Source organism: Musca vetustissima, unplaced genomic scaffold (assembly GCF_032173495.1).
Source record: "Musca vetustissima isolate MV318-11 ecotype Yass unplaced genomic scaffold, APGP_CSIRO_Mvet_v1 utg10841, whole genome shotgun sequence".
NCBI classification, from domain to species: domain Eukaryota; kingdom Metazoa; phylum Arthropoda; class Insecta; order Diptera; family Muscidae; genus Musca; species Musca vetustissima.
The window spans coordinates 299,957-444,135 of NW_026883530.1; the positions used below are offsets into that span (position 1 = coordinate 299,957).

Below are 144,179 nucleotides of genomic sequence, written 5' to 3' on the forward strand. Positions count from 1 at the left end.
TAAATGAATCAATGTGTAATTACCAATATATGAAAGAGAAGCTCTGAATCTTTACATTAATATCGATTAAATTGATGGATGCAATCAGAGATCAACTGAAATATGATCCGGGTCTACATGTTCTACAATTTCTTTGTAGTATCATAGAGGGCGCGGGTGTATTACTGTTTGTGTACAGTGTTATACTTCTGTAGGGTGCTACATGGTATGTTACTTTTGCCAAGGTTAGGCTAATTTGCTTACAAGAGTTTTAAATAATTTATTTTACAGAAAAAATTATTAAAATGTATCCTTCAATATTTTATTAAAAAAAATTGACAGCCTGTTTTTGTAAAATTCAAAATGGAAGTTTCGATATCTTACGACCAAACCTTTATTTATGTTTATAAAGGTTTTCTGATTCAAAACAAAAATAAATGACATATTTTTCAAAACCAAAAAGTTTGGTCAAAGTCAAAAAAAAAATTCGTTCGTTTGGAATTTTACAAAAACAGGCTGTGAAATTTTTTCCAACATTTCTTTGTGATTTTATTATTATTTCGAGTTGGCATTTCATTTAAATTTAATTGACATATTGTTGGGTGGGGCGCGACTTATGATGCCTTTGCAAGACATCAATTGCAGCTACCGCTAATCCGGGATTCTGGCATGAATATTCTCATAACAGAATAAGAAGAAAAATAGAGAGAATGCGAGTGCATATTTGGGTGTTATCTTAAGGAAGACAATTGATGACAATTTCTTATTCTTCAGTTGGTACAAGAGAAGAAAAAAAACACACACATACAGAGATTGTAAAGTTTGATTGTGCAAAACAAAGACCGTGAGAGAGACTGACAGAGCATACCAAAATACTCTTTCTTTGTTGAGAGAAAAATAGGTGAGAATAAATAACATTAGTTTGTTTGCTGTTATATTAATATCTAAATATAGGAAGCCTGTTATTAGTGTTTGAGTATGAAACGGAGGGAGAGAGTGAGTGGGGAAGAATATAGAGTGAGCAAAGTAATAAAAAAGTTTGCTGTGTGAGTTTTTTTCTTGAAATGAAATTCTAACATAACAACTGACATCAGTTACTTTCGTTTTTTGTTGTTTGTGTTGGGGCATCATTTGTGGGCTGTTGTTGTTCTTTTCTTTCTTTTTTTGTTACCTATCAAATATCTGAGAGAGAACGAGAGCAATATTCTCTGTTATTAATCTTAACTTATGTATTTCTTTGCATTATTTATGTTAATTTTGTTTATCTCTTTCTTAATGCAAGAGTTGTGTTTGGATTTTTTTGTTAAGTCTTAATTTGTTGTTGTTTTTTTTCTGTTTCTTATTGCTAAAGGGAACTTCAGGGAGGAAAGGGGGGGAACCTTCATAAACAATTTCTTCTACTTGATCTCAGTATATAATTTTCTTGTAGGTTTTTTTTTGATTTGTGTTGTAGTTGTGTGTGTGTTTCTTTTGTAATTTTTTTTAGTTGGTAACTGTGAGTATCCGCATATTTAGTATCCGCTTGTTTTTAGTGTAGTGTTCATCTCTTCTTGTTGTTTGTTGTATTTAATGGTAATTAACATTTGTTTTTATTTTATTTTTTTTGGTTTATATATTTCATATATAACGTGGTTTTTCCTCTTTTTTATTTTGGGGAATATTTGGGTAGTTTTTTACATTAACAATAAATTATAACTATTTTGTTTTCTTGGGGTTTGGTTGTTGGTTTTTTTTTGGTTTTTTGGGCTTACTAAAATTATATTTAATATGTATTAAATTTCATTTAACTACAACTAATGCGTGTATCTCTTCGGTATAGTGTTTTTGTTGTTGTTGTTGTTCTAGTTCTTGTAATGTTGGTAATGAGCCGTTGAATTATCCTTAAAGGATAATTTTATTTTTCATTGCATTGAAGCATTGTAATATTGCTGTTGCTATTTATCTTGGAATTTTGCTTTTCCAGTAGTCCGCATAGATGTTTGTTGTTGTTGTTCTTATGATGCAATAGCAATAGTCTTGATAGATAGATAGCAGTGTTGACGCTGAAAACAAACCTCTTGGGGTTTTGTTGTTGTTGCTGCTGACGTTATTCTTGTCCCACTTTATTTTTCTTCGCCCAGCAAGACCAAATCATCGGCCACCACATCGCTGACATGCAGATAGATAATCCAGTACATGAGATTAAAGCACACGAAACACACCGGAAACACAATACGTGAGTATTTGTCAATGTCCGATGGTGTTATGCCCAAGAGCTTGTTAATATCCTAGAGATTAGTTTATTTTTTATAAAAAAAATCAAAATTTTCGAAAAAAATAATAAATCATAAAAAAATAATTAAATATCGCAAGAATGAGAAGAACAAGAAGAAGAAGAAAAAAATACATTAGTTAATATAAATGTTCTTGGCGGGGGTACACAATTGGCGACATAAAATTACTTTTTTTACCTTGCCCGGGTGTAGCAAGTGAGCTGGTACCGCGGCCTCAGCGTCACCACCTTCGGGCGGTGCTCCTCCACCTCCACCGCCGCCAGCTGGCGGTCCACCGGGGGGTCCCTGCGGCCCGGGGCCATGTGGTCCAACGGGCGGGCCACCACGTCCACCGTTGACAGTATTCTCAAGGGTGCCACCCTTCGAATGAGCCTTGGGATCGTGCACTTTGAATCTCACCTCCTGGAACAAGGGTCCCACTATCGAGCAACCGCGACCACCAATATTTTGTTGTTGCATATTTTGAAAGCCAATTGGGCGGTTACTCACTGTTTGTTTGGGTACATGAGGATGACCATGGCTGTGATGGCCATGACCATGCCCATGTCCGCCATGATCCACCACCGTATTCGGATTTGGATTGGGTGGCGGTTGCACCCCATCAAGTTGTTGCTGCTTTTTTTGCTCAGCCATCTTTTGGATCGTCATAAATCTTTGTTTTCGCATTTGAATTCGTTTTGCCATATAGCCCACAGTGGCGTATTCTATTATTTTTATTATTTTGTTTATCAATTGAGTTTTTTTTTGGAAAATTGAATTGTTTTTTATTGTTGTTATGGAAATTGTGGTTGTTTTTAATTGAATTGTTGTTTTTTGGTATTGAATTGGTAGAATATTATTTTTTTTATCGTATTTTTGGTTTTGAGGGATCATGAAATCAATCGTTAAAGGCAGCAGTTGATGATGTTTTTTTTAAACCAATCAAAAATTTATTGAATGTACGGGGGCGGGGGATGTGGGTAAATGTTGGGGGGTTTTCGACAAATGCATCCAATTGTGAAATTTTCCAAAATAGTGGTTCCAATTTTTATTTTTCGATTTTTTGTTATGATTTTTGTTTGAAGTTTTTTGTTGCGGGATAAAGCCGTTGATTGGTTGTTTTTTTGGGTTTGGTAAGAAATGTTCAAAACATTTTGTTTTTGATTTCGGGGTTTTTTTTGTTTGTTTGGTTTTTGGTTATCAAATAATGTGAAAAGAAAAAGACAAATGTTTAAGATAATAACAATGATCTTCGAATTAAGGGTTTAGTTATTCAATAACACTTTGAAACAAACTCAAAGAAAAGCAAATCAAAAAAGTTACAATGAAACGAAAATATAGAAATAACTGACATTGAACATTCAATGAGTTTTATAGGGGGAACATAAGAGATACAAATTTTTGGCTTATTTAATTTAAAAAAAAAATATTATTTGAATGTAAAATAATCTTATTTCACTGTGGAAAAATATTATTTTGCTTTCTAAAATAGCCGTGAAATATATAAAAAAGACTTCCTCAAGGAGAAGAATCTGCTTCGGGGTAGAATAATTCTGATGTAGTTTTAGTTGATCCGTAAAAACCTAAAGCGAACAATTATTAACTGGAAACTGGTTCCTTGGATCCCAGCTCTAATTTAGAATTAGAGATAAAAGTTTGAGATTTTGTTATATATTGCTAGCCAGAAGTTGAGTAAAATTTTTTCCAGTATTTTTTGCGGAGTTTTCTGGACAAGTTTCAGTCTATGTTTCTCTAAAATTTACCTCTTTTTTGTTAAAGACTATTCAGGTTCTAAGAGAGAATCAAACCCTAATTTGGTATCAGTGAAACAAAGGCAGATTTTCCCCGTGTGTTGTTATGGATCTTGCGGCAGAGTAGATAATGTAGACTTCGCCGAAAAGAAGTATTTTTTGTATTGCCGACTTACGAATCCTTTAGAGGGTGATATGATCTCATAAGATTGTGTATAAGGCCTCCAGAAATTGGGAAACAAGTTTTAATTAATTTAATCTAAGAAACAGAGGAAAATATACTTCGTCTCCCAGATTCAAAGCGGCTTACTCATCCAACTTTTTATTTATATGTTAAGAAAATTAGTATTTAATAGGCGTCATATTGAAATCATAATTGCATTACATTCAATATTCAAAAAAAAAAAAAAAAAAAAAACAGAACTTGGCAAAGTGTTTGTATACCTTGACTTTGGCTCTAGTCATAATGGGTCCTCGAAGGGATTATAGTCAGGTTTTTAATTTTTTTAGGTAGACTTTGCAGGCAAGCCCTACAGTTTTGTTACCAAGTTCGGGATTCTTCACATTATGGAACAAGAAAATCGATCATAGGTGTCTGACTATGCAACATCTAAGCCAGTTTTAGTCAGGTTTTTTTATTTGAGATAGACTTGGCTAACAAGCCCTACACAACACAGTTATAAGGGTATTATAGCTTTCTGGGGCCCAAAGAGTTTGTAAGGCCCAGAGAAATTGGTCCTAGATCCACCTTTTAAATTTCAAAGCACATTATTGTCACGAATTCTGTCGGGTTTTATGGTCACTCTAAATGCCACAATTATGACCCGAAGATCACGATTTTTTAGTTTTGGCCTATTCTGAGAGTTATAGCGAAACTTGATGGCGAACAGTTTTGTAGAATATTCTGACCTGCTATAGCTCCCTTTTTAAATGAGGTTTTAATACTTTTTAGAAAAGGGCTTCTGAATGGGTCAGAGAGTCGACTGGGTTAACGTATTAGACAAAAATATTTCTCTAAGTAATGCCAGTAATATTGCCAATGATACCATATACATAAAATGCAAGGATTTCGAGAAATCCTAACTCTAGAACTGTCTCTGTCCGTCTATCCGTTCGACTGGCTATTATAATTTGTAAACACAATAGAGGCCACAGTTATGGACCAATCTTAATGAAATTTCGCATGTAGGATAGGTTCTGGTCAAAGAAGATCTATATTGTTTTTGGTGATGATCGGCTAATATTTAGGGGATGTCTGTTTTCCTGACCACACTAGAGGCCTCAATTATGATCCAAACATCACAAAATTTTACGTGGAGAAGGGGATCGGGCCAAATAATAAACATGCCTGTTTTGATAAAAATCGTTGAATAGTTAGCGGGTCAAGTGGACCCAGACTTTTTGATATCCCGGGGGGAGTGGATGACCAATTCAATTGACGTATATACTCAGATGTGGGAGTTACACCTACACATTTACAGGTGATTATTTGTATATTATTTAGTAACCCATTACCACACTAGAGGGCGGAAATATATCTCTGATCGGTTTGAAATTTTGTACGGAGTTTCAATTATGGTCAAGGACAATGATTAGATGATATTTCAGGCATGAAATTGACCGAAAACTTTATTTTTCGCTGGATTTCTCATCGCTCTAGACATTTAAATACATTACAAAATTTTCATTGGAAAATCGATATCCCCCGGAGGAGATTTTAATCTTAAATCGGTTAATAGAGTGCAAATATCGGTTAAGAGAGTGCAAAAATTACCCAGGCTCGGAATATAGAAACTAAGAGCTCTGTGGTAGCTGTGTATGGTATCATATGGTCGGTCCTGTCCAACTATACTACTCCGCTCACAGGTTTTCAAATATCTTAGAGAGGGAAAATATTGTCCCCCCCCCCCCTTTTAGAGAGGTATCATTAAACTATTATAACGTCGATACACATATCTTAAAGTTTCCCTCCCTATATAATACTTTTTTGGAAATCCTTTGTAATTATCAAAAAATTTGAAATCGTTTTCACAGTCGATATTCATCGGATAAAACCATCAAAACCTTTTTTGTGTAAAATGACTGATTTTGTTATAGGAAATGTTCACCCCGTGATAAACAAGAGGCGGAAAATATGACTGGTTAAGAAGGAGTAGCTGTTGATCTCTAATGGGTCAGAGGGTGCAAATATCTCGAAATATTGCCAGGTTGTGTAGGGTATCATATAGACGAACCTGTCTCTATACTCGTTTTCACACTGGAAATATTTTGTTTTTAATAATCGCTATTCTACAAGACTAATTTTAAAAGATTTTCCAAATTAAAAATAGTATAATAGTTGAGAATATGATTTTAATAATTTGAGCATATTTTTGAGTATACTATACTATATTAATGGATCCACGATTCTAAATTTCGACAAGCTTTTCTTTTTTATTTTTCTTCAGACGCAAATTTGACTTCTAATTGATAGAAAGAAAAATTTAAAACAACTTCTTCCTGAGAAAATTGGTGAGCTCAAAAGTTATTTCTTTCGTTACCGCTTTTGTATTTGGATTTGCTATAAATGTTATATTATATTTATATTTTTTGTTTCAAATTTAATTTTTATAAATGTGAAATTGCAAAATATCGTAAAATTTATATACAATATTTTCAAATTTGCATATTTCTATTCTAAAACCTTACTACACTATTTTAATTCAAAGTCGAACAGGCGGGCGTATGATGAATTGCTTTATTAAGCATCCAATACGTATACGCACCCATGCCCCTAAATGTATGCTATTAAGTATCGTTAAGCCACAGTGAGATTTATTTACAAAATAATTATGTTGTTCTTGTTCAATATTTTTTTCTCTCTTATGTTCCCTTTTGTTACAGCATAAACGTTTAAAAAACACTTACGAATTTTCTTTTAAATAAAATAATATTTAAAAATAAAAAAAGAAAACTATGACACTACAATACAAAAAAATTCCAATAAGAAAAATTGGAAATAAAAAAAATAGACATTCGGCTAATTTAATGTAGAATATAGAATGTATATAGTAAGCATGACATGTATGGATGTATGTATGTGTGAATGAAGTTGCATACGCATGTACAAGACAAGAGTGATGCAGTGAAGAGAAAGTGAAAGACTTGGTGATAGTTCGAAATAGATAGACAAAAAGCCAAACTTAAAATAATCATAAAAAAGAAGAAGCATGAAATGCAGTAATTAAAAACAATGTATGTGAATGAAGATGAAGGTGAGCAAACAAATAAATATGTATGTAACTATGATACAATATGATTTTTAAGAAACAAAAAAGGCAATTTACACATTGAGAATAAGGACAGAGTTTTACACATGAATAGCGAAAAGAGTTATAACGAAAAAAAAATCTACTTAGTTTGAAGTAGAAGAAGAATAAGGAGAACAAACTACTACCGAATGAAAAAATAAAACGAAGAGTTTGAAAGTTTTGAAAGAGATAGACAGATAGAGAGTGTGAGTGAATAATGGTGTTTTGTCGCTCAATTGTAATGAATGGATAGAGTTTGGAAAGAAATTCAGAATATAGAAAGTGGAAATTGTTGTTGTGGTTTTTTCGGTTTACTAAGCTTTTGTTTTTTTTTTTGGTCTTTGTGATAGCCAATTGTAGGCAGGAGGAGTATGTTTTTTTTGTGTAAGCAAATATTTTAGCTGGATTTTCTTGTTTTGTTATGCATTGCAAATTTTGTATTTTTTTTTGATTTTGTTGTTGTTGTTTTTTTGCTCAACCATCACTTAAAGAAAATTATTGTCGGAGAAACAGATACAAACTCATTGTATGGGCGCTATATCCCACATTTTTTTTAAATTGGTTTGATTTGATTTGATAAAAAAAGAAAGGATTACCAGTGATGGTGTGGTGTTTTTGATTTTTTTCCTACGTAGTTCGTATCAACTTCAAATGTCGATTTACCTGGAAAAGCGCTGGAGTGAACTCAAATATCGAGGTTATACAATAGTTTTTCGATTTAATGACTGACACAATGCGATGTATATTTTTGTATTAAATAAATATTGTGTTGGAATGTTAGTTTTTTTAACGATGTTTCCATATGACAAACGCACACATATTTATTTAAATAAATATCGTTGAAATTACGTATTTTAATAGTTTTAATTGCAAAATAGTTTCTTTTTTTATTATTTTATTTTGAATTAAATATAAAATAATAATACTTTATATTTTTAGTTGAGGATTTGATTTTAGTTTTTGGTATGGCTTTCTTTGAACGCTGTTTATTAAAATAACAGAATATTATTTTTGTTTCAAACCCTTTGGAGGGACTTTTTGATGCGGGTAGTTTAATTGGTACAAAGATCTCAAATTTTTATGATAGGCTATCACGAAAATATTATTAAATCTTAATTTTTTATGTATAGCTAATGAGGGGTAGAATTCGGGGGCTTTTGAAATATTTGAAGATAGTTCTTCAAATTATATCTTGGATTTTTTAGAAGATTTTTAAACGAATGTCGTGAAATGGGTATGAATATTTCTTAAAGACTTGTCAAATAAATCGAATTCTATGTTAATTTTTTTTATTTTTTGCTACATTTTCGGAAGACTAATTTATTGACAATTATGGACATACCAAGAGTCGGGGGTATTTTTAATTTTTTTGAAGCATTTTAAGGAAATACTTTTGATTTTGAAGAACAGATGTTAGAACAGATAGATATAGCTTTGTGCAGCCCCAAGATATTGGTCCTAGACCCACTTTTAAGTATACCGATCGTCATAGCTGAGGCGATCTAGACATGTGTTTCCGTCCGTCCGATCGTTCGTCTCTCCATTATAATTTGTAAACACGATACAGGCCAGAGTTATGGACCGATCTTCACGTATTTGCATGTACGATGGCTTCTGGCCAATGAAGACCCCTATTGTTTTTTGGTAAAGATCGGTTAATATTTAGGGGATAAAATGGACCAAATATTTAATGTTTGTTGGTTTTTCTGGTCGCTCCAGGGGCCGCAATTACGGCCCGAACATCGGGAATCGATTTTACTTGAAGAAAAACAAATCGGACAATATTTAGCCGATTAAATGGACCCAGATTTTTGTGTGAAAAATTACAAAATTTGTATTTCATGGCGTATATATTTACTCCTGACGTCTATGTCCTTCCTCGAGAAGTTGATAGAATATATTCAACAGGAGTGGATGGATACTCCAATTACACTTAAATAATAACAGGTGCTAACATATTCAGCTATTATTTAGCAACCCATGACCACTCTAGTGGGCGGAAATATATCGCTGATCGCTTTGAAATGTTTCAGAAGGTTCCAGTTATGGTAAAGAACAACGCCTATAATATTCGGTGATGATCAGATAATAATTTTGGGATGAAATGGATCGAAAACTTATTTTTGTGATTTTTTTCACAACACAACCCACGGTGAGAGAAATATGGACAAGTAATTAGAAGGACTGCACTGAATATTAGTAATATTCGGAAAATATGTCAGTGTAAGGAAGAGGTGTTGCTGACCTCGAGAGGTGTTGCTGATCGGGCAATATTGCCCAGGCAAGAAATAAACATCAGAAGAAAGTTAGAGTACCGTGGTAGTTGTGTGGGGTATCGCATGCTCGAGTTGTGTAGGGTATCGCATGATCGGGCCCGTCCGACAATACTGCTCCGCTCATTAAGTTTTTTTTTTTATTTTATGATAATCGATACCCTATTTCGCAAAATATTTTTTTTTGTTGCCTGTCTGGGTCATTAACCTGGTACTTTTTAAGAGAACATTTAAAGGACTGTCAGAGCATTGAAAATTGATGTTATTCAGAGAAAAATCTAGAATAAAAATCGTAAATGTTAATGCAAAAATTAATAGGGAAGTGCAAATGTTTTTATTAAAAAATTTACGAAGGACTGTAGAAGTAAAAATCAAATTTTTATGCAGGGTCCTCAGAATAATAATCTTGCATTTCTTACGAATATCGTAGGAAGAACTATGAGACCACTTAGAAAAAAGTATTGCAGCTATAATGGGGGTGAGAGGTATTATATTTTCGGGAAGAGAAAATTATTGCGATTTAAAAAAATATTTGTTGCTTTATTTTTTTTTAAATAATAAATTGCCCAAAGACTTTTTAATAGTACCAACAATTCCATTTCGGGCATCCACGCTTTGAGAAAGCCAAAATAAACCAAAAACTTTATTTTTTAAATTTGTTTTCACATTTTCATTAGACATTATATCGAAAAACTACAGTATAAATAATATTGTAATGATGCACGAGTCTGTGTTGAAGAACTACTTCATATATATATGAGAATATACATTCGTCATTTCCATTACTAACTTTTTTGCCTTAGTAGACACAGTGTTTATAGACCTATTTTGCTAATTAAAAAAAATTAAATGTAAGGATATATCCTATCCTTCTCATAAATAAACTCTGAAACAAATACAATTTTGTATTAAAATATATAAACTTCTAAACCACTGAAAAAAATATGGTTATCAAATAGTTATTCCCTTGAAATGATAAATAATTGTACCACACTGCAATGCAGTCTTGAATCTAATAATTTCATTTATATTAACTTTTGCTAAATTTTATAATTTTTATTATTTTTAGAGGTATATATGAGTATGTATAAACACAAAAATTAAATTAGAATTCATAAACATGACTTTTTGTTCAATTATAATAAATGGGAAATTTTGGTTTGCATCATGATCGAAATTATAAATTTGTAAAAATCAATAACAAAAATTAGAATGATTATAGTATATTTCGAATTAATATATAGAGAAGTATATTGTCAAATCGATATATAACTCGTGCTACACCTCTATATACACACATAGATATGTATGCGATTGATATCTTTTGTAATTAATATAATAGATTTTACCAATCATACCATGCTCCGGTTAGTTTCCCACACTCGGAAACCCCCTTAAACTATGAAAAACAACGAAAAAGAAAACCAAACCCCCCTAATGTTGATGAACCCCGAAAACATATAAACGTTGTACAGAACAGGCACAGTTTCCGATTTGGCGGATGTACTCAAGAAGTAAGTAGCTGATATTACAGGAGAATAAAAGACCTCGTCTTCAGATACACCCCAGTAGATGAGGGAATTGATATAATCCGTATAAAAGCGAAGTTTTCCACATCAATCTTATTTGCACTCATGCTCCGACGGAAGACTAAATCTCTCTGCTAGGAAATTTAATGCAAAAATCGGAAAGGAATATTATTGGGAATATTTTGGGCCCCACCATCGGAAAATTCTGCTTCCATGAAGAAACATTCGACAACGGCATGAGGATGGTTGACTTTGCGGCAGCAAAAACATGGTAGTTAGAAGCACCAGATTCAAGCATTTCGATATAACAAGGCCACCTGGATTTCTCCTGATCAAGCAATGAGAAATCAAATTGATCATGATGTGTTTTAGACGTTCGATCGATCTGACGAGCAACCAAGGTTCGCACTCGTCTTAATGTAGCAGCAAAGGTGCGATCTAATGTAACACGGAAACTCGATGTCTAAAAGCTACAAACTCAACAGATAGCAGAAGCCTACTCCGGTTACCTTACTCACTTGCTTGACGAATGCACTACTTGTCCCGATAATAATATAGAATCACAATGGCTATGAATTGCTCACTACCTACCTACTGCACTAAAGCAAGAATTGAGTACCAAAGCCCACCATCAAGAAACCCATTGCACGATCAGAAGTGTCGTAATGCTAATGGTGTTTAAAATGCAGCGTATAGGGCAACCCTGCAGACAGTAGCAACACGCAATGCAAAAGAGAGAAGCAACACGCAATGCAAAAGGAAAAGTAGAGAGAAGAAGTGTACTTTCAAAAGAAAGACGGATGAACAGTGATCAAATCTAGATGTACAGGAGTCAGAATGAAGTCCAGAAATTTTACCAGCCAGTAAAACACCAAATCGACATCATGTTTACAGATACATACAGCTGTTGAGGATTTGGTAGGAGCATTTTGCAAATTAAATAGTAACGGCGAAGAAGATACTCCAGAACCAAATAGAGATGACGGTATTATTCTTCAGCCGATTAATTGCTGAACAATCTATATCGTCATCTCTATTTGGTTCTGGAGTATCTTTTTCGAACTATTCAAGATTGTCAGGAGCAGATCTGACACTGGTCAGGAGCATGCATCAACTGATTAGTACAATTTGGCCATTGGAATGCATGGCCATTGATTGGAACCTCAGAATCCTGTGTCTCGTGCAAAAAAGGAAGGCAATACGATATGTGCCAATCGCATATAAAGTGCTATCCCGCGTATTGTGTGAACGACTGAAGCCAATGGTCAATGACATTATTGGACCATACCAATGCGGCTTCAGACCTGGCAAATCCACTACAGACCAGATTTTCACACTGCGACAAATACCGGAAAAGATCCACGAAAAATACATTCCACCATTTCGTCCACTAAAATGCCGCATTCGACAGGTGTTTAAAGCCATGTCCGTGTTTGACATTCCTGCAAAATGGATACACGTATGTAGGATAACTTTAACTGGCACAAGATCAGTAGTTAAAGTCGGAAAGTACGTCTCGAAGCCCTACAATACCGAACGAGAATTCAGACAAGGTGACTTGTTTAAAATTCTGCTAGAAAAGATCATACGAGATGTAAATGTGAACATAAATGACACTCTGCACATCATACAGCATGTGTTAATCGCCTACGCCGATGACATCGATATATAACTGGTCGAATATTGCGAGCGGTAACAGCCACCTTCGAACAAATTGAAAAGGAGTCTGCCAATGTGGGTCTGACAGTAAACGGCGAGAAGACCAAGCTGATGGTATCAACACGCAAGACGTCCAGTAGACTCGGACAAACTGTGGAACTTGAGAACTACAGCTTCGAGGTAGTCAATTTATTTTATATACCTTGTTACCGCCATAAATAAAACAAATGACATCGGTATTGAAATTCAGCCAACAGGTGCTACTACGGTCTAAGTAAGCAGTTTAGAAACAATGTCACCTCCCGCCAGACCAAACTCAAACTCTACAAGACGCTCGTGGAGTTTTTGAGAGAAAAAATTCTCCGAAAGATCTATATGCCGATCTGCGTTGACGGTGAATATGGCCGTCGAATTAACCATGACTCATGTCAGACGTATCGAGCTGTAGCGATTACGGTGGCTAGGTCATGTTGTGAGAATGGATGAAGATACCCCAGGCATATAAAGCGAACCAGCTGATGGTTCACGCAGAAGGGAAATACCACGAATTAGATGGAAAGATCATGTGGAAGAAAACATTGACAAAAATGGTCTTTAGAATTGGAAAAACTGCGCACAAGACCGACGGGCCTGAAAATCTTTTTTAAACTCGGTTTATGGAACAAACGTTCTGTCACAAGCCAGCTAAGAAGAACAAGACATATATTGCTACTACTTCTAGGAATTTGATTTGACATTGTCTTTCGCATACATACATTCGTAAATTGTAAAAATATATTAAAAAATATTTTAAAATTAAAAATATTTATTTTGTTTTTTTAAGTATGATTTAATTAACAAATTAATTTAAAAAAATAAAAATAGTACATATTTAAATTAAAATACTATTTAATTTAAATACAGGTTAAAAATATTTTTTTTTATCCTGTAGTTGTTTGAGTTTAATCTTAAGAATAGTCAGGTTTTATATTATCCAATATTATAATCTGACAAAAAAATATTTTGGCAATAAACTTACCTGTTATTTTTGCTACATTTCTCAATTTACAATAACTTTAGGTTAATTTTTATAAATATTATTATCTTAAACTATTAGTCAATTAAATTTTTTATATATAAATATTAATAAATATAAATTATAAAAAATATTGATAATAGTTGGTGTTTTTAATATTAACCTATGTTTTATAACTACCGAAGATCGCAGTATTGTAGTTTGTGTGAAAAATATATTTTCAATTGGAACCATTTAAATAAATCTAAATAATAAATATCATTTAAATTGTGTATGCATTTTACCTAAGCTAAACTATATAAAAAATATTTCATTTTTGTCATATTGTAATTTGTAAATATTATTGGCCTTAAGGTTTTTTTTTTACAAAGTAAATTATGAATAAAATAATGATAATCCATAGACGTCAATGATACAAATGCTTAAGAACCGAAATACTGTATTGAACAAAAAGTCATGTTTACGTTCACATTAATTCTTTGAAAGGGTGAACACACGTACATACATACCTCCAAAAATGAGTGGTCCAAATGTGCAATAATTTTGATAAATCCCCCAAATACCAATTTGTTTTGTATTTTTTTTTTGTTTTGTTCTATGACAGTAATGAACCTAGAATTTAAGAAAATTTAGATGAATATATTAGATCATTTTTTTCTTGTGATATGCAAAGTGTTTTTGTGAATTGTCTCAGTTTAGGTTACAACGAAACTCAGGGTCTAATTGGAGTATTATATTATTTTCATTTCATTATTTCATTCGTTCATTATTAGATATTCAAAGATTACTATGTTTATTAATAAAAGGATTGATAAAAAATGTTAATCGATACGGTTTTTATACCATTAAATTCAAATTTAGATTCGACAAATTGGTAGTCGATTACTTTGACTTTTTGAATTTACGAAAAAAATATAAAAACAGGATGTTTGACCGTTGATGGCCGCTTTTTTGGTAACCGGTTACTTTTGTATTATTATTCGTTTTATTATTTAATTGTGCACAAATAGATTGGAATTTATTTTTTACTAAAGGAAATAAGTGACAATTTTTTTGAGTAACCGATTACACAAATAAACCGATTACTTGCATTTACACAAGTAAAGATTTTAATAACTTGTATATTAATTGCTATAAAATTATCTAAGTTGTTAATCTCAAATTCTTAATTTTTTTAATAATATAACTAAACAAGACTTTAGCAATTGTGTACTTGGTAACCGTTTAAGTGATTACCAATTCCATTGTTTAGTTAATTAATAATTTTTAATAAGAATGTTTTAAAAGGTATATTGATGATGAGGATTTTTTATTTATGTAATAGGTAATGTAAGTAGCCGATTACTCAGTTAAAAATTAGTAATCGACTACTTTTTTCTTTTGTATAGTATATTGATATTAAGCAGACAGTTACACTAGAAATCAATAACAATTATTATCAAATTAAGATTTGATAAATGGCTGTTGATTACTTGGTAGTCGAGTGCTTTATCGATTACGTGGTTAAAAATTAGTAACCGAATACTTTTTTTAATAGTAAATTGAAGAAGACCGTTACACTAGAAATCAATAACAATTATTATAAAATTAAGATTTCATTTAAATGGCTATGGATTACTTGGTAGTCGAGTGCTTTATCGATTACGTGGTTAAAAATTAGTAACCGAATATTTTTTTAATAATAAATTGAAGAAGATCGTTACACTAGATATCAATAACAATTATTATCAAATTAAGATTTCATTTAAATGGATATTGATTACTTGGTAGTCGAGTGCTTTATACTTTTATACTTCACCACCGATTATTCAATAACCAATTTAAAAAGTTGGTTTCATTCATAGGGCGTAAAAAATAAGTTATTTAAGAATTATATGTTGTACGATTACTTTTAAATCAATTTTTTTTTGCCACCAGTTACTTAGTAACCATTTTGATTTTATATGCTACATTCATAGATAACTTTTAATAAAAAAGTAACCAATTACTTGGTAAGTGATGACTTGCTAATGGTTTACTTGGTAACCCATTACTTCGTTACCACTATTGTTTTCAAAAAATAATTGATTTGCTTGGAAATATGATTACTGATTTTTATATTAATTAGTAATCAACTATATATTGATTATTTGGTAACCGATTACTTTGTAACCGGCTCTTTAGTAACCACAAGACGAGTATTTACTTCATTCACAAATAAATAAATAAAAGTTTAATAAAGTGAGAAACCGAATAACTAGGAAACGATTACTTTGTAACCGATTACTTGGTAATCGATTACTGAGTAACCACATTTACTTTAAGAAAAAAGTTCTGGTAAGTCTTCACAAAATTATGTTTTTGCTTTCATTTCAATTTTGCTACCCCTTTAAACCAATTAGACCGAGTTTTTATTGTTGTTCTGTTCAGTATCAGACCCTTTAAAGTTCCGACTATATATTAATTACCCTTTTTGATTGTTGTTGTAGTTTGATGTTGGTATTTGGAACATTGATGGCGTAATGTGATTGTTATGCTAATTTTGATAGATAAATATTTAATTTTTTTTGGTTGTTGTTGTTGTTGAGGGAATTGGGAAGTTGCCGTTGATTGCATGGTGATGATAATGTCGTTGTGCGTAGAATATCTGGTGATAACCGCTGGAACGACGCCAAAAGCTATAGAAAGCAGGATACCTGTACCATTTTGTTTTTTTTTTGTTAAAGAAAACTAATTGCGGCAGACACGTGATATTATTGGAGTATATATATCACATGGTTGTCTGTTTTGGTTTTTTGCAAATGTACTTACTGTTTGTTTTTTTTTCTGAGAGATTTCTTTAGAGTGACGCAAGTGTATGGCGTGGCAAGCAAAATATTGAGTTTTTTTCTATTTTTTTCTAATGGAGAAGATATGGCAGCTAGGATCTTTGTGCAAGTGCCTGCTGATTTCGTGTTAGGAAATCCTTGGAACTCCGCATGAGATCTTGGCTTTATTTTTAATGGAATACATACCTGATAGCAATACGTATTTTTGTTGACGGAGGGAAAGGGTGAGCAAGTGGGACTTTTTGGTATAGAGGACATTTGGGGGAGTAGCGGAAAACGAGATTGTTGGCAGTGTAGAACTACCCTTTGGCTTATTTACGCAGTTGGTTGGTTTTAATGCTTAGCTCTGTTTTTTCTTTTGTCATAGGCGGAAGCTGGGCGTATATGATATCAGGGTATCATTGCAGGTTATGCCATATTTTCCCACATTTATTATTTCTTTTTTTTTTTTGCTCAACATAAAGTTGATCCATAGCCTTTTTTAAGCAGACAGCAAAAAAAGCTTTGGGCCACTTTATGTTCTCGTTGCAGGAGGGGTTTGAAGTTTTTCATTAAATTCACTCCACATCTGCTTATTGCAGCTCGTGTGGCAGTGTGGGGAAAACATGTCATAATCTAACTTTGCTTAACAGTCGGATGTCTGTCTCTGTTGGCTTATCTGTTGCGAATCGGTTTTTTTGCAATTTCATTTGTTTTCGAAAAATTCTAAATGTTTTTTATTTCATTTTCGTTGAAAGCTGCTCTGCTTGAGGCGTGTGCCATGGCTGCTCGAGTGTGTGTTTGAAGGCAATATTCCCATATATATGGGACATTGTGGTGTATGTGTGCGTTGGTCATAATTTGTTATTTTTAAATTAAAAAAAAAATAGTTGTTTTTAGAGTAAAACATTCAGTGATGGCCCGTAACTCTTTCTTTTTGTTGATAAGTTTTTGTTTTCGTTTTGTTTTCAAAAATCCAGAATGTCGCATACAACAATAAGTTTGTATTTATTTTCTTTGAATGATGGTGTTTGGACGTTTCTTTTTATTAGTTTGTTTTTAAAAAAGAAACAAATACGAAAAAAGAGATTTGTTTTTTTGCTAAAGAAAAGTGTTCTTTTTTTTTGTTTGCTGTTCATTTGATGTTAAGCCTTTTTCTTGGTTGTTTTGCATCTTTAATAAATGTGTTGAGAAAATCTGTTGGGTGGTGGTGTTGTTTGTTTCTTTGTTTTGTCTGGCATAAAGTTTTCTTAAAAAGGGACCTTGGCGCCCAACGTAAAAATTTGGATGTGTAAGACCAATATTTTAATATTTTTTAAAAGAAATTTTGTTGCGGGCTTGTAAGATCTTAAGAAAACTTTTTTTAGAGTGTTAGATTTTTTTCCGTGTTGTTGTATATGTTTTGGTGTGTTGTGTGTGTATGTGTGGGTCTCCGTGTATATTATGTCTGTAATGGAGTGCTCTTTAGTTTTAATTTTAATTATAAATTTGTTTAGCAAAAAGCTTAGTTTGTGTGATACACTATTAAACGAATAACCAACATGTTTGAAATTAAACCATTCTTATTTTGTTACGATAACTTGTCAATGGAGTAATCGATTACTTTTGTTAACAAATATTACTTCACAAACTCCCCTCAAAATTCTTTTTTAAGTAACCGGTTACTTGTTCAAGGGGTAAAAAAATTATTATTTTTTTTTAATTACAACATTTAATAATTTCGAAAAAAATGACATGAATAACCGACTCATTTCAATATAATAACCGGTTACTTGTAATACATACAAGTAATGTTATTATATTCGAATAATAAAAAAAATCGAATATTGTGTAACTGATTATGCAATACAAAATATAGCGATTAAAAATAATTGGTTGTGGATTAACCAATTCATTTTTCATTTTTTAGTATTCAATGACTTGAGCCAGAATAAACAATTTTCTTTGAAAATTAAGACTAAACAAATGTCATAATAATTGAATTAGTAACCGATTACCCGATTTAAAAAATACTGATTTTCTGTTATTAGTTAAAAAATGATAACTTATTAATATTATTTGTGTGAATTTGTATGAATTTATTTAATAAATACCGGCTACTTGTAGTACAGGTAACCGATTCAATATTATCTCTTAGTTATAAGCTTCAATTTTATTTCAATATTTTCTGTGCGAAAAAATCCTTAATATTTTTTTGGTAACCGATTACCCGGTCATTCGACTATCTATCAACTAATGTTTTACTTATGAATTTATTTAATAAATACCGGTTACCTGTAGTACAGGTAACCGATTCAATATGAATTAACCTCTTTAGTATAAGCTTCAATTTTATATCAATATTTTCTGTGTGAAGAAAAGTCCTTAATATTTTTTGGTAACCGATTACCCGATTCTAAAATAATCAAATGTTTATTATTCGTTATCAGAAAAAACATCGATTAAAAATTATAAAAAAAATTCTGTATATGAACACAGTTATCTATTAACCGGTTACTTGCAATGCAGGTAGAATAAATTAAAGATTATTTGTTTGGTAACCGATTCGAAATCTGTCCAATATGACACTAACTCATAAAAATAAGCTTTAAAATAATTATACCCTAAACAACTATGTTGTCAGGGTATTATAGCTTTGTACAGCCCCAAGAGTTTGTAACGCCGCGAAATATTGGTCCTAGACCCACCTTTCAGTATACCGATCGTCATATATCGACTAGCTGAGTCGATCTATACATGTGTGTCCGTCCGTCCGTCCGTCTGTTTATTATAATTTGTAAACACGATACAGGCCACAGTTATGAATCAATCTTCACGAAATTTTTCATGTAGGATGGGTTCTGGCCCATGAAGACCCCTATTGTTTTTGCTAAAGATCGGTTAATATTTAGGGGATGAAATGGACCCAATACTAATTTTTTGTCGGTTTTTCTGGTCGCTCGAGATGCCGCAATTATTGTTATTGCCCCATCATTGCGAAATTTTACATGGAGAAGGGGATCGGGACAAAGAATAAGCATGTCAGTTTTAAAAAAAGATCGGTCAATATTTAGCGGATCAAATGGACCCGAGAAATTGATATTTTATCCAAGAGGAGTGGTTGTCCTTTGAATTGATACCAATTGTATTGTCATATGTGCCCGGATGTGGGAGTTACACTTAAATATTTTCTGGTGCTTACGTATTTAGATATTTTTTAGTAACCCATTATCACACTAGAGGGCGGAAACATAGCGCTGATCGCTTTGAGGATCCAGGTATGGTCAAGAACATCTCCTATAATTTTCGGTAATGATCAGATAATAATATTGGGATGAAGTGGACTGAAAACTTAATTTGTTGTGTTTTTTCGAGTCGATCTATAACTACAATTGAAAGCCGAACATCATAACACAACCCACGGTGAAGGAAATCTGGACCAGTAATTAGAAGGGCTGCACTAAATATTAGTTATATTTGTTGACCTCTAGTCGGTCAAGGTTGTTCTTCGTGGAAATTGTGTAGGGTATCATATGGTCGGCCCCGTCCGACTATACTGCCCCGCTCACTGCTTTTCTTTATATTAAAAAAATACAAGAAAAATAAATTTTTTGATAACCAATTGGCCGTTTCAAACTGAACCGATTATTATTTCTTTAAAAATGGTAAGGCAATAAAATATTTGACTCAAAATTAATATTAGAATAGAATAACTTGTTACATTTAATTTATACTGGTTACATTCAAGTAATTTTGAAAAAGTCAATATAATTAATGTCCAACTTAAAAAAATAAGACTTAATTTTTTTTTTGGATAACCGGAATAAATTTATCGATTGAACGAGTCAGTACTAAAAATAAGTGCTTTCCAAATATTCACGATTTTGCATAACTTACTTTTTTATTTTTTAAACCGGTTCGGTACAATAAATCGAATAGTTTAGCGTCATACAACCTATTTTTTCTTTTAATGTGTTCTATATATAAAAAAAAAATTTTTTGGTTACCGATTACCCTTCTAATTATTTGTTAAAATTACATAGTTTACGCGATCACTTGGTAATCGATTACTAGGTTCACGTCTGCAACGTAATAGAATACCCAAATTAAATAGATATTTTACGTGTTCAATAGATAACCGATTAACGGATTCAAATTGAACCGGTTACCAAATAATTGTTGAAAAATTAACCTCTTAAAATTTGTTCAAACTATAAATTAAAAAAAAAATTGTTTATATTGGTTATTCGTTTAAACTATTTGTTGTTATTGTACAGCAATAAGCCTTAATATGATTAGGCTCCTCCATTGGGTTGAAGTTCTTTTTTTTTTTTTTGAAAATTATGTTTATTTATTTCTGTGTGTATGTGTAATTAATTAGATTGGTGTATAAAACAAATATTCGAAACCAGCAAATATTGCGTTCGGAACACATAAATTTGCCAAGTTTCTTTTGTAAAGTTTAGAAATAGTGGAAGAAAAAGAGCTAGAGTTGGAGTGTTTAGTTCATAGTGGTGGTAGTAGTAGTAGTGGTAGTGGTGAGAGTGGTTGTTATTGTTTGTTGTTGTCTATGTAAAATTGAGCATCTACGTCTAATTAATTTCATAAAAATCCTGTAGTTTTAAAAATTCTTCAACAGGATTCTACTCAACCATAGACGAACTGCTCAATTTTTTTTTGTACGTCAAATATTTTTTGTTTCGTTCGTTCGTTCGTCCGTTCAGTTGTTTATAAATATTCTACAAAATGTACACCGACATAATACAAAAATAAAATAAAACACAAAAAATGTACAGTAGTGTTAAATTAAAATAACAAATAAAAAATATCTTTTGTTTTTAGTTTTTGAAAACTCAAAATGGTTATACACATATAGAACGTTAAACATGTACAGTTAAAGTAAAAAATAAAAGTTAGAAAAAAGTAGTCAAAATAGATTTCTGTTTTGTTTTGTTTACCCAATAAACTGGCAAAGACCATCACGAAACATGTTCCTAGATAGACGTCAATCGATTTGACATATGAAATTTTCGGCAGCGCAGCATTTGTCGATGACATCAAAGTTGTCATGGTCAACACAGTGGTGACACCTAAAGCTACACGGGCTGGTGTAGCATTACGATTAAGCCAAAATGATACCCATGATATAATAACGATCAGTCCAGAGGGTATATAAATTTGTATAAGATAATAGCCCATAGAGCGCACAAATTGTATCTCGCAAGCCAAACGCGAATAATTTCCTGTTTGTTGTTAATATTATTTTTTGTTGTAGTTGTTGTTTGTTTGTTAATAATAATTTTGTTGCAAATAATCCAATTGGGGGTTTTTTGGTTTTTGTTTTTCGTTTTTTTTAAAATTCCATATCCAGCAGACATCAAACATCAGACATTAAACACCCGACATCGTTGTGGCAGACAAGGGTGAGGAGGGTCGTAGCAGGGTTGTATCCAAATATGTTTGATTCATTGTTATGTTTGTGTTATTTTTGTATCAAACAAAATCCAGTACACAAAACGCCGTGATTTTTTATTTGGTTTGAAGTTTGTAGCCAAAAAAAAGTAGAGTAGAAATAATGTTTATGTTATTACAAGGAATTTTCTTAAACAAATTCACTGTATATTTGTTTTTTTTTGATAAGACAATTTTATTTTTTAGAAAAAAAGAAAACCATACAAAGTAATATATTTGAATTAAAAAAAATAAATAAAAAAATTAAAAAAAGGTTTAATGAAAAAAAATATTAGGGTTTATTTTTATAAAGGAGATTATCAAGTTTTAGGCATTAGTAGTAGTAGTTGTAACACTCATACAAACACACAAATGTTAGTAAATACTTATTTTGCATTAAATTAGAAACAAATTAATAAAATTTACTTTTCAAACAAATCAACAAATGAGCTAATGAGAAAGCTTAACAGAAACAAATTTTAATTTTTCATTTTTGTGCAAAACATCAAAACATTTTTGATACAAATGAAAAAACAAAAATGAAACTATTTAATACTAATTTTGTAATGATTAATATTTTAGTGAGGTGGCAATGTGGTTACAACAAAGAATACCAAAAAAATACTGATGTGCGAATTTTTATAAAAATACAAAAAAAAAATAAATAAATAAATAAATAAATAAAATTAAATAAAATAAAAAGGCTAGGCTTTGCGGCTACATAAACAGCGGAACAAAAGAAGCCACAAAAATTCACAAAATGCCTGTCGTATTTGATAGCCACTGTTATGATTTATATTCAAGCCACTTAGATATCAATTCCATGAAAAAATATTTAAATTAAAATTATATAAAAAAAATAATTTCTTTCTTGTCAACAAAGGTCAGATGTATTTGCAAAGTACTTCCAAAATATTTTTCGAAGAGCCTCTTTACGCCACATCAAAGCGCTGATTTAAAAAAAATTTTTGAAGTCCACCTCAAGGCGTGCATTTTTAAAAATATTTTTTGAAGTCCATCTCAGGGTGTGGATTTTTTTAAATATTTTTTGAGGGTCCTCCTATAGGCGTGAAATTGTTGAAAATATGTTTTCAAGTTTCTCCTATTGACATGGAATTTTTGAAAAAATTCTCAATGTCCTCCTAAAGGTGTGTATTAAAATAAATGTTTTTCAAAGTCCTACCAAAGGCGTGGAGTTTTGGAAAATATTTCTCAAGATCCACCTAGGATTTTTTAAAATTATTTCTTATTTTTTAAAATATTTTTTTCAAGGACCGTGGATTTTTTAAAAATATTTTTGCAAGGTCCAGCTATAGCCGTGAATTTGTTTAAAAATATTTTTTGAAAAGTCCACCTATAGCCGTGAAGTTCAGTAGTATTGAGTTTTTAAAAATATTATTCAAGAAGTTCTGTAGAACTGGATTTTTAAAAATATTTTTTCAATGACGACATATGGGCGTGGATTTTTTCAAGAAGCCTCTGAGGAAGGCGTGGATTTTTTAAAAATATTTTTTCAGGAGGCCTCCTTAGGCGAGGGTTTTTTTAATAGGGCGAGGATTTTTAAAAAATATATATTTGTTTCGGAAGCCTCTAAAGGCGTGGGTGTTTTAAAAATATTTTTTTAGGTAACCTCTAAAGGCGTGGATTTTAAAAAATATTGTTATAAGTAAAAGGCGTGGATTTTTAACAGGGCTCTCAAAAGGACTTTTAAAAATATTTTTTTTTAGGTAGCCTCTAAAGGCGTGGATTTTTAAAAAATATTTTTTTAGGTAGCCTCTAAAGGCGTGGATTTTTAAAAAATATTTTTTTAGGTAGCCTCTAAAGGCGTGGATTTTTAAAAAATATTTTTTTAGGTAGCCTCTAAAGGCGTGGATTAAAAAAAATATTTTTTAAGGAAGTAGCCTCAATTAGTGTGGATTTTTAAAAAATATTTTTTTAGCTTTTTGCAGCCCCAACGCTGCGAAATATTGGTCCTACCTTTAATTGTACCGATCGTCATATCTCGGCTAGCTGAGTCGATCTAGACATGTATGTCCGACCGTCTGTCTATTTTAATTTGAAAACACGAAACAGGCCACAGTTATTTCTGTCGTATTTTCTAGTCGCTCTAGAGGCCATTATTATACTCAGAACGTCACACATTTTACGTGGTGAAGGGGATCTGACCAAACGGCTGTTTAGACGATGATCGTCAGTATTTGCAGGGTCAAATCAACGAAAACCCAAAGTGACCAACTTTTAATTTTATGTTTTCATCTCGGGAAAACAAAATTTGGAAAATATTCCAGGGTTAGAAAGTGAAGCTGTTGACCTATAATCGCTCAAGAGGATGCAAATATCGCGAAATATGGCTCAGTCTCAAAATAAGAAGCAGCTGAAAGTTAGATTTTCGTGGTAGTTGTGTAGGTGTATGGTCGGTCCCGTCCTGCTATACTGCTCCGTTCACTGGTTTTAAATATTTTTTTAAGAAGCCTTTATTGAATTTTTTAAAAATATTTTTTATGAAGCCTCTATAGGCATGAATCAATTAGCTTGGATATTTACAATATTTGTTTAGGAAGTTTAATAGTTTTATAGTGGATTTTTTAAAATATATTTTCAACCTATAGGCTAGTAATTCCTAACAATAGTAGAAGTTATATAGGCCTGGATATTATTTCAAAATACCGCTTAAGTTGCAGATTTTTTAAAAATATTTGTCAAGAAGTTCTACAGTCCTGGACATTATTTTGAAAAGCCGCTTTAGGCGCGAATTTTTTAAAAATATTTTTGGATAAGATTTTGTAGGCGTGGAGCTTTGAAAATGTCAAGAGCCCGTACAAACATGGAGTTTTCAAAAATAAAAATAAGTACATAAAATAAGGCTTTTTTAAGATATTTTTTTATAAAATTGGCAATTGTTAATTTCAGACAATAACTACTTCTGTTTATATGATGTGATTTTTTCATATAGTTTGTTATTTTTTCAATTTAATTTATTATTATATTTCATATGTATATTGGTAGTGCAAAATTGACCTTGGTTGACAACAATATTACAAACAATAAAACAATTATAAAAAACATTTCAACAAAACTGATCATAAATAATTGTGCTTCAAAAATAAACTAAAAAATCAGAATATCTAAATATTCAACATAAATTCATATCAGAATTTGTAGCATAGATAATTATTGTTATTGTTGTTAATGGGTACGAGGTATGTATGTTAATGACAGCGATGTTGTTGTTTTTTTATTTAAATTACTGGGCGATTTGCATTATCACAACGGTGTTACAAAAAGAGCTTTGCTCCAGAGATGGACAAAAGCCAAAGGCAGAAAGAAAACTTTGTGTTTTTTTTAGCGGAAAGAGAGCCGAGTACAAAAGTTGATTGTCTAGAAAAGTAGATGAGTGCATGCTTGGGAGGGCGTTTCGATGTTTTTTTGGGTTTTGGGTAATGTATTGATACGATACGATGATTTCCTGTTTCCATTTGATTTGCGTTTTTTTGTTTGTATTCCTGACACAAGAGGGTAAGGACTAGATGATGATACCATGAATTAATTGTTGTTGCTAATGTCACTAAATTACTTATTAGATATTTTCAATACAAAATGATGATAGGCAAATAACAATGAATAAGTTACAAGTTACTTTATGTTTGTATGTATGTAGCTAGTTGAACTAATTTTCATAGATTAATGATATATGAATTAATGATTTGTTAATATTTCGATAGTAAAGATATTGCTTTTTTTACTAAGTGATTAATAATTCAAGCTAGGTTTTGTTGTTGTTGTTGTTTGATGTATAAACTAAAATTAATTGTTATGATTTCAATTGTTGATTAATGTTTTTATACATTCTTTTCGATATGATCTCAATACTACTTTTTTGAATGGAATTTTGGAGTTGATGTGTTTTTCTTGTTGATTTTCATTTGGTGTCATTTCTTGTTTGTTTTTTTTTCGATTTTCTTTTGATGATATTGAAAATAAAAACAATAATTTTAAACTAAACATTTAACACAATGGGGGCGTAAATGAATGAATGTATTTTTTTTATTATTTAGAAATGATTATAATTTAATAATTGAACAATGAATGGACTTTTTAGCATGCTAAATAAAAATTTCGATTGAGGTTACAAAGAAAATGCATTCCTCCTAACTAAAATCTAAGGACTAGATATTCTAATCATTTTATTGGAATTGTTTTAGCAGTGAGTAGTGGATGTGTAATATCCTACCTTTTTAGTTTTTTTTTTGTAATATTATATAATTTGTAACAAGGAATTACTGATTAAACCTTTGATAATTAGACGAAGGGAGTGACCGGTTAGATCGAAATTTTGCTCATCCTAATATTTTTATACACTCCACCATAGTATGGAGGATATATTAGTTCCGACCCTATAAAGTATATATATTCTTGATCAGGGTAAAATTCTATAACGATTTAAACATGTCCGTCTATCCGTGAACCCAAAATTGTGTCTAAACGAATTGAGACAGATCGCCAAAATTTTGCATAGAGTCGTCTTTTTTCTGCAGGCAGGTCAAGTTCGAAGATGGGCTTTATCGATCCACGTTTAGGCACAGCTCCCATATAACGGTACCCCCCAATTTTCGGTATTTTCTTGAGCGCGTTTTTCAACCGAATACGCTGAAATTTGGTACATTGGGTTCTTATTGGGTACTAAATGTCTCCACAAAAAATTACAAATATAGGTCCACTTTTTCTAATATCCCCCATATAACGGTACCTCCTAATTTTCAGTATTTTTGGAGGTTTGATCGTATTTTTCCGCCGAATTAGTATTTTACTATCACAATCTCTCCACAAAAAATTTGAATATGTCCATTTTTTATATAATACAATTTTCAAGGTTCTTTTTCGTAAGAATTAGCTGTATTTTAGTATTTTGAGTTCTTAATAGGTACCGAATCTCCCCACAAAAAAAAAAAAAAAATATGAATATAGGTCCATTTTTTCGGATAGCCGCCATATAAGGGTACACCCAATTTTTTTTGTATTTTGGGGTTCTTGAGCGCGTTTTTCAACCGAATTTGCTGCAGTTAGATATTTTGTAGTCGTATATGGTAACAAATCTCCTTACCAAAAATTATTAATATTCACCCTCTTTTTGAAGGTAGTCCCCATATAACACCCTTTTTATATTAAAATAGTTATCTGATTTGTTCCGCGTTTTGAGTTTGGTTCTAAGACTCTGTTGTAATCATTTCACCTGCGGAGGATAGCGTGATAAAAATTTAGATCGTAAGGTTCGTTAATGAACTTTATCCGCATTTAGACATATCCCCTGTGTGGAGTTTCCAGAGAGAGTAGACCGATATTAACCATCTTCGAATTTTAACTAAGTTTGGGAAAATAAGATGTTTGGATGAAAGTTTGGATGAAATGTAAATTTTCTGAAACGGATTTGGTCCAAAGAAACAGAACCAGTCTAGAACCAATATTTCGATGAGGCACATTTTCACCGTGTTAAAGTGTATACACCCTCATTAGCTGAGGGTATAATTATCCATTAAAAAATTCTGAAATATGTATTATGGTTAACATTATGGTTTACATAATCCGTTTTTTGAAATGTCGGTATAGGTCCACTTTTTGGTATGTTGCCTATATTTTCATTTCTAGTACCTAGTTCTTATTATTAACTTTCCCCACAAACAGGGGTCAATATTTTGAAAATTGGCAAATATAATATGCAGTTTTCCAACCGAAGTGGCTTTAATTTGTTATTTTCAGTTTTTGTCCTGTTCTACCTCACATTTTAGTCTAGCTCCCATGCAAAGGCTTCCTTAGATTACGGGTATTTAAAATGTCCTAATCGAATTCTCCAATCTTTCTGTATGTAATTATACATGTCGGGGTTTCAAAGGATTAATGACCCCTGCCAGAAGTTATTCAATAGAGGTTTATGATGCGGTACAGAACCAATATAAGGGACTAAGAGGACGATTTAAAATTTGTATGTTATGTTTGATTATTGATTTCTGGAATTTTAGATTATCAATATAGGTTTAGGGTTTTACATAGCCCCCGTTATATCAACTCCGACGAGTTTTTTTTTTTAATTTTCAATTTCCAGTAGATTTAATTTATTCTAAAATAATTTTTTTCTAATTATTCACATCCATTTGACTCACTCAATTTTTTTATTTCCTCGAACAAATGATTAGATATCTGTCGACTAAAGTTCGAGAAAGCTAGAGTCACTGCTATTTGAATTTTACTTCTAAAAAACTATTTCGTTTTTAGTTCACTAGCATGGTCTTCAAAATTACAACTAATATAATTACCACGGATTTACTATTTACTATTTTTTTAAATACGATAGCATTAGTAGATGTTTCGTTTTAATGACTGAGAAATGAAAATGATATTTAAGTTACAAAACATGCTTAATATCTGGTATAATTTATTAGCAATGATTAGCTGATAAATGTAGAGAGAGAGAAGAAAATTAAAAAATTGAGAAAAATTAAAATTAGAAAATAGTTGCTTAATATTATTAACTCAATGACAGTAGATTTTGTTACGGCAATTAGCCAGGATTTTTACAACGCAGGAGCTCATTAAGAACTTGAAAAGCATATAATGCAAAAACTTCTTGGCAGAGAATTTCCCGGAATTTGTAGGGAAATCTAATACTTTTGGATAATTGGTATATATCGGTTCAGTTATTGATATAACCGCAATGTATACCCAATAATATGCTTTTTCAGGTTCTTTGCAAAAAACGTACTATATGGGTCCATACAATTATATAGCCCCCCATACCAAGGTCTCACCTCATATTAGATATTTTTATGGTCATATGTACATTTTACAACCAATAATAAAATAATATATTATCTTCTGATATAACTTCTATCTAAATGTCCTCGTCTTTTGAGTATACTGACGGTCGTAGCCGCATTATCCAACTTGTTTTTTTCTCCGTATTTTTTTATATACTACTTTTGGATTTATGTTTTGACATAGGCCCCATATAAGGGCCTTGATTTATGTTTGATATTTTTAATGCCCCCCTTGTGGTGGAGGACAAACTTTCACTTGGGCATGGATCGGATTTAGAAATAAATCTACATGGAAGGCCCAAGTTTTCATGAAGATTATATTTTTGGCACAATGATCCGTTAATGTTGAGGGATGAAAAAAACTTTATTTTTGTCTATATGGAAGGAGTTTTAGAAGTCGCGAAATAATGGCATTATACCCACCAAAAGTATGGTTGTCAAGCTATTATAGCTTTGTGCAGCCCTAAAAATGTGTGCCCGCTGTGTGGCCTCTGTATGTCCATTATGATTTGCAAACACGATACAGTCCACAGTTATGGACTAATATTCACGAAATTTTTAATGTATGACGGATTCCGGCCAAAGAGGACCCGTTACTGTTTTTGGCAATGATCTGTTAATATTTAGGGGATGAAATGGACCAAAACTTTATTTTTTTTGTGTAAAAAATGGCAAAATATGTATTCAGGAATACACGTCCATTAATATGTCCTAAAGGACATACACCCAATAAATTAATAGTATATCCAAGAGGGGAGGTTGAACTTTAAATTGATATCAATTATATTGTTGTATGAACTCGGATGTGGGAGATACACTTAAATATTTACATGGGTCTACGTAATCTGATATTGTGTAGTATTGAAATTTAATATGATGTTCCGATTTTGGACAAGGACGACGCCGATAATTTTCGTTGATGCTGAGATCATATTGAGGAGGTGCCATATATCGAAAACTTTATTTTTTGTCAGATTTTCCAGTCGCTCTAAGAGGCCATTATTATATGCAGAACGTTACATATTGTACACGGTGAAGGGATCTGTCCAAATACTTGCAACGGTCACCTAAAGTGACCAGATTTTTATTTTATGGCGTAAATATGACCTTGGGAAAAGAAAATTTCAAACCATGTCACGGTTAAAAAGTTGCGCTGTTGTCCTATAATTGTTCGAAAGGTAGCGAAATGTTTCCCAGGCGCGGAATATAGATCTGCAAAAAGTTAGTGTTACGCAGTATTTCTGTAGGGTATCGTGTGTTTGATTAAAATATGTTCTTATTTTATTAGAGAAGGCCTAGTAAGTTATCTCATTGAATGTCAGTATGACTTTTCTTAATAAAGGCCGTAGGTTGTGTCATGGAAGTCCAGAAATTTTTTTCACAGACGACAAATATGCCTTTTAATAGAAGAAAGTTATTCGTTTTATTGAATATATGAAGATTTTCATATGAAAGCCCAGAAGTCTTCTTCTGGCAGCACAGTAGGAACACAAATGGATCGTCTCATACAAGGCAATTAGGTCTTTTTTATAGAATACCTGCTGTAGGCATTTTTAAAGATTACAAAAAAGTAATTCTTATAGTAGTTCATGCGCTCATCTTATGTGAAATCTCTTCTCTTAGAACACTGAAAGGACTTCTTATAGAAACCTTTTCGTAGAAGACCTGGCTGTTGTCTAGAAGAAGATTTATAGGTCTTAAATCTTCTTCTAGAAGATAAATAGTTGCTTTCCAAAGAAAGTTTTAAAGTATTCTTACAGAGATCTGCAAGGTTTGATTGTAGAGGTGGTGAAAGTCTAATAGAAGACATATTGGTCAGCTTTTAGAAAACCAGAACGGCATAATTTGTATGACTTGAGGTTTCCTCTTAGAAGATCCGTAGATCGTTTCAGAGAAAAATTACCCAAATCTTATAAGACTAATTATAATGGCCTCCTTATGTTATGTCCTTCTGTGAATGTTCTATTATATAGATGCGAAACTGGTCTTCTGAACATTATTTCCCTTAAAACAGTAATGGATTTATTCAACGATTATCATTACTCCTTAGTTGTTCGAAATTGAAAAAAAGGCATATATCGGTCTTGAAATAAGTCCAAACATAAAAAATCAGAGAACCTGTTAAAAAATGTCCAATTTGGACTTCCATTATGGTATCACTAAATGTTTTTTTTAGGCTCATTTTCAGTCAAAGTAGCTGTGTTTTTTGTGCATTCATTTCCATTGCGCGTCAATTTTATCCCTGCCATCGTAGCAAAATCGAACTGTTTCATTGAGTCAATTAAAGCATGTTTTCTCGGTTAGCATTTTCTTTGATATATAAAAAAAAACTTTTTTTAAATAATTTTTTTAGCTTTCTCAATAACAAATAAATTTTTAATGCTCAAATAGTACGGATAGCTTAGTAGATCAAATTTAGAAATTAAATATGGAAAAATATAGTCTAGCAAAAACGGGAGAAAAGTAAGTTTAAGAAAATAAAATAAAAGTAGAACAGTAACAGAGTAAAGTAAAGTAAATAAATAAGAAGGAGATAATTGAATAATTAATTTTTAATATATATAAAGATTATTATTAATTGGTTTTGTTAATATATAAATATGGATATATATGTTTATAATAATATAAATATATAGGAGAAAAAGAATTCGGTAACCGTCTACAGGTACCTGTGGTAAGACTGATTTCCATAGCTCTCTGACGATGACCCAAGACCTTAAATTGCGGTAGCGAGACCTCACTCGAGACACCAACCGAGTTCGGTCCTTCATTCCACTTATAGCGAATGTCACGCATCGTATAGCCGACTTTTGTAAGTTTTGTTTCAAGTTCGGGTGGGGGTTTTCAATAATTTGTTTGATTTGTTTTGTTTTTGATTTTGATTTCAATTGGTTGATAACGCATTCAATGTGATATGTTTTTGTTGTTGTAGTTGTAAATTTTATATTCGATCGGTCCGGATGGATGGTGGTGGTAATTTTTGTGATTGATTGATAATATTTTTTTGGTTTGATTATTTATATTTACAGGATTGTGGATAGATAGTTGAATGGTTGGTAGTGGTGGTGGTGGGGGCATGAAGTAGAAATTTCAAATGGTGTTTTGTGGTTGGTTGAACAATTTTTTTGTTTAAATTGGCGTTCGTTCATTTGAATATTTTTTTGTTTTGGGTTTTATTTTTATTATTGAGTAGTTAGTATCGTTGTTAAAAAAGAGGCATGGCCGTAAACAAAAGAAAAAGAAATAATTCATTGAATTGATTTGAAATGGTATTAAGAATTGTTTGTTTTTTTGTTATCTTATAACCTTAAAACAAAATTACAAATGAGACTATTAACTATTTATTTAATAGAATTTTGTTTTTTAGGGTTTTGTAAAAAATGTGTGAATTATATATATATAAATTATAATGATTAATAATAATTTACTTATTTAATAGTCTCATTCAGATTTTCGAAAGTTTGTTTTTAATTTAACTTTTTATCTGTGTGGAAATCTTTCCTAGCCCTGTTTTTTTGGTTAACTATAAAAATCTAACCTCAATTTTGTATTACAATCTATGAATTTGTTTTGTACTTAAAGATTAAAGGCTACTGTTTGTTCATATGGGCAGTAGTTAAAAAATAGATTGGTGTTGTTTTTGTTTTTTTGTTATAAAGCTCTGGCATATACTGCTGATAAAGCCTTTGTGTCTTTGATTCCTTGGCCAGCAGCTTAGGTGGCACTGGCATTTGTTATTAAGTTATAGCTCAAGTTGTAAAGTAAAAATATAAATTTTTAAATAATAAAATAAAAATATTTATACACGGAGTGTCGATTTCTAAATGGAAATAAAATCATATATGTGGATAATTGAGATCGATGAATTGCAACATTTATATATTGCGAAGGATTTTCAATACTACTTCCAAGAAATAGCTTTTGATTTTTATGAGTTTTTTTAATTTTTGGGAAATCTTTGTTCATGTAATAAACCGAACCTGTGCTCTTATTTCTGTTTTTTTAATAAGACCTCAGTTCTATAGCGTTTTTTATAAAAAAAAATTATATCACAGTTCTGAATCGATTATTTGGCATTTATTTGATTATCTTCAGATCTATAAATAAAAAAACCCTCATATTCTATCTATAGAATAACCCCTAGAATTCTTCTACAGACTGAAGATTCTCCATAGATCATTTCAAAATATTTTCAAGAATGGTTTGATTTTCCATTCCTAAAATTTTTAAGAAGTTTTGTTTTATACAACGATTCTCAACATTAATTGTTAGATGTCATTGGAATGATTGACATTTTTAGATTAATTGTACGAAATATGGTTTGACGTACGATCATGTGTTTTGTATCGATGAACTTATACCGTTGTATGACAATGAAGGTCCATCCTATTGCTGTTTTGATACCGTGTGACATACCTAGTATCTATCCCTAGGTTTGGTATTTATTCTTGAATAATACCGATATTGATCTGGTAAAGACCTGAAAAATTCTCTATAGATCTCGCACATCTAGACAATTGCTTAAATAAAGGCTTGGGTCGATTGGTGCAAAACAATGTAAAGTACGATCGCTGTGCTTCGAAGGGCGTTTATAAATTCGTCATAGGTTACGAATTAAGGATCTCTGCGTATGTACCCGAAACATAACAACAATCGACGGTGTGGGTCTCCGAAGAAAGATGTTCGCGGGAGAAGCACTTCAAAGCCTATTCTGAATGGTACACCACAATATGTTTGTTGAAGTTTTCGGAGTAATCTGAAAAACTTACAAGAGAAGACGAATCATTGTTGAATATGACAATGGAAGTGTGGGAACCTATCAGCTCCAGCCAGGGATTTTTAAAGGGCCACAACTTGGAATTCATAGATTATCCGCCATACAGCTCTGACGTAGGACACAATTACTTACAGGGTTGCCCATATTCGACGGACCCATCTGGGAACGCCATAACTTTTGACAGAGATGTCACATCGCGTAATGACATCCCGCATTTGAAGCGTCAGTCCAAGCAGATTTTTACCATGAACCAATACACGCCACGCGAGCTCTCTGAAATAGTTGAAATTTGCATTCAACAGAAGAAGTCATTTGTGAAAACTCAACGTGCTTTTAAAACATTAAAAAATGTGAGAAGTGCGCCTTCTAAGAACACCATTAAGCGTTTATACGAAAAATTTTCGAATGGTAAGGCTCTTTCTAATTCGAAGAGGCCATATAAAAGTCGACCAAGGCGATCGGCCGAGAATATCGCTGCCGTACGAGCTAGTGTTGAGAGGTCCCCAAGAACATACCAAAAACGCCGTTCTCAGCAGTTGGGCATGGCTCGGTCCACTTTACAACGGATTATTCGCATTGATTTGCATTTGTTCCCGCACAAAATTCAATTGACGCAAAGAATGTTGCCTGCGGACAAGCCTCGTCGATTGGAATGGGCCCAAAGAGTCATCGAAATGGCCGAAGATGATGAGCAATAAAAAAAAAAAAAAAAAAAAAAACATGGGTCCGTCGAATATGGGCAACCCTGTACTTTGATGAAAGTAGGTTTAATGGTTTATTGTGGAAGTCTTTCAATTTGTTTGAAACCTTTATGGGTGATTTTTCTTTAAAGGTCTTAAATCAGTACTACGAGGGGGTCCGAATCGTAGTCATATTATTTTCAATTATACCTACACAACTATGTTGTAAGTGTATTATAGCTTTGTGTGGCCCCAGGTGTTTGTAACGCCACTAAATATTGGGCCTAGACCCATCCCTTAGTATACCGACCGTCATATCTCGACTAGCTGAGTCAATCTAGCCATGTGTGGTCGTCCGTCTGTCCATTATAAATTGTAAGAACAATACGGGCCGCAGTTATGGACTAATCTTCACGAAATTTTGCATATAGGTCAGTTTCTGACCAAAGATACCCCCTATATAATTGACCAACCGCTATATTTTTGGACGCTCTAGAGGCTACAAATTATCTGACCAAAGAACAAGTGTGGCTTTTATATTTTTGTGTGAAAATGACAAAAGGGCGTATAAATTTACCCCTGGATAAAATAGACCGGAGAAGTTGACAGTATATCTACGAGGAGTCGTTGACCTTTAAATTGATTCCAATTATTATGATGTATCAGCGTAAACATTTAATACGTAGATCCAGTATTTTGACATTGTTAAATATTTTCATTACCACATTAGAGGTCGTAAATATCGCGCTGATATCGGACCGAGAACTTTATTTTTATATGTTTATTTAGTTTGCTATAGAAGCCACAATTACAAGCCGAACATCACAACACATTTTGGTCAATTAACTGGAAGGACTGTTTTGATAATTGTCGGTAAAAATTCAGCCGGCCAATTAAACCGGCGCTCACCGTGCTGTACAAAATGACAAAATTCTAGAATGCAAATATTTGCCGCGGAAAAACAAGATTCGGAAATTATGACAGGGAACATATGAAAGATAATCTGTTGACCTCTAATCGGTCAAGAGAGCGCAGATATCATGAAATAATTCCCAGGTTCGGAATATAGATCCGTAGAAAGGTAGAGTTGTATTGTCAAGTACAAGGGCATCATATTGTCTGCCCCTTTCGATTATATATAGAATTTTTGATACGCTCCTCTGTGCGAAAGGGGGTTAAAATGTATTTTGAAAGTCATTAGTCATTTCAGAGCCAATTTTTTCATTATTTTAATTTAATTTAGATACTATTTCGTTTTTATTTATTTTTTTTTTAAGAATATCAGACCTACATTTGTGATTAATACAATTTAATTTATTCTTAATTTTCCTATATTTGATTTCTAAATTTTTTAGATATTCTCTTCTCTGACGTTTAAATTGTTGATCTTTTATTTCTAAAATTGTTATTATTTTTTTTTAACTACAAATAAAACTATTTTGTTTTTTTTTTAATTCTCATTCATAAATATTGATTTCATTTCCATCTATTTTACTCCGTGTATAAATGTTGTATATAGATTTGTACGTAAATAAAATTTAATTAAATTCATATAATAGAGATAGATAGAGAGAAACAAATATATAATATACATATAATATCCTATTGTTTGAGTAGCTATATATATGTTGAAATGTTCATTTTTGTTATTTAGCCAAAAGCAGTTTCAAGTGCTCTCGTAGTTAACTGTTACAGTTTTTAGTTTCTGTCTGGTGTTCTTGACAAAATATGACTATATTTTTACATACACATACGCATAGACACGGACACATAAATGTACATATATTATGTATGTACTAATATACCTATTACACTACATATGTATGTATGTAATATATATTTCCATTATTATTATTTGTTGTTGTTATTTGTTATTATAGCATGAGTTGTAGTTGAATTTGTTGTTTGCTATAATATGTAGCACAATCTATTGATGTTCATATGTATGAATGTAGATACTAAATGTTGAAGTGATGATATAAAAATACCCTCCTTTTTCCTCTTCTTGACGGCTGTGAGCAATTTTTGAAAAGCTTTCACTTTTGTTGCTTTTATTGCAGTTTTCTTTCAATACGAATATAAAATTATTTGTTTTTCATCTTAAGTGCTGTTAATTTGTAAGAGAATTCACTCAGTCACTCACTCACATTCATTCGTACGCACACATTGACACTCACACATACATACGTTCATTTAATTTCACTTTTCATTGCCATGTTTTGTGTTTGCTAAATTGCATTAACAACTAATTTTATAATAAGAAAAGGGTGTTCCACATTTATATAGTTTTGGTTGTCTGGTTTTTTTAAATAAATTTCGAAATGTAAGCGGGTATTTAAGGGGTTTGGTAAACATATTAGATTGTGAAACGCTTAGGTCAAATCGGATACTTCGTTCATATGATACTATTGACCAATATCTGGAGGAGGTACACCAAGGATTTGACCGATTAAAACCCGAAATTTGGAAATTTCCAAAGACACTACCCGGATACTGCGATGAGAAATCTTTGGGAATCTTTTGGGAGAAATCTGACAATTCAAAAATTGACATTTGTAGCATCGGTTTGACGTACCACCATGTGGTGTGTTGTTGGCAGGGATTTTGGAAAATTGATTTACCAACGTATTGTAATTAAGACCTGAATATTTTTGTGAGATAATTTTTATTAAATTTAATTGTGGCCGACGCTCAATACGGTTTGACGTTGTGTTGTGACTTTGAAAAATAATTTGAAAGCATGACAGTGAGAAAATTTCACAACTTTACTGCATTCAGTTGTGGTCGACACTGAGTACGGTATGACGTACCACAATGTGTTGTGACTTTGAAAAAATTTATTTGCCAACACAATGTAATTAACTCGTGAACATTTTCGTGAGATAATTTTAAAGATTTACAGATTTGAATTAAATTGTTGTCGACGCTCAATAAGGTTTGACGTACCACCATGTGTTGTGTTGTGACTTTGAAAAGTTCATCATCCATTGAAATAAGAGGCGTCGGGATAGTTGCCCACACTCGGAAAACCCCTCTTACTATGAAAAAGCAACGAAAAAGAAAACAAAACCCCCCCAATGTTGACGACCCCCGCAAACGTATAAAGGACCACGATCTGCGAATCTTCACTTGGAATGTGTGCATGATGTACAGGCGCAATTTTCGCCTTGGCGGCTGTACTCAAGAAGTACAAAGCCGATATTATTACCTTACAGGAAATGCGATGGAAAGGGTCTGGCGTAAGTAAATCAGATGATTTCGCCCTGTATTATAGCTGTCATGAAACGACACGTGAATTTGGGTGCGGATTTATGGTTAATAGGAGATTCATTCCAGTAGATGAGCGAATTGCTATAATCCGTATCGGGAGAAAAGGAGAGAAAGGAGAAACGTGTTTTCCGAAAAAAGAAGAAAGAACAAGAAAAACGTTAGTGTGAGCAAATCGAGATGTACAGGAGTCAGAATGAAGTCCGAACATTTTACCAACGGGTAAAACACCAAACCGATGGCTTTGGCGCGGTCACATCCTTCTGTAGAGATGAAGATGGAAATCTGGAAGGAGCACTTTGATAAGCTTTTGGTATCAAATAGTGGCGATCAAGAAGATACCCCAGAACCAATAAGAGCCGAGATGAGGTCGGAGTAGACCTCAATAAAGCAGCAAGTGCCGATGGACTATCAGCCGAATTATTCAAGAGGAGCATGCACCAGCTCATTTCTACAATTTGGCTAGAGGAATGCACGCCTGATGATTCGACATTCGACAGCCCTATCCGTTCAGAGGTGTTTAAAGCCATGTCTGCGTTTGGCATTCCTGCACAATTAATACGGATATAACTTCAACTGGTACAATGTCAGCAGTTAAAGTGTTATCCAGCGTGCTGTGTGAACGACTGAAGCCAATGGTCAAATGGACATTATTGGATCATACCAATGCGGCTTCAGACCTAGCATTGACCAGATTTTCAGTCTGCTCCAGATTCTGAATAAAACCCCACGAAAAACATATCGACACATTCCACCTCTTCGTCGGCAATAAAGCCGCATTCGACAGCCCTATCCGTTCAGAGGTGTTCAAAGCCATGTCTGCGTCTGCGGCAATGCCGCGAATCCGACGGAAAGATCAAGTAGAAGACAACATCTTGGAAAAGGGTATTTAAAAGTGGATGAGTTGCGTACAAGACCGACGCACCTGGAAATCTTGTTCAAGCTCAGCTTATGGAACAACCGTTCTGTCATAAGCCAGCTAAGTAAGTAAGTAACGTAGAACGTTGAATTCTGAGTGATACCCTACAATTTCTTTGGGTTAATATATTACAAATGTTTAATTTCATACTATGTTAATAGAGTATCCGGTCGAAACTTTACACACACATACACAAATCCGGACTTATGGAACCCGTTCTGTCATAACTGCCTGCTAAGTAACATTTAGATTTTCAAAAACTGGTACTCTACAATTTCTTTGCGGGAAGATTTAAAGGTGGGAGTCCCTAGGAAGAGCAGAGGTGGTAGTCCCTAGGGTACCTCCCTTGTCAAAAGCTGAGAGTAAATACCTCTCGGCAACACCCACAGTTACTTTCCTACTATTCGAGTTACTGTCTCGTATTCAAATGATAATAAACTGATTCGATTTTTTGTGAGATGAGGACCCTTAAAAGACTGGCTATAAATATTTGAATGTTATATAGGGTGACTGTATTTAATAAAAATTAGGTCCATTTGAACCGAAATAAAAACTTCGGTAATACTATTCAAAAGGTTATTTCTTTAGAAATCAAATATGTACAACCAACCAAATATTGGAACACCCTTTTTATTCTTTAAAGAAGAGAGGGGAGAACAACCTACCCAAGCAAACTGCAGCATTGACGTTTTGTTGTTGTTGTTTTTTTCTTTTTTTATAAAATTCATATATGAGAACGACAAGTATATTAGTTATAAACTAAATCCTTTCATTTCGAACGATGGCACATTTCAATAAAAAAGACAAGGGGGAGATTTTAAGCTGCGGATAAGTTGGGCAGCAAAAAATCGAATTATTTCAGTGTGCGATTCTTGTTTTTTTCATACGCACTGAAATACTACTACTGTTGTTGTTGCTGTTTTTCTTATTCTGTGCTACATTTCATTTAAATTATTATTTTTTTTTTGTTTATATAAAAAACGAAAAAAAAACTTAAGAGAAAATAAGTGCTTGACACTGAAATTCTGATACAAGTAATAAGTAAATAAAAAATACAAAAAGAACAGGAAACGGAAACGGAAACTGTTGGACAATTATGTTTTCTTGGTTCTTCAAGTTAAGAGTTGTTGGGGCGGAGGAGGTGGCTAGTGGTGGTGGTGAGATTTTGGGAGAGTGGGGAACCAAAAATAAACAAAGAATTCATTAACAAAAGACAATAAAGTGGTGGGTGGTGGTTTGGGGCTGGTGGTTACTTCCTTCTTTGCCATTTTTTTTCTTTTGGTTGTGGTGGTGAGTTGAAGTGTTGTTGGTGATAGATTTGTTGTAATTATTTTTTTGTTGTAGCAAAGAGAAGTTAAACGAGAACATTTTGTTTGTGTTAATGATTTATGTTCAATAATGATTTGGTGAATGAATGTGTTTGAGATTTGCTTGGTGGGACGTTAATTTTTGTTGTTGTTGTTTTTATTAATTAGATGGAAGTAGGAAATGATATACATGTAAAGGAAATTTGTTTGATAAAATAATAATAATAAAAAAGAATACAAAACAATAATGAATTATGGTTTTAATAAAAATGTTTTTTTCCTTTTCACATAGAAGGAGAAAGAAAACCAAAACAAAACTGAAATTAGAAAATAATAACAACAATAAAGCCTTTTTAGTTTTTGTTTTTGTTATTTTTGAAAATTGTTTTAATGGAGGGTACCTGTGGTTAGGTTTATTTCGGTCGCCCTCTGCCTGTGTCCCAAGACGCGGAACTGCGGTAGTTCGACCTCACTGCTCATGCCAACACTACTCAGTCCATCTTTCCAGAAGTAACGGATATCTCTCATCGTGTAACCGACTTTTGAAAGTTGTGTGCGTGTGGGGGGCAACAATCAAGCATTCGATTTTGAGTTCGTGTTCATTATAGCATTTGGTTTGATTCGATTCGATTTGGTTTGTTTTTGGGAAGAAGAGGAGTGTGTTCAATTGTTTCAATCGTGGTATTGTGTTGGACGCACGCAAGCGCACAAAACACGCACGCACGCACACACACAGATGGATAGACATTTGATTGACAAAAAAAGTATAACAATATAAAATGACATTTAAATCCGAATTTAATTTTTCTTTTTTTTGGTGTTAATTAAATTTATTTATATAAGTTGTTTTAATGTTGTTAATTAATTTTGTTTTTTTTTTGAGAGCGTTAAGTGTTTGTTATAGAAAAAAATAAATTATATGCATTAAAAATAAAAATTATAAAAAATATATATTTTACACACCAAACACACAGAGTATGGGCTGTGTTCGATTAGATGATTGATTACATTACATATTTATTTATGTATTTGATATTTTTTTGTTGTTATATAAATTTGATATTGATATCTAATTTTTTTTTAGTTAAATGCAGTTTGAAAAAAAAATATTTTAAATATTATGTGATTGTTTTATAATTTTATAAATTAAAATAATTAAATAAAACTTAAAACCAAAATCGAAAGCCTGTTAAAGGTCATAGAAAAAAAATTAAATTAATATATAAATAATATATGGTGATGTTGGTGATTTGTGGTGACTGAGTGACTGACTGATATATGAGCGCATTTCACTATTTATATAGTTCTCACTTTTTTTTTAACCAGCTGCCACTGGCTTATAACAACAGCTTCGAGTCTGGTCTAAAAAAAATTGTATATTTTTTTTACAGTGAGCGTGATAGATATGTGATGCTGGTGGTCGTGGTGAGAATAAATGAATACAAATGTTAAGAGGATAATGGTGTTAGTTTTTTTAGCTGTTTGTTGTTGTTGTTATTGTACTGTACATGTATTTTTTTAATGGTGCGGTGATTAAATGCTTTTATGAAACGTTCAAAAATAATGAAGAAAAAAGAGAGATGACGAAAAAAATGTTCTGTGCATAGTTTTTATTGATGTTTCAATGACAATGACGTATAGGACGGGGGAGAGAATGAAGGTGTCTGTGTATATATGTATATGCGATTGATGATGTTATTGACTGAATGTGTTGTTGTTGTATTTGTTGTTGCTGCAGTTTTTTTTTACAAATGTTGAAAAGAAACCTTGTTTGGTTGGTTGCAAATCCTTCAAAAAACAAAAGCAAAAAATAAAACACGATTTTGCAACTGGTTTGGTTTGAGTTTTTTTACTAAAGAAAATGTTTTTTTTAATGTTTAGGAGTAAATGTGAAGCAGAGGAAAAGAGTTGTTGGATTTCTTAATTATCTTTTGAATACAAAAATTGTTTAAATAGTTCGTGGATTTATTAAAAATATTTTTTAAAGCCCATCTCTAAGTGTAGATTTTTTTAAAAAATATATTTTAAAAAATGTTTGATATTTTTCAAGTCAACCACAAAGAATGAATTTTTAAAAATTACTTTTTGAGTCAACCACAATGCGTGGATTTTTTAAAAAATATTTTTCAAGTCAACCACAAGGCGTGGATTTTTTTAAAAAAAAATTTCAAGTCAACCACAATGCGTGGCTTTTTTTTAAATTATTTTTCAAGTCAACCGCAATATTTTTTCAAAGTCCCATATCTAAGCATAGATTTTTATACCCTTCACTACACTGTGGTACAGGATATTATGTCTTTGTGCATATGTTTGAACAGGCAAAAGGAAACGAGATAGACACATGGTTCTTTTTTAGAATACGCATAGAATCACTTTATAAGTCGATTTATGCATGTCCGTCCATCCGTCTGTCTGTCCATGTTAAATAGTTAACAAAGTACAGGTCGCATTTATGATCCGAATTGGATGTAATTTGGCATAGGTCACTTATTTGGCCCCAGGACGAACCCTATTGAAATTGGGAAAAATCGGTTCAGATTTAGATATAGCTCCCATATATATTTTCGTCCGATTTGAAGTAAATGGTGTACCAATGTTCCTATATATCTTTCGATTTGCACGGAATTTGGTACAGCGTAATGAATTAGGTCTAAAATGATGTGTGTTAAGTTTCCTGAAAATCGGTCAAGATTTAGATATAGCTCTCATATATATTTTAGTCCGATTTGCACGAAATTTGGCAAAGCGTACCGAATAAGGTCTGGAATGATGTGTGTTAAGTATCCTGAAAATCGGTCCAGATTTAGATATAGCTCCCATATATATATTTTTGTCCGATTTAATGTAAATGGTGTACCAAAGACCCTATATATCTTTCGATTTGCACGAAATTTGGTACAGCGTACTGAATTAGGTCTAGAGTGATGTGTGTCAAGTTTCGGGAAATTCGGTCCAGATTAAGATATAGCTCCCATATATATTTTCGTCCGATTTAATGTAAATGGTGTACCAAAGTCCCATATATCCTTCCCTATATATGCACGAAATTTGGTACAGCGTATTGAATTAAGTCTAAGACTCCTGAAAATCGGTCCAGATTTAGATATGTGGGTTAATGTGTATTATGTTTCCTGAAAATCGGTCCAGATTTAGAGATTTATAGCTCCCATATATATTTTCTTCCGATTTTATGTAAACTGTGATTTTGTGTGTCCGATTGCCACACAATTCTGCACAATGGACTGTAGTTAATCTCTGGTAAGTCTCATTGAAATCGGTTCAGATTTTGATATAGCTTCTACATATATATTTTCGTCCGATTTGACACAAAATTTACACACATTTTTCACAACATACTGAAGTTCGTATAATCTAGAAGTTGGATATAAATGATTTAACAAGGTGGGTCCAATCGGCACAAAAATTTGAAATCGGTTTTGATTTCGGTATAGCTTATATATATATATACATAATTGTGCCCCATTGTTAGAAGCAACCCTATATCTGACCACATGAAAAATTTTCATTCTAATGGTCCTTCAAAAATTCGACATCTGTTAGGATTATATGAATATGCCATTGTGGTGAAGGGTATCATATAATCGGCCCCGCCCGACTTTAATTGGATTTTTTTTTTAATATTTTTTCAAGCCTTTTTATTAATATTTTTTTTAAATCCATCTCAAAGCGTGGATTTTTGTAAAATATTTTTTCGATCATTTTTTTAATATTTGTTCAAATCCATCTCTTAGCGAGGACTTTTTTAAAAAATGTTTTTAGGGAACATCTCGCCTGATTTTTTTTTTTAATTTTTTCAAGAGCACCTTTCAATATATATTTGAAATAAATATAGAATTCGTTCCCATACAACTCTTCTCCTCTTTACGGATATTTTCGATGAAAATGTGTTGTTTCATTTCATAAAAAATAATAAAAAATTGAACTCAAAGTTGAAAAGAATTCTACCTTTAATATAAAAAAATTGATTTATTTATTTTGTTTTAATTTACCAGCAAAAGCAGTTTGGGTTTTTTTTTTTCTTTTCTGAACAAATAAAAACGTCCTTTTTTACTTCTCTCAACGTTTCGAAAGTCCTTTGATTGTTAAAGAATCAACCTTCTGCGGTTGCTGTAGTAGAGAAGGCGACCGAAAACCAACCAATTTTTTGTTTATTTATTTAAAGAAAAATGTATATATTTAAAAAAAAAAACAAAAAAATAATTAAAAATCTTATTCAATGTTTATTTGCAAACAGAGAATAAGAGAATAATGAGGTTAAGAATGTTATTTTATTTAAAAAAATAAACAAAATTAATCAAAAGAAGAAAAAAATGAAATAAATGTGAAAATGGTAATTTTGAGTTTATTTTCGAATCGATCATATATTGTTCGGTTCCCAGTCCCTGCTAATGCATTTTAATGGATGATTTAGTGCAATGTTTATTTATTAGTTTTTTGGGGGTTTTGTATTTTTTGTTTTGTTTCAAATCCGATGCAAATTTTGAAACGTAAATATTTTTTTTTAGTTTAATGAACACAATGAAATGTATGTTGACATATATTATATGTGTGTGTGTGGTAGTTAAACCAATTATTTAACCAACACCTTTATTAAGGGGTTTAATGTAGGCGTTGGTCTTCCAAAGAAAAAAACTTAATTTTTTTAATTGGAATAATTATTATTTTTGTTTTGAAATATTATGTTTATTTCAGTAGATGTTGTGGTCGGCATATTTTGTGGTGTTTAGGGGGTTGTTGATATTTGTATTTTTTGGGTGGAAAAGGAATTTGTGTGTTGTTGTTGGTTTTTCATATATATATAGAGGGCGTTCAAAATCAAATATGTGTGTAATCAAAAAACAAACAAAAAATGTTTTTTAAATAAAAAACTAAATACTTCTGTTTCACACAACTCTTCCTATACACATTTGCTAGTCAATAATTTCGGTCCTAAACTTTTGTTGTTGTAGGTTTTCTTTTTTGGTTTTCTATTTTACATGATCTAATAGCATTGATTGTCGTAGCTGATTAAATATTAAATTATTTTGTTTGTAAGAAGCAGTGGATTTTTTATATAAATATTGTTTATATAAAAATATGTATATATATAAAGTGCCAGGTTAGAAAAAAAGCTGTTGTTATTATTATTATTTTTTGTTTAGTTATTTCCAAACAAAAAGGAATTAAAATTCTCTCCAATTTTGGAGTTTTGTTATTTTGCTATAGTCATAATTATTGTTTTTAAGAATATTTCATTTAACGAACAAACAGCGCGTTTTTATATATAGAGATGTATTATAATATATATGTGGGTCAATAATAGCACTCAAAAGAATTCCATGTGATTTAATTTTTAATTTTGTTTTCTTAATCATATTTTAATATAAAAATTTGGGGAATATTTGAATATTTTTTCACAAAACAAATAAACGTTTGTTCTTCAAAGTAATAAGAAATATTTTATAAAAAATATATTTTTATAATCTCAGTGGATTTGTTGTAATATGTTTATAATGTCCTGAATTTTTAATTTAAGGGTCCGTCTCTGAGAGAGACGTGTCCATCTCTGAGAGAGGAGTTTTTAAAAATATTTTCTGGAGGTCCATATTTGTTTTTTTTTTAATATTTTTTACTTTATTTTTTAAATTAAAAAATTAAAAGTCCTCCTATAAGCGAAGACTTTTTAAGAACGGATTTTTGAAAAACATTTTTTTATGTTCATGAATGAATTTTTAAAAATATTATTTAAGGGTTCGTCTCTGAGAGAGACGTGCCCATCTCTGAGAGAGGATTTTTATACCATACACAACTATGTTGTCTGGGTATTATAGCTTTGTGCAGCCCCAAGAGTTTGTAACGCCGCGAAATATTGGTCCTAGACCCACCTTTAAGTATACCGATTGTCATATCTAGCTGAATCGATCTAGACATGTGTGTCCGTCCGTCCGTCTGTCCATTATAATTTGTAAACACGATACAGGGCACAGTTATGGGCCAATCTACACGAAATTTTGCATGTAGGAAGGGTTCGGCCCAATGATCTTTTTGGTAAAGATCGGTTAATATTTAGGGGATGAAATGGACCGAATACTGAATTTTTGTCGGTTTTTCTGGTCGCTCCAGAGGCCGCAATTATTGCCCAAACATCTCGAATTTTTACATGGAGAAGGGGATTGGGTCAAAGAATAAGCATGCCTGTTTTGATAAAGATCGGTCAATATTTAGAGAGTCAAATGGACCCTGATTTTTGTGTGAAAAATAAAAAAAAATATTGTATGGCGTATATATTTATTCCTGAAGGACATAGAGCCGAGAAGTTGATAGTATATCCAAGAGGAGTAGTTGGCCTTTAAATTGATGCCAATTATATTGTCGTATGTACTCGGATGTGTGGAGTTACACGTAAATATTTACAGGTGCTTACATATTCAGATATTATTTAGTAAACCATTACCACACCAGAGGGCGAAAATATAGCGCTGATCGCTTTGAAATGTTCCATGAGGTTCCACTTATGGTCAAGGACAACGCCTTTAATTTTCGGTGACGATCAGATAATAATTTTGGGATGAAGTAGACCGAAAACTAAACATTTTTGGATTTTTTCGAACATTACAACACAACCCAGGTTGAAGAGAATATAGGCAAGTAATTAGAAGAACAGTATTGAATATTAGTAATATACGGAAAATATGTCAGTGTAAGGAAGAGGTGCTGTGTACCTCTAATCAGGCAAGAAGGGTGAAACTATCACGAAATGTTGCCTAGGCTCGGAATAAAAATCCGCAGAATGTTAGAGTTCCGTGGAAGTTTTGTAGGGTATCGTATGGTCGGCCCCGTGCGACTATACTGCTTCGCTCACTAGTTTAAATATATGTTTTTAAGATCCTTCTCAAAGCGTGGAGTTTTGAAAAAAATATTTTTTTAAATCCTTCCGAAGCGTGGATTTTTTAAAAATATTTTTTCAAGTCCCTCTTATATGCGTGGATTTTTAAAAACAGTTTTTAAGATCCTTCGCTAAATTGGGTTTTTTTAAAAATATTGTTTTTAAGATCCTTCTCGAAGCGTGGATTTTTTAAAAATATTTTTTTAAGATCCTTCTCGAAGCGTGGATTTTGTAAAACCTTTTTTTTAAGATCCTTCTCGAAGCGTGGATTTTGTAAAACCTTTTTTTAACTTCTATCTCAAAGCCCTAAATATTTTGTCTTTTTTAAAACTATTTTTTTTTTATATTTTGTCTATCTTCAAGCAAAGCCCTAATTTTTTTCAATATTTTGCCTATCTTCAAGCGTTCAAGATCCATATCTAAGCTTGATTTTTTAAATATTTTTTTCAAGGTCGATATCTAAGCTTTATTTTTTAATATTTTTTTCAGTGTCCATAACTTAGCGAGAATTTTTAAAATATTTTTTCGACGTCCATACCTAAGCGTGGAATTTTCAAAAGTATTTTTTAGTACCATGTGTAAACGTGGGTATATCCTCAGAGCGCGGATTTTCAAAAATCTTTTTTTCAACGTCCTTATAGATGGACGAGAATTTAAAAATCTCATCTCCAAGCTTGGATTAAAAAGAATAAGCGAGGATTTTTTAGAAATATTTTTCAAGGTTCGCTCCTAAGAATGGATTATTGAAAAAAAATTGTTTATGTTCATCTCTAATCATGATTTTTTTCATATTATTTAAGGGTCCGTCTCTTGGTACAATTTTTTTAATGTCCATCTCTGAGAGAGGATTTTTAAACAATCTTTTTAAATGTCCATATTTGTATTTTTTAAAATGTTTACTTAATTTTTTTAAATTAAAAATTTATTTTATTGTTTTATTTTCTTTTATTTAATTTCAAATATTTCCCCTAGGACTTTCCTTTGAATGCCATGAGACCCTTAATGTAAAAAAATAATTATATTCTGAATGAGGTGTTTTGTTCTAATATAAATATATGTTTTATATATAAAAAATCTCTTAATTTTCAAGTGTTTTTTTTTTGGTTTTTTCTTGCTTACTTAAAACTAAATTAATCTGTACATATATATTCTGTTAAAAAAAAATATTTTGTTTTTTTTTTTATACAATTTATAAGTGGGTAGAGTTATATAGAGTAGATTATTTTTTTTTACTCTTTAGTGAGGATAATATTTATGTATATGTATATATAAATATCAAATAGCAATGTAATATTAAAATTATGTACTTACAGCTTTCAATTTCTATGTGACACAATTGACGATCCATGGGGAAGTACTGTAGATTCATGGGGCAGGATGCTGTAATTGTTAATCTAGATTTACAAGGGAGACAGAGAGAGGAGGAGAATAATTGATTACTCAATATAGTGAATAAAATACAGTAATTAATCGCTGTAATCAAGAGAAGAAAAAGAGAGAGAAGGAGAATTTCAATAAATCTCAAAGAGAGAGTGTGTGGCTACAACATCAAAAGCATTTAAGTGTATGGGTGGGACTTGTAACCTTTTACACAAAAGTTACAAAAACAAAAAATAAACTTAAAGGACAATCAGCTTGTGTGAAAACAAACTTTTATGGTGTGCCACACACACACATATGTATTTTGTTTATAAATTATATTTAGTTACATAAATATGTACATATTTTTTATATATTGTTGTTTTTTTATTTATAAAGAGAAAAAACATATACATTTATATTTATAGATAAGACGGACAGAAAGAGAGTAAAGAAAGTTTTGAAGAGTAGAAAATGTAACGAGTATTCAGCGAGTTCAATTGGTGAAATGATTAATAAAGTAATGAATTAACAAAATACAAATACAAAAAAAAAACTCTTACGAATTTCTTATCAAAGAGTGTAGAGAACATTAAAAAATACTACGCATGAAGCCTTGGTTATTATATTTTTTTGTTGCACTTAGAAATGAAAAACGTTGCAATTTGTTAATAATTTTTTGTTATCTAACGATACTTGTCTATTACACTCGCAGGGTGTTTGTCGAACATTCTTAAATTCGTAATTTTGTTGGTAGCTGAAATTTTTGGTTTTGGTACTTACATTTCGCCGAGAACAAGAACTTACGCCGAGTTTCGATTTTAAGCTTAACATTTTTTTTTCTTTCTTTTTGCGGTTTCGCTGCTTGAAAAATCCTTGGTGTTGGTTTGTAGTTGTATGGGTTTTGGTTTGTATTTTTGGACAGATTCTTGTTTTAAGGTAGTAGAAAAAATTACAAATCGAAGAAATTTCCTTTTGTTTTCTCCCTATATGGAAGAAATTTCTTCATTGAGCAAACCTTTTGACGGTGTAGAAAAAACACAAAATAGCATTTCTTGTGTTTTTTTTTTCAAAAACGATTTTCCCTATTATTTCTTTATTATTGTTTTTGTATTAGTACTTTGCTATGAAATGGTGTTGTATCGTTAACATAGTTTGGAGGGGTAGGAAGACTGAGAACGTTAGATAGGTAGATAACTATTTCGGTTTTTTGTTGTTGTTGTTTTTTGTTTTGTATATGAACATGCTTCGATATAATGCCAACGACATGTAACGGGAAGGCCTTCTATGGCGTGGGGGAGTTACGATTTCTAATTGGAAATTCATATAATTTTCTTTTTGTTGTTGTTATTGGAAGCTTGCTGTATCGTTTTTCTTGTATATTGATGATTTTTTTTTTAATAATGTAAGGGCTAATCGTTTTATTAGATGTTCTATACCAAGAGTAAATATATTTAGCTGTGATTAAAAGGAAATTAAAATAAAGCCAATTGAACTCACTTTTTTATTTATTTTTGTGGTGATGTGAAATTGTATGTAATGGGGAGAGGTGTTTGGTTTTCTTTTTTATAAATATGATGATTACTAAATGGTATGATGCAGTGCAGAAATTTTGTATATGATTTATAGATATATACCCAAAAACTTAATATGTATATTTGTTTATAAAATATTTTTTTTCAGTTGATTTTTTTCAATATTTAAACATTTTCGTGTATTTGGCTTAAAAAATATTTATTGTAACCATTTATAGACCTGGATTTTATAAAAATATTTCTCCATTCACAACCAATAAGTGCGGAATGTTTAAAAATAATTATTTCAGTTACCAGCTAAAGGCGTAACAGGCAAAAGGAAACGAGATAGACACATGGTTCCTTTTGAGAATAGGCATAGAATCACTGTCTGTCTGTCTATGTTAAATTGTAAACAAAGTACAAGTCGTATTTATGATCCGAATTGGATGAAATTTGTCATAGGTCACTTATTTGGCCCAAGGACAAACCCTATTGAAATTGGGCAAAATCGGTCCAGATTTAGATATAGCTCCCATATATATTTTTTCGTCCGATTTAATGTAAATGGTGTATCAAATTACCTATATATCTATCGATTTCCACGAAATTTGACATAAAGTACTGAATTAAGTCCAGAATGATGTATGTTAAGTTTCCAGAAAATCGGTTCAGATTTAGATATAGCTCCCATATATATTTTCGTCCGATTTAAATTAACTGGTGCACCAATGTCCCTATATATCTTTCGATTTGCACGAAATTTGGCATACAGTACTGAATTAGGTCCAGAATGATGTGTGCCAAGTTTCGAGAAAATCGGTTCAGATTTAGATATAGCTCCCATATATAGTTTCGTCCGATTTAAAGTAATTGGCGCACCAATGTCCCTATATATATTTTGATTTGCACGAAATTTGACATAAAGTACTGAATTAGGTCCAGAAGGATGTGTGCCAAGTTTCGAGAAAATCGGTTCAGATTTAGATAGAGATCCCATATATAGTTTCGTCTGATTTAAGTAAAATGGTGCACCAAAGTCCCTATATATCTTTCGATTAGCACGAAATTGTGCATAGCGTAATGAATTAGGTCTAGAATGATGTGTGCTAAGTTTCCTGAAAATCAGTTCAGATTTAGATATAGCTCTCATATATAGTTTCGTCCGATTTAAGTTAAATGGTGCACCAAAGTCCCTATATATCTTTCGATTTGCACGAAATTAGGCATAGAGTACTGAATTAGGTCCAGAATGATGTGTGCCAAGTTTCGAGAAAATCGGTTCAGATTTAGATATAGCTCCCATATATAGTTTCGTCCGATTTAAAGTAATTGGCGCACCAATGTCCCTATATATATTTTGATTTGCACGAAATTTGACATAAAGTACTGAATTAGGTCCAGAAGGGTGTGTGCCAAGTTTCGAGAAAATCGGTCCAGATTTAGATATAGCTCCCATACATAGTTTCGTCCGATTTAAGTTACATGGTTCCCCAAAGTCCCTATATATCTTTCGATTTGCACGAAATTTCGCATAGCGTAATGAATTAGGTTTAGAAAGATGTGCGTTAAGTTTCCTGGAAATCGGTCCAGATTTAGATATAGCTCCCATATATATTTTCGTCCGATTTAATGTAAATGGTGTACCAAAGTCCCTATATATCTTTCGATTTGCACGAAATTTGGCACAGCGTAATGAATTAGGTCTAGAATGATGTATGTTAGGTTTCCTGAAAATCGGTCCAGATTTCGATTTAGCTCCCATATATATTTTTGTCGTTACTATTTTCCTTACTGTTTTTCCTAATAAATATAATAAAATGTTTAGCTTAAAGCTTTTGGGTATATATAGTTTTTCGTATTTTTTGTTGTTATATAAATAATTAATATGAATATGAGCTATGAAAAACTAGAATGAATTAGAATTTCGAAAGAAATACAAACAGACAACAACATCAATAAGTTTCAAAATTTTGATTCTTGGAATTTTTTTTTTGCAACAAATTTTTAATTGCGCATACATACACATATACATACATATGAAAAATTTAAGAGCAACTTTGATAGACACACAGACAGATAGAAAGAGATAGATAGAGCAATCGAATAATAACTGAATTTTTGATACATGAATATTTAAATAAAATATTGAATGGAAATGAAAATATGGCAAATGCATAATGAAAAACTCGAAAATAAAAAAAAAAAACAATTTGTTTTTCGACAGAAAGACAGACATTTAAGTAAGTTATACAATAGTAGACAATAAATTTTACATGGTAGCAAATTTTTAAAATACGACATTCATTCAAATTGGTTTTCATTTAGACTTTGGCCCCTTGGGACCAAGGTTTATTTGTTATTTTAGTGGAGGTTTGGGGTTTGGTATTTCTTAAGGGGGGTTTTATTTTTTTGGGGGGACAATTTAAGTTGTGTTTCTTTTATTATGTTTTTTTTTTGGTTCGGTTTTTGTTTAAATTCTGTTCAAGTTAATGATTGCTGTGGTTTGTTGATTGGTTTTACCTAATACTTCTTGTTATCGATCCAGAGTGATGTACACGTATGAATTCGTTACTGGTTGTTGCAATATGAAAATATGATTGTTTTTCATTTACGAAAAAGGTGTCAGGTACCCAAATGTTTTTAATGAACTCTGATCCAACCGATAGTGTTTCTACACCAGGTCGTTTTCTATACGCTAAACGAGGATCGGTCCAAAATTGACGGAAGTAAAAATCCAATGTAAAGTCCTGTTATCGTCATCATCATCATCATCACCATCATCGGGAGTATATTTTGGGGAGGGCAGGCATCAGCAGCATGGCGAAAATAAATCATAACAAAATTGTGTTTTTGTTTTTTTTTTATTCAAACCACCAGATAGGGGTCGTGGTTATTGCGGGTTTGTCATTTGAACAAAAACAAAAAATGGGAGGAAAAAAGAGAAAAACATTTATTAGTTGGTCATTCTTTGGTGTGTGAGTGTGTTAGAGAAAAATTGAAGAAAAATTTTCAAAAAAAAGGAAAATAAATTGTTAAAAATTAATGAAATTAAATGTAGAAAAATTAAAATATTAAAAAACTTAAATAAAGAAATATAAAAAAGAAAATTTTAAACACTGACATACACACATAAATTTCGTGCAATTTCATTTTAGTCTTTTGTAAATTTTTTGCTTTTGCGAGAGTAAAAAGAGGGAACATTTAATTTTGTTTTTTTTTTTTTAATTATTTTTTTAATTTTTTTTATTTAATGCCAAACATGCATCCAATTAACAACGAATCATACACGAACTGTACGTCACAACATCGAATTAAACGAGAAATGAAAACAAAAAACATTTTATTTTATTACAAAAAGAAAATATTTAAGATTAAAATAATATTGGGGAAAATTGTAAAATAAATACATAGTAAGCATTAATTTGTTTTAAAATTGTAAAATCCGGATTGCAGAATCGAGTTACATATTTCTTTGGAGTTGAGATTATATAGCTATAATTTAAAAATATTTGAAGACGACAATTTTTATAGGCCTTTCAAAAATATTTTAAGAAATCTTCTCTTAGGGATATACCTAGAAAAAAAATTTTTAAAAAATTTACCCTTCTTGGTGAACCTTAATTTTATTTTTCAAAACTACGCTTCATGATGAAAATAAAAAATCCACCCTTTTTAAAAAATCGGCTCTTTTTATACCCATCACCACACTGTAGTACAGGGTATTACGTCTTTGTGTATATGTTTGTAACAGGCAAAAGGAAACGAGATAGAGGAACGATGTTCCTTTCGAGAATATGCATAGAATCACTTTTTAAGTCGATTTATGCATGTTCGTCGGTCCGTCCGTCCGTCCGCCTGTAGATGTTAAATTGTAAACAGAGAACAGATCGCATTTATGATCCGATTTGGATGAAATTTGGCACAAGTCACAAGGACGAATCCTATGGAAATTCAAGAAAATCGGTTCAGATTTAGATATAGCTCCCATATATATTTTCGTCCGATTTAAGGTAAATGGGGCACCAAAGTCCCTATATATCTTTCGATTTGCACGAAAGTTGGCATAACGTCCTGAATTGAGCGTGGAGTTATGCGTGCCAAGTTTCGTGAAAATCGGTCCAGATTTAGATATAGCCCCCATATATATTTTCGTCCGATTTAATGGAAATGGTGCATTAATGTTCCTATATATCTTTCGATTTGCACGAAATTTGGCATAACGTACTGAATTGAGCATGGAGTGATGCGTGCCAAGTTTCGTGAAAATCGGTTCAGATTTAGATATAGCTCCCATATATATTTTCGTTCGATTTAAGGTAAATGGGGCACCAAAGTCCCTATATATCTTTAGATTTGCACGAAATTTGACATAACGTACTGAATTAGGTCTAGAATGATGCGTGCCAAGTTTCGTGAAAAGCGGTTCAGATTTAGATATAGCTCCCATATATACTTTTCGTCCGATTTAATGGAAATGGTGCACTAAAGTCCATATATATATTTCGATTTGCACGAAATATACTGAACTGCATCTGGAGTGATGTGTGTCAATTTTCTTGGAAATCGGTTCAGATTGAGATATTGCTCCCATATATATTTTCGTTCGATTTAATGGAAATTGTGCACCAAAGTTCCTATATATCTTTCGATTCGCACGAAATTTGGCATAGCGTACTGAACTGCATCTGGAGTGATGTGTGCCAAGTTTCGTGAAAATCGGTGCAGATTTAGATATAGCTCCCATATATATTTTCGTCCAATTTTATGTAAATGGTGCATTAATGTTCCTATATATCTTTCGATTTGCACGAAATTTGGCGTAACGTATTGAATTGAGCCTAGACTGATGTCTGCGAAGTTTCGTGAAAATCGGTTCAGATTTGGATATAGCTCCCATATATATTTTTGTCCGATTTAATGGAAATGGTGCATTAATGTTCCTATATATCTTTCGATTTGCACAAAATTTGGCATAACGTACTGAACTGCGTTTGGAGTGATGTGTGCCAAGTTTCGTGAAAATCGGTGCAGATTTAGATATAGCTCCCATATACATTGTAGTCCGATGTAATGAAAATGGTGCACCAAAGTTCCTATATATATTTCGATTTGCACGAAATTTTGCATAGCGTACTGAATTGAGCGTGGAGTGAAGCGTGCCAAGTTTCGTGAAAATCGGTTCAGATTTAGATATAGCTCCCATATATATTTTTGTCCGAATTTAATGGAAAGGGTGTACCAAAGTCCATATATCTTTCGATTTGCCGAATTTTTGTATATATATATGGTTCTGAAAATCGGTATATATATACCGATTTTCACGGACTCACGATATATATACATAAAGTCCACGCTTAAATCCTTCCACGGCTGCTCATTCACTTACTGCTTTAACGATTTCAGTTCTCCTATCCAATGAAATAAAAACTATTCAAATCTCAACACTCCATGCCATCATTAAGTCGAATTATTTTGCAAATCGATTCCACAGTCATGATTAAAAATAAAAACGTAAAAAATAATATATATTTATTTTTTATGCTTTGAAAGCAACTTCTGTTTTACATTTTTGTATTTGTCTTTTTTTAATACTAAATACTCTTCAGTTTTTATTTCAATAAAAAAACGAAACACAAAAAATAAAATACAACCAACAGCAACAAAACATATTCTGAAATAGGAGAAAAAAAAAACAAAACAAAAAATGAAAATCATTACAACAAAAATACGTAATCAATCCTTTGATCAATTCACAAATTGTTCACAGCGAATCAGTTTTGGGTGAAGGTGATTTTGGTTGGCTGCTTCGTAATGGTGGAAGGCCAACAAAAGTTGTTGTAGTAGTAGTAGTAAAACATTTATAGACACAAATAGACAGATACAAACACACGCACACACATATATCGAGTGGGTGTTAAACAGTTTCAGGTGTTGTTTTGCATTTGCTTTATTTTTTGTATGTTTTGAGTTAAGCTTTAGGTGCGTTTTGTGGCATGTTTCTTTTTTGTTTAGATTTTTTGCTTATTTTCGTGCTTTTCTACAAGATTCTTTTATTATTTTTTGTTTTTATTACATTAAACATTGCAACAGCTTAACCAAACATAAAACATTTTTTTATTCTATTTTGAAGAAATAATTGTAACGAAAAATCATGTAGTTTCTTCTTTGCTTTGCAGTTTTGTTTCAATTCAAATATTTACAGAAAAAATGAAATTTTTACAGAATCCTCTCACAAATACTTTGTCACATCAAGTATTTTATTTTTGTATTCATATGTGATTTCATGAGCAGCATTACTTCATTTGGAAAATGGCTTTTTGTTGGCAATTTCTCTTCGGGTTCTTCGTTATTGTATATTTTTTATTGTAACGAGCATTGTTAGTAGTGGTAGTAGTAACAAAACAATTCAATAAATGTTTGTCGTTAGATATTTATTTATATAAAAAACCAAACAAATCATGTTATTAAACGAGTAATGGTTATACTGTTGTAGATTATGATAGGAAAGAGCAAGGTTAAGGGGGATTAAATATAAAACCATAAAAATAAATAAAGTTTTTTTCTGGAGTCGTCCTTATGGCATTTTGGTAAAACAATGAAAAAAATTATATTGGAAATTGACAAATATTGACAATGTTTATAACCTACCAATCAATTGTTTCAAATTAAAAAAATAAATAATAGTGATAAAAAGTCAAAGCGATAATTTACCGAGACGATTTGTATAAGACCCTTCTGGTTTTATATAAATAATAACAAAATTCGAAAATTTCGGTTCACATTTACATCGAAATACTACGTCCTCCCGATCTAAAGGATATTTTTCATATAGATTCAAGATTACGAGAGAGCAGCAATAGTGATGTGGGGTCCTTTCATGATTAACCATTTTCATTTATCTACTGAAATCACGATAAGGCTTGTAAAATTTATGATAGAACTTTGAAATTCTGCACACATATTGTAACTAATCTTAGAATGGTATGTATAGTCTTAAGTTTGTGCATATCTCCCATATAACGGTAACACGACATTATCGGAATTTTTGTGGCAATAATTTTAATTTCCTGGAGGGTATATATATATTTATGCTTTGAAATATCTTCAATATACAATTTTCGGTACTTTTACAGATTGAAATTGTTTGTTACGAGCTCACGTAGGGTGAAAACATCTTTACATAAATTTTTCAAAATAGGTTCATGTTATGAAATTTTTCCACCGTAGTCGTTGCAATTTGGCATTCCAGATTCCTGGTGAAAAAAACAATTCTTAACGCTTAATTTCGGGTATGTTGAGTATCGGTAATGTTGTACTTTCTCAGAGCATTGAGTCCACCGAAATATCCCACTCTTACGAAAATCTAATTTCCTGTGGTTCGATATTCTGAGTTTGGGCAATATTTTGCGCAATTTGCCACCCATTGGCCGACTAGGGGTGAACAAATATTACTAATAGTCAGTACAGCTCTTCTAATTACTTGTCCAGATTCCCTTCGCCATGGGTTGTGTGGTGATGTTCGGATTTCAATTGAGGCCTATAGATCGTCTCGAAAAAACAAAAAATTAAGTTTTCGGTCCACTATATCCCAATATTGTTATCTGATCATAATCGAAAAGTATAAGCGTTGTCCTTGACCATACCTGGATCCTCATGGAAAATTTCAACGCGAACAGCGCTATATTTCCGCCCTCTAGTGTGGTAATGGGTTACTAAATAATATATGAATACCTATGCACCTGACAGACGGACGGACGGACACACATGCCCAGATCATCTCAGTTAGTCTAGATATGACGATCGGTACACTTAAAGGTGGATCTTGGACCAATATATAGCGGCGTTACAAACTCATGAGGCTTCACAAAGCTATAATACCCTGACAACATAGTTGTGAAGGGTATAAAAATTTTAATATGAGAAATATTTCGATTATTTCTCTTAATAAAATGATTTGTAAAGGGAATTGTCTATATTTTCGACACATTCTCATATTTCCGAACCTCATTTTTGAAATAGTATTAATTAATAATAATAACAATGGAAATAAAGCCCACATCAGTTTTTAAAAAAAATGGGAAAAAAAATATTCGAATTGTTACTGAAATTAATATTTAATTTTTAAATCATATTTTTATACCCTAAAAAACTGTGTTGTCAGGGTTTTATAGCTTTGGGTGGTCCCAAGATTGATCATACACCTGCTTTAAGTATACCAATCATATTTCAACTAGAAGTTCCTATTGCTGTAGGTTACAATAAGAATCGTTGAAAAATCGCTGGTATATACTTAAAAATGTGTGGGGTATCACATAGTCGGCCCGTCCATCTTTCCCCTTTTCTATACTGGTTTCGCTTCAGAATTGTCTTCAACTGGGTATTACTTTTTAACAAATTGCTCTATTAACACAAGTAAGGTGTCATATTGTAGGGTTCAAGTTCAAGTGGTTCAAAAGTTATGGAACAAAATCCATAGCCTTAAATTTTTCATTTTCGCCATTTCATACAACTGCATCAATAGATGGCACTGTGATCGCCAAATCGTCAGTTCGTTAAGGAAAATCTAGGGCAAGTATTTGCCCTTCAATATGATACCTCCTTTGTGGTAACCCTGTAATTGGTTAAAATGTTATAGCCAGTGGAAGACAAATCTGAAGAAAACCCTGTGTGTGAATTGAAGGACCCGGATCTTTCTCGCGCAAACCAATGTTATTAAATTGTTCGACATTATGAGAGGAAATTTTATGTATAATATATATGATTAACAGGTCCGACAGTTTTTCATAATCACTAATTTATTAGATTTGTCTGAAATATTGGCCAGCTTTGGAATAAAGGTACAGAAAAAAATTATCCACTAACCCACATTCAGTTGACTAATTTAAAATTTTTAAGCATATTTTCCCCAGAAGTAATTTTTGGTAACTTCTTTGTTCTTGCTATACCCAATTAATTGAGAATTTCGTTGGAGTCTTCACTTCGCTGTTGCCAAACATTTTTAAACAAATGCCATATTTTTACCATTTTTGAACTCAGTTATCCATAGGGTCAAATAACTTTAAAATCCGCAACGTTTATTTTCTTATATTTTAAATAAATTTTTAATCCCGAATATATTGTATAAATTACCGCTTTGACATAGACATTTTATTGAGTTTATATTAGGCAAAAACATAAAAGGATAACATAAAATAATAATAAAAAAATCTCATCTTTTTTGCTTATGGTGACAATTGATCCTTGTTAGTCACGTCGTGTGATGACCCTAAATAAAATAAGGTGATGGTATTTAGTGGTGATGGAGTGGGTTTGGGGAAGTCATAGAAGCTTTTCCATTAATATTATCTTTTTATTCAGAAAAAAAACGATAGACAGTGAATGAGAGTACTAGGACAGGGGGTGGTTTGGGATGTCCTTATTCTTCTTCTTCATCTTCTTAAACAATCTATTGAGGTTAGTAGTGATAGCAGATATCCGAAACAAACAAATGTGAAGATATACATACACAAAACATAAACAAAAGAACAAAAAGACAATGACAAGGGAGATTTTCTTTTTTCCTTTCTGTTTGTTGTTGTTGTTATCACTAAATGTATTGATTTGGTTTCCACTCGATTTTTTTGGTTATTTTTTATGTTGTTGCTACGAACGGAGTATGTGATGGAGGGGGTTTTTTAGTTTATGTTTTTCTTTTCCTTTTTTTGGCTGATCATTTGTCATTTTCTGGGGCAGGGAAAACAAAACAAAAAAAAGGAAAGTTATTCAAGTTGTTTGTTTGGGTTTGGAGGGTGGAGTTTTATGTGATCAACTTTTTCTTCTTTCTTTACTACTTTATAATGCATGTAGCACTTCTGCTTTAAACGAAGTTTGTTAAGACAAAACCACATAGACATCGACAGTTTGACTGAACAATATGAATGTTATGGTTATTATGTTATATGGATGTGGTATGAAAGAACACATTGGTAAAAAACAATATTTATATTTAAAATTCATATAAAATTTATCAAAAATATTACAAACAATATTGAAATAATATTTTTTTTGTTTTTAAATTAAAATTTAATAATAAGCTTTATTGTTATTTTAATGTTTGACAAATATGTAAAAAGCTTTCAACTAAAAAAACACATAAATTTTATGTTTTTTGGTTTGTTTGTGATTGTATGTGTTTATGCCAGGTAAGTTGGTGTAATGGTGTTTGGTGAATGCTTTCGAGTTATCCTTTTGTGTTTAAATATATGATTTCCTTTATTTGTCCATTTAAAGGTTTCACAAGTCCTATTAATGTTATATTTTAAATATTATAATTATTATTAATTATGTCACATTTTTTTACAATTTACAATGTGCAAGTGTGTGTGTATATATTTTAGTTTTTGTATTCTATTTATATATGTGTTGTATTGTAGAGTTGTAGGGCTATATGAACTACAAAAGTTTGTTGTGTTTTCTGGAGGGTTAAAAGGGGAACATAAATTTAGCAACATAAAATCGAATAAAATCATTTAACATTTTCGCAAAATAATATTTGATAATAAGTAATAAGAAAACTATTATGAAATAAAATAAATGCTGACGATTTATATTCTTTGTACCGAAGACATTTATATTTAGCAATTGATAAGTAGAAGTTATTTTTCATCTTTTAATCAATGGGGGAATGGAGAAAACAAATAAGAGTTATTTTAACAGTAATTATACCCTACACAACTATGTTGTCAGGGTATTATAGCTTTGTGCAGCTCCAAGAGTTTGTAACGTCGCGAAATATTGGTCCTAGACCCACCTTTAAGTATACCGATCGTCATATCTCGACTAGCTGAGTCGATCTAGGCATGTGTGTCCGTCCGTCCGACGGTCCGTCTGTCCATTATAATTTGTAAACACGATACAGGCCACAGTTATGGACCAATCTTCACGAATGTGGGATGGTTCGGCCCAATGAAGACCCCTATTGTTTTTGGTAACGATCGGTTAATATTTAGGGGATGAAATGGACCAAATAATAAATTTTTGTCTGTTTTTCTGGTCGCTTCAGAGGCCGCAATTATGGCCCACACATCTTGAATTTTTATATGGAGAAGGGAATTGAGCCAAAGAATAAGCATGCCTATTTTGATAAAGATCGGTTAATATTTAGCGGGTCAAATGGACCCTGACTTTTGTGTGGAAAATTACAAAATTTGTATTCTCAAGCGTATATATTTACTCCTGAAGGACATAGAGCCGAGAAGTTGATAGTATATCCAAGAGGAGTGGTTGGCCTTTAAATTGATACCAATTATATTGTCGTATGTACTTGGATGTGGGAGTTACACGTAAATATTTACAGGTTTAATATATTATTTAGTAACTCATTACCATACTAGAGGGCGAAAATATAGCGCTGATCGCTTTGAAATGTTCCATGAGGTTCCAGTTATGGTCAAGTACAACGCCTATAATTTTCGGTGACGATAAGATAATCATTTTGGGATGAAGTGGACCGAAAACTTATTTTTTTGTGTTTTTCGAGTCGATCTATAGGCCACATTGAAAGCCGAACATCACAACACAACCCACGCCGAAAGGAATCTGGACAAGTAATTAGAAGCGCTGTACTGAATATTACTAATATTTGTTGACCTCTGGTCGGTCAAGAGGGTAAAAATATCGCGAAATATTGCCCAAGCTCAGAATGTAGAAGTTGTGTAGGGTATCATATGATCGGCCCCGTCTGACTATACTGCTCCGCTCACTGGGTTTTTAATAGTATATGTTGTTCCTCTGGCCCTAGACAATCTTTTATTGTAATGCATGGTGTTACGGGTTAGATCATGTACGAAACCTACAACTTTTTTTTTATTACGTTATACAATAGTCAATTATGGATCGATGATGATCGGTCAACATGATCGTGAGATCATCCAAAAACAGCCGTTGTGTCACATCGATCGAGAAATGTAGACATACTGGAACAAATTTTCCAAAAGCGTCTATTTCAGGTTTGTTTCGATCTAATACGCATTGATGCATGATTCGTTAACTGTGACGACGCGAGCCTTGTTTAGGAATTGTCAGGTTGTGCAGAATTCAACGAAAACAACCTTTTTGTGGCCAGGGGTCCATTTAATATAGATGAACACCAAAAGGTGTTTTCTGGTTGGATCCCGCGTACCATGTGAGCCTGAAACAAGACAGCCAACGTCCATTTGGCTCTTGGAAACGAAATTTGTTCGTGGAAGAAGGACTTCCAAGCCAATGGTCGCCTGTTTCTTCCCCAGAACTTGTCAGGTAGGTGGAAGAACAAAGAAGAGAAACGAAAAATGAAAGCTCTTACATATCCGTTCAAACCAATTCCTTTTTGAACTGCTTAAACATGGAATTGATGGATCATCCGCCGAACAGTCCAGACTTTTTTCATTACGTGGTAAATGTTTTTTTACAGAACTGCATCTTCTGCACATGAAGCGTTCAAAAACCTAGTTTTGAGGGTTCTTAATCATAGTGGAAATAGTGTTCTTCAATGGAGAATATTTTGCATTTTTATTATTAGATTTTATGACGCTATAGTCATCGATAACATCGATTCACATGAGGTCAAAGCCACCATATAACAGTGCCAAATATTCGATATTTTTGGGGGTTTCAGATGCTTTCTTTACTGAATTGGTTCAAGATTTATATGTTGAGTTATGATTGGTCCAAGATTCAAAATAAATGGGAATCTTGGACAAGTTTGTCAACAACATTGGCCGTAAATGTATATATTGAGTTGTCATTGAGCCTTCAGGTGGCTACAGTTCCACAAAACTGGCCACGTGGCTACTGTTCCCCTGGATCAATGTAGGACGCAAATTTTTGTTGAAGTTCTGATTGATCCAAGATTAAAAATAAACGGCATATTACGGAATATCCCATGTTTTTTTTTGGAAATTTTGTGCACGTTTGTCAACCTAAATGGCTGCAACTTGATGTTCTGAGAAGACAGAATATTAACCCTTTATGATTCAATGTTGCCCACAGGAAACAAAATGTTTTAGGGCTTATATTTAATATACAGGTAGTAGTTATATATTATTTCGATTTTGTATGTCGCGCCTGATTATGGACGACATTTATCAAAAGAAAAATCTAAACAATTCAAATTTTTGGAAAAGTTATGAGCTTATCAAGAGGGTAAACATGTGTACAGTACCAATTTGTGTGTACAGTCCACACTATTTATATCGTTTCGTATTCGAATTGCACGAATTCTGCCCTCAGAATTATTGTTGATACTTTTAAAAATTTATATAGAGAATAATTTAAAATTATTTTTTACGTCGATTTTGCATTTGGTTTTCTTGATATTGGACTTTTACTTTTCAGAAAGAATGTACTGTATCTCCCGAATGCAATGATACAGCGATGTAAAATTTTGTTCATATTCTATTTAGGATAGTTGCATTAAATCTGTGAACAGAAAATTGTTCTATGATTACGGAAAAAATCGGGCCAAGTGTCTACTATACCTCACCCCACAACCTAATGTATTTTTGGGGTTTCAGATGCATTTCCAACCGAATAAATCTGATATCCTGAGTTCTGATTGGTCCCATATTCAGAGTAAACGCAATATAACGAAACACGCCATGATCTGGTGTTTTGGAAATTTTGGATACGTTTATCCACCTAATTGGCTAAAACTTGTTATTAAGTTATAGCCAATTCAAGGGTTGACAAATCTTCCAAGCAACAATAAAAAGTATGGGTCGAAATGTGGGTATCACTCTCCATAGAAATATGCAGCCTCATTTAATGATCATAGACACATTTGCCAACCAAAGTGTGCATATTTTTTCATTACGAATTGACTATATTTTAGCACTTCGGGATATTGATAAACAGCTAATTCACATAATATCAAACAAAATTTTCACAAACTCAGGATTTTCCTACACAGAAATTTAAAGTTTATTGATAGTTGTGTACAGTAAAATATGATCGGCCACTTTCATTTATACTGCTACCCTTTGCGGTGTATAATTTTCGATATCACGTTTTCTTAGCTATCGGAATGTTTATATGATTGTTTCATAAAGGGTAATTTTTTGGCAACACTTCACGAATGTTATCGTTTATAACTTCATGTTAACTTGAAAAATTGGCCGAAGATCCACTTTTGTATTGATAAATTGTGTTCAGCGAAGAAGTAATTTTTTGAACTAGTGCTACCGGCCGAAATGTTGTAAAGACCATGTCAAAATTGGACTAAGCGGATGGGCCAAAAATCTTCAAACTAATTAATTATATGGATTGATTCAAATTAAGATTTCATGAATTTTTCTGAATATTCCTACAATCCTACAGCTTTAATAATTCACCCTTTTCTTTAGGGTATTTTTAAGGAATACTTTTAAAGATAACTATATAATCTAAAACATATTATATTTTATATAAATGTGTATCTTATATAAATAGGTGTATTTTATATTATACCTAATGTTATCTTTGATATAAAATCCAGACACGGGGATATAATTTTTATACATATAAAAACAAATATTGGAAAAATAATGTATAGTAATATATGTTTTCTTCTTAAATTAATACATAATATATTAAAAAATAAAAAAATAAGAAAAAATGGTGTAGATTTGTTATATTGTCCTTTGTCACAGCAGTGATTGTATTTATATTTAGATGTGTGAGTGCTCTGGTGTTTACTGTGCCGCTGTGGCGATTACGGTTTGTGTCTGCTTCTGATTCAGTTGTATGTACAGCAGCTTGCAAGGTTTCTCTATTCATTATGTATTGCTTTATTTATATAGTGACTGGTAATTTTGTATTGTTTTTTTTTCTCAAAATTACACATATAGCTGATAAATTTATATTGGAAAATATTCTGCAATAAAAACATAATCCTCTTGGGGTCATTGCGAAATTGTGTGTACTTAGCTATCAACCTCTACTGCACTGTAAGCCTATAAACTGATGGGGGGTCTGGTCAGCAGCTATTATTGGTGGAGAATTGGTTTTTTTTTTTTAATATTTTAAAATGTCGTGCAAAATGAGATATTTATGGATCAAGTAAGAGAAGTACGACAAAAAAAATCTTGTTTGGGGATGCGAAATATGGCAGGAGTAATGAAATAATTAACAAAACGAATTACTTTAAAAATAAACCAATGCTTTAAAACAAAAATAAAATAAATAATAAAAAAAATTGTATAACACTGTTGCTTGACAATAATATGATGCTTAAAAGAGTAACGAGAGCGACAAAGAGAGGGAGAGATATACTTTGTTTTGTCGATGAAAGGAAGTATTGGGGGAGAGAGAGAGAGAGAAAGTCATAACGGCAATAAAGGTTTATTTAATTAAAAACGGAAAGGGAAATGACCATTTTTGGCCAAATGAAATAAACAGATAGTAAAAGAGAGACAGACAGTTTAAGAGAGAGGATAGACAGAGAGAGAGACAGCTGGGAAGAGATAGTAACAGAGTTTAGTATTATTTGGAGTATATTTAAACCGTTTGCTTTTTTTGTAAAAAAACATAGATATTATAGACACAGGATAGAATTTCATAAATACAACTCATATATATTTGGCATTTATATATGTTTTATTTTTTTTTAGAAAAAATAAATAATTATACATTATTGTTTACGTATTAATATGTATATATGGTATATATATTGGTTAGATATATAAATATTTTTGATTTATGAATGTTGAAACAACAACAACATCAACTATAACGCTTTCATTTCAAACATATTAAAAATTTTTGATTTAATTTATTTTTAAAATATATATAATTTTTTTGAGAGAGTAATTCAACGAATTTTGGAAATGAAATAAAATTTGATATAAATAAAAAAAATTAAAAATTATTTGTTTTAGAATATAAAAACATAAAATAAATGATTTCATGTAATGATGTATATTTTTTAGTTGTTGATTGGAATATTAACACAAATGAATGGACAACAAATGAAAACCCTTAAGAATTTAGGGAATCAGAAAGAGGCCCGACGACTACCAAATGAGAAGAATGGAAGTGAATTAAAAAATTGGAATGCATTGCAACAACAATTTGGCTGGTACTTCAATTGAAGTGTTTCTATTCTAAACCCTAAATTCTTTCAAGTTTCCATTTAATTTGTTTTTTTTTTTTTGTTTGACTGTACAAAAATTAAACAATTTTACGATTATAATGCTTTGAAAAGCGCTAAGCATGTATCGTACAAAATTTGAGTATAAAATTTTGAGTTTTTTTATTTTTTTAATTTAAAATTAAAAATAATTGGTGCTGTATAACAACAACACAAATATTTTGATTTATAAAAATTATAATAAATATTTTTTTAAGAAAGGAAACAATAAAAATTGTTTTGAATAAATAAAATATCATGAAGACACATTGATTATTAGGCGTGAGTTTTAATAACAATAAAAATAATAACAATTATTTACTGAAATATACACATTAATAAATAATTTTATATAATTTCATTTTTTCAAATTAAGAAAATATTTCGAATAAACAAATTATATATTTTTGAGTTGAATAAAAAAATAATTAAAAAAAAACTAATGAGAGTGATTAATTTAAAAATAAATAAAATTATAATTGTTTTTTCATATATATATAATATATATTTTTTTGCTGAGTGTAGAGTTAGTAGTTAAATTGTTGTTGCATATGTACCATGAGAACTTCCGAAACCGAACTGATACTGAGAACATACATTGTGACGCCAACCTCCACAGGGGGACCTGTAACATATACACACACACACGTTTGTTTGCTTTTGTAGTAGTTAGTCTTAGTATTTTTGCTTGTTAGAAGAAATCAATATCAATATTCATTTTTTTGGGTATTGTAGTTTTTTAATTATTATTTAATTTTGAATTTTTTTAACATTTACATGTTATAGATTCATTTCTTGTTTTTTTTTTCATTACTCTTGTTAGTGATTGTTTTTTGGTAACCATAGTTAGGTTTTTAATTTATTTGCAATAAAATTCAATACATTGTTGATTCACTCTTGAACCTTTAATATCTAAAATTACTTAAATTATTTATTTTTGTTTGATTATTTTCACGTCAGGAATTATATATTTCTATGTAACGGTTTTTTTCATTCGATTTTGGAGTTAATTTAGTTTGGATTTTGAGGGGAGACTAGTTAACAATGTGTTGATCTGGATCATCTAGAATTCGGTTTGTGGTGATTTGAGTGCTTGAACCGGACGATTTTGTGCTAACAAACCGAAATCTTTTTTCTCCACATAATTTTAGTAAATTTATTTGCCTAGTTTACAGATTTAAAAACTCTCATCCTTTGGATGATTTAAGGGTTAGGCGAAAATTGTCAATATATTTGGAGCTATTTTTATAAGTAATTTGTCTTAGCTTAGATGAATATCTGTAAATTATAGAATACCACGGGAAGACAGCTTAATATATCTTCCAGTTTGTTTTTTTATATCTTTAACAGACTTTAACAATGATTTTCAAGATTATCAGTATTAGGTTTGTCTTAAAATTTTGGAATTTTCGTCGACTACGTACTTAATGGAATGTACACAGTAGGAATAGTTTTAGTTCTCAAGTAAATAAGTACCGCATTTAGAACGGGATCTGCAAAGCTTTTTATGGACCTGCATCAACCAAATGTTCTTCTATTGGCCGAATACAAACTGTTGGAAAGCCACCCTCGAGCGATGTATATATTTTTTTTAAGAATTTTCCTAAGAAATTCCTTAAAAACGAACCCTATTCGGTCATATTTAATACCGTGGGGCAAGGATTTGTAAGAGCTCATATTTTTTGCCCAAAGACGAATTTATATATACAGTGTTGACCAAAACTACTTTCATCATCCGTTGAAAAAGAACCCTTTCCTCTATGAAAAAGCAACGAAAAAGAACACCAAAACCCCCCAATGGTGACGACCCCACGATCTGCGAATAAGCACTTGGAATGTGCGCACGTTGTACAGAACCGCTTTCTCCTATGAAAAAGCAACGAAAAAGAACACCAAAACCCCCCAATGGTGACGACCCCACGACCTGCGAATCAGCACTTGGAATGTGCGCCTTACAGGAAATGCGATGGAAAGGGAATGGCGGTGTAAGGTGATTCAGATGATTACTCCCTGTATTATAGCTGCCATGAAACGAGACGTGAATTTGGCTTATAGGAGTATAAAATACCTCGTCTCCAGATTCACTCCAGTAGATGAGCGAATTGCGACCATACACCGACGGAAGATAAAGATGAACAGACCAAAGACATATTTTACGAGCGCCTAGAAACAGCATATGAGCGCTGCCCTGGCATATGAGCGCTGCCCTAAAACAGCATATGAACGCTGCCATGACATTAAAATTATGCAAGGAAACTTTAATGCAACAATCGGAAGGGAAAATACTTTTGGTCCCAACGTCGGAAAATTCAGCTCTTATTAAGGAACATCCAACAACGGCATGACGTTGATTGACTTCGCGGTAGCACAAAACATGGTAGTTAGCCTAGTGCTGCTAACTACCAAAACATGGTTTAGCAGCACCAGGCTAACTTGCATCTCAATATTCACAAGTCCACCTGAATTTCTCCTGATCAAATAACGAGAACTCAAATTGACCATGTTGTGATAGACGGAAGGTATTCATCCAGTGTTTTAGACGTTCGATCGATACGAGGAGCGAATATCGATTCGGACCATTACCCTGTGGTAAATCAGAAACTCGACGTCGAAAAGCTGCAAACACAACAGATAGCAGAAAACTACTTCGTTCAACTTACCCAATTGCTTGACGAAAACATTCCTTGTCCCGATAATAATATAGAAGCACAATGACAAAGAATTATCCAATCCCTACAAACTGCAGTAAAAGCAACGCTTGGGTACTAAAAACTACCATCAAGAAATCCGTGGCGCGATCAGGAGTGTTGTAATGCTACAGAGGCGAAAAACGCAGCGTGTATGGTAACCCTGCAGACAGTAGCTACACGTAATGCGATGGGGAATTATCGGGAGAAAAGGAGAGAGGAGAAACTTATTTTCAGAAAAGGCACATCCTCCTGTATAGATGTAGATGGAAACCTGGTGGCAGATACAGATAACGTGTTGAGGATCTCGTTGAAGCATTATGAAAAGTTTCTGGCATCAAATAGTGGCGACGAAGTAGATATCCCAAAACCAATAATAGAAGACGGTATGTATGTCCAATGATTGGAAGCTCAGCATCATATATCCCGTGCACAAAAAAGGAGACAAGGCGATATTGGCATATATCGTCTTGTATAGAGGAATAAGTCTCCTTCCTATTGCATACTAACTGCTATCAAGCGTGCCGTGTGAACGACTGAAGCTAATGGTCAATGACATTATTGGACCATACCAATGCGGCTTCAGGCCTGGCAAATCCACCATTGACCAGATTTTCACTCTGTGCCAAATTCAGGAAAAAGTGGGTTTGGCAGTAAACGGCTAGAAGACCAAGCTGATGGTATGAATGCGCAAGACATCCAGTAGACTCGGACCAACTGTGAAACTTGAGAACTACAGATTCGAGGTAGTGAACGATTTTATATACCTCGGTAACGCCATTGACAAAACTAAAGACATCAGATTTAAAATCCGGAGGAGAATAGTGTTGGCCAACATATGCTACTATGGTCTGAGTAAGCAACTCAAAAGCAAGGCCGCCTCTCGCCAGACCAAACTCACACTCTACAAGAGGTTGATATTACTCGTGCTGTTGTATGGATCTGAAGCATGGGTACTTGCGCAAACAGACGACACAACTCTCTGCGTCGACGATGAATATCGTCGTCGAATGAACCATCAGTTGAAACATCTATTCTCTGACATCGACATAGTCAGTCGTATCGAGCTGCAGCGACTACTGTGACTAGGCCTTGTTGTGAGAATGGATGAAGATGCCCCAACTCAAAAGGCATATAGAAGCGACCCAAGTGATGGTCTATGCTGAAGGGGAAGGCCACGAATCGATGGAAAGTTTAAAATTGGATGGGATGCGCACACCACACCGACGCGTTGGAGTTTTTAAGCTTGGTTTATGGAACAACCGTTCTGTCAAAAGTAAGCAAGTACGTAAGTAATCGGTTCAGATTTTAGTATAGTTTCCATATTTCCATAAGTTTTGCTGAAATAGGTTCAGATTTGTATACGATTTAATTGGGACTTCAGCGAAGTATATTTAGAGTAGTATAAAAAGTTCGAGATTCGGATTAGCTTTCGTCCGATTTCGGGGAATTGTAATCAAATCCTAATTATTGTTTTTAATAGGACCTGATTTACATATAGCTCACAAAGAATCTTAGGAGCATCTCTTGTACATAACCAAAGTGGTGAAGGCATTTATCATTTATAGTCGACATTTATCCCTTTATAACTGGTTTTTAAATCTGTAAACTGGCCTCGTATTATAACGACATGAGAAATACGTGCTAAATTCTATTTATTTCTTGGGGTGAATAATTCGAAAAGAAAGGGTGTTTTTTTTTTAATTTGCAATGAGGAATTTTACACAGAGACAGAGAGAGACAGTAGGAGACCAACTGGAACAGAAGACAAAATTGTTTGCTAAATTTTTGATATAAATGGATTTTCTAAGTTGTAAAAATTGTTATTTTTTGATTTTGTGTAACAAAAATTATTGCAAAAAATTAAAAATGAAATTGGAGAGGGAATTTTCTAATTTGTGATTGATGTCTACACGAGGACGGCAACTGATTTGATGAGAGGATGTGATGCCTGGTTGTTTGTTTTATTTTTTTTGTTATTGTTGTTATAAATTGAAATCATATGGATTATATATTGCTGAGATTTTTCTATTTTATGTGGTGTGTAGTCGGTCGAGACGAATGAAAACCAAATCAAACTTAGCCTCGCAACATCCGGTTTTTTGATGTTATTTTGATTAAGTGATAATTCCATTACCAATATTTTGTGGTGAATTTGGGATCAGTAATATTTTTCGTGGCCGGAAAAAAGGGTCGTGGGGCTTGATGTGAGACAAGGGACTAAGTTTTTGTTTGATGACTAAATGCAGGGGGGTAAATAAGACAAAATTGTGTTATTTGTGTTCGTAGGGACCTTACAACCGTGGCATATTTTGTTTTGGTGAAGTTTCTCATTAAGAGAGCAATGGGGAGAGAGAGACAGAGAGTGAGAGAGGCAAATTAACGAAAACAAATTCCAAATGAAAACTTTTGTTCTAACAAACAAAATGGCAACAATTGGTGATTGAAATTATTATAAACCAATAAAAACGAGGAAAATGATTATGAAATGCTTCTATTAAGGCCAAGTATAATTTCGATTTTTTACTGAAAATTGAGGTTAAGTTGTGGTAACTAAAGAAGAGTAATACATTTCCTCTATGTCCTGGTTTTTTTTTTAACTACCGAACTAAAAACTCAAATAGATGGCAAACTAATATCGAATAGGGCGCTTAAGTATGGGGGACGGGGGGTTCTAAGAGGTGTTTGTTGATTGTTATTGTTTTGGCAAAAGGTAGGTGGCAAATGGTGATGATGGTAGTAGTAGTAGTAGTGGGGGTGGTAGTAGTTGTGATGGTGGATGGTGTTCAAACTAAACTAAATAACTGGAGTGCTGGAGGAGTTTTCGCATAGTCTCGTTTTTTATTTTTACTTTCTGCTTTAACGTTACGTTTCCAATTTCTATTTTTTCTTGCTTGCTAGCTATTTACTCAACCGTTATGCCATAGTTTCAGTTATTTATTTTCTTTTTTTTTTGCAAACGAAACCTTGTAATACTTTCTTATATTTTTTAAGACTTTGTGAAATAAATTTCAATTGGTGGAACAATTTTGTCCATGTTATTTATAAGAGGAATTCCGCAGTTCGTAAAGGAAAATGAACAAAGTTGAAAACGTACACACTAATAATTATTGGGAACAGATACAAACGTAAAGAAGTTTTTTTTCAACACAAACAGAAAAATTCGTTGTCGACAAACAAAATAAAATGGACAAAGAAACAAACAAACCCGAAACAAAGTTAACAGAAAATGAGAAACAAAGAAAAGCCAAGAACAAAAAAACCAAATAGATATGAATAAAAATTTGCATAAAATGTATTTCGAAACAAACAAAAGTGTTGATAGGAAATATTTTTTTGTTTTTTTCATAAAATTCCATTGAAAGAAACTCTGGGTTTTTTTTTGTTTTTTTCTTCGTTTTTTCATAAACACTTAAAACACAAACTATATTTTATTTTGTTTTTTTTTTCTTATATGTTTTTAAAATATTTTGCTTAACTAAAATAAGACATATCTAATTGAACATAAAAGAAAAAATTGAACGCAAATGTAAAAAAAATATGAAATGAAATTAATTGGAAATTAAATATTATATAGGTACATAGCTAAAGTTTTATGTACCATTTTCACTTCAGATAGCGAGCTGATCGATAGCACATACATGGTGACACCAACTTCGACCGGGGGTCCTGAAATGTCATTTAGCATCAGTTTCAAAAAAATATCCAAATAAATTTTGTTCAAATATTTTTTGGTGTTTTTGTTATTATTATTTTTATTTAAAATGTCAGAGGCATGGTTTTGTGGGTGGGAAAACAATTTCAAATGAATCTGATACACATTTGGCAAATTATTCTTTTTATTCTCGGTGTATGGATAGGAGTTGTCATTTGGCAATTTTGTAGTTTTTTATAGCCTCGGCATTATGGTTTTGTTACGGCAAAATGTGCCTTATCAAAATATATCCGTCCGTACGCACGATAACTCTCGAAGGGAGTAACCAGTTTCATCCAAACTTTGCAAAAACATTCGTAACATTTCTTCCAAACGAAGTTAATTTTCGAAAATCGGGATTATCGGTCCACTCTTTCTTGAAACTTCCCAACAAAATGGTGCGGGAACATTTTGTAATATCCTCCGAACAGGATATCCGAACTTTATACCACCTAATTTCTTTACCAAGCCTAGATGAAGTCCTAAGATGGGTACCTTCACTTCTTCTGGTACCTACCCTACAAATGGTCAACAATTTAAATATTTATAAATCACACATCAGGCAATATTTATTTATATTTACCAAACATATATCAAGTCTAACATGGGACACATTGGTCCACTTTTTTGATACCTCCCCAAAATTTTTTCAATGTATATAAATTCAATATTAGGCGAAAGGGAAATTTTGAACTTTTTTTTTTGGAAAATCTTTCACGCGTTACATAATTTATGACCACTTGGAATGATTAAAATGTAGATTAGGATACTCCAACTGTATCAGGTTAAGATCCGAGTAAATACAAGGCTTTGAATAAGGTTAGGGCAGCCCTAAAAATACACACAAACGACCTTTGAGATAGCTAAGGCATAACAGGCGGCTTTAGTCTTTGTCTTGGAGCATATAGAAGGCACACCCTCCTCCCTGGCGAGGGAAACCAAAACATTATCTAATTTGTTCAGGGGCCCACACCAACTGCTGGGCTAGATACACGGATTTAATGACACTCTTAGACCGCGGTAAGGAAAATCTCCACTCAGGCCCGAAGACAAAGCATTTACCAGTTCGACATCAAGTCCGAAACAACACGCAACAATAAATATGCTGTCCTCACAGACTGCACTTAGATCTCACAGATACAGCGGCATGTTCGAAACTTGGAATGAGTATTCTTGATAAAGACCCCATCGCGGGAAAGAGTGGAAGGATCGGGTATGATACCCTTGACTATGTCATAATAAGATTCAGGTGAAGATCCAAGTAAGAACAAAGCTCTGAACAACACTCGTCCTTTGAGTAAGGTAAGGCATAACAGGGAATTTTATTCGATGTATTAGAGCGTGTAGCAGGGTCGCCCTCCTCCTTGGCGAGAGATCCGAAAACCGTATGGAATCTCCCAGGGCCTACATCAACTGCTGGGCTAGATATATGGATTTAGTGGCACCCTGCAACCGCGTTATGATACCCTTGACTGTGTCATAATATACTGTTTCAGGTGAAGATCCGAGTAAATACAAAGCTCTGAACAACACTCTTCCTTTGAGTAAGGTAAGGCATAACAGGGAATTTTATTCGATGTCTTGGAGCGTGTAGAAGGCTCACCCTCCTCCTCCTTGGCGAGGGATCCGAAACCCATATCGAATCTCCCCAGGGCCCACACAAACTGCTCGGCTAGATATACGGATTTGGTGGCAACATGCAATCGCGTTACGGAAAATCCCCGTTCAGGCTCGAAGACAAAACTTTTACCAGTTCGACACCAAGTCCGAAACAAAACATAACAAGTGAACACAGTTCACGATGTCGAATTCGTGTTCACCTTCATAAAATTATGTCAAATACGTAAAAAAAAACAAATTTCGAGGAAGAAAGAGCCGGTTTTCTAAATTTTTGAACCGGATATTCAGATAATAAAACCGATTTTAATACATTATATATATATATATATTAGTAGGAAGCTGGTAAACAGACAGACTTTGACATAACCACCTATGTTTAAAAAAAAAGTTCGAGTATAGAATAACCGGTTTTCAAAATTTTTTTGAACCGGATATTGCGATAATAAAACCGGTTTTAATACATAATATGTATATAAGTAGAAAGCTGATAAACAAACGTGCAAACATTTTTGAGCCGTAATATTATCGGTTTTATTATGTAGTATTTAGAAAACCGGTTCTTTTTTCTTCGAAATTTGGTTTTTGGTGCCTTTGGGAGAAATATTTTCGAGGAATCCGGCACTTTTCAATAATATAGAATTAATACTGAATTTATTGAAACACATACACAGGGGTTTAAAAGTAACACGGGTAAAATTGAGAAAATACGGTTAAAACATTAAACGACCGATTTCTCGTCTTCGAGAACTCCACTTAAAGTTTTATGAGCAACATTTTTGTAGAATATTGCGAGGATGAAAAATCGTATTTTGTGGTAGTTGGAGTCCATTTAAATAAATTAAGGACGAAGAAAAGGACAGTCAAGAAATATAGATAGAAGGACGAAATGTTATACAGAAAAATTACTCATTCGATTTAAACAAAAAAGAAAAATCTTCGGAATATTACCGATTTTATTATCTAAATATCCGATTCAAGTATTTAAAAAACCGTGTTTTTTTCTTCGAAATTTATTTTTAGGGGCTTTTGGGAAAAATATTTTCGAGGAATACTGCAGTTCCCAATAATATACAATGAATACTGCATTTATTGAAACACATATACATAGGGGTTGAAAAGGTGTAAAATTGAGATAATACCATTAAACCGTAAAAATATCGATTTATCGTCTTTTAGCGCCCTACCTAAAATCTTATGAGCAACATTTTTGTAGAATATTGCGAGAATGAAAAATCGCATTTTGAGGTAGTTGGAGTCCGTTTAAATAAATTAAGGACGAAAAGGGAATTGTTATAGGGAACGAAATGTTCCTTAAAAAAATTCCTTATTCGATTTTATAGAAGAAATGCAATACAAAAGAATACATACAATAATTACAAATCTAGATATGAAGCTATTTTCATAAAGGGTCGCCAGGTAAAAGATGGGATTTTCATATACTCACCAAGGACTTTCATTCCCAATAGGAATTAAAAAAAAATAAATAAAACTTGTCACTGATTGCAGTAGATCGCAATTCGTCACGATTTTTTTTAATTAAAAAAGTGCCATGGGCATAGCCGTATCCATAAACCGAGAATTGCCAAGAAAAAAAATCGCACAGTGAATCCATATTCATTTTGAAACTTCCCGCAATAGATAATTATGAGCAATTAATAAATACTATTAATGAAATGAAAACAAAAGGCAATACAACCCAGCAATGATGAAATAAAAATCAAATTAAGACCAAGGCCAAAAGAGAAAACTAAAATCAATGAAAACGAAAAGTAATCTCGATGAACACCCTTTCAAAATGCTTCAAATAAACAATGCATATAAAAGTGGTTGAGGGGGACTAAAGGGGGCTTAATGTGTTTTTGTTTTGCCTAAATTCTGATTGGTAAATCTAAGAGTTGATTTTGAATATTTTTTTGTTTGTTTTTAGATTAGATGAGAGAGATATATAACTTTTGTTTTTTTTTTCTTCTTTTTTAATGCATGATTTATTACAATGAACTAGTGTTAGGTTTTTGTTGTTTTAGAGTTTCCAATTTGTATTTTTTTGTTTTCTTAGTTTAGTAAAAAATTTTTATGAGTTTCTTAAAGGGGGGTATTTTTTGGTTTAGATTTTAGTTTTTTTTTCAAATTTCTAGGTACTGTTTTTTGTTTTGTTTTTCATTAAACAAACAATTATATTTTACATGAAATGATGGAAATACACACACATGGGGAAAAAACGAACGTTATTACTTACCACCATAGTTGGGTCTTACTCTTTTGTCATAACTGACACTGAAGGAATCCAAAATAGCCGATATATTAACATCTCCCAACATACTACCGCCAGCGGTTCTAAAATAATATGAGAGAAGAATATATTTGCTAATAATGGCCGAAATTTTTCATTGGCGACAGACATCAAGGGTACAACATCGAATGACCGGTCATTGTGGCGTATGAGTTACACAGTCTCTATATGGCCATGAACAAGCATACGTCACAAGTTACGGTCAATGGGAAGGTGTAGTGTTTTTGTTAGTTAGTTGAGGGGTTTGTTTTTTTATTTATTTTATTTTTATGGTTAGTTATGACTGTGTTGCTTCTTGCTACGTAACGGAAATCACTTTTTGTTTTATTTGTTTTGTAACATTATTTTTTAGCTTTTTTGTTTTGTTATTGTGTTTTCAACCAACTCAGCAACTCTGTGACAGCTGTCGGCTGTTTAGCTGCTGCTGTTGTTGTTGTTGCGTTTTTGTTTTCTACTTTAGTTTAGATTAGTTTTCTATATCTGTAAATAGAACTTTAGCTTGGCATGTCCAAGAGGAACAATGACAATGTGGATTAATATTAAAAACTAAGATGAAATGCCATAAAACTATGAATGTCATGAATTATTGTTGGTGAGAGGGCGGTTATGAGTTTTGTTTTGTTGTTTATCATTTAATGAAATTTTATGCATTGTGGTATTATAGTACATGTTGGTAAGGGAAGGGGAATATTTCTTGAAACTTAAATTATATTTTTTATTATTCTTTAGGTAATAGAAAATATTTTGGATTTTTCGACCAAACCAATATTTGCAATATTACAAAATGTGTGTCCCAGTTTCGATTGTTTTTGTTATAGCTTTTGTATATTTAGAGATATATTAAAAAGTTTCCAATATTAGTTAGTATAGCTATAATCCATCCTTATAACACCGATATTCCGAAAAAAGTAAATTCTCACGCTTCTAGTTCGCAAAAAAACCAAATATACTATTTTCAATTTACCCTCATAAAAAAAGTAAATAAATTTTTTAATTAAATTTTAAGACAATTGTAGTCCACAAATTACTTCAAAATTATTTTTAAATAAAAATATTCAATGCCGGGTAATGTGGACCACTATAAAAAAGTAGGACCTTTTCTATCATCTGAAAACTCGATATGCGAAATTACAGGTGCTCCGGTTGGATAATGACGCAAGGACCTTCAAAATACCGCAAATGGGGCTATTCCAAAACACAAACCCATATATTTTTGGATTCATTGTTACCCACAAGTGTATATATCACAACCAATCCACAAACTACCTTTAACTTACTGATCCACATTACCCGCCAAGTCATTTTTATTCGCAGTTCAGGGTTTTTTTAAATATAATGCAATAACATTTGTATAGACAAATATATACAATGTTTGACCTGGAATATATTTAGGCAACAAATCTACTATGTTGTTTTTATTTTTAACCGCTGTTACGCCCACAATATCAACAATTTTAAATGGTGGTCCACATTACCCGAAGTTACTCTATATGGATCCTAATCTTCTATAGTGCCTATTTTTTGAATTTTTTAGAAAATGTTAAAAAAGTTAATTAAAACAATTGCATTAAGTATGCAAACACTTAAGGGGACCACCATTCTTGGTGTCAAATTGTTTCTGATTTAATTCGAATCTACTCTAATTCTAGAATGTCCTACAAAATTTCAAGTGAAAATCTCAAGAACTCTTGCAGATATACCCGATTTATTGTGTCAGCATTAAGTGACGGCTGAAGGGCTTCTCAAAGTTTAAGCGCGTTTTTCTCTGGGAGTATGAACTAGGATAAAGCCAATCGGTGAAGAACTCTCTTATTTTTTAACTTAGTTTAGTTTTGGTCAAAAATAGGCGATTTTCCAAAAAAAAAAAAAAATAATAATAATTTCAAAGTTCCGCCATTTTGTTAATTTTAGAGCGAAGTCAATAATCCTAGTTCATACGAGAGCCAGACATGCACTCTTTCTAACACCGTTGGAATTTTCTGATTCCGATGTTCCAGTGAGGAGTTACCATGCCCGCCGACAAAAATCAGGACTTTTCTTTGATCACAAAAAAACAACAACAAAAATTTTTGGTTAACTACTTTTCTTCCTTTTCAAATCTTCAAATATATATGTGCTAAGTTACAAACCTTAACAAGCATTGGTAATCATTTACCAGCCCATTTAAAATCTTTAAAATAAAAAATCGAAAGGGGGGAAGGGGGGTCGGTTCCCTTAAGGATATCCTTAAAATATTTTTTTTAAATATCAACTCTTTCTGTAGACAACCCACGCTCATGGAAAAATATTCATTCTTTTCTTTAGTTCGTCTATAAAAGATTTCCTTTTTTACTTCGCCTATGAAAAACTGTCCTCAGGTCATCTGAGGACATCATAATATACGCTCTTCACCTCGTCTATAAAGGACCCTCTTAGGTCGTCTATGAGTCTGTCATAGACTCAGCTAAAGTTGGTCTATGGAAATCACCATTCAGATCGTCCAATGAAGACTATCTACTTCAGCTCGTCAATTAAAAACTGTCCTCAGGTCATCTATAAAATACGCTCTTCAACTCGTCTATAAAAGACCCTCTTTGGTCGTCTATGAGTCTATCATAATAGACTCAGCTTCAGTTGGTCTATGGAAATCACCATTCAGATCGTCCAATGAAGACTATCTACTTCAGCTCGTCAATTAAAAACTTCCTGATTCTATAGAGATTCCCTTCAGCTCGCCTGAGTGTCCTTGAAAGACTATTCTGTAGAAAACCCACGCTCATGGTTATTATTGAAAAAATATTTATTCTCGTCTACATTAGTTCGTCTACAAAAAATTCCATTCTTCAGTTCGTCTATGAAAAATTACCCTCAGGTCATCTATAAAATCAGATCAGCCGCTTTAGGTCGTCTATGAGTCTATCATAGACTCAGCTTAAGCTGGTCTATAAAAGACTCCCTTAAGCTGGTCTATAAAAGACTCCCTTCAGCTCGTCCATGAAAGACTCCCTTCAGCTCGTCTATGAAAGACTCCCTTCAGCTCGTCTATGAAAGACTCCCTTCAGCTCGTCTATGAAAGACTCCCTTCAGCTCGTCCATGAAAGACTCCCTTCAGCTCGTCTATGAAAGACTCCCTTCAGCTCGTCTATCAAAGACTCCCTTCAGCTCGTCTATGAAAGACTCCCTTCAGCTCGTCTATGAAAGACTCCCTTCAGCTCGTCTATGAAAGACTCCCTTCAGCTCGTCTATGAAAGACTCCCTTCAGCTCGTCTATGAAAGACTCCCTTCAGCTCGTCTATGAAAGACTCCCTTCAGCTCGTCTATGAAAGACTCCCTTCAGCTCGTCTATGAAAGGCTCCCTTCAGCTCGTCTATGAAAGACTCCCTTCAGCTCGTCTATGAAAGACTCCCTTCAGCTCGTCTATGAAAGACTCCCTTCAGCTCGTCTATGAAAGACTCCCTTCAGCTCGTCTATGAAAGACTCCCTTCAGCTCGTCTATGAAAGACTCCCTTCAGCTCGTCTATGAAAGACTCCCTTCAGCTCGTCTATGAAAGACTCCCTTCAGCTCGTCTATGAAAGACTCCCTTCAGCTCGTCTATGAAAGACTCCCTTCAGCTCGTCTATGAAAGACTCCCTTCAGCTCGTCTATGAAAGACTCCCATTCAGCTCGTCTATGAAAGACTCCCATTTAGCTCGTCTATGAAAGACACCCATTCAGCTCCTCTATGAAAGACTCCCATTTAGCTCGTCTATGAAAGACTCCCTTCAGCTCGTCTATGAAAGACTCCCTTCAGCTCGTCTATGAAAGACTCCCTTCAGCTCGTCTATGAAAGACTCCCTTCAGCTCGTCTATGAAAGACTCCCTTCAGCTCGTCTATGAAAGACTCCCTTCAGCTCGTCTATGAAAGACTCCCTTCAGCTCGTCTATGAAAGACTCCCTTCAGCTCGTCTATGAAAGACTCCCTTCAGCTCGTCTATGAAAGACTCCCGTCAGCTCGTCTATGAAAGACTCCCTTCTGCTCGTCTATGAAAGACTCCCTTCAGCTCGTCTATGAAAGACTCCCGTCAGCTCGTCTATGAAAGACTCCCGTCAGCTCGTCTATGAAAGACTCCCGTCAGCTCGTCTATGAAAGAGCTCGTCTATGAAAGACTCCCGTCAGTTCGTCTATGAAAGACTCCCGTCAGCTCGTCTATGAAAGACTCCCTTCACCTCGTCTATGAAAGACTCCCGTCAGCACGTCTATGAAAGACTCCCTTCAGCTCGCCTATAAAGACTCGTTTTTGCTGGTCTATAAAGACTCCCTTCAGGGATTCTCTTCAGCTCCTTTATGGGGATATAAAAATCCCTTTAGTTATTACTACGAAGATTCCCGTCGTCTGTGGATTATTTTTAATGTCATTATTGAAGGATGAATGAATGCCTTTTCTGCTTTCATTGTTCTATGCAGTAGTGTGAGGTTTACTGAGCAGAGTTTTTACGATCAGAATAGTTTTGGAATTACTCATAAAAATGGACTTTTTACCAATTTTTATATGATATGAAAACAATTTTATTAAATCGTTTCGTTAAGTAGTTAATCATGTTCAGCATTTATTCTATTTTTATTGCTCAAAGAACTAAAAAACTCCCACATAAATATTACATATGTCTAGGAAATAACATAGGTTATTACTTGGCAGATTTTTTTCCCATATAAAAATGAAATATAAAAATAATTCCGTCTTGCCAGCAATATTTTGTAATAAATAAAACAAAAATATTACTAAAAAAGTAACAGTTGTGATAAAAGGACCTTTTAAAGCGACCACAAAATCCACAACATTTATGACCCCATGTGTGCATGTGCTTGTCCACATAAATAACAACAAAATGCCAAGTAATAAAAACAAAACTATTTCTTCTCTAGGAGATTACAAGTTTTCCACTTAGGCCACAAAGGCAGCCAGTCGGCTGAATGGCTGGAAGGCTATTTTCTTGTCATTTGAAACTAAATCGAGTTTTGGCAAGTGTCGTCAAGCAGGAGCAGCAGCAGCAGCAGGAGATGATGTATGCACTTTAACATAAACTACTGTCAATAAATTTTGACAAGCTGTGAGTGTGTGGGTGTGAGGAGAGCCGGCGGTCTTGTTACTCTAGTTGGCATATCTACGACATACATACAAACTATTTGTTTTCGATATGTCATACATGTATTTGGAAACATACATGTATTTGTTTTTTTTGTTTGCTTGCTTGGCATGAACAAGTTTGACATTATTGGCAAGTGTTTCCGTTATGTTCCATAACTTTGCTAACTAACATGCATATGACGGCTTAGATTTCTGACAAAGTACAAAAAACGAAAAACAAAAAACAAACACGAAAGAGAGAACAATTTGTTGTTGATGTAGCCAACATTGTTGGGCAAAAAATAAATAAATAAATGGAATTTCAAACATGTCGAAAATAACATGAAACTTTCATGGATAAATAAGCACACACATACACACATTTATGTATGTGTGCTTTAAATGTTTTTTTGTTTTATTCTAGGATTAAAATTGTTTGTTGGATTTCTGTCTTCTTTTGTTATTTTGGCCAAGAGTGAAAATAAGTAGGTCAAGAAAATGATAAATTATTTGAAACATTTGTTTTTGGAATGTTTGAAAATTTTGTAGCCAAATTGAGGAGAAATATTTGTTTGTCGTGAAATTAAAACATATGTATGTGAAGAGACTTCATGCATCTCTACTATAAAAAGTCATTTTCAAGCCAAAGAGGCGTGAATTTTAAAAGAACATTTTTTCAAGGTAATTTTTATACCCTTCACCACACTGTGGTACAGTGTGGTGTATACCTTTGTGTATACTTTTGTAACAGGTAAAAGGAAACGAGATAGACACACTTGGTTTCTTTTGAGAATATGCATAGAATCACTTTTTAAGTCGATTTATGCATGTCCGTCCATCCGTCTGTCTGTCCAAGTTAAATAGTAAACAAAGTACACGTCGCATTTTTGATTCGAATTGTATGAAATTCGGCACAGCTCATTTATTCGGCCCAAGGACGAACCCTATTGAAATTGGGAAAAATCGGTTCAGATTTAGATATAGCTCACATATATATTTTCGTTCGATTTTATATAAATGGTGCGCCAAAGTTCATATATATTCTTAGATTTGCACGAATTTTGGCATAACGTACTAAATTAAGTCTAGAAATATGCGTGTTAAATTTCGTGAAAATCGGTTCAGATTTAGATATAGCTCCCATATATATTTTCGTCCGATTTGATGTAAATGGTGCACCAAAGCCGCTATATATCCATCGATTGGCACGAAATTTGGTATGGCGTACTGAATTAAATCTGGAAAGATGTGTGTTAAATTTCGTGAGAATCGATGCAGATTTATATATAGCTCCCATATATATTTTCGTCCGATGTTAAGTAAATGATGCACCAATGCCCCTATATATACTTCGATTTGCACGAAATTGTGCATAGAGTACTGAATTAAGTCTAGAGTGATGTGTGTTAAATTTCGTGAAAATCGGTTCAGATTTAGATATAGCTCCCATATATATTATCTTCCGATTTTATGTAAATGGCGCACCAAAGCCCCTATATATACTTCGATTTGCACGAAATTGTGCATAGAGTACTGAATTGTGTCTAGAAAGATGTGTGTTAAATTTCGTAAAAATCGGTTCAGATATAGATATAGCTCCCATATATATTTTCGTCCGATTTTAAGTAAATGGTGCACCAAAGCCCCTATATATTCTTCGATTTGCACGAAATTTTGCACAGAGTACTGAGTTAAATCTAGAACGGTGAGTGTTAAATTTCGTGAAAATCGGTTCAGATTTAGATATAGCTCCCATATATATTTCGTCGGATTTCATGTAAAGGGTACACCAAAGTCCCTATATTCGATTTGCACGAAGGGTATCATATAGTTGGGCCCGTCCGACTTTACTACTTTCCTTATTGGGTTTTATTTACATATTTTTTAAGGGCCACACAGGCATGGATTATGAAAGGATTTTTTCTAGGGACCACACATGCGTGAATTATAAAAGAACATTTTTTCAAGGTTATTTGTTTAAAATGTTTTTCAATGAGCCATCTAGGCATGGATTCTTCAAAAAAAATATATTTTTTTCAAGTAGCCAAACAGGCGTGGATTTTAAAAAATATATATTTTTTCAAGTAGCCAAACAGACTCCGTACAGCTCGACTATAACGGCAACCTTCAGTACATATGTAATGACTCCATTCAGCTCGTCTAAGGGACTCCCTCACATCCTCTAGTCCCCTCCTCCTGCAGCAAGTGTGAAAACACTCGATCACTGTCTGTTGTGAAACTCCCTCACCTCCTCTAGGCCGCTCCTCCTTCAGAAAGCCTGGAAATACTCGCTCCCCTTAGAGTACGTCTATAAATGTTTCTTTCAGCTCGCCTATAAAAACACGCTTCAGTACGACTATATAGACGACAGTCTGTAAAGACTCCCCTCACCTCATCTATCTCCTTGCAGCTCGTCTTTGAAGACTCCCTTTAGAAAGTCTAGAAAAACTTCCCATAGAGATTCTTTCCAGCTCTTCTATAGAGACTCACCATTAACACTCTTTAATGCCAGTATATTAACATTTCTTTTAAATAACTTTAAGGACACTCTATGTAAATTAACTCATGAAACATTAAAAAAAGTTAGTTGTCGTTTAAAATGGTCATAAATTATAGGCGAAGTCAAGTAACGACGTAACAATGCCAACGATGACCTGACCTGACCAACAACAGACAGAAAGCGGAATTAATTGCAAAGTGGAGTGGAAGCAACATTCTATGGCAAAAATAAATTAACATAAGTGCCAGGGCAACTTCGCTTTATATACACTTGTAATCTTAGTTAAAACAACACGCTAGCAATTAACATTTATGTTAATTGAAACAAAGGGGTGGAAACCTGAAACCCATTAATATGACCTTGCTCGGGAAGGGAAATGCCTATAAACATTTCAATACTGGTGCAAGGTTATCATGAAGTCACTTTGGAGGTTGGTTGTCGATGAAATTTTGAACTTCTTGCAATCTGTAATCCATTTGATAGCCATTATTATCATTTACACATCGCTTTCGCCATCACTTAAAGATTAAATGGTCAAAGAGAGACATGAGAAAACATATTCGGGTATTTCACTTTCTTGACAGTCGTTTTCATTGTTGACAGCCAAAGAGGCTGGGAGCCATTACATAAATGCTTGTTTAAAGTTCATGTTAAGAGTTGGCAACTAAAGGCAGCCAGAGAACATAAAACGTCTTTTGATAACTTGGCAGAAACAGAAATGGCTGTGCAACGCCCAAAATGTGTTTACTTTGGCATTATATAATAATGGCCCCAAACGAACATGGCACAGGAAATCAAAGAAAGGCAGCACTCACACACACTTACAAATATGCCAGGAAAAGAGAAGAGAAGAAAAAAATAAATATATTTTGGAGAGTTGTGACCTGTGACCGTTTGTGTGAGTGTGAGTGATAGTGTGTGTATTGTGGGTGTCAGCCATGGATGCTGGCACTTTATTTCTTGGCCAGTGTACCATCATCACACCCACCACCACCTTCAAACAACAAATATAATGTTACCAGCATCAGTAATATTTGCTTGTCATCCATTGTAGCCATTCATGTTGTTATTGTTGTCATTGTTATTATTGTTGTTGTGTAGATGTTTTTGGCACTGTTTTGGCAAGTTTATGTACACGATGAAGAGAAATGTGTCAAAATACTTGGCGACGCCCTTAACAATAACAATCTCGATTACAAACATTACCGAATGTTCCCCGGGGGGCTTGTACACCTCGAGCTGGTCCTTTAAAGGTAGTAGTTGCAAAAGTGCGAGTTCGTTTTTTTTTTCGTTTTAAATGTGTGCAGAGCACTATGTGTCCTGACCAGTTGTATGCAGGTTATATGACGGGTCCGGCAAGTGCCGAATGAGGAGATAAAAAAAGAAAGGTAAATTTTCAACGAATTTCTTTAGAAGGCTATAAAAATTAGGTGTTAGAATATTTTGTAAGGATATTTAGATCTATATATGTGGGATTTTAGGTGGCATTTTTAATGACTTTCAAAACTAGAATAGTTAATTTTTTTTAAGAATTTCGAGAGCTAGACGAGAATACGAGTGGATTTTTTTGAGGACCCGATCCAGAGCTATGGTTTCGTATTTTCTATAGGTATTAATTTTTTTAAGGACATTATTTTTTAAAATTCGAGATCAGTAGGCTTGGATTTTTTAAATAATAATTTTTTTCTAAAATTCCGATTTTCTATAGGCGTGGTTTTTTAAAGATTATTATTATTTTTTTAATTCTCGAGCTATAGGCTTGGATTATTCAAAAAATATTTTTTTTTTAATTCCGGAGCTATAGGCGTGGATTATTTAAAATTTTTTTTTTAATTCCGGAGCTATAGGCGTGGATTATTTAAAGAATATTTTTTTTTTAATTCCGGAGCTATAGGCGTGGACTATTTAAAGATTTTTTTAATTCCGGAGCTATAGGCGTGGACTATTTAAAGATTTTTTTTTAATTCCGGAGCTATAGGCGTGGACTATTTAAAGATTTTTTTAATTCCGGAGCTATAGGCGTGGACTATTTAAAGATTTTTTTAATTCCGGAGCTATAGGCGTGGATTATTTAAAGTGTTTGTAGATCTGGAGGCGTGGATTATTTAAAGTGTTTGTAGATCTGGAGGCGTGGAGTTTTTGAAGAGTATCTTATTTTTTAATTCCGGAGCTATATTTTTAAAGAACAGTGTTTGAAGATCAGGAGGATTGGAGTTTTGAAAGAAAATTTTTTTTACTCCCGGAGGTGTAGGCCAGAATTTTTATACCCTACACAACTATGTTGTCAGGGTATTATAGCTTTGTGCAGCCCCAAAAGTTTGTAACGCCGCGAAATATTGGTCCTAGACACACCTTGAAGTATACTGATCGTCATATCTCGACTAGCTGAGTCGATCTAGACATGTGTGTCCGTCCGTCCGTCCGTCTGTCCATTATAATTTGTAAACACGATACAGGCCACAGTTATGGACCAATCTTCACGAAATTTTGCATGTATGATGGGTTCTGCCCAATGAAGACCCTTATTGTTTTTGGTAAAGATCGGTTAATATTTAGGGGATGAAATGCACATATTACTTAATTTTAGTTGATTTTTCTGGTCGCTCTAGAGGCCGCAATTATGGCCCGAACAGCGGGTCAAATGGACCCTGACTTTTGTGTGAAAAATTACAAAATTTTTATTCTGGGGTGTATATGCTTGCTCCTGAAGGACATATACCCAAGAAGTTGATAGTATATCCAACAGGAATTGTTGACCTTCAAATTGATACCAATTATGTGGCTGTATGTACTCTGATGTGGGAGTTATACGTAGTTAGGTAAAGTTGACTATGTGCATAGTATTACTATTACTCCTTTAGAGGACGGAAATGTCGCGCTGATCGCTTTGAAATTGTACATGAATTTCCGATTATGGTCAAGGATGACGCCTATAGTTTTCGGTGAAGTTGAGATTTCATTCAGTGGGTGCAATGAACCGAAGACTTAAATTTTGTCAGATTTTCTAGTCGCTCTAGAGGCAATTATTATATGCCACATATTTCACATATTTTACAAGGGGAAGGGGATCTGACGAAATACTTAGAGCGGCTGTTTAGATTATGATCGGTCAATTTTCCGAGGGTCACAACAACAAAAACCTAAAGTGACAAATTTTTATTTTATGGCGTAAAAATTCACTTAAAAAAAAAAAACATTTTGAAAAATGTGCAAGACTTAGAAAGTGGAGTTGTTGATCTTACCGATTATAGATCAACAACTCCACTTTCTAAGTGCAAAGGGTGCAAATATCACGAAATATTGCCCAGGCTCAGAATATAGAACCGCCGAAAGTTTGCTTTTCGTGGTAGTTGTGTAGGGTATCATATGGTCGGCCCGTCCGACTATACTGTTCCGCTCATTGGTTTAAATTTTTTTAAATACTTCCAGGGCATAAGTAAGGTTTTTTTAAAGGCCTTTCAAGTCTATAAGAGATAAGATTTTTTTAAAGATTTTTTCAAGGACTTGTAGGGCTATAAGCGTTGATTTTTTAAAGATTTTTTTCTTAATTCGTGTGATATAGGCATGGATTTTTGAAGATAATTTTTTTAAGATCTTCCTGATGCTCGGATTTTTTATGGACATTTTTATGGACTACGACCATGGCTATAAGCTTGGGTTTTTTTTAACATTTTTTTCAAGGACTTCCTGATTTTCTTAAAGAATTTATATCAAGGACTTTCAAAGGTGCAAGCGTGAATTTCTTAAACTTTTTTTCAAGAACATCCAGAGGTGCAACGTGAATTTTTGAAAGAACATTTTTCTATGATTTCCAGGGCTATAAGCTGAAATCGGTGAAATCGTGGATTTTTTACAGTTTTTTTAAGGACTTCCGAGGCAATGAGCGAGGATTTTTTTAAAGTTGTTTTTCAAGGACTTCCAGAGGTGGAAGCGTGGGTTTGCTTAAGGAAATTTTTTATGGACTTCCAGGGCTATAATCTTTGATTTTTTTAAAGAAAAATTTTCAAGGACTTTCAGGGCTATAATTAATTAAAAAATCAATCTCTTTCAAAAGTACACGCGTGGATTTTTATCCATTTTTATCAACTATTTTTCAAGACTTATTAGACCTATACGTGGATTGGTATCCATTCTTTTTCAAGCCTTATCAGACATAATTTCTACATATTTTCTGCCCAGTACGCTACAATTTTTTTTTTTGGACCACAATCCACAATCCTAAAACAGGCACCCATTTGACCACTTTCGCACAGCAAGCAATGAAAATCTGTCAAAGCTGCGGAATAACAACATGAAGACAATTTAGTTTATACGATGTTTTCTTTATGAGATGTTCACACAGAGCGAGATCACATTACACTTAGTGGCCATTCACATCATCAACACGAACTATCTCTCTCTCTCTCTCACACACACACAAACAAAAATAGAAAAAAGAACACAACACAAGATGTCATCTAAAATAAAGTGTTGGCCGGTAGCTCAGTTGTGAGTTGAGTATAAGTGATAGGTAGGTATGAGTGTATTGGTGTGTGTGTGTCGTTTTCTTTATGTGTTATTTTGTGGACACGTCTTTTTAAGATGTTTAGATTGTGTTGTGATGTGATGAAGAAGAAGCAGCAGTTATTGCGCTTCTATGTGACCCTTGTGTGTTCGGGTGTTTTCTTTTGCCTCACCGTTTGCCTTCATGTTCATTTCGCGGACCCATCGAAAGCAATTTAATGTCATTTTTAATGGTACTTGTAAATGCTGTTATCATCGTACAATACTGGCATTTCTATCACCATGTTGGTGTTTTTTTATTGCCATTGGCAGTTGGTTTTTTTGGGTGTGTGTGGTTGGTAAAACTTAAAAACGACAAAAACATTTTACACTCTTTACATGATGATGACGACGGCCATGACGATTTCAAGAGTTTGTTAAATAAATTAAATAAAGAAAATGTTTGACGTTTTTTTATAATCCACAAGCGAAGTGCTACTTTTTTGAGTTTACTATTAAAATAAAACGCAATTAAAGCACTTTAATAATAAATATTACTGGGCCAGAAGCGGATACGTTTACACCCCCTAAAAACAAATATTGTGGGATATTGAAAAAAAAAAAACATTTCAAATAAATAGAAGATTGTTATGAACCATGAATAAATTTAAGAAATGTTGTAGAGCTTGAAAAATTATTTTTAATTAATCTAAGGTTATTACAGAGCTTGATTTTTTTTGAAAAATTCGAGTCTTTTATGGGTCGTTATTTTTAAATTTAAAAAAAATAATGGTTGTTATGGATCTTAAAATAATATTTATAAAGCCCACGCCTGTTACAGATCTAGAATTTTTTGTAATACATTTATTTTCCTTCGCTTCATTTTCCTTTAGAATGCTAATTAATTCCGAGTTAAACAAAAAATAAATCGAAATCCTTTAGTTGTATCCATTGACATTGAAGTGGAATAAATTTATCCAACATGTATCAATATTTTCAAACAAGTACTCATCGATGGCTTGATGACAAGAAAACAGGGGAACTGCCGCTCGCCGCAATCAAACAAGCTCATCAACGACCTCTTGAGTTTTAGACCCTCATTGTGAGGAGAACAAGAACAAGAAGAAGAGGCAAAATGAAAATAAAATAAATATAGACGACATACAAACGACCTATTTCTCATTATCATCTGAGTTTTCGTTGGTTGGTTGCTTGTGCTTCTTGGTTGACTGGTTGCTTAGTTGGCTGTTACACTTCCATTTATGTCGCTCCTAGGCCCCACACTCGCCCCACCCTACACGTTATTGCTTTTTCTGCATTACCTCTTTTGGTAACTTGTTGTTGCTGGTCTTCTTTTTTTTTGTTCTGTGGCATGGCAAAAATATTGCAACGTTCAAAAGTTCAAGCAGACACAACTCTTAGCGATATCTTCTCTGCTCCTTAAGTGTCATTGTGTGGAAATTGCTGTGTTTTTTTTTATTCTCCTCTCTGTGTGTGTTTTAAGTGCGATTGAAAAAATTGTTGAAGACGCTTGTGATTATCTTTTAACTTGAAATGGCAAACATTATCAAGCAGGGCAATATTCATGAAGCCAGGGAAGAAAAAAAAAACCGAAACGAAAATGCAACGAACAACTGTGACATTTAAAGCAGAGATACTACTAAACGTTATTGAAATGTTTCCATTTATATTTATGTATATATGGAGGGGGAAGCTGTGTTTTTCTTTCCCCTTCCCCTCCGCCAGTGGATGCACAATTAATGATTACATTTCTCCCCATTCCGTAACGAATAATTATTTCCTCAGGTAATTTCATGAAAATCCAATTGAATTAATTCACCTAACCTAGAAAGCTAATAGCGGATCATTTCATGAATAATTTGAAATTAGCATTAAAATTTCGGGGAAATTTTTTTGTTGGGAAATGGTAATGGTAATTGAAAAAATATACAAAATCTTGTAAACTTCGGTATGCATTACTTAAGTGCTCTTAGCATTCGTTTAACATTAAGAATTAAACAATCCGGTAAATTAGGTTAGGAATGAATGTGATAAAAATGTTTGAAAATATTTTTTTTTCAAGAAAAAATAAGAGGGAGGAGTTCTTTAAATATATATTTTTTCAAGTAGTAGAGGCTTCAGCATGGATTTATTGGGTGTTTTTGATATGTTTAAAGTATTATAACAAGGGACGTGATTCCAAAAAACATTTGTATACCCTACACAAGAGTTTGTAACGCGAAATATTGGCCATAGACCCATCGATCGCTATATCTCGACTAGCCGAGTAGGGATATATACGTATGTCGCTCCTCCATAAGTTATGGACCAATCATCACGAAATTTTGCATGTAGGACGGATTCTGCCAAAGAAGGCCCCCACTGTTTAAGGTAATGATCGATTTATATGGACACAAAAATTAACTTTGCCTGTTTTTCTGTACGCTCTAGAAGCCACTATTATGACCCGAACATTACGAAATTTTACACAGAGAAAAGGGTCTGACCATGGAACAAGCATTGATATTTTGATCAACATTTAGCGGGTAAAATTTTGATTCTATGGGGAATATATTTACTCTTGAAAGACAACGATTGGAAAATTTATCAGTATATTCAAGAGGAGTTGCATGCCTTTATAATTATATATGCATAAATATGTACAGCGGTCTATGTATTCTTATATTGTTTAGTATTACCATTACAACCAGACTAGAGGGCGGAAATGTAGCGCTGATCGTATTGAAATTATACGTGATCAGAGACGACACCTATAATTTTCGGAAGTGATCAGATTATATTTAGGGGATAAATTGGACGGAAAACTTTTTTGTTTCTTATTTTCTAGTCGCTCTATTTCGCACAACTTCACCGCAGGGAAGACGATTAGACCAACTAATTGGAATGAATGTTTTTATAGATGTTGAAGAAATAAATAAAAAAAACTGGTCGCTTCTTATAGAGCATACAAATAATTTATAAGACCCCTATTGTTTTAGTAAAGATGAAATAGACCAAAAAATGTTTTTTGTTCGTTTTTCTGGTCGCTCCAGAGGCAACAATTATGGTCGCTCCAGAGGCAACAATTATCGGGCCAAAGAATAAGCATGTCTATTTTGATAAAGATCGGCCAATATTTAGCGGGTCAAATGGACTCTGACTTTTGTGTGAAAAATTACAAAATGTGTATTCTATAGCGTATATATTCACCCCTAAAGGACATAGACCCGAGAAGTTGACAATATATACAAGAGGAGTGTTCGACCTTTAAATTGATACCAATTTTATTGTCGTATGTAATCGGGTGTGGGAGTTACACTTAAGTATTTAAAGGTTTATGTATTCAGATATTATTTAGTAACCCATTACCACACTAGAGGGTGGTAATATATTTCGAAGTTTTTACATGAGGATCCAGGTATGGTCAGGGACTACGCCTATAATTTTCGGTGATGATCAGATAATAATTTTGGGATGAACTGGACCGAAAACTTTTGCAAGAGGGTGTAAATATCGCGAAACATTTCCCAAGCTCAGAATATAGAAGAACAGGAAGTTCGATTTTCGTGGAAGTTGTGTAGGGTATCATATGGTCGGCCCCGTCCCACTATACTGCTCCGCTCACTGGTTTTTAACATTTAAATGTGATGGTGTGATGGAAATAAAAACCTATGCTTGTTAAGGTTTGTAACTTTGCACATGTATATTTGAAGATTTAGAAAGGAAGAAAAATAATTTAGAAACAATTTTTGTTGTTGTTTTTTGTGATCAAAGAAAAGTCCTAATTTTTGATGGGGGCATGATAACTCCTCACTGGAACATCGGAATTTGAAAATTCCAACGGTGTTAGAAAGAGTACATGTGAGGCTCTCGTATGAACTAGTATTATTGTATTCGCGCCACAATTAACGAAATGACGGAACTTTGAACATAAGGAAGATCATCACCGATTGGCTTTATCCTAATTCATACGATAGCTATGCACTCACAGAGAAACGTCCCATAATTTGGAATCGATCGGATTATTAGTTTTTGTGTTATCTTGCCCGCCATTCGCAATAACGCTGTTTGGAGAAAAACGTGTTTAAAGTTTGAGAAGCCCTCTTGCCGTCACTGGATGCTAACCCAATAAATTGGGTATATCTTCAAAAATTTTTGAGATTTTCACTTGAAAATTTATGGGGACATTCTTGAATTAATGTAGGTTCGAATTAAATCTAAATACAAAATTAAATTTTTTGCAACCGCAAAAAGGGCACATTTAATATCCAAAATCGTTCGGAACTCGATGTGGGTCGTGTCATTGTAAATTATTACCAAGAGAAAATGAAATATTGAAGAACATGCCCTAGGATGTTCTTCAATATTTCTAGGATCTTGAACATACCGGAAATGACACATACACTCTGTACGAGTGTTATATATAAAAATGTAGAAAAGGCTTTGGGAAATAATTGTTTATTTAAAATGTCCCATTCATTATATCATGATAGAGCCGAATCACCTGAAAATGTTCCCATAATAGCGAATAATGTCGGTAACTTAATAGGGAATATACTAAGAAATAAGGCCTAATATTGATAATTCTTGGTATGGAGATTTTCTACCAAATGAGAATCATAAATTTGTATATAACTCTTCAAATTATCGAAGATATGAAGGTATAAGTATATGGGAGGTTCGAAAACTTGTCCAAAAGACTGAATATTATGGGGTACGGCTATACGATATATTTCGTTTTAATAGCAAACATTCTAGTAGTAGTAGCAATGTGTGTGCACGATTTCAAAACTCGACCTTAAATATTGTAATCTCTATCGTGATTTCAACAGACGGAATCAAGAAAAAAGAACGTTTTCGGGTAAGGGATACGACTCTTCTTTAAACTCAATCCTTACCTTACATGTAACTTTAATAATTGCATTCTTTTTATCTCACACCACGCATATGTATATATATATATATATATACATCTATATGTGTGTGAAATTATTTCCATTTACATAACACTTGCATGAAACTGGGTTAAACATTCGAACACATTTGCCAGTGATGTCTATATATCATTTGTAATTTTATGACCTGCTAATGATGTCCTTTAACCTTTTGTCAAGGCATCAAAATTTTAATTTACAGCTGTGTGTATGTGTCAGTCATTCGTAGTAGTAGTAGTTGTGGTGATGGTGGTGTTTTGGGTAGTTGAAATGTTAAAGGTTTAAATGGCATTTAAAAAGCCAAGTTGTAGTGGCAGCAATAACCGACAACATTCATATTTCGTGCAATGGCTTACATTTATAAATATATGTTATGTTTATATTAAATGTGTATTGGGGTGTAATGTAAAAAAAAAATCCTAAAAAAATCCATGCTTACAGGACCTTAATTTGAAGTATTGTAAGTTCCGAAAAAAATATTATTTAAAAATTTACGACTGAAGCAATTTCTATAGAAATCCACATTTGAAACACTTAGAGTTCTATAAAAAAATTTCGATAACTTACGAATTTTGCTAGTCCCTTGAAAAATATTCTCTTAAAAATCGGGTTTGCTATCTTTCGGATTTTTAATTTTTTTTGAAATGTTTACGCATGATGAGTTGTGCTTTTAATAACTATTTAAATATCATCAAATGTTTATTGGGTGACTAATAATATATCCTTATTTGAATGTATTAGAAAATGTATTCGGATACAGCCTAATATTACGTTCCCAGTGTGTGTTATACTGATAAATCCACATCTGTTTGTTATACAGTAACAAAAGTAAATATGCATATTTTTACTGTATTTTTTCATTTTGTGATGAATCGCAGAACAGAACTCCCCACAGGTATGATAATGACTGAAATGCGCTTCAAACTGCAATTGCTAGAACAAAACTAGGAAGACACAAAGTCTGTGTTTTAGGAATCCCAAGCAAATCCATTTATTTTCCATTTTGTTGTGTTTCCTTTTGTTGCAGCATGCGACAGAAGAGCTTCATTCCCCCGAAGAACCTAGAAGGCATCTGTTGTTATTCAGCTATGCATTCATTCATCGCTAAGGCCGTTATCCTTGTGCAGGGACACACTCAGTTTTTTTATTTTATTTTGGCTTTTGTTACTGGACTGCAGTTACTTTGCGGTTAATGCGTCATTCTCATGTGGTAGGGCAATTTTAAGTTGTTTCGTTTCTGTTGTATTTTCCTTTTTTTTGTTGCGATCTTCTTCGTCGCACAAATATAGCCCAAAATGGTTTCATGTAAACCCCCTGAGTTGGAGGGAGATTTGTAAAGCTAGTGTATATATAAGAAAGCTTTTTAAGGCACGCTACCGCGTGCTATGTCACAGGGTGAAAAAGAGGGGTGATGAGTGGAATAAAAATACCACAACATAAAATGCCATCTGTTGTGCTAAAGAAAGTTATGCAAAAGATGTTGTGGTTGGCCAGCCCGGGTTGCATGGTGATATCGTGGAATTGTGTGCATTTTTAATAGCATTTGTTGTTGTTGTTTTTGCTATTTCCCTCTTGCCAAAGGAATGTTGCCAATACGAAGGCTTATAACTAAAATGAGTATGTGTGTGTGAGTTTGCAAATGCAATGGAATTTGGAATATATGCTCACAACGTATGCCACTCGAGGCCTATATTTTTTCTCCAAATATTGCAATTGTTTTGACATGGCACAGTGGTTTTGAGGAGCTTTAATGTGACTTGATAAAATATTTTGGCTTCAAAAATAGTTTTTTATTTGCAATAGATTTGTTTATTCAACATTTTTTTTTTTAAATCAACGCACTACTGGGCATCAAAAAAAAAAAAAAAAAAAAACAACAAAAAAAGAAAACAAAAAATATCTAAGGTTTGGAGAAAATATTCTTTGAAGAATCTACGCTCCGCTAAGGCTTGGAAAAAATATTCTTTAAAGAATCTACGCTCCGCTAAGTCTTGGAAAAAATATTCTTTAAAGAATCTACGCTCCACTAAGGCTTGGAAAAATATTCTTTAAAGAATCTACGCTCCGCTAAGGCTTGGAAAAATATACTTTAAAGAATCTACGCTCCGCTAAGACTTGAAAAAATATTCTTTAAAGAATATACGCTCCGCTAAGGCTTGGAAAAAAAGATTCTTTAAAGAATCTACGCTCCGCTAAGGCTTGGAAAAAATATTCTTTAAAGAATCTACGCTCCACTAAGACATGGATAAAAGATTCTTGAAAGAATCTAAGGCTTGGAAAAATATTCATTAAAGAATCTAAGGCTTGGCAAAATATTCTTTAAAGAATCTACGCTCCACTAAGGCTTGGAAATATATTCTTTAAAGAATCTAAGGCTTGGAAAAATATTCTTTAAAGAATCTACGCTCCGCTAAGTCTTGGAAAAAATATTCTTTAAAGAATCAACGCTCCGATAAGTCTTGGAAAAAATAATCTTTAAAGAATCAACGCTAAGGCTTGGAAAAATTGTTCTTTAAAGAATCTACGCTCCGCCACGGCTTGGAAAAAATATTCTTTAAAGAATCTTCGCTCCGCTAAGGCTTGGAAAAAATATTCTTTAAAGAATCTACGCTCTGCTAAGGCATGAAAAAATATTCTTTAAAGAATCTACGCTCCGCTAAGGCTTGGAAAAAATATTCTTTAAAGAATCTACGCTCCGCTAAGGCTTGGAAAAAATATTCTTTAAAGAATCTACGCTCCGCTAAGGCTTGGAAAAGATATTCTTTAAAGAATCTACGCTCTGCTAAGGCATGAAAAAATATTCTTTAAATAATCTACGCTCCGCTAAGGCTTGGAAAAAATATTCTTTAAAGAATCTACGCTCCGCTAAGGCTTGGAAAAAATATTCTTTAAAGAATCTCAGCTCCCCTAAGTCTTGGAAAAAATATTCTTTAAAGAATCTACGCTCCGCTAAGGCATGAAAAAAATATTCTTTAAAGAGTCAACGCTCCGCTATGGCTTGCAAAAAATATTCTTTAAAGAGTCTACGCTCTGCTAAGGCTTGCAAAAAATGTTATTTAAAGAATCTACGCTCCGCTAAGGCTTGGAAAATATTCTTTAAAGAATCTACGCTCCGCTAAGGCTTGGAAAAAAATTCTAGACAAATATACGACCCGCCAAGAATTGGAAAAATATTTTTCAACAAATCCACCCTCTACAAAGTCTATGAAAAATATTTTCAAAAAATCAGAGGTTTTAAAAAGATATCAACTCTTATCTTAGCCTTGAAAGTTTTTAAAATCATACTTCCTGCCCTGTCCATTCACAACTTATTGTCTTCAGATTTCTTCGTCTGATTTCACTGTCTGAGTTTATTTCGTTTTTTTCCTTCACATGTATATTATGCCTGGGGTCATGCATGAGGGAAGTTAAGTGGCATGTGAAAACAGAAACATTGAATTCCTTGCCCCATCCCCACCACTCAGAATTGCAGCGACAATTTGGAAAGAAAACAGCGCACACATGTCTTTTTTGCCTGTAGAAAGTAGTTTTCCTTTCTCATGCTGATTTTTATGGTGCGTGCAAAAGTGTTTGCATGTCACCATGGCCATCTTTTGGCAATGCCAACATTCAGAGGAAGGAATTCTCCATGTTCGTATATATGTGTGTGTGTGGGTATGATTTTTGGCTCTGGCCAAGTAAAGGATTTGGGTCGTAAGACAAAAAAATAAAAAAAATCTAAATCAAACCCCCCGAAAAAAATGGCAAAGCCAATAACAACATTTTCTTCGGAGTACAAGCAAAGCAACCAAACAACCTCAATATTTTAAAGCTTCTATAATTTATTACTACGGATGATTGAAATTTGTAGATGTTGTTGTTTTCGTTGTTTCGGATAACCCACAAAAATATCACATCTAAACAAATCGTTTACATGGCATGTTTTACACGAAAAAGAAAACTGCCGAACATCTAAGTTAAAAACCAAATTAAATGTAACAATTCTTTGAATTCGCCATGTAATTGTTACTAAGTTATTAAGTGCGTGTAACATGACTGAAAATATTATACTGAGTCAGGCCAAAAAATTGTTCAGGTCAGGTATTTTCCTAGAAGTGTGTGTAGTTCCTATGAAATTTACGTGTGTGTGTATTTTTTTGTTTGTGTGTAAATATTGTGGAATTTGGTAACATGCCCAAACATACATACTTAATTAAGGTTATTAATTTCTGGAACTTCGGTATATGTTTCATACTAAATTGTTAATATTTTATTTTTAGGGGGTATCAGGAGAAATTGACAAATTACAATATTTACACAATTTTCATAAATTACCTAATTAGAATATTTTTAAGCAGAGATATTATAGTGGATTTTAATTAATATTTTTCAAGAGTTTAAAGAACGTGGAATTTTCAAGAATATATGTTCGAAGCATTGTTTAAATATATGCTCAAAAACTGGTATTTTGAAATAAATTATTTTTCTAAGCCTTAGCAGAGAGTAGATTTTGTGAAGAATGTTTTTCGGAGCCTTGGCAGAACGTATAATTTTTAAAGAATATTTTTTGAAACAGCGCGTAGATATTTTAATGAATTTTTAATGAATTTTTAATATTTCAAGTCTTAGCAGAACACAGATTTTTAAAAGGGCTATATTTGTAAACCCTTAGAAGACCGTAGTTTTTTAAGGAATATTTTTTTAAACCTTAGCAGGGGGTTGGCTTTTTAAGGAATATTTTTCGGAGCCTTAGCAGAGCTTAGATATTTTTCGGAGTCTTAGCATAATGTAGATTTGTAAAATAATAATTTTTAGTCTTATCAGAGCTTAGATCTCTTAAAGGAATATTTTTTGAAGCCTTAGCAATGCGTAGGTTTTTTAAAGAATATTTTTCAGAGCCTTAGCAGAGCGTATATTTTTTACATAATATTTTTCAGAACCTTTGAAGCCTTAGAAGAGGGTATATTTTTTAAAGAATATATGTTTAGGTCTTAGAAGAGTGTAGATTTTGTAAAGAGTATTTTTATACCCTACACAACAATGTTGTCAGGGTATTATAGCTTTCTGCAACCCCAAAAGTTTGTAACGCCGCGAAATATTGGTCCTAGACCCACCTTTAATTATACCAATCATCATATCTCGACTAGCTGAGTCAATCTAGACATGTGTGTCCATCCATCCGTCAGTACATTATAATTTGTAAACACGATACATGCCAAAGTTATTGACCAATCTTTACGAAATTTTGCATGTAGGATAGGTTCTGGCCAATGAAGACCCCTATTGTGTTTGGAAAAGATCGGTTAATATTTAGGGGATGAAATGGACCAAAAACTTTATTTTTGTGTGATTTTCTGGTTGCTCCAGAGGCCGCAATTATGACCCAAACACCGCGAATTTTTGCACGGAGAAGGGGATCGGGCCAAAGAATAAGTATGCCTGTTTTGATAAACATCGGTCAATATTTAGCGGGTCAACTGGACCCTGACTTTTGTGTGAAAAATTTATATTCTATGGGGTATATATTTGCACCTGAAGGACTTAGTCCCGAGAAGTTGATAGTATGTTCAAGAGGAGTGGTTGACCTTTAAATTGATACCAATTATATTGTCGTATGTACTCGGATGCGTGACTTACACATACATATTTACAGGTGCTTACGTATTCATATATTATTTAGTAACCCATTACCACACTAGAGGGCGGAAATATAGCGCTGATCGCTTTGAAATTTTCCATGAAGTTCAAGTTATGGTCACCGACAACGTCTATAATTTTCGGTGATGATCAGATAATAATTTTGGGATGCAATGGACCGAAAACTTATTTTTTGGTTTTTTTTTTCGAGTCGATTTATAGAAGGGCTGTACTAAATATTTGTAAAATTTGTTGACCTCTAGTCGATCAAAAGGGTGCAAATACCGCGAAATATTGTCCAAGCTCAGAATATAGAACTACAGAAAGTTATAGTTGTGTAGGGTATCATATGGTCGGCCCGTCCGACTATACTGATCCGCTCACTGGTTAAAAAATACTTTTCGGAACCCTGCGGGATTGGAAATTTTTGTTAAATATTTTTTTTTTAATTTAACAGAGAGTATATATTTTTTTAAGAATATGTGTTTAATCCTTAGCAGAGGGTGAATTTTAAAAGGATATTTGTTGAAGCCACATCAGAGCATAGATTGAAAAAAATGTTTAACGTTAGCAGAGCGTTGATGTTTTTAAATAATTTTTTTCACACAGTGCTGTAATGTTTTTTAAACATGAGCAGAGCAATGGTTCCATTCACAAAACATTCGGCAAGTTATTGAAATGGAGCTAAAAAAGATTGAAAATTACCTTCGGTTGTACAATTTCACTAGGACCTTTACATTTTCTAAAATGGATCGGAATCGTTATATGGTGTTACGGTAGTAATTCTCTTATTTCGTTTTGAAAATCAGGTTTGGATCTTCAAAGTATCCAAAACAAATATGAGGGTTACATCAAAGCATGTAACAGTATAGCAAATTCAGTAGTGTTGGCGGTTTATTTGGGATACCTCAGATCCTCATCAGTTCCCTTAGTTTTTTGTTGGGATATTCTCCCCAGAAGCTACTGCTTCTATACAATGTGGGAAAGGTGTGGTATTGTTTGTAAATGCCTTGTTAACCTTGAAGTGAGGCTCCAGCGAAATTCTCATGCAGTTTATGTCGTTGGCCAGCTAAGTACTTCGATTTGTTACAAGAGATATTTGGGTATGAAAGGTTTTTTGTAAAGAAGTAATAGCTTCTGGGGAGAATATCCCAACAAAAAACTACGGGAACTGATGAGGATCAGTGGCGAGATCCGAAACTATAGTCTTCCCTGCCTTACCCCTCGGCGGACAATGCCATACATTCCCCACTAATAAATAGTTGTTTTTTATAAAAACAACAAACTGGGATTCAGCCTGACTATTTTGCAAAAACAGTATAGCAAATTTTCTTTGAGAACCGATATATATCCTATTTTCAAAATCAAACATCCTAGTAAAGCCCCTTAAAAAATATTTCGAGTTCTATGGTGGTTTCAATAGGCATACGGACGGACATGGCTAAACCAGCATATAATTTTCTTAAAATCATTGGAATTGAAAACTGACCAACATAAAATAGCAAATGTTGAATCTATTAATTAAATAGTAATTTACTCATTCCAATTTTAATGTATCGTTAAAACCTTGTTACATTTTCATATAGCCTAGATTCATTATTTTAGCTTTTCTAAAATCAAATCATCATTCCACTCCATTTGCTACATATTTATGACTTTCCAAAATAATTGTCATGTTAAATAATTCAGGCTAATAAATTTATTGAATATTATATAGCAGAAAACTATTTATGTGTTGTTCATTTTTTTATACTATACGTATTTCATGTTTCGGAAGTAGACACACATAAAATAATAATAAATTTTACTATAAATATTCCATTTTTGTTTTGCACACTAGGTTAGTACAGGTATAAATATTTTTATTAAATATTCAATTATTTAAATTACAAAAGAAACTATAAAACAAGGACGAGCTTTTAACTACACCCTAATGTAACTATTCACACAACAACAACAAAACAAAAAAAATTTGTGTCCTTCAAAGTTTTTTGGTAGTTAATTTTTGTTTTTGGTAGAACTTATTTTTCATGGGTTATGTGGCTCTTAAATTCACATAAATCGCAGACTGTTTACCGCACACAAGGTGTGTAACATACACAGTAGTGCTCACACACACATACATAACTATTATTATCATCGTCGTTTATATTCTTGCATATTGTGGTGTTTTGTGGTAACAACTACAACAACATTTTTGTTTTATTATTGCGTTATGAACAGAAACATTGAGTAAGGAGCATGGTCCAAATAAATGAATATACACATAAATACATACATGTATTCATATAAATTTAACTTGTATATATGTATGCTCGAATGTGTTCATGGACTGGCGTTGCGTATTCATAAAAATTCATCCATGCATTCAATGTTGAGCGAGCTCACACATATACACACAACACACATGTGAACATCTACTCCAATTTTCGTAACCAATGTTTATAGGTAAAGAACAAAATGTATGCTATAGCTTAATGTGTTGGTGTGTATATGTGTAGTGTGCATCTGTCTGTGTATTTAAGTAGTATTATAATGTGGCTTTTTGTTTTTTTGTGACAGTTGCTACAAATCGTTGTTAATAAATTGCCAAGTTTATCAAGTTGAAAACAAAATATTGGCCGGTTTAATTCGAGGCTTGGAGACAATTAATAGTTTTACGTATGCACAGTGTGTTGTCAATATATTGGTAAATATTTATTGAACTATGTTTTTAATTTAAATTTATTGTATTATACAGTCTGTAGCAAAAATATTTATATGTACCCAATTATCGATAGGAGACAGACTTTAGCCATACAGTGCAGTGCTCAGAACATTTATCTTCACAATTATTTCTTAAAATCCGATCATTTAAAATTCGAAATTTAAATGAAAAACCAGTGAGCGGAGCAGTGTAGTCGGACGGGGGCGACCATACGATACCCTACACAACTACGACAGAGTTCTAACTTTCTAAAGAAGTTTATTCCGAGCCTGGGAAATATTTCGTGACATTTGCACCCTCTTAGAGGTCAACAGCACATCTTCCATACACTGACATATTTTCCGAATATTACTAATATTCAGTACAGCCCTTCTTATTACTTGTCCAGATTGACTTCAGAGTATGGTGATGATCGAAAAATTGTAAAAAATTATGTTTCGGTTCACTTCATCCCAAAATTATTATCTGATCGTCACCGAAAATTACAAGCGCTGTCCTTGACCATAACTGGAACCTCATGGAAAATTTCAAATCGATCAGCGTTATATTTCCGCCCTCTAGTGTTGTAAGGGTTACTATATAATATCTGAATACGTAAGCACCTGTAAATATTTATGTGTAAATCACGCATCCGAGTACATACGACAATATAATTGGTATCAATTTAAAGGTCAGCCATTCCTCTTGGATATACTATCAACTTCTCGGGTCTATGTCCTCTATCCAAATTTTGTCATTTTTCACACAAAAGTCAGGGTCCAATTTGACCCGCTAAATATTGACCGATCTTTATCAAAACAGGCATTCTTCGTCTTTGGCCCGATCTCCTTCTTCATGTAAAAATTCACGATGTTTGGGTCATAATTGCGGCCTATAAAGCGGACAGAAAATCGCACAAAAATAAAGTTTTTGGTCCATTTCATCCTCTAAATATTAACCGATCTTTACCAGAAACAATAGGGTTCTTCATTGGTCAGAACCCATCCTACATGCAAAATTTCGTGATGATTGGTCCATAACTGTGGCCTGTATCGTGTTTACGAATTATAATGGACAGATGGACAGACGGACGGACACACATATCTAGATCGACTCAGCTAGTCGAGATATAGACGGACGGGGCCGACCATATGAAACCCTGCACAAATTCCACGAAAATCTAACTTTCTGTGCTTCTATATTCTGAGCTTCAGCAATATTTCGCGGTACTTGCACTCTCTTATACGATATAGAATACAAATTTTGCCATTTGTTACACAAAAGTCAGGGCCTATTTGAGCCGCTAAATACTGACCGATTTTTATCAAAACAGGCATACTTTGTCTTTGGCCCGATCTCCTTCTTCATGTAAAAATTCACGATGTTTGGGTCATAATTGCGGCCTATAAAGCGGACAGAAAATCAGACAAAAATTAAGTAATTGGTCTATTTCATCCTCTAAATATTAACCGATCTTCACCAAAAACAATAGGGGTCTTCATTGGCCAGAATCCATCCTACACGCAAAATTTCGTGAAAATTGGTCCATAACTTTGGCCCGTATCGTGTTTACAAATTATAATGGACAGACGGACGGACGGACACACATGTCTAGATCGATTCAACTAGTCGAAGTATGATGTTTGGTATACTTAAAGGTGGGTTTAGGACCCATATTTCGCGGCGTTGCAAACTCTTGGGTCTGCACAAAACTAAAATGCCTTGACAACATAATTGTGTAGGGTATAAAAATTAGTATTTTTTTGAAGGTTTATAAATATCAGGTTTTCGGAGCATAGACGAATTTCTAATACCCTAGACAGAATTTCAAACCAAAGCTAATGTAATTTCGCATTTCAGATATTAAGAAAATAAGAGGACAACTTCTCGAAGGAATTCCTCAATTTACAATTTAATTTAAGAGGCTTAACATAGCGATTTTGGAAATAAATAATTAATAATATTCAAAATTATGTGTATATCCTCAACCATAAGGAGGAGTTTATATTCATTTTTTATTCCGTTTGCAACAACACGAAGTATTCACTGGAAACCTTAAAAAATATATATTATAATAAAATATATTATATAAAATATATCTCTTCAAAAATATAAAAGACACCCTCCCAGATTTCGATATTTTTCAGGGATTTAAATTTTTTTTAATATAGTTTTTACATAACTTTATGTTCCCCAAAAGTTTGTAACACCGCAACATATTGTTCCTAGACACTTCTTTTAGTATACTGATCGTCACATCTAAACTAGCTAAGTCGATCTAGACATAAGTGTCCGTCCTTACGTCTGTCCATTATAACACGATATAGGAACTTTTGTACGTAAAAAGGGGTTCCGGTCAAAGAAGACCTCTATTGTGATCGGTTAAAATTTAAGGGATGAAATAGAACAAAAACTTAATTTTTGTGTGTTTTTCTGGGCGTTCTGGAGGCTACAATTACGACCTGAAATTTTGCATAGAGAAAGGGGATAGCCATGGCAGTTTTAATGAAAGTCGGTCAATATTTAGCGGGACCCAGACTTTTGGGGGGGGAAATTACATTATTTTTATTTACTTCTGATGGATGTAGACCGGTTAAGAGTGGTTGATACCAAATATATTGTTGTATGTACACGAATGCGGGAGTTATACGTAAATATTCAGAGGTGTGTATGTATTATAAAATTAGTTAGTTCTACCATTATCGCTTTGAAACTATACATGAAAATTCTGGCTTTGGTCAAGGACTATAATTATCGATGATGATCAGACTATATATCGTGGATAAGAGGGGCCGAAACTTAATTTGTATCTTATTTTTACTCCGAGAAAAACGTCCTTCGGAAAATGCTTTTAATTGTTAATTGGATAGAAAATATCCGTAGCAAAAATTAACCACATTGCTCCACATTTTAAGGTAGTCACCACATATCGGTTCCCTCCCATTTTTAGTGGTATTTTGAGGATTTTGGATGCGTTTCCCAGATGAATAGATTGTAATTGCATTTGTTGTCGACTCTCTTCGGTTAGGAAATATCTCTACTAAAACTATACATAGTGGTGTACTATTTAGGGTAACCCCCATTATCACGTCCATGATAATAAGGTAACAAAATTTTTCTGTATTTTCTATATTGGAAATCTTTGGAAAATTTTCCATTAAAAGCGGCTGAACTTTAGTATTTCTGGCTGCAAGATATCCTCGGAAAACATTGTTCCACTTATTTGTTAGTTAGAAATTCCTTCAGTTTTTTATACATTCCCAAAATCAGTAGTAGTGGTAGTAGAATTACATGTGGGGTTTGAAACTTTTTAACAAAAATCTACACGTATAATTATGTGGAGAATATAAAAAAGTCCGACCCAGCCGAACTTACCTTTTTTCACATGTTTACATTAATAATCGTTTGAAAAGACGTTTCTATAAGATAGTCTCTGTACTTTTATACCGTGAGTGAATAGTATAGTTAGCAAGTCACTCCACGGAACTCTGTGGGGCTAAACAGACAGACTGTTGAAATTACGATTAACGCGGAAAGCTATTTCTACCACTCTTAGAATTTTGTATATTGAAAATGGACCGGTTTTTGATCATTATTTTAGGTATTTTAAGATTTAAGCAACATTTTACAATAAATGAGCTGTAATTTTGTATTCCGATTGAAATCACAATAGGGGTTCATGTTTTGGCATAGCTTCCATATATAAGGTCCTATGTCTATATGGCTTTAGTCGCATGTTTCCGTTGACCTGGCTTTCAAATAATAACTTCCAGAATTTTTTCAATATAGATTATTTTGCTATATAAAGAACCTGCTCCAATTTCTCTATTTCGAGGTATTTTCGAAGCATTTTACAACCATTCGGTGGTTTAGGTTCTTGAAAGATGAAATATATTTGCAGGAATTAATTAATATAGGACCATATTTTGACATAGCCCCCGTATTAAGGTCCCGTTATATGTTTTTAATATTATTTTATCTGTATCTCCCACCTGAAGTGACTGTCATTTTCCATTCCTGGTATTAGGAATGGTAATCTATGCGGAAAAATTTCGATTTATATCAATTTTAACAGTGCCAATTTAAAACGTGTTTTTCCACCGTGGTGGCTGAAATTTATCATTCTGTATTTCGGATGAACGAAAAACTATTCCTTAGGAAAACATTTAATCTTGTTAAGCTCAGTGTTCCTACCCGAGTAAATTTATTCACTTATTATTCAATTGTCACAAAGCACTCTTTAGTTACCCCTCTGTTGCGTATACACAATATAGAACGGACAAAAATTATTGAAATAATATTGTATACGCAACGGTGAACAACAAAATATTTATTTTAATCATACAGTAAAAACTCGCTAATCCGGATAATTGATTGCAGACCCCAATCCGGATTACCGAGATTTCCGGATTATCGAGTTTTATTAATTGGTTTAAATTTATATTAATTTGGTGATAATTTAATTATTTTTATGTTTTTATTAAAAATGAAAATTATTCATTTCAAAAATATGAACTTTGAATATAATAGGTACCATTTTCAATTAAATTTGCAACGATTTTTTCTTAAAATAAAAAGTAACGTATCTTTACAATCCGGATTTTTGAGTCAAATAGGTCAATCAATTCGGATTATGGGAAACGCAATGGGTTGTGAAATGCAGTCCGGATTACCGAATAATCCGGATTGTCGAGGTCCGGATTATCAAGTTTATACTGTATATCTATACATCACATTAATCCCATTAATTGTTATTTTTTTATTTGAAATCGATAAATTAAGTCAAATCATTTGTCTAATTGAGGGTGAATTCCAGCATTTATTTTTTTTGAGGTAAATTTCCATACGCTTAATATGACATCGCTAACACCTTTTGTGTCATGGTTGAAATCCACTATTATTACCATGGCATATTTTTTGTACAAAACTGTTGTTAATCATAACCTGTCAACTTGTTTTAGGATTCCCCATTCCTCTGACATCCGACATAATAATAGTAATCAACAAACCAGACGTCACAAATTCTTAATTGCATACGCAAAATTTACTTGTGGCTTAACAACCGCCCAAATACCAAATAAAAAAAAAAATGATTGTCCAGCATTTCGTTATAAATATTGAAAAGTGTTAGTTTGTTAGAAATGACAAATTAGCCAACTACCGCGCAGACACGACCAAACAAATCTAAACAAAACAAAAAATGTTGATTATTATTAATGACATTCCAGCATAGAAACTGACAATTGTTAGATTACAAAGCCGGCGAACCAAACAAAACGACAAATTCAAATGAATTGTTGGCGGTTGTTGGCTGTTCGTTTTACTGCTTATCGCCGGTGCACAGTTGGGCCATCAACAAGGCACGCACAAATCTACACAGCCAACGAAACAACCAACAAAATGTTGTGTGCCATAATTGGCTAGAAATGTCAGTTCAAAAAAAGCTATGTATTACAACAACAACTTGCTATGACAAAATGGCAAATTGGTAGTTGCCGAGGCAAAAAACACAAAATGTTTTCATTTATTGTGTGTGTTTCTTTCTTTCTCTCTCTCCCCCTTCCTCCCTTCCTTCTTCTCTCAATTGCCATAAATTATGGAATGTTAAATTTAGTTGAGTACATTCTCTTTGAGACTATTCAATGTAAAACGAAGTTATAGTGCAAGGACATTCAGCCTTGCTATGATAAATTAAATACCGTAGTTTATTTAAGTATTGGAAAAGGGTTTTCAAACTCCAATAATTATGAATAATTTACTTCATATTCATTACAATGATTTATGTATTTTTTGATAATGGCGGTAATAGTTTTTGAAAGAACATTGAGATCAACATTTTTGAGAAAAAAAAAACAAAATATATATTAATGTTATTGTTGACTCAAAATAATGTGTAAATTGGAATATTTTGGGAATTTACATAAATGTTTGAATGAAATGAGTATTTCAATAATTTTTTTTCGTTCGTGGAAATTAATCGAAGTTTAAAAATTATAGATTAATTATCGCGAATTTTAGTGAGCAAACTGTTGAGTGTATTTGGATATAAGGCTCGCTATATTTATTATAACGCTACCTGGATATGTGATATTTAAAATGGGATATATAGGAGTTTTGGTAATAGTAAATAGTACCACTCGCATTTCGGAATTCTGATTAGTTTATGCACGTTTTCAAACAATATGGAACATGAGATTTTTGCTTCATAGAAAATCTCCATATAAAAAAACGCGATATGTATATTAATTTTCTAATTTGGTGTCAAATTTTCATACCAAAAATTATCAATATGCAGATATTTAAGGATTTTAGACACGTTCGTTTCAAATGTTTCATTGTCATAGGTCGGCAAATCTTCAATACTAAAAATTACCGATATCGGTGCATGATCTGATAGGGTCCCCATATGACGGTACCTCCAAATGTTAAATATTTGTAAAGATTTCAGACATGTCCGATTAAACATTTTCAAATTAAACATATTAAATTCTCATTGGTTGGCCAATCTTTCCATAGTGAATTTAAATTTGCTGTCTTAGGTTTCAATATATTTGGCCCTAATTTCACATTTTATGTTCTGCGGCTAATTATTCTATCAAATATTATAAATATTGGTCGATATTTGGATATAGTCACCATACAAAGGAACTGATACCCGATATAAATGTACCCTTTATAGGTATTTCCATTAGGTCCATTCGAAGATACTATATTTTAGCATTAAATGTCCAAATATAACATTCCGAGACACTAGTGGGGAAATAACGTCTTTTCAGAATTTTAATTTTCGTTATGTCCACGGTTCGAACCCAATTCCAAAAGCAGAGTGAAATTTTATGAATGCAACTTACAATAAAAAAACAGTAAGGAATGTAGTAAAGTCGGACTGAGCCGACTATATGTTACCCTTCACCACTTTGGGTATATTCGACATATGAATCCTAACAGACGTCGCCTTCGCAAAGGAACATTGACATGAAATTGAACGAACGACGAAAATATATATCGGAGCTAAATCCAAAAATCTGAACCGATTTTCACGAAACTTAGCACATATCATTCTGGACCTAATTCAGTACCCCATGGGTCTTTGGAGCTTCATTTACCTTAAATCGGACGAAAATATATATGGATGCTATATATAAATCTGACCCGATTTTCTCGAAATTTGGCACGCGTCATTCTAAACTCAATTGAGTACACTCTGCAAAATTTCCCGCATATCGAATGATATATAGGGACTTTGGTGCACCATATACATAAAATCGGACAGAACTATGTATGGTAACTATATCTAAATCTTAACCGATTTTCTCGAATCTTAACACACGTCATTCTAGACTCAATTGAGTACACCGTGCCAAATTTCGAGAAAATCAAAAGATTTATTGGGGCTTTGGTGACCAATTTACCTTAAATCGGACGAAAAAATATATAGGAGCTAAATCTAAATCTGAACCGATTTTCACGAAACTTGGCACACATCATTCTGGACCTAATTCAGAACTCTGCGCGAAATTTTATGCAAATCGAAATGTATGAAGTAACTTTGGTGCCACATTTACCTTAAATCGGACGAAAATATATATAGGAGCTATATCTAAATCTGACCAGATTTTCACGAAACTTGACACACATCATTCTAGACACAATTCATTATACTATGCAAAATTTCGTGCAAATCGAAAGATATATAGGGACTTTGGTGCACCATATACATAAAATCGGATAGAAAAATATATGGGAACTATATCTAAATCTGAACCGATTTTCTCGAAACTTAACACACGTCATTTTAAACTAAATTGAGTACACCTTGCCAAATTTAGTGCAAATCAAAAGAGTTATAGGGGCTTTGGTGTCCCATTTACATTAAATCGGACGAAAATATATATAGGAGGTATATCTAAATCTGAAACGATTTTCTCGAAACTTGCCACTCATCATTCTAGACACAATTCATTATACTATGCAAAATTTCGTGCAAATCGAAAGATATACAGGGGCTTTCGTGCACCATTTACATAAAATCGGACACACCTATATATGGGATCTATATCTAAATCTGAACAGATTTTCTTCAGTTTCAATAGGGTTCGTCCTTGGGCCAAATAAGTGAACTGTGCCAAATTTCACCCAAATCGGATCATAAATGCGACCTGTACTTTCTTTACAATTTAACATCTACAGACGGACGGACATGCATAAATCGACTTAAAGGGACCCCCCATTCTCGGAGTCTAAATTTTTGGTATAATTCTAATAATAATTAATGAATGTCTCTACAAAATTTCTAGTGAAAATCTCAAGAACTCTTGAAGATATAGACCATTTATTGTGTCAGCATCAAGTGACGGCTGAAGGGCTTCTCAAACTTTAAACGCGTTTTTCTCTAAACATTTTTTTGGGAATGACGGGCACGATAACTCAAAAACTAATAACCCAATAGATTCAAAATTTGTACACGTTTCTCTGTGAGAGTATAGCTATCGTATGAACTAGGATAAAGCCAATCGGTGAAGATCTGCCTTATTTTTTAACTTGGTTTTTAGTTTTGTTAATTTTAGAGCAAAGTCAATAATCCTAGTTCATACGAGAGCCAGACATGTAATCTTTCTAACACCGTTGGAATTTTCGGATTCCGATGTTCCATTGAGGAGTTATCATGCCCGCCATAAAAAATATGGACTTTTCTTTAATTACAAAAAACAACAACAAAACAATAACAAAAATTTTTTGTAAATTATTTTTCTTCTCTTTTAAATCTTCAATTATATATGTGCAAAGTTACAAACCTTAACAAGCATTGGTATGGATTTACCAGCCCATTAAAAATCTTGAAAAATTAAAATCAAAAAAAAGGGGGGGGGGTTCCTTAAAATATGATTCTATACATATTCTCAAAAGAAACCATGTGTCTATCTGGTTTCCTTTTGATTGTTACAAACAAATGTACAAAGACATAATACCACAGTGTGGTGAAGGGTATAAAAAACAGATTTTTCCAAAAACCCACTTGGAGTAAAAGCCAATATTTCAATAATGACAATATTGAATCTTTAAAAAATTCACGGTTTGAATAAATCATTGAAAACATATTTTAACGACCCCACACATTTTCGATTTCAAATGGGGTTTTAGTTTATAGTTTTTAAATGCATAATCAATGAACGTACATTCGTGTCATTGGCATGAACATTTGCTAGGGGCTTGAGAATTATAATATTAGACTGTGTACTATAATACCACAATTTTGCATTGATCGGCATTTCTAATCGATATGAATAGTCGATGTTATTTATTGTTTATGTTTCTTTTATGAAAAATGCATGTTGTGAATGATGAAAAGTTATTAAAAAAATTTTATCCAAGAAATGTTAATAAACCCACGTCTTTATATATAAAAAGGGCACATCTAAGACAACAATATATATAAATAGAAATAAAAACTGAGTACTTACGCTGCATGTACTGTGGCCGCTTGTGGCCTGGGCTCCTGTACTAACATCGCCAAATTGAAGGCTAGCCACAGGGTTATGAGGCGTGATTTGGGCAGACATGTTTGCAGTGTTTGATATAGCATTGAATCACTCATGGTGGTGGTAGTTGTGATGGTGTTGGTGTTGGATGGTGCTACTTGTTGTGATGACAATGACGTTAGGTAACTGCTACTAACTATTGGAGTTTAATTCACGGTGAATATGATGATTGCTGATCGGTAAATCGATGATTAAAGCTGCAATGCAGGAGTTTAATAATTTACAAATTATTGTTGTTGTTGTTGCTGCTGCCCCGTCTAGTGATATGTCCACCTTTTGTATTGTAAGGGTGTTTTTTTGGGGGGAAGGGAGTGTATTTTTTTTTGGCAATTATCAATTGCTGCTAGACTTGTTTTGTTTTTGGAATGTTATGAATATCCTTTTGTTGTTGTTGTTTTGTGGATTATTTTTTTTTTGCTATGTTGCTTCTCCGTATATGTTCTGCTTTGGAAATTCTAAAACACCAGCTACAGTTGTTGGTGTTGTTGTTGTTCTTGTGTTTCCATTAAGTTGTTTATCACCGTTGTCATCGTTGTTGTTGTTGTGGTCCTCTTTTTATGAATTTTATTTTGGTTTTTTAACTAACTTTAGAATCGGTTTCCTTTTGGGGGGAGTGGGAGTGGGGTTGTAGTTTTGTTTTTGTTATCACTTCGCCTCTCTTTGTGTGTGGCTTGTGTGTGAACTTGTGTGTATGTGATTGGAAGTTGGAAGGGTTTAGGATATTTTTGTTGGCTGTGTGAAGGAATTAAATATCCTTAATAACGCGCGCACACACACATATACACTCACAATCGTTTGTCCGTTCATAAATAGATCTAGACGGGAGTTCTTCTGCTGCTGGTCACATATGCAGCCAATGTAATTATTTTTATGGCTATTGGTGATGTCCTCATTCGCTTATTTGACATGTGTTTTGTAGTTGCTGCTGCCGTGTTCCTCTCTTAATTGAGATATTTTTATAGCTGCCACAGTCCAATGATTTTGTAAGTTGTATAAATAAGTCTATAATGCTGTCTAAGGTCCTGCCCAAAGCATTAGCATCAACATGTGTGTGTTGCTGCTGCTCCTCCTCGTTATTCAACTGTGTATGCTTTACTATGTGTTTGGGTGTATGTGTGTTTGTTTTTGTGTGTATGAGTTTTATGGAAAGAGTTTTGTTGTGTACGTGATGCTTTTTAGAATTGTTGTTGTAGTTGTTGTTGTTTTTCTTCTCTTTGCTAAATTTCTATTGAAGTCATCAAGCGTTACTAACGAAAGGATGGATTTCATTCACAACTTCCTTTCTTTTTTGTGTTTTAATTATTCGAGAATTAAGTTTGTTGTTTATTCTTCGGATGCTGCTCCGTCTTCTTTTTCTTAATGGATTTCCATTTAGCCTGGATATTGTTTTGTTGAGAGGAACGACCACAGAGGAATGGTGTGTGTGTGTGTTTGTGGGTTGGGCAAACAATTCTAATGCCAATTATTTATTACAATTTGTTTTAATTAATAATGGAGGTTTTACATTTAGTTGCTCTTGTTGTTGTTGTTGTATTAGTTAGGATTTTTGTAGTTGTTGCTGCAGCCTTTTGTAGTTGTTGTTGTTGTCGGGTTTGCTTGTCGATAAAATAATACATAAGTTGGGGGGAGTTAGCTTTCACTGTGTATTAATTTAGTTAAACCGTCTATATCCTCATTTACAAAATTCGCTATTCACACTTTGTCACCGGAATATCTGGCACACCAATGACATTTCACCGTCGCACAACCATTGTTTTATTGTTGTTATTGTAATTTTGTTGTTGCTGTTGTTTTAGTTGTTATTCTTTTATTTGAATTGGTTTTCATGAATTTTGTTTTGTGGCCAGACCACATGGGTGTTGTCTGTAATTGATAGTCTTGTGATTTTTTAGTCTGAGCATTGTTTTTTGATTTTTCTTATTACAACTTTATTTGAAATTGCCATTTTCAATTAATTTTTTTTTCGTGCTATTTATGTTTTTCTTTCTTGCTCTAATTCATTTCACTTTCCATATCCTAAGGTAGACAAGGAGTAAAAATATATATTTAGAATTTATTTATAACATATTCATTTTTTTCACAGCACATCTACATTCACTTGTTTCACACACACACACACAGTCTCAGACGTACGCACTCGGGCAGGCACTCACTCACACAGACAAATATTTTCCATATTTGTTTTTTTTCGTCCAGGCACTGGGTGTTTTATTTGTTTTACGTTTTCTCCCTTTTTTATTTATCTTTTTGTTTTACTTTGATTTTTTGTTGTTGTTTTGTTTTTTGTGTGTACTCTAAACTGTGATTCCTTTTTTTGGGGAAATTTATTTTCTATTGTTTGGTGTTCTTTAAGCGGCCCGAAGTATGCTGTGCAAACGTTAAGTATCAAAGTGCTTTAGGCACTGAGTAGTGGAGCCTATACTCTGCCTTGTCAAAGGACTCAACTCACTAAACGAAGTCAGGGCTTTCGTTGTGATGCTATGTCTCGTTTTCTCGTTGCTTTGCAGATTCCTTCAAACGGAAAAGTTCTCTGTGAGGATATTTGATACTCTCATTTGAGTATGTTAACAGTTTAACAGTATTGCTCTCTGGCTCTCTTTATGTGTGCCATGTTTAACAGTACCCTAACCTATTCTCCACAAAAATGTTGTACTCGCGAGAGCAACATTCTCTTGCCAAACAATAGCATTAAATTATGCATGGAATAATAGAAATGTTACCTTAAAATTCTGCAAGTACAACACCCTATCTCTCGGAGTTGGGTTAATTCTCACAGTATCATGCCTTTTCTATTACACAGTTTAACAATGAAATATTGAAAATATTAAACGAATATAAATAATGTTGGAAAATTTAATTAAGCCATATAATTAAAATACAATAAATTGGAATATAACTAAATAATCAAATAAAACCTATTTTCACAATATTTCAAAAGATATTTGCTAATACCTCTGAGTAAAATAAATTGATGAAAATGTTTAAAATTGAAAAATTGATTCAAGATAACGATAAGTTATTTTATGAGCATATTTATAATTTGAGGGAAATCTTGAAAACCTTAAAGTAAGTTCTTTTCGAAAAAATGATTTGTTAGAGTTAAGGGGACCTCCTCCATTCTCGATTTTAAATTTTCAAGATTTTCATTGGGCTGGTAAATGAATACCAATGCATGTTAAGGTTTGTAACTTTACACATATATAATTGAAGATTTAAAAAAGAAGAAAACTAATTTGCAAAATTTGGTTGTTGTTTTGTTGTTGTTGCTGTAGCAGCCCTATTGCCTTTACACAATGGGCTGAGGTGTCAGACGTTGGCCGAGAAAGAGTCGTATCGTTTCCCCTCTATCGTGGAAACGTGTTGTTGTTTTGTTGTTGGTTTTGGTGATTAAAAAAGTCCTTATTTTTGATGGCGGGCATCCTAACTCCTCACTTGAACATCGGAATCCGGAAATTCCAAGGGTGTTAGAAAGAGTACATGTCTGGCTCTCGTATGAACTAGGATTATTGACTTCTCTCAAAAATTAAGAAAATGGCGGACCTTTGAATTTCTTTTTTTTTTGGAAATTCTCGTATTTTTGACCCCAAACTAAGTTAAACCAGTGAGCGGAGCGGTATAGTCGGACGGGGCCGACCACATGAAACCCTACACAACTACCACGGAACTCTAACTTTTTGCAGATCTTTATTCCAAGAATGGGCAATATTTCGCGATATTTGCACCCTCTTAACCGATTAGAGGTCAATAGCTCCTATTTCTTGCCATGACATCTATTTCGAATTATTTTTTATTTCATAATATCCAATTTTTTTCATTTTACACAGAAAGGTCTTGGTTGACTTGACCCGCTGAATAGTGACAGATCATTACAAAAGCCCATCAAATTAGTTGGCCAGATTCATTCTCCAGTGTAATATTCTGCTTATAATTGTGGCATATAGATCATCACCGCAAATTATAGGCGTTGTCCTTGACCATAACCGGAAACTCATGGAAATTTTAAAAGCGATCAGCGCTATATTTCCGCCCTACAATGTGGTAATGGGTTACTAAATAATATCTGAATACGTAAATATTTAAGTGTAACTCTCATATCGGAATACATACGACAATATAGTTGTTATGAATTTAAAAGCCAACAACTCCTCTTGGATATACTACCATTTTTTCGGGTCTATGTTCTTCAGGAGTAAATATATATGCCATATATGTCCATTTGATCCGCTAAATATTGACCGATCTTTATCAAAACAGAGCATGCTTATTCTTTGTCCCGATCCCCTTCTCCATGCAAAAATACGCTATATTTGGACCATAATTGCGGCCTCTGGAGCGACCAGAAAATCAGACAAAAATAAAGTTTTTGGTCCATTCATCATCATCAACTAAATATTAACTGATATTTTCCAAAAAACAATAGGGGTCTTCATTGGGCAGAACCCATCCTACATGCAAAATTTCGTGAAGATTGGTTCATAACTGTGGCCTGTATCGTGTTTACAAATTATAATGGACAGACGGACGGACGGACACATATGTCTAGATCGACTCAAGTAGACGAGATATGACGATCGGTGTACGGTGGGTCTAGGTGTAAGGTGGGTCTAGGACCAATTTTTCGCGGCGTTACAGACTTTTAGGGCTGCACAAAGCCATAATACCCTGACAAAATAGTTGTGTAGGGTATAAAAATAAGGATTTTCTTCATCGATTGGTTTTATCATGACACAATAAATCGGCTATATCTTCTAGAGTTCTTGAGATTTTCGCCGAGACACCGAGAATGTTCCCTTAATACATAAGGGTTCCCTTAAACGTACCCAAACTTTTCAAAATAACGAAATTGAGAGGGGCCGTTATATGGAGCTAATACGAAATGTTAATCAATGTTGATATTTTTTGATAGAAAGATTTGATACCGAATGAGAATTCAAAATATTAAATTGTAGGTTTTAGTTGAAAAAAAAAACGTCAACATGGAAACTCAACATTTCAAATTACAGCCGATTTGATTAAAAATTTTCCTATATATGGGATCGATATATCCCATTTTCAATACCAAACATCATGGGAGTGATAGCATTGTATGTGTACAATTTCAAAGTTCTATTTTTAATATTCAGAACTCCATCGTGATTTCATAAGACCGACATACAGACGAGCATGAATGAATCGACATAGAATTTTATTCTGGCCAGGAATATATATCTCTATGGAGTCTCTGGTGAATATTTGGTGAATTTTGCAATCCAATTACAATCAAATATTAGGTTGGGGGAAAATAAATCCATTATTTTTTGTGTAAATTGTTTAAAACAGTTATGGTCGATATTTAGCTCCTGGGCGATGTTACGACTGCTAACACGCCGTTTAACTTCGATAATTTTTCCGATTTTATCGACATTTTCGACGACCGGCCTACCTGTGCGAGGTGCATTTTTACATCAAAAATTCCTGAATGGAATTTACGAAACCAAAATTAGACATAATTGGCTGTTACAGTATCGGAACCATAAACACCATTCACAGTTTTAGCCGCTTGGCTTGCCTTTGTCAAAGAAAAAACCGTCAAATGTACCAAATTTTCGCTTTGTCCACTTTCATTTTTTACACCCTATAACTTACAACGGAATGTACCAAACAAAAAAACAGCAAATTATTTTTTTACTGCGAAATGTCACTCTTCCAACGGGCATAAATCTGAAATTGTTAAATCCATACTTTACGAGAAACCTAATATAATCAAATAGAACGTCCAATGGCTCTACAGACAGAATACCACAAAGTTTCACATGATAAAGGGAATTCAATGTTTTGATATAGCCGGTTAGAATTTTGCGGATGAAGTGGACAAAGACTTTTCTATGATAGTTACATAATTTACATTCTGTGGTGTAATATGTGCACTGCGGAAGGACGAACCCCCAAATTCATGTACCATTATTAAAAATGCATCTTTGTCGACTGCGGTGTATTAATCAGTATTCAAAACTAAATAATATAATGTGAAGATTGTACTATGGGCCAGGAACCAAATTTTATTTATAAAGTTATATGTTTTAAATCTGGTGACTTTGAGCTCTACACCATTAAAAGTTTATAGAATTGTGTGTCATGATTTATAGATGGCATGAGGTCAATCATCAAAATTTCATATTTTTGTGAATATAATTTATATTCGAGCAATGCTATATAACATTGAGATGTGCCAAAATTGTAACTCGAAATGATAGAACTGGTGGTTGTAATGAAAATGGAAATTGCTAGTAATTTTAATTTGATATTCATCAATATATATAACCTAGTGCCAAGCGGTGCTTGATATGTTCTCTGCCCAGAATTTGGCGAACATCTGCGACCGTTCATAATCTTAAGAGTTATTGTCGATAATATGTTAAAGGTTAAACAAAACATTTACTAACATATCATTCTGGTGATACATATTCAAAATATTAGTCTCACATTCAACCAAATTGCCTATAATTTTGTATTTTGGCACATATTCCTACCAACAATTATGCATACACCGAACTGAGTATTTTCCAAACAAATTGCTTGTAATTTAGTATTTTAAATTTTCATTGGGTGAAATCTTCGTACCAAAATATTGACTTAAACTCCGTTTGCATTAGCCTTTTTACCGTGTTAACCTACTCTATGAGGATTTATTTAACATGTTTACATTGGAATTGACAATTGAAACCCACTGGGTTAAATGTAAACGTACTATTACGTTTCGGGGTAGACCTTTTACAGGCGGACCCCACTTAAGGAAACCCCCCCCTTGTAAAGGTTTGTAACTTTGCATATATATATTTGAAGATTTAAAAAGGAAGAAAAATAATTTACAAACAATTTTTGTTGTTGTTTTTTGTGATCAAAGAAAAGTCCTTATTTTTGATGGCGGGCAAGATAACTTCTCACTGGAACATCGGAATCCGAAAATTCCAACGGTGTTAGAAAGAGTACATGTCTGGCTCTCGTATGAACTAGGATTATTGACTTCGCTCTAAAATTAACAAAATGGCGGACTTTGAATTTTTTTTTTTGGAAAATCGTCGATTTTTTACAAAAAACCAAGTTAAAAAATAAGGAAGATCTTCACCGATTGGCTTTATCCTAGTTCATACGATAGCTATATAGTCACAGAGAAACGTGTAAAAATTTGAAATCGATTGGGTTATTAGTTTTTGAGTTATCGTGCCCGCCATTCGCAAAAAAATGTTTAGAGAAAAACACGTTTAAAGTTTGAGAAGCCCTTCAGCCGTCACTTGATGCTGAAACAATAAATCGGCTATATCTTCAAGAGTTCTTGAGATTTTTACTTGAAATTTTGTAGGAACATTCTTGAATTTGTGTAGATTGGAAAAAAGTCAACAAAAAAGTTGACCCCGAGAATAGGGGGGGGTCCCCTTAATTGGTATTTTGGGAATTTTTTTCACGTTTTTCTACCAAATCGGCTATATTTCAAATTTAATTAACTTATGCCAATGTTTTTTATTTCTTCTAATTTTTAAGACGGATATTTTTGCCTTTCATTTCTATGCTGGCTTAAAAATGTATTTCTTACATATTTTTGCTTTCTATTACTGTACGACAGTGTTATTTGCATACATGTATGTACAATGTTTATTTATCTCTGGCCCTTAACTAACACTCGACTTGAAACAGAAAAAAAACACCTCCTCTTTAAATGTTTGCCTTCTGTGAGACCCTTAAACAACTTTGTTGTCGCTCTTGTCGTAGTCGTTGTTGTTGGTGTTGTTGTTATTCTCAACTTTATTATCGTTGCTTCGTATCATATGTTTTTGTTCATTCTCTCTATGTCATGGCATTTCGTGTTATCGTCGTTGTCGTTGTTCAAGTATCCCTTTTGGCCAAGTCTACAGAAATGTGTGTTTGACTGTGTGTCTCTGTGTGTGTGTGTAACTGTAAGTATGTCCTGCAAAAAATACATTATTATTTTTTGTTTCTTCTTTATTTTCTATTTTCTTGTACTGCTTGTGTATTTTTTGGGGTTTCTCTGTTACTGTTGTTGTTGCTGACTTGCTAGCTTGGTCTGACCAACTTTTATTATGTTGGCCAATAGGTATATGTTGTTAATTGGTTGCATTGTACTTTTCATTTTGCTTTCCTTTTGACATTTATTATTTCGTTTAGCCTTTTTGCTTTCACTACCATCAGTATTGTCGTCGTCGTTGTTGTTGTTATTCTTATTATTTATTTCGGTAGGAATGGGCTTTGTTTGTTGGCTGCTAGGCTATGTGGCTGACTGGATGGCTGACTGTTCGGCTGTATGGCTGCTGCCTCAGTATCACTGAGGTTCAAGTGTTTTTGTTTTCTTTTTCTTCCTGCTGCTGCTGCTGTTTTCCATTTGCAGTTTGTGGGTGTGTTAGATACCCAGCAATGTTTGTTACTTGGAGTATGTTTGCATCCGACTGAGAGATTTAGATGAATGTGTTTCTTTTTTGTGGGTCTCTGTGTATGGCTGGGCATGTATGCGTATGTGTGTTGGATGTATTTTTCGTGTGTGTATATGCCTAAATCAAAGTGACAAAGTCTTTGTTTAAATAAAATATGTGTGTGTGTGTGTATGTAAGGCATGTTGGTCCCTGTGTATATGTACACTTTCAATATTATACACACACATCTTGAGAAGCTATTTTCGTTTATATATATAAAAAAGATATATACACAGGCATACGTACGTACGTATGTGACATTTTTAGATTTTACCATATGAGTGGCAAAAACAAAAAGCCCAGCCATAATTTGCCTAAATATAATTGAATGACTGGTAGCAGAGGCGGTCGGGGGAGGTTTTCATAATGAATATTTCATTTTATCATGTTTTTTAATTATAAAACCAAATCAATCCAATTAAGATTTTAATTTAAGATGGGGGGCGAATAAATTGCTGAGGTATTCAGAATTTGGTTTTTTTTTGGTTTTAACTAATTCGAATTTTTTTGTAAATATTGAAATATGTCAATGTCCTATAATATGTTATTGGAAAATAATTATTCTTGGAATGTTGTGCTTTACGTTGTGGATTATTGAAAACTGATGAAACCAATTAAACTGGCAGGTCAAAAAAGTTGTATCTAAAATCTTTTTAGAAAGAAAACTTATTTTTTACAATATATAGGCGTGAATTTTTTGTCAGTGAAAACATATTTTTAAAGTATTTTTGGTTCTGCAGAATATTGAAAAATATTAGGTTGGGAAAAAAGAAATGCATTATGAAAATGTCGATAAATCAGTCGTAACATCGCCCAGAAGGTAAAAATCGACCATAAAACTGTTTTAAACCATTTACACAAAACTGCATTCAAAATGAAGCTCGATTGTTGGGTGCCACACCAATTAACAGCTAAACAGAATGGATCGAATTTCTATCTGCGAAGCCTTGGCGGAATGAGATCGACCCATTTCTTAAACAGGTGACTGGAGATGAGAAATGAATCACATACGATAATCCTGTGCAAAAACGATAGTGGTCAAAGAGACGTGAAGCACCTCAAACGGTGGCCAAACCGGGACTAACGGCCAGAAAAGTTCTGCTGTGCATTTGGTGGGACTGGAAAGGAATTATTTATTATGAGTTGCTCCCATATGGTCAAACGCTAAATTCTGATCTCTACTGTTATATTTAATCGACCATAAAACTGTTTTAAACCATTTACACAATGCTGGATTCAAAAAAAGCTGGATATTTGAGTGCCACACCAATTGACAGCTAAACAGGATGGATCGAATTTCTATCTGCGAAACCTTGGCCAAACGGTATGAGATAGATCAATTTCTTAAACGGATGGTGACTGGAGATGAGAAATGAATCACATACGATAACCCTGTGCCAAAACGATCGTGGTCAAAGAGACGTGAAGCACCTCAAACGGTGGCCAAACCAGGACTAACGACGAGGAAAGTTCTGCTATGCATTTGGTGGGACTGGAAAGGGATTATTTATTATGAATTGCTCCCATAGGGTCAAACGCAAAATTCTGATCTCTACTGTTAACAACTGGACCATTTAAAGATAGAAATTGATCAGAAACGGCCAGAATTGGCCAACAGGAGAGGTGTGGTGTTCCACCAGCACAACGCTAGGCCACACACATTTACAGTGACTCGCTAGAAACTTCGGAAGCTTAGTTTGGGAAGTTTTAATGCATCCGCCATACAGTCCGGACTTGGCACCAAGCGATTATTATATTTTTCTTGCATTGCAAAATTTCTTTAATGCTAAACCAGTGAGCGGAGCAGTATAGTCGGACGGAGCCGACCATATGACACCCTACACAACTACCACGAAAAGCAAACTTTCTGCAGCACTCATTTTACCGAATATAGATCAACAACTCCACTTTCTAAGTCTGCCGTATTTTCCTCGAAGTGAATTTTTACGCCATAAAACAACAAAAAAGGGTCACTTTAGGTTTTGGTTGATTCGACCCTCGGAATATTGACCGATCATCATATAAACAGACGCTCTAAGTATTTAGTCAGATCCCCTTCGCCTTGTAAAATATGTAATGTGCTGCATATAATAATTGCCTCTAGAGTGACTAGAAAATCTGACATAATTAAAATTTTCGGTTCATTGCACCCCCTGAATGAAATCTCAACTTCACCGAAAACCATAGGCGTCGTTCTTGACCATAATCGGAACTTCATGTAAAATTTCAAAGCGATCAGCGCGACATTTCAATCCTCTAATGGAGTAATAGTAATACTATGCACATAATCACCTTTTCTTAATTACGTATAACTCCCACATCAGAGTACATACAGCCACATTATTGGTATCAATTTGAAGGTCAAAAACTCCTCTTGGATATTATATCAACTTCTCGGGTATATTCCTTCAGGAGCATGTTTATGCGCCACAGAATAAAAATTTTGTAATTTTTCACACAAAAGTCAGGGTCCATTTGACCCGCTAAATATTGACCGATCTTTATCAAAACAGGCATGCTTATTCTTTGGCCCGATTCCCTTCTCTATGTAAAATTACACGATGTTCGCAACTGCGGCCTCTGGAGCGATCAAAAAACCGACAAAAATTAAGTGTTTGGTCCATTTCATCCCCCAAAAAATTAACAGATTTTTACTAAAAACAATAGAGGTCTTCATTGATCAGAACCCATCCTACATCCTAAATTTCGTGAAGATTGGTTCATAACTGTGGCCTTTATCGTGTTTACAAATTATAATGGATAGACGGACGGACGGACAGATATACATGTCTAGATCGACTCAGCTAGTCGAGATATGATGATCGGTATACATAAAGGTGGGTCTAGGACTAATATTTCGCGGCGTTGCAAACTCTTGGGGCTGCACAAAGCTTTAATACCCTGACAACATAGTTGTGTAGGGTATAAAAATTGGTATCTGGGAAGGATTGTAAAGATCGATTACTAGAGTTTTTTGCAAATAGAGAGCAGGACTTCTATGAGAGAGGCATTATGAAGTTACCTTTAAAATGGCAACAAATCATACAACAAAACGGTGCATATTTGGCCCAAATCGGACATTCGGAAGCATGTTAAAAAAAGTCCTATAGTTCATATAAAAATTATAGATTTATTTTTCCCGAACCTATATTAACCAAAAAATTATCTAATAATGCCAAACACATTACTAACATTTATATGCAGGAGAGAGACACGGGTCTTTAAATTCTCACACAGGGCTTTTTTAACCAATATTATATTATATTTTAACAAAATGTTATATTGATTTGTTGCTAAGTATTTTACAATATTTCATTGCTTAAATTTTTTGTAGAATAGGGTAACCGCTATCCAATTTTAAAAACATTTAATGACACTTTTTTTAAATTTTAAAACATAAACTAACTTAATTTGTTACTATAGTATTTTACAATATTTCATTGCTTAAATCATTTTTAAATGTTTTTCACATCTAAACACAAACATTATTACGTCTACTCAAACCACTGAATCTCACCTAACAGACAATCTAATTTAGGAAAATATTAATTAAATTTTTTTTTGTTTTTTTTTTTACTATTTTGAGTTTTTAGTTTTTATGTGGGTGTTAACGAGGAGGGCCCATTTATGAATACAGTGTTTATCTCATAATTACAAACTGTGTTAAGTGGTTTTAATTAAAAGTGCTTAGTTGGGCCCATCATATGGCCATATGACATGTGTCTGCCACAACGAAAACGAAAAACGAGGCAAAAGAAAGAAAATGTAAAATAGAAAATTTAAATCTTCCATTTTTTTGTGAGAATTGTTTGGGGAGATTTATGTGTGTGTCGCATAAAATATAGTGTTGCCATTCTATATTATAAAAACGTGGAAATATAAGAATTATACATAAATCGTAAAAAAATTAATGAATATTTTGGTCAGGAAAATGAAATAAAATTTTAAAGAATATAAGCATTATGTGAAAATTCAGATACATTTTTAATATTGACTATGTTTTAATGAAAACAAAGTGACACTATCTCTGTTCGATTTACACGAACGTTTTCATAGCGTATTGATTCGAGTGTACTGTTCTTGACCGCGCCTGCTTTATACCCTCAGCCTTATGGCTAATGAGAAATATAAACTTTGATATTGGTTTAGAACCCAGGTTTCTTTTGAACAAATCCATTTCAGACAATTTAGAGTCGATTTACAAATGTCCGATTTATATATATGTATGTCGGTCGGGCTATCTACCCTGGAAAGGTAATATTCGATCATTTATAGACCTAATCTTGAAACTAAAATTCCATATAAATATTTAACTAATTATGAGCCTTAAACTATTTCACCATAAACTATATGATTGTATCTTTCATATGACACCACATTCATTTGAATACCAACAATACGAAAATAGTTATAGCAAAAAGAAATGAGGTATGGGATTTCTATAAATCCGTCGTCAGCGCCATCTATTGATGGACATATTCAAATTATGTAAATAGGTCAAAAGTTGTATGAAAAAGTTACTGAGCTTTACATTTTTCATAATCGATTTTTGAATCTGCCCATTTTATAGATGGCGCTGACTACAAGTGTTTGCCAGTGCTGCCAAATTTAGAGAAAACCATTAGTATTTCTAATGAAGGGTGAAAACCCATTCTTTAAAACCTTATTTTCACTTGGACTTTCTCAACTTATATTTAATTGTAATTTTACGCTAAAATTTTTAAGTTGGCATGAAATCATCCTCGCAAAAAGGCTTATTTCAGACATTTTCCATCCACAATTGGTTGAAACCCTACTCAAACGATCTTTTATTGGGAAGAATAAGGAAGTTAATTTAGAGTTGTTTAGCCCTTTGTGTTATACCAATCAGGAGCTTTCAAAGAGATGGTATATTATGATAGTATATATATTATTAAGGTAGAGTATATACTGAATTTGTTATTCCGTTTGCAAAACCTCGAAATATTCACCACTGACACATTTTTGGTAAGAAAAATTTCTATATCAATATACCCATGTCTATTTCACACATGAGCTTGCAATATATAAGATAGGTCTCTGAAATTTTACACATGTATGAATGCTTGGTATTGGAGCTATTGATATGTCGGTTCACGTTTTGCCTATAGCTTCCATTTAACCGAATTTCTAACCGAAGTAGTTATAACTTAACAGTTTGGTTCTCTTGGGTGATGTTTTCAGATAGCCTCCATAGTCATGTTTTCAGAAGGCCCAACCATATTTTCGGTATTTTTCAATTCAATTTATTTCATAAACGACTAGGTTCTCGTTCAGAGACCTCATTACATGGACTACTCCAAAGGCTTAAAATTTACAGTATATAACTTAATCATATCATAAATAACAATACATGAACTACACCAAAATTTGCTTTCCGAATTAGTTATTGAAGTGGAAATTTTAAAGGACAAGTATTTAACAAGCCTCGTCCAAGTTTGATCATGAACTGACACTTTTTGTGGCACGAAAAAAAACGACCCTAAAAAGCCGCTTTTACTTGTTTTTTTTTTGTTTTAATAATTATTTCGAAGAGCCCAATGAAATGCTAGTGAAATTGAAATATCGGCATTTTGAAGCTCATAGAAGGACTTTCCAACTGAAGTGCCTATAATTTGATATTTTGGTCTTAGAGAACAAAAACGCCAACTTGATAAGCATTTATCTATAGAGATAGTTTCTCGTTTATACCCTCTATCACAAGATGGAGTGTATATTAAACTTGTCATTTCGTGGATATATTCTGGATCAGATAAATATTCCGCATTTTTGCCACGTTTTTTAACTGAATTGACTGTAATTTGTTATATTGATTTCTCATTGATTATTAAATCTTTCTACAGAAAATTATCAATCTTCATCCAATTTTTCGAGCCCCATATAAATATACCCCAAATATTCCGTATTTTGGGGAACATGGGCACATTTTTCAAACGAATTGGTTGTAATTTGGTATTTTAGGTTCTCATCGGGTTACACATCTTACGCTACCTCCCAAATTTCGGTATTTTGGGGAGTTTGGACACGTTTTCCAACCGAATTGATTATAATTTGGTAATTAGAATTAAAATTGGTCCAATTTTACGATAAACCCCATATGAGTCGTTTATTTTGATAGTTGTTTTAGGGAACCCCACCCATTCTCGATTTTAATTTTTCAAGATCTTCAATGGACTGCCAATACCAATGCCAATAATTTACAACAAATTTTTGTTATTGTTTTTTGTAATTAAAGAAAAGTCCTTATTTTTGATGGCGGGCATGATAACTCCTCACTGGAACATCGGAATCCGAAAATTCCAACGGTGTTAGAAAGAGAACATGTCTGGCTCTCGTGTGAACAAGGATTATTGACTTCGCTCTAAAATTAACAAAATGGCGGACCTCTGAAAAAATATTTTTGAAAAATCTCCGATTTTTGACCAAAAACCAAGTTAAAAAATAAGGAAGATCTTCACCGATTGGCTTTATCCTAGTTCATACGATAGCTATACACTCACAGAGAAACGTGTAAAAATTTCGAATCGATTGGGTTATTAGTTTTTGAGTTATCGTACCCGCCATTCGCAAAAGAGAAAAACTCGTTTAAAGTTTGAGAAGCCCTTTAGCCATCACTTGATGCTGACACAATAAATTGGCTATATCTTCAAGAGTTCTTGAGATTTTCACTTGAAATTTTGTAGAGGCATTCTTGAATTAGCGTAGAATCGAATTAAATCCAAAAATGACCCCGAGAATGGGGGGGGGCCCTTAAAGGACCAGTAAAATGAAATTGGATCCATAAACATGTCATTCTGCAACCGATACAAACATTTTCCATTTGGTCAGATATAAAAGCCATATCAAAATCTGAACCGATTTCACGAAACTTAACACACATCATTCTAGACCTTATTCAGTACACTGTGCCAAATTTCATGCAAATCGAAAGATAAGTAGGGACTTGGTACACCATTTAAATTAAATCGGACGAATATATATATGGGAGCTATATCTAAATCTGAACCGATTTTTCCCAATTTCAATAGGGTTCGCCCTTGGGCCAAATAAGTGATATATGCCAAATTTTATCCAAATCGGATCATAAATGCGTCCTGTACTTCTTTCACAAAAATACATGGACGGACAGACAGACGGACGGACAGAAGGACATGCCTAAATCGACTCAGAAAGTGATTCTATGCATATTCTCAAAAGGAACCATGTGTCTATCTCGTTTCCTTTTGCCTGTTACAAACATATGCACAAAGACATAATACCCTGTACCCTGTACATCGATTGGATTTATCCTAGTTTATACGAAGCGTATACACTCACGGAGAAACATGTGAATCAATCAATTGCATTTTTGAGTTATCGTGCCCGCCATTCGTAGAAACATAGTTTCGAGAGTAACGCATTTAAAGTTGAGAAACACTTCACCTTTATGCTGACACAAGAAATCGGTTTTAATGGTTCAGTATTTCTCATTGTGAGTTGACAGACCTCACCAGGAAAACATTTGAAAATAGGACCATACCTAACATCGATAGAAATGTTTCGTCCATTTTAGTTAAGTTTATAGACTTAATCGGAATTCTCAGTCGAGTTTGTCTTAGACAGAGTATAAAATTCCTCCCAGCAAAACATGTTTGTATTCTATAGCGTATATATTCACTCCTGAAGGACATATAGCCGAGATGTTGATAGTTTTCCAAGAGGGGTGGTTGGCCTTTAAATTGATACCAATTATATTGTCGTATGTACTTGAATGTGGGAGTTACATGTAAATATTTGCAGGTTCTTAGGTACTGTGATATTATTTAGTAACCCATTGCTACACTAGAGGGCGGAAATATAGCGCTGATCGCTTTGAAATTCTTCATGAGGTTCCAGTTATGGTCAAGGACAACGCCTATAATTTGCGGTGATGTTCAGATAATAATTTTAGGATAAAGTGCACCGAAAACTTATTTTTGTGTGTTTTTTTTTCGATTCCATCTATAGGCTACAATTATAAGCCGAACATCAGAATACAACCCACGGTGAAGGGAGTATGGACAATAAGTAATTAGTAGGGATATACTGTATACCGATAATACTCGGAAAATATTTCAGTGTAAGGAAGAGGTGTTGTTGACCACTAATCGGGCAAGAGGGTGCAACAATCATGAAATATTACCCAGGCTCGGAATAAAAATCCGCAGAAAGATAGAGTTATGTGGTAGTTGTGTAGGGTATCGTATGGTCGGCCCCGTCCGACTATACTGATCCGCTCACTGGTTCCAAATAATTTTTGTTTCAAAGTCTATTTATATTTGGTTTGGTGCCTTATAATGGTATTTATTAAATACTTCGGATGGCCAAAGTTAATAATACTCTTATTTTTTACCTAAAAAATATAAGCGTTTTAATTGCTTTTATTTAAGAGTTTCACATAATAGTTCTGACTTATTACATGGTCATATCCTTTACCTAAATCCTTTCATCATGTGCCTCTCAATGGGTTTTGTTATATGGCCGACGATTTCTTTGAAAAAAAGACAGTAAAATGAAAATTTTAAAAGAACACAAAATAATAACAATGTTGGCCATCATTCACGTCTAGCTCACAGCTGTGCAAATGCTACCTTGAGTTAGTAGTACAAGTTTTAGCTATTCAAAAAAACAGAAAGAAACTAGATCGTTGTCGTGGCACAGAGTAGAGTATTGTTTACCAAAAACGAAACGAAAAAAATAATGGAAAGAAAAAATGTTGGCCTAGTTTTGTTTTTGCTACTGTTGTTGTTGGCATTTACGTTTGCATTTTCATTTCCACTTTTGTGTGTGTGTGTGTGCGTGTGAATGTCTAACCGTTTATCTAATAACTTTGTACAGGGGCATATTTTGACTTTAAGTTCTTGACTTGCTTTATGGAAATTAGTAACATTGTTTAGCTCCACTTTTTGTTTTTGTTGTTTTTTTTTTGTGTACGAAAAACAGTGATTTTGTTTTTTACTTTTGCAGCCAAGTAAAGCCATTGGTATTTGTGTTCACATATTCACACACGTCGGTACGCTCGTGTGCTGGTGAACAGCAGCAGTAGTAGTATACAGTCAAAAGGAACAGCATGACTTTGGCGTTTTAGACAGTCAACCAGACGCGCACGCACCAGGCCAACAACAGCCCGTATAGCAGTGCCATATTCTGGTAACAGTGCCAGCAGTATTGTGGAAAATTCTGTGTGTTTGTATGTATGTTGGTGTATGCGTGTACTTGGCTGTGTGCTGTGCAGAAACTGCCAAATACACAAATAGAACTATTCACAAAACTGATAAGTATCAGTGGAGGGGCCCTGGGAAGTACAAAACTGAAAGAATGAAATAAAAAAAAAACGAAAAACAGTTGAAAAAGACATAAATCCAATGGCCATAAACCAATTTCCGTTTAATATCCTTTTCGGCTCGATATGACACATTTGATTTGATATCGTTGATTAGCACACAGTTGGTTATCAGTGATGAGTGAGTGAGTGGGTTAAGCATTCATTTAATTTTACACGAAATAACCGTAAAAAACATGGCATAGAATAAAAGACATCACAGCGAATTTTCATTTCTTTTCACAGATTAGATTTGTATATTTTTTTGTAACAAAAGAAAATCTGTGTATACTATAGACAGGAGTATACATGCAGGCCATATTATCCTTAATGTGTGTTTTTCACATTTCTTCTTTTTTGCATTTCAACACAATTTCAATTTCTATGCCTTGCTGATTTCGTTTTTATTTTTTCAATTTTTCTTTAATTTCCAATTATTCACAAATTCCAATTTTTTTGTATATATTTTAATTTTTTTTTGCAAACATTTTATTTTTACTTTTCTCACTTGCACGTCTGCCTGGAAAACGCTAAAATTTATTTTTGTACTGAATTTTTTCTCCTTTTTTTCTGTTTCAAAAATTTTTCTTTCTTTGTACAAAATTTCTTTGTTTTATTTAGACGAACTTTTTGGAAAATTTTGCAATTTTCTTTTGAATAATTTTAAAATTTCATATTTTTGGATTTACACAATTCTTATATATTTGCTTTTTGGAATTTTAATAATTTTCTTTTAATTTTTTGTTTTTTTTTTATTTTTTGTGGTTAGTTAAAGAACAATCCATAAGTGTAAAAAACAAGCGAGTATACAGAGACCGACTGCCCCAGAGCTTACATCACGAAGAAATTCAGGGTGCGACCAGCAAATCATTTGAGTTAGGAAAATTTTTTCCTTTGTCGCCTAGCTTGTTCGGATTTTCAACGAAATCCTGCGCAGCCTCACTCTCTCGCCTGCTCGCATTCTCATGCAAAAAAATGTTGGCTAAGACAAGCAGAAAAAGCTTTTGCTCGGCCATTAACAAAAAAATGCCACTGCACGTTATGTTGTTTGGAGTTGTGTATTGGCAAAGCAGCAGCAACAACTCCAACATATCCTTTATTGCTGTTTGAGACAGCTGGAAAAAAGTGTTAACCCACAATGTATCGCAATGTTGCAAAGGAAACTCTCTTGGTGACATTTTCTTTCTCTCTCTCTCTTTTTGTTTTTTTGAGAAATTCCTTTACTTGAATCCATTCCTGTTTTGCAGACGACCACAAACTCTCTTCCCCACCAAAAAACACCTTCACAACCAACCCCCTCTCCCCAAGATTTAGTCTCTCAACTGGATTCATGTTAAACCGAGTGAGGAGAATTTGTGTGTTTGATTGCCAGTATCCCTTTGTGTCTGTTACTCACATTTAAGTGTTTTGTTAAAGTGTGTTTGTGTGTGAGTGTGTGCGAGTTTATGTATGGGCCTGTGGTAGGTTCCTGTTTGTTTATTTGTCAGTTCGTTTGTTATTTGCACACATGTCTCTATGTACTGTTCATAGAACAGCAGCAATACTTACACACACACACTCGCATATACACATAGACAGTTTATTCACTGCAGTCCACAGCTAGAAAATGTGTGACAATGTACTTTAAGTTTTTGTTTGGAATAAACAAATGTTGTTCATATAAAGTGTTGCCATATTGGTATAGGAATAGGGAAATCGAATTTGCAAATGTGGGAAATTTTAAAATAAATCGAGGAAATGAATTTAAAATCGCAATTTCTGCCATCTAGTATGGTAAATATTTACGCATAACTCCCACATCTGCAATACATACAACCATAAAATTTATATCAATTTGGAGGTGAACCACTCCTCTGGTATATATGACAGTAACGAAACTAACCTTTACTATCCTCAGCCTTATGGCTAATCAGGGCATATACATTTTGATACGGTAATATGTGACTTATCGAAATATTGGGATCTAACCATGTTTCTTTGGACCAAATTAGTTTCAGAAAATTTGGAGTTACAAATGTCCCTCCGTCTGTCTGTCTGATTTCATCCAAAGTTTGCAGATCGTAATATTTCTACCAAACTTAGTTCAAGTTCGAAGATGGGGGATATCGGTCCACTCCTTCCTCATCCATAAAATGGTCAAAACTGTGCGAATTATTAATTTCATAATATCATGCGAACGGACTATCTGAAGATGAGACCCATTGCTCCACTCCTTCTGATACCTCCCCCACAAATGGTCAACATTTTCGAAATTTATAAATTCAATATTAGGCGAAAGGAATGTCCGATTTGAACCAAACTTCACACAACCTATTATTTTTACCAAGCTTAGATCTAGTCCGAATGGTCAATATTATATAAACTTGCAAATTTAATTTAAAGCGAATTGAATAACCGATTTGATCAACCTTAAATCCGAAACCTCGTTGATAAAAACAGATACCTTATATAAAATGAATTATAAAATCTGTGTGTAACTGCGAAGACCTCAAAAAACTATAAGCTGAGGGTATATATATGTCGACAACACCGACTGACACTTGTTAAAATATAGTTTAGCGATTCTGTAACAAGACAAGCATTTGCCCTCCTTTTTGTGTTAATCGAGCAATTGGTGAAAGTGTTACAGCCACTGGAAGATAAATCTGACGAAAACCCTGTATGGGAAATTCAAGATCCGGATCTTCTATCGCAACTAAATGTTATTAATGTGTTTGGCGTTATGAAATCATTTTATTGTTAATATATTGGACCATCAGATTCGACAGTTCTTTTTAATTAGCAATTTATTCGATTTTACCGAAGGCACATAGAATTTGACAATAATTCATAAAATTGGCCTATAGCGACTTTCGACCTTCTGGTTTCTTAATATACTCACCAAGGCCTTTCGTTCTCATAAGAAATTCTCCATCCTCCCCAACATGTTGTTGTTTAGTTAAGCAAAATCCAAATTGTACTATATTTAGTGCCATTTAGTACTTTTCGTACCAATAAGTACGAATTCCCAAAACTACCTCAATTCTACACTGTAACAGTCATTTTAATTTTCAATTTCAAGACACCACCTCTATCTGTGAACTGAAATCCAGCTTGCACCAAATTTAGTACCATTAAGTACTTTTCGTACACAAAAGTACGATTTTTTAAAGCTGCCTCAATCCTGCATTCTAACAGTAGTCCTAATTCCGATTTTCAGGATTCTATATACACTCAACTAAATGCAAATAGTACCAAATTTAGTACCATTTAGTACTTTTTAAAAAAACATAAGTACGAAAATCTTAAACCATTTCCATACATCAACACCACTTCCCAACCTGTATTCCATCTAAAATTTCAAGATTTTAGCTATATGTGTTCAATATATATACAATTAGAACTAAATTTAGTAAAGTTTAGTACACTTAAAGGTCGAATTTCCAAAAACCCTTTTGTACGTATTTCTAACTTTCCATCAGTGACCCACATGCCAAATTTCAGAATTCTAGCTCTTCCCGCTCGCCTAATACAAAGGGTACCATATTTGGTACATTTTAGTACTTTTCGTACCCTTCTAGTTCGAATTTCCAAAAACTCAGCCTTATCTCACGCCTACTCACCAACAACAACCCACACTCAAAATTTCAAGCTTCTGCTTCAGCCGTTTCGTCTGGGCGATGATCTGTCAGTCAGTCACTCACTCACTTAACACTGAGCTCTTTTATATATAGATATATATATTTTCGTCCGATTTAATGTAAATTGTGCACTAAAGACCCCAAGTTTGGCAGATTGCCACACACTTTTGTACAATGAACTGTAGTTAATATAAATTAATCTTTGCCAAGTCTCGTTGAAATCGGTTCAGATTTAGATATAGCTTCTATATCTGACCAAATGAAAAATTTAGTATAGGTTGCAGAATGACATGGTTATGGATTCAATTTCATTTTACTGGTCCTTTAAAAATGCGACGTCTGTCAGGATTCATCTGTTGAATACACCCAAAGTGGTAAAGGGTGTCATATAGTCGGCCCCGTCCAACTTTACTACTTTTCTTACTGGTTTTTGTTCTTTTTCAAGGGCCTTTGTAGTAGTTTTTTTTTACAAAATTTAAAGAGCATTTTTAAAGCAGTTTTTTCCAAATATATTTGAAGAGCATATATTTAATATTGATCTATTTTGAATACCTTTTCAAGAGCTCCTTTTATTCTAAAATAGATTTCAAACGTCATTTTAAATATGGGTTACTAAAAATATATATTTTTAAGAACTTTTTTTATATTTCTTGCATTTTTAAATATTTCAAGAATCCGAAGTTCCGTTGTGCAGGAATTTTTGTGTCCTAATTTTCCTAGCCAATTATGTTTTTCCCAAATTTAACTAAGAATTCGTTCTTTAATATCCTATTGCGTGGCCCACGTGTGTTGGTGTGGTAATTTTTGAGCATTATTTAAATTTCGTTGACGCCTTTGAATTGTGATGTTTGCTAATATCATTAATGAGGAATGACCCTGAGACCATGCGTGCTCAATTTATTGTTAACTTGACACTTAAATAAACACCTGTCGTGTGTTTCGTGACATTTTGTGAGTTTATGTTCGAAAGGAAATTGAATGTGGCCGACCGACCGACCAACCAAAATCATCCAACCGAGCGACCACAACAACAGCAATAGTCACTGAAAGAATGACAAGTTAAAGACATTGGACATGAAAGACTGACAAATACGACATTATTGATCAATGCCACTCCGTGTTCTTGGAATTGAAGATTTGTTGGACATTCAAATGAGAGCGGTGGCCATCGATGATGCTTATCGTCAGGGTTTTAATGAAAATTGAAATGAATGGAGTTTGGAGCCGAAAAGACTGCATAATTGACATTAATGCTTACTTCCATATTCATGCCTCACCCTCCCTTTCCGCCTACTTGCTTACAGAATTTCCACAGAATCCTTCGCAAGGAAATGCTATTCAATTGTTTATGCGTATATATGTGTGTGTGCGTGTGTTTATTCGTTCTTTCATCCTGCCATCAACAAACTAATTACTTAACATTAATATTATCCTCATTTGCTTATCGCAAAGTACAAATCACCATAAAAATGAATTTTTAAAATTGTATAAACGCGCCGCCTGGGTATGCATGTTTGTGTGTGTAATTGAGTTTCTCTCTGCCATATACGGTTGTGTGCCTAAATTGCTGGCTGCCAAACAAAACTGGCAAGAAATGCGTCCTCCCCTTCCGAACTGAGTATTAACAGAATGTAAGTGTGTATGTATGTATTTGTGTGTGTGTGTTCGCGCGGCCTAACCGAAAGTCTGTTTTCGTATGGAAATTACAAACATAAACAGCATCTTTATGTTCGTTCATTCGCCTGTCGTTTTGTCGAAATCGAGTTTATGGGCCTGCCAAACGTTTGCTGTGAATGTGCGTGTGATATGTTTGGCATTATTTTGTTTTCCTCCATTTCGTTTTTATTTTTCATTGTTGTTGCTGTGCTGCTGCCTACTACTTACTGTCTTTGCTGTTGTTTTGTTTTCTTTTTCAGCCAATATCACAGTAATGTGACCTCTTTTCATCAGCTGAGCGGGACTGAGGTTATGCCTGTGTGTGTGTCTATGCCACTGTCAGGATATACGTATGGATGTAGGCATGTCTATGTGTTGGTAACCTTCTTTAATTTTACTATAGACAATTTTGCCTTAAATTTCACGTTTTTGTGCTTCCTTTTGCCTTTTCAAGCAATTGATGTATACATCAAGACTATATATGTGTGTGTGTGCGGGTGTCTGTGTGTATAGTGGTAGTGGTGATGGCTTGAGTTTATTCCTTGTTTTGTTTATTTCCATTCTTGGGTCCTTTTCTTCTTCTTATTCTTTGTAATATTGGTGTGTTGGCAGTAAAACTGTAGTCAATGTTTCACAGCTTGTTTAAATTTTAAACAGTCTGTTTTTATTTGGGCTTTATTTATTTTCACGTCCATGGACATACATACACAAACACACACACCCGCGCAAAGGAAAGATGTCCAACAACAGTTTTGGGGGCCAGATGAAAAGACTGAAGTAAAAACGAACGCGGTTGAAAGTATTTACTTTAAGTTGACTTGACTTGTTTAAGTGTGTTTAGTGTTTGTCTGCTAGCCCTTTGTGTCAAAATGTGTACGTGTGTGTATTTGAGAGTTAGTATGTATTTCTTATCGTTTCCTTGGACATTTTAAGATGCTGTTTAACATTGATGGTAAAATGAAAGCTATTATTTCTTATTTTATTATAAGACGCAGACAATTTGTTTGCTTCCGGACTTCTATATGGAAGTCTTCTGGTCTTCTTTAGGATGACCTACTGGACTTCCTACTGCTCTTCCATGAAAAGAAGACCTTAAGCTCTTCTATGAAAAGAAGACCTTAAGCTCTTCTATGAAAAGAAGACCTTGAGCTCTTCTATGAAAAGAAGACCTTGAGCTCTTCTATGAAAAGAAGACCTTGAGCTCTTCTATGAAAAGAAGACCTTGAGCTCTTCTATGAAAAGAAGACCTTGAGCTCTTCTATGAAAAAAAGAAGACCTTGAGCTCTTCTATGAGAAAAAGAAGACCTTGAGCTCTTCTATGAAAAAAGAAGACCTTGAGCTCTTCTATGCAGAAGACATTGAGCTCTTCTATGAAGAAGACCTTGAGCTCTTCTATGAAGAAGACCTTGAGCTCTTCTATGAAGAAGACCTTGAGCTCTTCTATGAAGAAGACCTTGAGCTCTTCTATGAAGAAGACCTTGAGCTCTTCTATCAAGAAGACATTGAGCTCATCTGGGAAGATGACCTTGAGCTCTTCTATGAAAAGTAGACCTTGAGCTCTTCTACAAGAGGTTTTTAATGGCCCTATAAAACACCTTCTGGTCCTTTAGAAGAATATTTTTGTTGTGCCTTTTCCCAGGAGACTCATGTGTTGGCCTTTTGGTATTTTTTGAAATCTCTTGTAGCTGAATTCATGTTTACTTCGCATGTTTTGTTTGGTTCGTTTCCATTTATTTTTAGCTTCAAGCAGCCAAGTTAAATGTTTTCGTGTCCGTATTTGCCTCTGCAGTTGTGTTCTAAATTTCTGGCTTGCTCTCGTTTTGGTTTCGGTATGACAGATGCCTTTTCAATTTGTAATGAAATTTTTGGGTACTACATTTTATTGTACATAGTTGCCGTTCCGCTTGAACTATTTCACGTTTCCGTTGTATTTGCTGTCGCATTTAGGTTATATTTTAGGGTTAGCATTTTGCATATTGAAATGTTTTACTTTGGTTTTGTTTCTATGAATTCCGATCATTGTTTTTTTTTTGTGGTATATACATGCCAATGTATATTGAGATGTATATTGAGATATATAGAATGAGAAGGCTATGGCAGTTAATTTGAAAACCCATGATTTATGGTTTAATATGTATATGAACTAAAAATAACATGGTTTAAGGAAAAATATACTTATGAAAAAAATTACTATGTTTCTAGGAAAATACAATTTTCAATATAGTTGATAAATATAGATACATGTCGATATTTATGGTTTTGTCGGATTCTGAATGACGTTAGTGATATACATATTTTTTGTATAGTCTGCATTGTGTGTCCTAAATCTCAAAAATAACATACAAGGATTTTTCCATAATAAATATTAAAAATTCACAACTGAATTTATATTTACAGAACATTTACCTTGATATTTTAGACCCCCGAACACCTCATCGTCACATACATACATTTGCATCACGTCATTACTACTTATATTTTATTTAAAACAAATAAATTGTAGCTCTTAGTCTTAAGATATACAGACTTATATCCTCATGTATGTGTGTGTGCAAAAAGAGTGTGGATAGCGTTTTACTGACTTATTAATCACATACTTTGTTTGTCCGTTTCTTTTTTTGTTTTCTCTTGTCTCCGAAATGTTGGCAAACATTTCTTTCTTTCTTTTTCCATTGCTCTTTACTAGCACAATTAGGCCCTTTCGTTTTGTTCTATGCAAAATAAAAAGCATTTCACACTTGGCCGCTGGTCATTTTTTTAAATGGACCTGCACCTTGTTTTGTTGTTTTTGTTGCATCCATTGAAGGACAATTCATAAATGCTCCTTTGTTTGGTTGTTCTTGTGGGGGTCATTTGCAAATGAACAGCAACAGTGAAAAAAATCAAAAGCTTGAGAAATCTTTTTAGAAAAAAAAAAACAGAGATGACCTAAAAACATACTAAAACAACATGCAATTGCCTATTGTTGTTGTAGTTGTTGCTGCTACTGCCGCCGTATGTTGAGAATTCAGGCTTTTAGACCAGTTGATTGGTTGGTCTTCAGGTTTTGTCTGTTGTTCTTAGCGGGGCATTTATTTGTATTTTGTGTGAATGTTCGTGTGTATGAGATTTGTTTTTCTTGAAATGACCTATTGCCTTAGTCCATTTGATGTTGACCCTCTATTGCCATTTGTAATTACTTAATAAGCTATTCAATGTCCTCTTTGAGAAATCTTTATGAAATGCTTGAATGGAAACAATGAATCACAGGGCCATCAGTTTTATTAAAAAAAGACAAATCAATGAAGATAGTTGAGAGAATTTTTACACAAATAACATACACCGTAAATGCTGGAAAAATATACAAGAGTAAAATGAGAAGAAAATTCGAAATATTGATTTGTAAAAATCGCATAATCTTTTCGTGATCTACCAGTCGGCTTCCTTTAGAATTTATAATATTTTCAATGGGACGGAAATGCCTTAATAGGATTTTCGTTCTTTATAAAAATAACAAACTGGGATTCAGCCTGACTATTTTGCAAAAACAAAATCAGAAATTTATCTTTAAAATTGTCAATCAAGATGTCAGTGTTATTAAATTTGCAAAACATCAAAATATTCGTAATCTATCAGCTCTCCACATAACCGCATCCTTCACTTTTGGTATTTTGAGGATCGCGATATATTCAAAGCCCACCCTGAAAGACTGTAGTTTAATATGCCCTTTTCCTTGGCAAAAATTACATCGCACCCATATAAAAGTTCTGTTCGATGTTAGGTATTTTGACTGTGTACCTCCGATCTGCGAACGATCTATGGGCCAATCTGCGTTAACGGTGAATATCACCGTCGAATGAACCATGAGTTATACCAGTTATTCTCGGACATCGACATTGTTAGACATATTGAGCTGTAGCGACTACGTTGGCTAGGTCATGTTGTGAGAATGGATAAAGATGCCCCAGCACAGAAGGCATATAAAAGCGAACCAGCTGATGGTTCATGCAGAAGGGGAAGATCACGAATACGATGGAAAGTTCAAGTCGAAAACAATATTGCCGAAAATGGTCTTTCAAATTGGAAAAACTGCGAAAAAAGACCGACGCACCTGGAAATCTTTTCTAAGCTCGGCTTATGGAACGAAAGTTCTGTCACAAGCCAGCTAAGTAGGTAAGTAAGTAAGACTGTGTACCTCGTGGAGGACGATAGAAAACGAAGTTTTGATTGACATTCAAATGGGTCGATAATTTTGACCATAAAATTCGAGTTAAAACTCTTTGGTAATTCACACGGAATTTCAGTAATGAGTGTATTTTAAGACGATGGAAACTTCAATGACACCTCGACTTTAATGTGAAGGTATATTGACAAATTAAATTCAAAGTCCATATTGGACCAGATCCATTACTCTGCTATATTATGACGGGGACTATAAATATTTGTGAAGGAGCTCTTCTCACAGGAGAACTTAACATAATCATACAGTGGAAAAACAAGAGCATTAATTCCATAAACGTCCAGATGTCTTTACTATAAAAATCAGAAAGACCTCTTATAGATAAGAATTAGAGGGTCAAAAGGTCTTCTTATAGAAGAGCCTAAGTATTTGTTATAGAAAGCCTGAAGATTTTTTGTGAAAGAAGGTCATCCTTCAGGAGACCCAAAATAACAAAAGGTCATCCTTCAGATGGCCGAAACGTCTATATTTTAGAAGGTGAAAAATAATATTAAAAGTACAAGAGGTGTTCTTGTAGAACACCAAGAGGTCTTCAATTAGAAGTCCAAAAGATCCTCAGTCTTATTATAGAAGGACAAAATGTCTTCTTTCAGAAGGCCATAAGATCCTTTATTAGAAGGCCAAGATGCTTTCTTATAAAATACCAACAATGTCTTCTTATAGAAGGCCAAAATTTCATCACTCAGAAGGCCAAGAGATCAGAGTATAGAAGGACAAAGGGATAAGAGTAAAATACTAGCCCAATAAGTAATATTAAAATACAACATGCGTTCTTATAGAAAGCCAAGAGGTTCTCCTCCTAGAAGGTCAAAAGTCCTTCTTACAGAAAGTCAGAAGATATTCCTTTAGAAGGTGAAGAGGTTTTCTTACAAAAGGTCAAAAGAACCAAAAAGGACTTCTTAAAGAACGCCAAAAGCTATTCTTATACAAGGCTAAAAGGTCTTATTATAGAAGGCTAAAAAGTCTTCATATAGAAGTTCAAAATTGCATCCTTTTATAGAACGCAAAAATGTCTTCTTTCAGAAGGCCAAGATGCTTTCTTATAAAAGAACAACAATGTCTTCTTATAGAAGGCCAAAATTTCATCACTCAGAAGGCCAAGAGGTCAGTTTATAGAAGGACAAAGAGATAAGAGTAAAAGACTACCCCATTAAGTAATATTAAAATATAACATACGTTCTTATAAAAGTCCATGAGGTTCTCCTTCTAGAATGTTAAAAGTCCTTCTAGCAGAAGGCCAGAAGATATTCCTTTAGAAGTCCAAGAGGTTTTCTTATAAAAGGTCAAAAGACCAAGTCTAAAAGGTCTTCTTAAAGAAGGTCAAATGGTCTTTTTATAGAAGGCCAGTAGGTCTTCATATAGAAGTTCAAAATTTCATCCTTCAGAAGGACCTCTTATAGAACGCCAAAATGTCTTCCTATAGAATGTCAAACGGTCCTCCTTTAAAAAGGTCAAAGGGTCTTCATACAGAAGTCCAAAAGATCTTCTTAAAGAAGGTCAAATTGTCTTCTTATAGAAGGCCAAAAGGTCTCCTTATAGAAGTCCAAAGTTGCATCCTTCTGAAGGACTTCTTATAGAACGCAAAAAGGTCTCCTTATAAAAGGCCAAAAGACATTCTTATAGATAACTAAGTCTTCTTGTACAAGGCCAAAAGGTATTCTTATAGGAGGTCTCCTTATAGAAGTCCAAAGTTGCATCCTTCTGAAGGACTTCTTATAGAACGCAAAAAGGTCTCCTTATAAAAGGCCAAAAGACATTCTTATAGATAACTAAGTCTTCTTGTACAAGGCCAAAAGGTATTCTTATAGGAGCCAATGTTCTTCTTACAGAAGGCCAAAAATACCAAAAGTTCTTCTAATAGAAGGCCAAAAGGTCTTCTTATTGAAAATATACACGAAAATAATATCTTCTTATAGACGACCAAACTGTCTCACTTTTAGAATCCAAAAGGACAACTTATAAAAGTAAAAAAGTGTTTTTGAAGAAGGTCAGAATGCGTTCTTATCGTTCCTATATAGACTATAGAATACCTTCTTTAAAAGGTAGATACCAAAAGACTTTTTTATATAGGGTCTACTCGTCTTCTTCTATTCATTGACTCGACCAACTTCTATAAATGGGCCAGGTGTTATACGAATTGCACACAAATACTTTTAGTAAGACCAGAAGTTCTTTCCTAAAAAACAGAAGGCCTTTTTATAATACTAGAAGGCTTTTTATATAGAAAACCAAAAAACCTTCATATATTCAAAAGGTCCTCTCATAGAAGACCGGCAGGTGGAAATTATTCTTATATAAGACAGAAAGTATTTTTGTATAAAAGGTGAGTTCAGAAGGAGGTATCTCATAGAAAGTATTCTTATAGAGGGCTATAATAACTTCATATAGAATGCCAAAATAGGTTTTTTTATAGGATACCAAATGAATTCTAGATGAAGACCAGTAAGCCAATTGTGTACATTTTAACAACTTTCGATATGATTCTTTTGTTATTATAAAAACAAAAAACACCGAACAAAGGAATAAAGATGTTGGGAAATAAACAATAAGTAATTTGGTAAAAAGTTACAGAATAGACCTGCAAAAGGTATTGTTATAGAATATCTGAAGTTATTAGTTTCGAGGACCAGAAAGTTTTCTTTTAGCAAGTCAGAACACCATCCTGCACAGGAACAGAAGGTCTGGATATTTAATGCCAGATGAATTTATTATAGTAGATTCGAAGGCATTCTTTATGAAATATTAAAAGAGCACCCAATAGGTATCAAATTACCTCCTATACAAAGTTACGACTCAGAAAAAATTGCTGACGTGTTTTCGTGACGTGCTATCATGATAACAAATGTTGCAGACCGATAAACCCTAATGGAAATTCAAAAATATATGATTTATAGTCTATACTATTATAATTTAGATTAGCTACAAAAGTAATTTTCAGCCTAACATAACCGCTTAGGAAAAACAAATTGAGAATATTTAAATCGTAAAATTTTAATTGCAAGTCCCTTATCTAGCAGCCATCAGTATTTCCCCCCAAGGCCTCACTAAAAATCTGCCATCATTTCACAACATTAATAAAATATATAAACATGTACCGATTTTTTACGATTTAATTGTGTGGTGAAATATACATTATCTAAGCCATCATCTTCATCAACAGCGTCATTGATTCTTGTGTGTGTGTACGTATGTATGTACTTCAATTAGATTCGTTTCATGGCCTCCCATGGCGTATGAGCAATGCTGATGAAGCGAATAGCACATCAGCAATATTGCACATACGCCAACACGACCTCCCATCGCTACAAAGACGTTCAAATTCAAATGCTGCGATTTCCAACGGTGATGCTCACAGCTGGTAAATAAATCATAAACATTTCGTTCGTTCATTTGTTTTTTTTTGTTGTTGTTGCTGTTTATTTTCTAACATAAAAAGCTGAAAGCTTTCCGGCAACAACATTCTCACCCCTTTGTTTTTGTGTGTCAAGCAATCAACCAACCGACCGACCAACCAGTCAGTACTCTGTTGGTAGCATCACTTGCGATGTCATCAACGTGATTAAAGGGAAATTACATAAAAATTTAACAACATCAATTATCCTACCAAATGGAGAGACAATATATGGCTGTGTGTGTGTGTGAATGGGTGAGTAGTCATTGCCATTGAAGCCCTGCTACCAGTATTGTTTTGTGGACCCCTCACACAAATTCACACACACACGAATTATGAGTTTTGTGGTGAAGGCAAAAACAGACGTCAAATGAATCATCATCGTCATTACATTATAGTACAAAGTGCACGCACACCCCAACACACTCAATGCAAAAAATGACAGCCATGTGCTCGCTCACAAAGGGATAGCGTTAGCAGGCAGCAATGAAACTGACTACGACAACGACTAAAATGACAACAAAAGCAACAACAAAAAATCAGTATTACATTACATGTGGATAATCTGAAAAGCTCATTAAAAAATAAAAGCAAAATAATTTCATAGCTTCTTCTTGCCTAAATGCTTCTACTGTCACTGTTGACAACAATAATATAGCTCTTCTTCTCTTCTCTACTTGCCTTCCCGTACGTTTTGCTTAACTATTTCGAGAGATCTGTTCAGCAATTCCATGTTGGCTATGATGTGTGTCGTCGTCGGCGTTTTATTTTCTTTGCTGGTAATGTGTTGCCGTTTTCTATTTTTATGTCTTGTTTTTGCTGTTGTTCTTCTGGTGCCATCACCACACTTTAACATGAATGGCCGTTGTCATCCTGTGTGTTAGAGTGTGTGGGTGTGTGCGCGCTTGTCTTGTAGGACATTTACACTTAATCTCACACTCCAGGAAGAAAACTGAAAATAGTCAACTCATAATTGTGTGAGGCGGCAACCGAACAGAATCTGTCTGCATTTGCATTTATAGTGCCCTGCCGTCCCGCCCTCTTTCCCAAAAATTATTATATTCAAATTGTTCATTTTAACCACATAATTATGCTTATATTTAAGCCCTTTTAGCTGTGGTTTCATATTGTGTTTTTTTCTTTATTTTTTTGTTGTTGTAAGTTGTTATTTTAATTTATTTTCATTACTAGAGAGTAATGGAGGGACATATTATCAGTCACAGCACAACAATTGCCGAAAGCTTAAAACAAATTTAGAGCTTTGTCATAATTTTTATACCCTTCACCACACTGTGGTACAGGGCATTATGTCTTTGTGCATATGTTTGTAACAGGCAAAAGGAAACGAGATAGAAACATGGTTCCTCTTGAGAATATGCATAGAATCACTTTCTGAGTCGATTTACGCTTGTCCGGCTGTCCGTCCATGTATTTTTGTGAACAATGTACACGTTGCATGTCAGATCCGATTTGGATGAAATTCAGCATAGGTCACTTATTTGGCCCAAGGACAAACCCTATTGAAATTGGGGAAAATCGGTTCAGATTTAGATATATCTCCCATATATATTTTCGTCCGATTTAATGTAAATGGTGCACCAAAGTCCCTATATATCTTTCGATTTGCACGAAATTTGGCACAGCGTAATGAATTAGGTCTAGAATAATTTGTGTTAAGTTTAGTGAAAATCGGTTCCTATATATATATATATATATATAGTCCCTATATATCTATATATACGAAATTTGGCACAGCGTACTGAATTAGGTCCAGAATGGTGTGTGTTAAGTTTCGTGAAAATCGGTTCCTATTTAGATATAGCTCCCATATATATTTTCGTCCGATTTAATGTAAAAAGTGCACCAAAGTCTCTAAATATCTTTCAATTTGCACGAAATTTGGCACAGCAGAATGATGTGTATTAAGTTTTCTGAAAATCGGTTAAGATTTAGATAATAGCTCCCATGTATATTTTCGTCCGATTTAAGAAAAATGGTGTACCAAAGTCCCTATATATCTTTCGATTTCCACGAAACTTGGTGCAGCGTACTGAATAAAGTCTACAATGATGTGTGTTAAGTTTCGTGAAAATCGGTTCAGATTTAGATATAGCTTCCATATATATTTTCGTCCGATTTTAGATAAATATTGCATCAGAGTCCCTATTTATCTTGCGATTTGCACGAAATTTGGCATATCGTACTGAATGAAGTGTAGAATGATGTGTGTTAAGTTTCCTGAAAATCGCTGCAGATTTAGATATAGCTCCCATACACATTTTCGTGCACATATATCTTTCGTAAATGCTGCACCTAATTCCTCAGGTGGGTCCGATTGGCACAACTTATTGAAGTTATTATGCGATAACGTGTGGTAAGTTTTGTTGAAATTTGTTTAGATTTACATATAGTTCCTATATATAGTTTCATCAGATTTTATGTAAAATGTGCACCAAAGACCCAAAGTTATATAGTTTATATAACCTAGCATGTAGAAAGTTTTATTGAATCGGTCCAAATTTGGATACATACCATACATATTTTTTCCCGATTTTAACTGAATGATGCACCAAGAACTCAAAATATGGCCGATATTCTTTGACAAGTTTCGACGAAATCGGCTTAGATTTCGATATAGTTTTTATACATACTTTCGTCCGATTTGATGTAAATGGCGCATTAAACTCCTCATGTTTATCAGATGTGTATGAAAATAATCAACGGGTATCCGA

General features: G+C 33.4%; 1 protein-coding gene across 4 annotated transcripts; it reads right to left on the reverse strand.

Annotated features, from left to right (window-relative positions):
• Positions 1-2,071: 2,071 nt before the first annotated feature.
• Positions 2,072-110,828, reverse strand: LOC133330463 (gamma-aminobutyric acid receptor subunit beta). Of its 4 annotated transcripts, none has more exons than XM_061538898.1 (10): positions 110,664-110,828; positions 75,846-75,943; positions 71,897-71,964; positions 52,006-52,232; positions 47,921-48,003; positions 31,443-31,580; positions 21,472-21,756; positions 2,742-2,956; positions 2,421-2,651; positions 2,072-2,246 (listed from the first exon to the last, which is right to left on the reverse strand). In XM_061538898.1, exons 1-10 carry the CDS (start codon positions 110,795-110,797, stop codon positions 2,082-2,084), a joined length of 1,644 nt encoding a protein of 547 aa, XP_061394882.1. In that variant the 5' UTR covers positions 110,798-110,828; the 3' UTR covers positions 2,072-2,081. The 4 variants fall into 4 exon arrangements, with proteins under 4 accessions (XP_061394882.1, XP_061394885.1, XP_061394881.1 ...); XM_061538901.1 differs by adding an exon at positions 40,125-40,262 and having other exon boundaries at positions 2,421-2,956; XM_061538897.1 differs by having other exon boundaries at positions 2,421-2,956.
• Positions 110,829-144,179: the final 33,351 nt, after the last annotated feature.

What these genes read in the sequence shown, in the direction of transcription:
- LOC133330463 (XM_061538901.1), bottom strand. Translation starts at nt 110,797, where the DNA reads ATGAGTGATTCAATGCTATATCAAACACTGCAAACATGTCTGCCCAAA. An exon ending in TCACATAGAAATTGAAAGCT is followed by an intron (nt 40,263 to 47,920) that starts GTAAGTACATAA and finishes AACTTTCAAAAG; the next exon opens with TCGGTTACACGATGAGAGAT. An exon ending in CGAAATAAACCTAACCACAG is followed by an intron (nt 31,581 to 40,124) that starts GTACCCTCCATT and finishes AACTTACAAAAG; the next exon opens with TCGGCTATACGATGCGTGAC.